We start from the raw sequence: 112,880 nt of genomic DNA, 5'->3' as shown, positions 1-112,880 counted from the left end.
CCATGAGCCTGAAATCCAATTTAAGGCCAAGACCATAAGCAGCACGACAGAAAGTATAGAACAAAAGGATATGACATACGCAACAAAGCAGAGCAGGAATATGTCTGTGTAGGTTCTCAGTCATCCAGGTCATGGTAATCTAAGGAGCTTGGAAAGAAACTGGATGACTGGATTTAAGTTTCTTGAGGATGTTTCACCTCTCATCTGAGACGCTTCTTCAGTTCTAAGACCAATGGTGGAGAGTCAGGTGTATTTAAGTGGGAGTTAAGAGGGTTGTTGACCCACCATTGATCATGTGCCTTATCACATGAGCCAAGGTGTGAAAAAGGGTGTGGGTCATTAGTCATCAGTAAACAAACAAAAGACAGTGAAGCACAAAGGGCACAAGTACATGAACGTGACATTAACCCTCTCCAGGCAGACGTTGCAGATTTGCAACAGTTAAGAACTAACAACATGATTACCCCACATACATATTTTATGAGTTGTTTTTTTTTACTCAGAAGTACCACTGCAGGACTTGGTTGTGCATTAGCAACAAAAAACTTAATTTGGGCCTGAGTGTGTTAAGAGCGCAGACAGCGAGGCCCCAACGAGGCTGGAATAACAAAATGAATAGAAACCAGAAATCAATTTCACAAGAACAAAGACTCAGAATCACAAAAAATAAAACTAGCACTACAGTGGCAAGTAAATCAAAATACGAATGAGAACTGAACCAAAGAACTGAAGCGTAACATGACTGGAATAATAATGAAATCAAAGCAGGAATCCAAGACGTCAATCCAAATAATACCCTGGGAATTTTTTTAACAAGCAGATTGAATCTTTTATCTTTATCTTTATATATTTACTATTTAATTAACAGGGAACACACATAGTTGGTTTTTTTAAGTGGTGTTATACAGCACAAGTCTACAATCCAAGGATCCGAGGCTTAAAAGAAAAATAAGGAGAAAATTGTAGCTACTTGGCTGTCTGTGCGTTTGACTTTCTGGATAACACAGAGAGATCATTGTGACGGGTATCTGAAGCTTTCAGTAAAAACAACGAACAACAAAACACAAAAATCAGTGTAGGACAAAAGAACGTGTATGCAAATGTATAATGGCTTTCATGTGCCTTAGATTTGGTGCAGTCTCTAAAAAGATCTGTGTGGATTTGTCGGATTTTGAACAAATCTCCTTCATATTCTGGTTGTCTGGAAAAACCTAATATTTGATGTGTTAAATTCCAGTTCATTGCACCTGCAGCTACGTGTGCAAATAACACATTTGTTTTCAATGCATTCAACCACAACAACAGCTTAAGTCTTCCCCTGTGACTTTGCCAGAATTTAGTCCATATTAATGCTTGTGTGACTGTGTTTGTGACTGTGTGTGTGTGTGTGTGTGTGTGTGTGTGTGTGTGTGTGTGTGTGTGTGTGTGTGTGTGTGTGTGTGTGTGTGTGTATTATCAGAACTTTGGTGGTCCTCAGTCAGTCACGAGCAGAGCAGCTGTACATCAGTTTTCGTTTTATTCCCTGAAGGAAATGACCTTAATTAATTAAGATTTTCTGCATTGCCCATCTACTGCACTCACAGCCTTCACAATGGACCACCTAGAAAATGACTGTGCACTAAATTATCATCTGACTTATAAGAAGTAAATGTGAATAAATATTTTTAGCAATTTGCATTTTTTATGCACTCAGTATCGACAATCAGGCTGAAGATGATGTGAAATGTCCATTATTTTGCAAATGAGGATCAGATTTGATCCACAGACATGAATTTATTTACATAGAAAGAGAGAAAACGTCAAAGAAAACTTTCAACAAGACAGTTTGAACAGCGATTGAACAGTGAGTGAGTCAGTATCTGTTTTTAAAATCCCATGTGTCATCTCAGTTTTCTTTGCACAGAGAACCCCCACCCCCCACCTGCCTGCCACTTCCTGTCACTGATTTGTGTTATGCAAATTTCTTCCTAATCTCTCAGCGATTGAACACGGTGAGCATTTTGTTTGTTTGCTTGTGTAAATTGGGAGCTAAATTACGCTGCAAGCATTTGCATCTCGCCTGCTCCTCCGGCATTTGCTTTAATTTACACAACATGTTTGTGTATGCGAACACATTTGCGTAATGTGTTTTTCCCTCATGAAGCAAGCAAATGTTTCAAGTAAAAGAGCACAAAGTTGGTCAGACTAAGTATATGTGCTCAGGATTTTCACCGAGGAATGGTAATATCCATCCATCCATCCATCTTCATCCGCTTTGTCCGGGGCCGGGTCGCGGGGGCAGCAGCCTAAGCAAAGAGGCCCAGACCTCCCTCTCCCCAGCCACTTCCTCCAGCTTATCCGGGGGAATACCAAGGCGTTCCCAGGCCAGCCGAGAGATATAATCTCTCCAGCGTGTCCTGGGTCTGCCCCGGGGCCTCCTCCCGGTGGGACATGCCTGGAACACCTCACCCAGGAGGCGCCCAGGGGGCATCCTTGTCAGATGCCCGAACCACCTCAGCTGGCTCCTTTCGATGGTAATAAATTACTTTAATCCCACTAGATGAGAATGAAGTAATGGATCAATACTGAGCAGGAAAGCAATGAATAATGATCATGTTATGGAGCAAATTTCAGATCACATAATACCCTCTATTTTTGCTTAATGAATTTCTGTGAAATTCATTAATGGGCCCATTTGCTCAGCTTTCATGTCACTGAAAATATTTAAATCTGTATTTCTTTAAAGGTAATTAAGGTGTCCCTTTGAAGTAAAGCAAAAATGAGGGATGAATATCTGTTTAGCTTTATAAATAATAAATAAAAACCTAAACAAATAGCTTCAGATTTCAGCTGTGAACCTTAACTTTGAAAGTCAAAAAAATTCAGCTGACCCCAGCTTCTGCTGGTAATCAGAATCAGAATCAGAATACTTTATTCATCCCGAGGGAAATTATAATACTATACATAATAATAAGTAGTTCTCAGATCCACTGATATCTGGGCTGGTGCTCAAACAGAAACACAGAACTGGCTTTGCACTGGCACACTGCTGGAAAGAGGTATTTAGTGTCATTTCTTTGTCCCAGCAGGTGGCCATGTGTGAAAATCTTGTAAAAAAAATGCAGCTGCACATCAGCACCAAGCAACATATAACATATTTCCTGCATAATTTTGCCCTGCCATTTTTGAAGTACAATTTTGTTAGAAGCAGAAGAAGGTGGGTAATGTGGCCTTCGGGAAACTAAGCCAAATTAAAAGTTAAACAGAAATAGATTATATATGTAAAAAATATATTAACAACACTCTCTCTATTGTATACACCCACCATTAGGCGGCTCAGGTGTTTGACCCTCACTCTGCAGCCCATTAGTGACCTGTGGCTGATGTGAGTTTCTGCAGTCACTTCTGTTTCATCTTTGTACAACAATGATGCTGTAAGCACTTGGTGAGGGTCAGTACATTTTTGCTTGGCTATTTTGAAAGGCCATGAAAAAAAATAATGGAAAGGATTTCCATGTTATTAAATTGCTTTATTTTAGCATTAGGCAATTCTGTTATTTCAACTTCACTTATTTGAGTTGGACCAACGTAATTAATGACTAATCAACTTGATTTAATTGAGTTAATCCAACCCACGCAAATTACGTTAGTATAACAAAGTATTTAATGCTAATATAAAGTCATTTATTATATTTTGTTTGGTAAAACATTATAACACGACTAGCAAATAAGGCGCAAGTACCCTGTACTTATGTGCATTTTGCAGGCCACAGATCAGGTTTTCTGGAATGCGAGCCATATTATAGAGTCACATGCAAGACCCTCAAAACAATGAAACAATTACACTGTAAGTACCCTGTACTTCTGTGCATTTTCCGAGCAACTAGTCAGGTTTTTTCAGGAAACAATGAAACAAGTACACTGCAAAAACTTGTTGCCTCAGTTAATCGGATTGTGGGAGGAAGGCTGAGGACCCAGAGAGAACAACACAGAAAAGGCCCCAGGCAGTTAGTAGATTTGAAATCAGGACCTTCTTGCTGTGAGGTAACAGGGCTAACCACCGTGCCACTGAACTGTCATGCCACAGCAGGAATCAAGGAGAACATTATGCATATTTGTTTACTCATCCACTTCTTTCATTCAGCATGTTGTTGACTGCAGTGGCATGTTGGTAGTTTAAGCTCATGTACATGTAAGTCAAGTCCTCTTTAAACCAGTGCTGTCTTTTACTTCCTGCATGTGTACTGAATGAGGCTTGAATCACAAACAAAGCAAATCTAAAACTGAATGTAAAGAAAAAAAGAAAAAAAAAGTTGTGGTTTGTGATGCCAATTCACCTTAAGAAACACACATATACATTCATTTTCCCAGTCTTGCATAAGTTACTGTGAACTTGAAACACTTTTCTATATTTCCACCTTTTACGGTAACATGACAGCCACATTGGTCCTGAAGCCAAAGCACCATACCTTTTTACTTGTTGGCAAATCCATATTGTTGATAATGATCTTCTGTCTCAGCTTACCGCCCACTTATGTCAGCAGAGGGCTGAGTGCACAGTATGCATTACATACGGTTTGCTGGAGGTTTTCTTGCTTTGCTGCTATTTCTCTTGTGCTGTCTGGTACATCTGCAGTGCTGTGTTCATTCACCTTACACAGGACTATTTAAGGATAATTCTTAATGTGTTGAAGTAAATATAAAGAAATGACCTCCGTGTGTGACCTTGCTATCGGTGCATTCCTCGAGATATAAAATGTCGTCGCTTGTGTTTGCTGTATCGACTTATTGTCACCTTGTCTAGTTGTTTTTTGCTGTAGTAACATATGTCCTGTCGAGTCATTCTTTCTAAGAGGTCTTTTATAATGTTTACCTTGATTAGCTCATATATTACAGTACACAGTGAAATACCAAATCCTCTTTCTGTCTTGTGAATAGAATTTACCAAAGGTGCTTGTAAAAAGGATTAAACTGAACGCAATAAAACAAAATGATTTCTTTGAAAGCTTTTGCATCACAATATATATAACAATGCGATAAGGCAGAAAATGACATTACAAATTTAAAATGTTTTAAAGAATTTACACACCTGTAATAAGACCGAGATCAATAAAGGGGCACAAACTCGATAACTGCACGATACCTATGCAGGGCTAAACAACACAGCAGCCTTTTGGGGCCTCTAAAACTTCAAGACAGCCTTGAAAACGCCTTGTTTATTCCTTCTTAAATGGTTTCAAGCTATAAAAACAGGCCAGATAAAATAGCAAGGAGCCCACTTATACGGTTGAACATGCCACCAGATTGTCCAGGGAGCAAACAAACATTACAGAAAATATGGATGTCAGGATGTCATGGATCTGGAGACCAGTGCATTCTCGTTTTGTACACTGATCACTCACTAGGACCGCCATAAAGCATACTCTGCTTTTTCATCCATTTTGCATTAGAAGTGACCAAAATGTAAGAAAATGAACGTCTTGCTTCACTGAAGAAGAACTGAAACTAGTGACTGAGACCATGAGGTCATAAATGAAGTAAGCAATGGGGCATTTTTCAGGCATTTTTCTTTTTGCAGCTGAGAATGGAAGTTTAAAGAGGCCTCTTCATTGGCTTGACTTTTATGGGCCCACAGCTCCTATTTGGAGTTGTTTTGGTTCCACCTAGTGTTCACCTTGACCACTGCACACTACAGCATTACCTGGGCCTATTGTTCAGACACTGAGCTGTAAGTTTATACTTTATGTGACATTCCCGATAACCTGATTAGAGCATGTACTGCCTCCCAAATCAAGATAGCATCTTGTTAAGTAATTGAATCAAATGATAAAGGGCTGACTTAGCAAATGAGGAACTGCTACCAATTAAACAAATGGACTTCATTGACTAGATGGTAATGAAAATGCTGCACTGTAAAAACAGCTAGATGCCAACAACATCCATCTTTGTGTTGCTTTTATGTGGAAAGCATATAAATTTCACCCTCTATAATGCAATTAATAAATCCTTAACACAGCATCAACAACAAGGAAAAGAAAAAACAGAAATCTCTGCACAGGTCACTGATCTTTGGTTTAATTGTTTTTAGAAAGCGTCAAATAAGGCACAGTGAAATGTAAAAAGCACAGATGAACAAACTGTAATAAAAAAAAGCCAATATTGTAGATTCCAGAGTAAACGCATGGCTGAATGTTGGAGTGAGATTTTCTTTACTCGCCTCCACAGAGCTCGAGCAGGATTTTGCGGTAGTCACCAGATGTGTCTCCCTACGGGGGGGGGGGGGTAAAAAGGAAAAAATTAGAACATATTTTTACAACTTCAAGGCTTCTGAACCCCCCCAAAATTATCTTAAATATTGTCTTGCAACATTTCAAAACAACATAAGGACATTACATAAAGTCAGAAGTGCATATATTACACCCCAGCTGATGTATTGCAAAGCTTTTGCTGACGAAAGGGCGTTACCGTCTCCTTTCTTCGGTGCCTCACCTTGATGAAGGAGTGTAGAGTTTTTCCATACATCTTCAGGAACTGTGCTTTAATGTCCAACATGTCAATCTCAGCCCTGGCTACCATTATCCGGATAAGGACACTGTCTGTAGTGCCCAGGCCCTGGAAAGAGAGAAACAAAAACTGTATTTGTACTGCACTGGACTCTGCCGCAGACTATAACAGCCTCGGACTGATTTCTTTTTGGCCTAATTCATAATATATTATGGCATACAGTGCTGTGCAACAATCTTGAGCCACTTTTATTTTTATATCTACCTACAAGAAGCCTGACTTCCTTGTACAAAGTAGTTTTGAGCAATCATTATTCAGGCTCTCTGAAGGTCTTTCAGATTTTTTCCTTTGGACAATGGTTGATTTTTCCACTCGTTTCCACTTTCACAGGGATGTTTTTTGTTTGCTTGTTTGTTCAAACCATTTAACACTAAATTATGAATTATAGAAGCATAAAAAAAATCTAAGGGAAGCTTAGCAAAGAACCAAGTTTAAATTGTTGTCTTTAGGCATTTTGTGACAGGCTACAGTAACAGCCTGTCACAAAAAATGTTTTGTTCCAAAAACACAATTTGCTCCTTTTCTTTTATTTGAACCTACAAAAAAAAAATAATAATAATAGTAATGTCAAAAATAACAACGTTTGACAGGCGTGAAATTGTATTTTTGTACCAACAAGGTGCTATTAGCTGAAACCTGGGCAAATCTCAGCATGCCGTGCAGCGTGTCCTTAAAAATTTGGAAGAAACTGTGAGAACAAAAGAAAAAGTGGCAGGCTTAAGAAACCATCTACATCAGATCAACAGTATCTGAAAGTCATGTCCTTAAGAAATTTAAAAAAAAAATCCAACAAAGACCTGATGCAAGGCTGGCTGCATCTCAGGAAGTAGAGGGTGTCGCCTACAACTGAGTGGTCGGTGGTTTGATGCATGTCTGTATGGCTAAATATTTTTGGGAAAGATATTGAACTCCAAGTTTCCCCTGATGCATTCTTTAGAGTGTGTGAATGTTAGACAAGTGCTGTTTGAAGAAGGAAAAACATAGGTACATAGGTAAACAAAAGTGTTTTATATACCATAGTGGGCCATGTGCCACAGGACCTGAAAGATACATCCCGCCCTTCAGCTGATCAATCTATTGTCTGCCATACCCTCATCAGAAATGAGCTCAATAGCTGTCAAGAAGCCATTAATGGTGAGGTCCAACTTCAACATTAATGAAGCAGAGAACAGGAAAAAAGACAGCCAACATCCAGAGTTGAACTATACTTGCAGACTTTTTAAAGAAATTACAAGAAAAACTGTCTGAGAGAGTTCAGGCTGTGTTGAAGCATAAAGGTTGTCATACCAAATATTGAATTTGCAGGCTCATTATAATTGCACAAGCTCTGTTTTTGCCTTATATGCTGTATTTCCATGTATGTTTGAACACATTTGAATAAATCTCTGAATCCATTTCCCATTTTCCTAGCAAAATATACAGAAATGAGGGGTGACAGGAGGCTTTTGCATACAGTAGCACTTAATGGAAGTAATTCTTTATATTTGTGGTTGTTTTATGATAGAACTGGAAGTGGAAGAAAGAAAAGTAGCTATGTATTACTGCATGAAATATTTACCTTCATTGATTTGTATAATCGCTCAGCAAAAAAAGCCGGCTTGTTCCTGATGCATTTCACTGCAAAGTAGAAAACAAATCACTGCACATGAGATGCAAATCGTAGTGTATGATGCAGAAAAACAATTTATTCTACTTGGTTAATATATTAAAAAAAATATTGTGAACAGCAGCATTTATTTGATCTCTTGTGACTGAAGAGTAGGCCTTAAGTCGACCTGCAATTCCTCATTTTGTGCATTTTTAAATATTTAGTGTCAACTGATCAGTGTATTTTTGTGTTTCTGCAATAAACTTTATACAGACCACCTGGTAAATCAGCAGCAAATATTGTAAGCTTGCTTATTTATTTATTTTCTGTGCTAATTTGAACCCACGTGTATCTTAGACTTCATCTGAAGGATCACGTAACTGAAAAGACACACCTATAGCCAGAAAGACGTCTTCCAGGCAGCCAGACATCTCCCTCTTGATGCTCTCCTCAATGTCTCTCCCAGAAATCTTCTGATACTCCTGAAACACTGGAGTGGGACATAACGTGATTCATAAGGAAGTTGCCAATAGTGACCTGATGACTCACTAATTAAAAGATTATGTGATTTAACAAGTGATTTTGGTCATAAATTTGATATAATCATTAACTGAAATTCCTTTGGTGGCCAATTTAAGGAAGTAAGGCAATGCAAAGTATTTTCACATGACACCAAGCACTTATAGTACCTCGCAGCAGATGGTTTCGGTTCCTCACACAAAGCACTGTGAGGAATTTAACCTCATCTGTGCCCCATCGAGCCTCACCAGCCTCATAGATTTCCTATAATCACAGACATAAAATTGTTTATCAACCAGTCTCTACGCCTGTGTAACAGGCGAGTTAAATACACCATTTTTCCCTTATGACCTGAACCTTTACCTTGGCATCTTGAATAGCCTGGGCCTCGCCCACATTGGTGCTTTCATCCCGTCCAGCCTGCAAAACAGGAGATGCGTCAGCTCAAGAGAACGTGCGTACAAGATTAAGCAACAGAAAAAAGTAATATTAACTGGTTATTTTATTATGCAGAAGTGGCTCATTCTTCCTCTTCCCTGAAGAATAGATATTCGATAAAGGTCCAACTGACATTTTACAAGTACGGCTGAACCTGCTAGTAAATACCAGGAGGTTAATACTTCATACTTATAATCTACACAGCTTGACTTTGTTCCATTTGACAATGGTAGTATTTGCGATGCTGCATGCAAATATCACACTAAAGTCCAAAATGTTTGGGTTTCCTTACTTTTTTGATTGCTAAGATGCTAAAGGTTCTAAATTTTAAAACAAGCCGAATTTATTTTTCTGTTGTTTATTTTCTATGAATTTTAACTTAAAGCTGTCAAACAGTGTCCGTTCTTTGGATTAACACAGTTTAATAAAAATGCAAAATAGATAAATATTCACTTATGTCAGCTTTGTAAATGATCAGACGTCTGATTAAAGCTTTGTAAACAAACTGGAATAGAACAGCGGTTTGCTGGATGAGGATTTAGGGCACTTACATCAGAAAATGTTCAACAAATGACTTTTTTTTTGTTTTGTTTTTTTGTAACACGGTTTGGAGATACAGTGAAGTTCAGATAAGCATTAGAAATATTAGAAACTTCAGTTGGTCTGGACGGTATAATTGCTTGTCTACTTTTGCGTCTCTGGCCAGTGTTTCGCACACTGAATAACACTATAAAAAAGGTTGTGGGTCAAAGTTTGCTCACCGTGAGTAAAGAGACCAAAACCCTTTGAAACATTCCAGATGTATCCCCAGTTACAGCATCTTCCAGTTTCTTCTCATATTCTGCCATTAATAAAAAAAAAGACATAAAATCATGTGACATTGTACTCTTTTAGTTTTTATTTTAAAATTACACTTACCACTAAACATGCAGTTCACTAAATGTACATTAGGCTCTGTTGGTTGTTAGTACTCGTAGGAAAGATGCTGTTAAGTTGCTACTTGCTCAACTAGTTCAGTCAGTCATTAAATGTGTCAAACTACCGTCAGCACTAATAACAGCTTCTCATGTAAATATTAGCCATACAGTAGATCAAGACTGAGCACTCTGGAGGATTCTTGTCGATGGCTTATACCGCAGGAGGCGTGTTAGACATAAGTAATATAGTAGATTCTCAGATTTCTACATTATGAACAACAGCTCGTGGGAAGAATAATATTTACTGCAGGCTTAAAAGGGAGCCATAATCCAGATTTCTATGAGATTCAAACAAAACAAAAATAAAAAACAGATTCGGAAGCCAAATATTGACATTCACGTTCAGTTAATATTCATTCTTTTTAATCTAAAATTTCCAACTGTTATGCTCTATAGAAAAACACAACAAAGCAGACAAATCACTCAAGGCAAGGTTACTGAAAACCACTTTATAAATACTTTCCAGCTACTCTCATTTCACCCACAGAGGAACAATTCAGCAACAATAAACCGCCACACAGAGAGCAGCAGTGGCTTTTATGAATAATTTACAGCATCCAGTGTTTTCTAATAAAGGAGGTCATTGCAACTCCTAACAAAACACAGAGTTTTGTTGGTGCTACATAATATCATATATCATTGGTACCAGCTGGTAGGGAGACCTGACGAGGTGACACTGTTACCTTTCTTGTAGACGTCGTTGATGACTTTTACTTCCTCGTTTGACCTTGAGGCGAGGATATCGATGAGACAAGCCTCTTCGGTTCCAGCCCCCTGTAATAAATCAGTATTCCGTAAGCTGCACATTGGGAATTAAAGGAAAAGGCTGGCGGTATTCAATATATTTGTTATTGTCACATAATACCACTTCCTGAGGTTGCCAGTCCCAAGCAAATTTCTTCAATATTTTCCCCAAATCACTTCACACTGTTATAAACAGTGCAACTGTTTAAGTATACATGTATATAAGTTGAGCTACGGATTAATACATATTTGTAAAACAGCAGAGGGCTGATACTGTGTGCAGGATTAGCTCAAAATAAACTACAGTATGTAAATAACAGCAACCGAGGTGTGTCATTCAAAGACTGTGAACATAAATGATAATTTGTGTGACATAAAAATAACAGACTTGGCATACACAGATAATACATGTTGACCTTGGGGACAATAGGAAAATATACAGGCGCATTACTAAAAGACTAGCAGCTCTATCAAAAACCTCTTCAATCACCTTCATTGCATTTCTCAGCTCGTAGGCATCGTATACAGGCGCCAGCATCAGCAGACCCAGAACAACACTCCTGAAGTTCCCACTCAGCTCTGAGGACAGATCATCAGCCAGGTCCTGAAGGGGGATGGAAACAGATGAATGTTCTTATTGTTTTAAAGTTAGTCCTGCATTTATTACTTCTAGCCTGGACTACTGTAATTCAGTATTGTCATGATGTCCTAAAAACCCTCTGAAAAGCCTTCAAATGATTGAAAATGCTGCAGCAAGAATACTGACAGTCTACAAAGAGAGCACATTTCTCCCATATTGGCTCCTTGTCATTGGCTCCCTGTTAAATCCAGAATCAACTTTAAAATCCTTCTCCTCACATACAATGTGTTGAATAATTAGAGTCTAGCTTATGTACTGTATCATCCCGATAGAGCACTTCACTCTCAGGATATTTAAAGTAAACCGGGAGGCAGAGCTTTAAGCTTTCAGGTCTTGCTTCTGTGGAACCAGCTTCCAGTTTGGATGCAGGTCTCTACAGCGTCTCTACTTTTAAGATTAGGTTAAAAACCTCCTTTTTGATAAAGCATGTAGTTATGTTGGAACAGGTGAATCTAATCCTTCCTTAGTTATCCTGCAATAGGACTAGGCTGCTGGACAGCTTTACACACCTCTTTTCACTCTCTGTTTAATCATTAGGTATTATTAATCTCTTGCCCTCCACAGTGTGTTTTTGTCTTTTTGTCCCTCCCCTCACCCCAAACCGGTCATGGCAGATGGCTGCCCCTCCCTAAACCTGGTTCTGCCCGAGGTTTCTTCCTGTTAAAAGGGAGTTTTCCCTTCCCACTGTTGCCAAGTGGTTGCTCATAGGGGGTCGCCTAATTGCTCAGGTTTTCTCCATATTATTATAGGGGCTTTGACTATGGAAGTAGAATATAAATCACCTTGAGATGACTGTTGTTGTGATTTGTCGTGATATAAAAAAACTCAAGTTGAATATTTGGGGTGGCTGTAGCTCGGGTGGCAGAGCAGGTCAGCCACTAATCAGAAGGTCGGTGGTTCGATCCCAGGCTGCATCCTGGCTGCATGCCAAATATCCTTGGGCAAGATACTAAGCCTATGTTTGCCTACTGGTGGTGGTCAGAGGGCCCGGTGGCGCCTGTATCTGGCAGCCTCACCTCTGTCAGCGCAGAGGGCAGGGCAGCTGTGGCTACAATGTAGCTTGCTATCGCCAATGGGTGAATGTGTAAATGTAGTGTATGGACTAGAAAAGCGCTATACAAATGCAGGCCATTTAAGTGAATTTATTAGGCTGTGTCAGTGTAACAAACACAGACTCTCTACAACATTCACTTGAGTGAAATGGATTTATGTTGACCATGACTTCACTCATTCCAACAGCATTTGGGTCTCCGCTAGAGGGTGTGGTTCTTGGAAAGAGTTTTGGTGAAAAGAGGAGCTTGTTCCACTCAGCCCCACCCCCTCCCCGTGTGGGTGTCCGCGTGTGCAACATGACTCACTTTTCCTGACTGCAACAACTCTGCTCACTCTGCTGTTCCCATAGCTCCCCTCAGTGAACTTTCAGTTGCTTTTAATGACTTTGTACCAGATGTGCAGTGTGTACAGTGTGCAGGGAGATAAATATTATCTTAATATGTCAATACAATAAAGATCTCAAGCTTCCCGTTTTGTTAATATATTGAGCCCCATAATCAGGAAACAACCGAAGTGACAGTGGGTAACACACCTATGTGGGTTCAGTCTGTGTTTTTTATTGACTCAGACCTTCCTCTTCTAGAAAACTCACAAGCCCCTCTCCGTATTAGCCTTTATTTGCAAGTGTTATTCATTTCTGCTTTGCAGTTAAAGGTTAACTTGCACCTTATCACTTTACCCCACCTAAAATAAGGACAGTGAGAGTACACAGCGGAGTAAGAGGCAACACATCTGCTGTTATTGCCAACAGCATTCATCAAACTCATTTATATATTATTACTGTATTTAAGATGCAAAGGCACATCTTCAGTTATGAATGGACTACTTTTGCTGCATCTCACCTTCCCCACTGTTTGTTTGTAGGCAATTTTGATGCGCTGCCTCTGGGCAATAGTACGGTGGGCCAGGATCTCAGTGATAGCTGCCTCATTAGTGCCTGAAAGAAATTTCATAGACTCAGGTTATGTAATCTTAAATGCTGTCAATCTTGAAATAAAAGGACCATATTTATTTCTTTTGCTGGAAATGCATTTAAAAGCATAGGTTTGGTCATTTTATGTAGGCCGTAGAGTCGGGCGACACTGCTGCAGGCCTGGAGATTATCCTAACACAAGGTTGTTTGTTCCCATGGCCATAGAAACCATCTGTTTCCAATGGAGCTCAAACAAGAGTCAGGAGAAGATTATTAGAGTATCAAACCCGAACAGCTTGAACATTCCTCTCCATGAATTTGCTGAATTTGTTAACACTACCAAATGCTGAATGTTAGAGGGGATCTACATAGCACCTACACAGTATCTCCCTGCTTGGCTTTAAAACAGCATAATCCATGACAAAGCTAGTCTACTACTACAACCTGCATGATAAGCAAGACTCATTTCCTTCCTTATCAGGAGTGAAAATGTTGCAAAACACAAAGGTTAAAGATTAGTCACTGTCAGAGTAAAAGATTACCAATCAAATGGACTATAAAGGAAACACTATGATACCCCATGACTGCGTGAGCACTGCGCAATGTTGAAATTCGTTTTCAAACTTTCCTTCAGAAGAAGGGCGAGACCAAGGAGAATTTATTTTCTCCATAGAGGGCTAAGGATATCTTTAGCTGATGGTCAGTGGGTGACAATGGTGTTGGATCACTCACCAGCTCCTTTCATGGATTCTCTAAGCTTCTGGGCATCTGCGTCGGGATTAAAATTAGCAGCTTCAGTCACGGTTCCACGGTTTCCGATCTGATTACAAATGACAAAAATACAATTATTAATCTATTAAACAGAAATTAAATAAGTAAACACAAAGCTTAAAGTACAACTCAATCATTTTTCCCATTCATGCCATTTTTAAATAATCTCACTATGTACACGTGAAGGGTTTGACATCAATTTGTTTGAACTAGTTTAACACATCTGTGTAAGAGCCAATTTTAAAGCCAGTATCCATTTCTCAGAAGCTTATCTGCCTATCGCAAATTTTATCTTTTTCAATAAGTAGAAAAATAAAGATATGCAGATGAGCATTTGTAAACATTTTACAGAATTAATTAAAAATATATGTGTAATAAAGTATGTCTGATTATTGATCATTTATGCTAAAGTCAAAGGCATATGTGCTACAATGCATAATTATTCTTCTATTCATGAGTGTTAGATTATTTTACAGTTTTAAAAAGCAGGATTGAATTGTAAGGGCTCTATAATCTTGTTTAGGGGACTTGCATTGAACATAAAAACAAAAAAATTAAGCAAAACAAAACTATTTAATAAACTACCTTTATCACGGGTTGCTGAACCTTTAACTTGTCTTTAATTTGAATGCTGTGTCGAAAGTGCAGTGACTCCCTACCGGTGATGCAAATTCACACATGAACGTGCAGCTGAGAGAGACTTACTGCTGCCATTGTAGGAAGAGTGTAGATTTTCAAACTGGAAGTCCTGAAAGCTACAAAAGAACAGATTTAAAAAATGCACAATGAGTACTTTATTACGTTGCAGGGGCAGGAAGATGTTACAGGTTTGAATGTGGCCTTCGTTAACCTTTGATCAATATTGTATACAGGTCATCATCTCACAGAGGGTTTCCACCACACGACGTTTCGTCACAGGTTCTCATGTGTCCTACATCTGTGGTGGTTTCCCGGGAGCTTATCTCATTAAACGTGTTTGTTTGGATACACCTGTAATTACTTCACTGAGAGGAAACCTAGTACACTCCCACCTGGTTTTATCCCTGTGGAGATCAACTTACCCTGTTCACTTCCATCCACTTATGATCCGGCACATTAAATGTTTTTACCATAAATTATACATAACATGACTAATCTCCCAGTATTTGTCTGTGGAGATATTTGATATTCAAACACGGGAGCCTAAACTCTGCACTTAGGGTTAGGGCCACACCTTAGCGGTGTGTAATGTAAATATGAGGCATGCGATTCTTGCTGTTGCCAAAGCGCAATAGTGCAACCTAATGTAGAAATCCTCATTTGCGTGAACAAACCAATGCCTTGCTTTTCAGGGTAAACTCTTGCACTTGATCGTGCATGGAGGGGAAAAGTTCTAACAACTGCTGGATTATAGTTTTCCTGTTAGTAAACCTGTTTGGGCTGCTCACGCTCATTCTGATTCTCCGAAAGCGAGCAAGCGAATTGTCAGTGAATTCACATACAAGGATAAACTAAAAGCTGAAGCTCAAAAACGAAATCGACTCATAGTGCCAAAGACATTCTTGAAACTGAAACTTATTGATCGATGCCTTATAGATCTATGGTTCAGACGTGGTTAGATACGAAATATAAAGAGTACATCGCGTCGATTAAAAAGGTCAGGAAACAGAAGACTTTACAGTTAACTTGTCTTAAACTCAGTGGGCACACCCTACAGACAGATAGACAGAGGAGCTCCCGCCTAATCTCCACGCTGACAAAGTCACACCGCAAAACAGCGTAAATAAATGACTGACCGGTGCTAAAGTATAGCTTACCTGTCCCGGAGACAAAACTACTGAGCCTGAAGTCAGACACGAAGGTAGATCGTCACAGTACAGCGAACTCTACAGCTTATAACTACCAGCTGTTTTTCTTGCGCCTCCCACGGACGTCAGTTTTTTGCAGGGTCGTTCGCGTTTTGAGGTGCGTTCGCGGAATGTCGGCCAAGGCATTGCTTTGTTCCACTGCAGAAAAAAAAATTACCTTATAACTCAGAGTCAAAATTTTGAGATATGCAGGTACATTTTATGTCTTGTAAAATCTATTGTAAATTATAAATATATTCTAATGTTTTTTTTATTTTCAATCACTTTATTCCATGAAATTGAACATACACAACGTAAATTGCAACATAAAATGACATTATTTTTGTCTCCATTGTTTTTTAATTAAACCTATAAAATCGAAAGTAAAACATAAATGCAGAATATGTCTTTATATAATTGAATTTTATTTTATCATTTGGATGCACGCGTGCGAGCGACGTGACGTAATCGCGTCACATGATCACATAAGCTAGGGGGAGGCTGCAGCTGCGCTCTGAACTACAATACCCATAATTCCGTCCGCTCGTCAACAGCAACAGCTAGGATGTTGCGATAACGGTGGAAGCCAAAGATTGCTGTGGTTGCAGAGATTATACCGCTGGGCTGAAACCTCTGTCTACTGTTTTGGTAGATGTCAGAGTCTGTGATTACATATTCGCAGCTATAACTGCGACAGGCGGAGTCTTCAGTCTACTGTCGATTCGACGCTTGTTTGTGTTGATGAGAGGCTTCATCGCGCTAATGCGTTAGCCAACTAAAATCATAGTTTTTTTTATTTATTTATTGTAAATGGAAGCAATTAAATAGCGACACGGTCAGCTAGCTATGTGGCAACAAACGGTCGCTCCACTTGGCTGAGGATGGAAATATTTTTGCTGGCAACGCTGTCAGACAAGTTACACGTCGGTTACATCGCACCCGAAGACATTATCTTCAGAGGATAACCTGGATAACCTTAACGTACACGAAATGTCATAGCGCGTAAGTAGCTAGCATTGAGCTAGCCTAAAAATGGCTGGACGAGATGGAGATGGACCGAATGTTATCGCCGTCAGCAGCAGCCGACCGTGAACAGCTGGATTGATAGCTAAAGAAATACTTTCTCCGGAGATGCTTTAGCCTCCTGGGTGGTGTAATTCACTTACATAACAGTTAGTCGCAACGGCTCTAGCTATCACCAACTGTCTTGATCTGGCAAGCAAATGGGAAATTTGCCACCAGAAACCTGAGTTCTCACAATATTATATATCATAAAGGCATCACTACAGGCTCCACATAGACTCGTTAGGGTTACAGTCTGAGCTGCTTTATTATCTATATCACTGCAATAATTGTGCATACAAGGACCTACAGCTCATCTGAAGCCGCAAATACCCCTGTCATTTTGACACTATGAGGAAGTTCTTTGATTCCCGTCGGGAGTTAGTCAGCTCCGGGCCTGGTTCTGGAGGAGGAGGGAGCAGCTCGGGGTCCAGCCACGCAGGCGGCAATTTCATTGGACGAGCCTTTACTGTCGGGCGACACCAAGTCACTGTTGAAGAGATAATTGCTGAAGGTAAGAAAGAGTTGCAAAGACCAGATGATGCCATTTGTTTGTTTGTTTTTGCCCGTTCTCTTGTCTCCTGATATATGATATGTGTCCTGCATGCCCAGTGCATGGGTCGCATAACAGAGATGCAACCTTGTATCATTCCCACAGGGATAATGGAGCTGTGAATCTATGTATTTCAGGTACATAAATGCTAAACATAGGCAAGCTACTTCATCCAAACTGTACTCTGACTAACACACATGCATACAATTTTCTTTTAGCTCTTGTGAATCAGATGAGTGATTCAAGCAGGTGGAGATGTACCTGATGTCAGGCATATGTGTGATTTCTTTGAAATGAAAGGTTTACTGTCAAAGAGATTCTGTATTCAAGGTTTTTGTAAGAACAGCCATTGGCAGGAAAACGTGGAACATCAGGATAATATAATGGGTGCTGTATAAGAAGCCTGAAACCTGACCACTAAAAAGTAGTTTTAACAGTTATGTTAAACCAATACATTTAGTCTGAGTGTGCATTTCTAATGTCCAGTAGCAAGTGAATAGGCTTGTGTGAACATTAGCTGTGTATATTCTGTTGTAATGCTTGCATTAATCTATTCTTAAAGTCTCTTGTCTAACTTAGACACCCCTTTATTCTACCAGGAGCTCTCTGAACCAAAGACTGCACAGTATCTATGCTTTTAATCAGTTCTGTTAGGCTGCCAGCTACACGGCGAGTGCCCAGTCTGCATATAATACAAGAAAACAGTGCAGGACAGCTCATCGCGATGTCAGCTTTTACTGTAGTCACATAGACGCTCCAGACGTGGCTCTAAACCCTCAAACTAGACTGATGCTCTTGCAGATGTATAGTACCATACTGCCATTACACATGATGAGCGAAGGATGCAATGTAAGCTGTGATGTCTGCCTGAAATTGATGACTCCACAGCTAAACTCTGCACAGCAAATTTGTGGTCTGAGCTATACCAGATGGTTAGGCCTCAATGTAGGCCTCTACGTAAACCCCGCAGCAATGACATGACTAATAGATATTATGCTATAAGGCGGTGCCATTTGGTGCTGATTGTGCTTTTTGATGTGAGAATATACATGGATAGAAAGCTCGACAGTTGCTGAAGAATTGAGGCTTAAAAATGAGCACGTCTGCTAAATGTTCAAAATCATGGTATCCTGATAAGGTTCATAAGATTGATGTTTTGATTTTATTTTGAATGCACATTTTAAATGTGTCGTTTCTCTGCATCATGCAGGTGGCTTTGCAATTGTGTTCCTCGTGAAGACAAACCAAGGGGTTCGTTGTGCTCTGAAGAGGATGTACGTCAACAACGAACACGATCTCCAGGTCTGCAAGCGTGAGATTCAAATAATGGTGAGTGACTGAGACTAAACATTTCTCCACAGACTTTCCCTTTAAGCTGTCGTGGTTTGGCATGCTGGGTAAAATCACGTAAGGCAAGCACAAAAAAGTCCTTCAGAAGAAATCCACAGATGCCTCATTCTGTCCAGAATAAGTAAGAGCAATGCACACCCTGCAGCAGGCTTGTTTGGATTGTTCTACCACATTTGCCATCCTAGTACTTAGTGTGCTGTTTTTCATTTGCCTTTCATGGTTTGATATAAATAACCAGATTAATGGGCTGTTTATTCCTTAATGAATTGTTATTTTCTAAGCATTTATTATTGGTAAGGTATATTAAAAAAAGGATGGGTGTTTGACACATCTCTGATCACATGAAATAACATTGATCTGCATATATCTGCTATAAATATGTTATACATAAAGATGTTTACATTACTCTAAAGTAAAGATTTCTAGGGAATATATATATTTAGTATATAAACAGATATTAATGCCATGGTAGCCTACCACAAAATATGAATAGTCTATTATGGGTCTTGGAAAGTTTGACAGCATTTTTGATGGCTATCCTGTATTTGTCTTTGATGTTAGAGTCTGTATAGTTTTCCGTTCAAGGCAGCACTCCAGAAAGAACCAAGGAAGAAATATATGGCAACAGGTGTTCAAATTATTAAAACATGGCAGATTGTATAATTAAACAAACACTTCATAGAATTATTTTCATCGTTGGCTTTATTTTGCTTCTGAAGCCAACTGACCTGTCTTCCCCATGTGATGTTTGTGTAATGCATGTATGGTCGGAAGGGTAAGACGGCGCTGGCACGGCTGGCAGCCTTAATCCAATTTCCTTCGGGATGATTAAAGTATGATCGATCAATCAATTAATCAATTAACTGACTCCAGTATTCGCTGTGAAGATGGGGCTTCCCCAGCATTCAGGGATTTCGTCACATCTCAGTCTTTCTCGCTTTGTGTCTCGCACACTCTCATTGAGACACACAAACACACTCATACACAAGCAGATGGTGCTTCACCTGGGCTGTACTACTTGACATTTTTTTTTATTACATAATAGAGTTTAGATTTCAGCTCTCCATTGACACTGCCCCTGCAGATGAACGTCTCATACTACATCTCAAAACGCTGACCTTATCGAATGAATGGGTTACTTTCTTTTATAGAAAGAAATGGAAACATTTTGTGTTTGTGTTCTTGCAGAAAGATCTAGTTGGTCACAAGAATATTGTTGGTTATCTGGACTCCAGTATCACAGCTATGGGATCGAGGGACGTATGGGAGGTGCTTATACTAATGGATTACTGCAAGGGTGAGTGCTGAAAGCGAAGTGAAATCTCATGCCTTGATTATTGAAAGAATTTAAATTTCTGTTGGCCTTTCAATTTCAGGATGGATTTGTTAAAGTGCAGTTGTGCTATTAAATGAATCAAAACACGATTACACGATAAGTCTGAAAAAAATTGTGATAGAACATGCAGAAGTTAAGGTAAAATCAAATACTTCTTTAGTTAATTTCCTCTGTTTTTCAATGTGCTGCCTAATTGGATGGTATTTTGCAGGAGGTCAGGTGGTCAATTTGATGAATCAGAGGCTGCAGACTGGTTTCACTGAAGCTGAGGTGCTGCAGATCTTCTGTGACACCTGTGACGCTGTTTCTCGTTTGCACCAACGCAAGACACCTATCATCCACAGAGACCTTAAGGTGACACATTTTGCCACTGACACTCACTCTAAAACTGCAGCAGTTATCTTTTTCTCTGGTTTGTTTGATATTTTTTTTCCACAAATTAACAACTTCCAGTCTCAACTGGAGTCAGGATAACTGCTATTGGCTTTTGCATAAAGTTTTATGCAGTTTTTTTAACCTTTAAGTTTTTGAACCTTTAAAGCTCAGGGTTGGGTGCACAGAAGCAAAGTCAGTTTAGGCTCTGTCCCAGCTTTTTGAAGTCATATGTGAACAGCCAGTAATTCACTGCTATGTACCCTCTGCTTTAAGAAAGAACAGTTGGCCAACACCTACTGTCAAGATACTCCCATCCTGGCACCGTCCTTATATAAACCACACTAGTGCAGGCAGATTATTTTGTGGAGTGTGCGACATGTCAGAGGAAAATGTGGAAAATGTTCCCTGACTCAAAAGAATTTGGCATTAATGTGAGAAAATGGCCTAGAACAAAGTATAAAAGATTTCAAAGTGGCTGTTTGTTTTAATACAAATATTGATTGATTCAATCATTGGTACACAAGAGAACATGCACAAATATATAGAGCTATTAATATTTTACTCCGTTTTTAAGCACTATGCTGTGAGTTGATTGATAAAGAGAAGAAAAAGGGTAGTTTTAAAAATACTTCAAATAACTTCCACTCAGTCAGCAGCTGTCTCATTAGTCTCTGGTTACTGTCACTCAGTAATTATATAGAATTATATGGACTTCAGTGTATTACAGATTTGCTTTTGATTTATTTTTTGTTGTTGTTGTTGTTGTTGTTGTTTTTTAGTGATAAAACCTCAAAAATAATGTGTGACAGAGTCTTTAGAGCATATCGAGAGGAACGTGCAAGTTTTGAATGTGGCTACAATCTGAAAGTCATAATGTGAAGGTGTAGATTATAGATGCAGTGCACCTTTATTATTATTTCAATCTCAGATCTTGCAAGAAACAAAGGCCGTTATTTGACTTGGCAGTGTGGCTCATCGCTTACTGCCAAAATTATTCCTTTCACGATAAAAACCCTGTATTGTCCTCAAGGCAAGCAGCCCTGCACGTCACTGTGTGAGTTACGTCTTGTATGTCTGCAGGTGGAGAACATCCTCCTGCACGATAAGGGTCATTATGTGCTGTGCGACTTTGGTAGCGCCACTGACAAGTTCCAGAGCCCTCAGACTGAAGGAGTGGCTGCTGTGGAGGAAGAGATCAAAAAGTTTGTGCCTCTTTTCATCCTCAACTTTCATTCATTTGCACATTTTCTAGGTAATGTGGCACAGAAACTGACTGCATTTTTAAATTCCTAAGCAGCTTCATTGTTTTGTTTTTTTCTTTATTTTATTATGTTTTTGAACTTTCTCAATATTTCACCGTTGTGTGGAATTGAAAGGTTCTGTTTTTAGGTTTAATTTGTGATATCTGAAAGCAAAACTCATTTGTTTGCATTTATAAACACATTGTGCTAAGCAAGTTATCTTTTTTCAATACCTCACTAAAAATCTGTAGCTGTCCCTTATTGCAGGTATACCACCTTATCATATCGTGCTCCAGAAATGGTGAACCTCTACAACAATAAGATCATCACCACGAAGGCAGACATCTGGGTGAGTGAAGATTGCAGACTGCTGTGATATTCATGATGCATGGTAGTCGTGATGAGTTAATACATGCAGCATATACTGGTACCTGGTATAAATCTCAACTTAAATGTAATGTTTGGCTTAAACTACAATATTGTGCAAAAGTCTTGAGCCAACCTCTCATTTATTTCTATTTTGCTTCCAAGGAGCCAGACTTTTTTCTTTGTGTGTGAATCATTTAATCGTTTTTTTACTAGCAGCCTGTCACAGAAAACACGTTTGTTTGCAAAACTACCGAAAATAACGCAGTTTCACAGGCATAAAAGAGTAGTTTATGATTCCTGCAGGTCTAAAAAAACTAACTAGAGAAGAGGAACAGTATCTGAAAGACGTGTTCTTAAGAAATAGGGAAAAAAGTTTTAGTTGAAATTATTTACAAAAAGTATGGAAGAGGTCAAGAGAGAGGTACAACAGTGAATGTCTACAGCCATCCGTAAAGCACAGTGGAGAATGTGTTTGGGGTTGAATTTCTGCCAGTGGTGATGGAGATCTTGTCAAAATTGATGGAATTGTAAAATGCAGAAAAATACCATCATATTTTCAATACCATCTGAGTTTAGTCCAATTTCAACTGCTTAAGTTTCTCAGCATGACAGTGATTCCAACCTCACTGCCAACGTAGTAAAAGCATATCTGGTTAAAAACACAATGCAACACTATCAGTCATGGATTGGCCTCCCCAGATCACAGACCTCAACATAATTGAAGCAATGTGAGATCTATCTGACAGAGAACAAAAAAAAGGCAGCCAGCATCCAAAGAAGAGCTTTGAATGTCCTTCAAGAAGCCTGGAGAACTGTTCCTGAAGATTACTTAAAGAACTTGACTTCAGACTGTGTTCAAGTGTAAAGCTGGTCATACCAAATATGACCACCTTTGGTTTGAGGCTTGTGTTTTTTCCTTATATACTATATTTCTGTGTATGTTTGCAGTTTCAATAAAGCATCGCACATATTTCTCATTTTCCTAGCAAAATTTTAAAGAAATAAAGGGGTGCTCAAGACCTTTGCACAGTACTGCAAGTTTGACATTATAGCCAAAGATTAAACACGTCTTAAAAACAAAAATATAAAATCTCTAGGTTTGTGAAATAGCTATGATGTTAATACACAAATTTATAGTGCTATCTCAACTGGTGTTTGGATGGGAAATACTTTCTTATCACCATATTTGATGAATTATCCTCCTCTCTTCTCGGGCATGCATGTGGTTGTCTTCTCCAGGCACTGGGCTGTTTGCTGTACAAGCTGTGCTTCTTCACTTTGCCCTTTGGTGAAAGCCAGGTGGCCATCTGTGATGGCAGTTTCACTATTCCAGATAATTCCCGTTACTCTTATGATCTTCACTGCCTCATTCGTTAGTACCGCTTACATTTCAGAAGCATAAATTTCATATCTACTAACAGACTGGTGTCTACCTTGTTGAGACTTTCATTTTTATGTACACGGTATGTTTCAGGGTACACGCTGGAGCCAGATCCAGACAAGAGACCAGATATCTACCAGGTGTCCTATTTTGCTTTCAAACTAGCTCAGCGGACGTGCCCTGTTCAAAATGTGAAGGTCAGTGCCTCTTGGCACCAGAAGTAGTCAAAATATTTGGATTTGCTTGACTTTGTCTCATCGAGACTCTGCTATGGGTTCTCTGCCTGACCTACATATGGATACAGGCCAGTTGTCACGCTGTGGGAGGAAGATAAGCTTGGATTCTTTATTTTCATAGAGTGTAAAATACTTGTTAGTCCTGATGATATTTTAGTTAAAAAAAACTTTTTTGTGTGTGAAACATTGATTTTCTCATTGCAGATCTCTTTGTAAAATCTGTGCAGACTTCATTGTAAAGCCTTTCCTTTTTTTTCATAAACAAGAATTCTCCGATTCCTTCCAAACTTCCTGAGCCAGTCAAAGCTAGCGAGGCTGCGGCAGCAAAGAAGAGCCAGGCTAAGCCCAGGCAAGCATGACCTGCTTTCACTGTGTTACCATTAAAGCTGTAGTAACGTAGAAGTAATTAGGTATCATCTGTATTCTGATACTCATTAAATAATTATGTTAACACTGTTTGCCATGATTAACAAGAAGGCCAACATCCTCCCTTTGTTGCCAGACTGACAGATCCAATTCCCACCACTGAAACCTCCATCACCCCTCGCCAGAGGCCCAAAGCAGTCCACACCCAGCCTGCTGCTGGCATCTTACCCATCCAGCCTGCTGCTCTGACCCCTCGCAAGCGGGCTAATCTCCCTGTTGGTGCAGCACAGCCTGTGGGTACGTACAGCACTCTGTCCTTATTTTCCTGTCTGTCACAGGAAAAGAAAACCAGTCTTTTGAATAAGGATGAGAATAAATACAGGGATGTCTCTAATCCTTTGTGTGCACGTTGAATACCTCAATTCTCAACAAGAACAGCTCAAATAAACAGGTGAAGACTCATGCAAATTAAAGTTATCTAACCAAAACCCCAAAGTGATTATGAAATGAATTTCTCTGCTTTCACTTATAACAATGCTTCAGGTACTGTAGGTTCTTTTTTGTGTGATGAATCACTTTGATGTGTTTGCGTTTAATAGACTGTTTAATTCACTTTAATGCATTTTGATGAGCGTTATATCGTTTTTTTGTTGTTGTTGTTTTTAAATTCAAATAAACTTGTTTGTGTTGCTTCACATTAGGTCTTTTGAGCATCTGTGCAAGTATTCAGATCAAATTGTCTCCACTGACTGTAGAGTAATGCGCTCTTTTGTGTTTTTGTCTGCAGGAGTCAGTTTAGATCTCTCTCAGCCAGCTGCAGCTCTTCAGTCACAGAAGGCTCAGGCTTCAGCTCTGCCTCTCATTCAGTCACAAAATAATTCAAATCAGACTGCAGCTCTACAGAAGCAGGTTCACTGACCATTGTGTCTTCTTTAACAAAACAGATTATAAGTTGCTTTTATTTGCAGATCTACTGTTTTTGAGTGACAGTTCCTTTCAAATGTTAAAATCTTTGCATGTTAGGCTGTGCAGCCAGCTCCAGCTGCAGAGACAGCAGCACCAGCAGCAGTGGCATCACCGGTGACCAAAGCTGACATCCAACCACAAGCACAGCCAACAGTACAGCAACAGACTACACCCGCCTCTGTTGTGAGCTCAGCCTCCCAACAAGGAGCACAGACCCCATCCAGCCCAGCCCCGCCTCAGCGCCCAGCTCGTCGTAAGCAGGCCAGCCTGGCTCAACAGCCAGAGGCGCAGCCTTCCCCCAGCAAGCCTGCAGTATCTCAGCAGCAGATAACTCAACCGTCAGCTACCCAGGCTCAGCCTGGCGCTACTGAGAGCAGCCAAAAACCAGCTGAGACAGTAAGTGGCTTGCTGGCAAACATCTAGCTTCAAACAATGCCTAAATACCAGCACTGCAGAGCTGTCAACGTCATCCTTTTCCCCTTAATCTACGTGTGGCATGTCCTGATCTAAAGTGTTTCTCTGTCTCATCAACCAGAGTCAGTTCAAAATGTGAACAAATGTGTTGTTTTTTTATATTCTTCCTCTTGTGAACACAATTAGCTGTCTTTCTAAATTAAATAGTTGTTGATTTTTGATATTTTGGCTTCCTTTGCCTCTTTTGATCAGACCCCACCTGCTACTCCAAAGACAACTGAAGAACTAAACCACCAACGCACACCGAGTGACGCCACAGCTCCTGCTGTTTCTGCAGTTCCAGAGAGCGACTCCTCACAGCAGCCACAGGGAGCTAATGAAGAAGCAGCTCTCAATCAGTAAGTGTCACATTTTCTTCAATAATATTCAACTACAGCTTCTCCTATTTGGTTTATTTATGAGGTTTTGCTGCTGTTGTTGATGTTTACTTTCAGATCACTTCCGTCTCAGCCAAATCTTAGTGATGCAGTACAGGACCAAAGTAAAAATGTTCCTGCTTCTGGTGCCACCACAAACACCCCTACACAGCCAGCGTGGAACCCCTTTGATGATGACAACTTCTCCAATCTCACTGCTGAGGAGTTTACAAGTGATGCCAAAAAGGCTAATGGTAACATCTGCATGCTAATGTTCATGTGCAGTATTTTTAAAATAGGATAAACAGTGAATGACAGAGACTCTCCTTTTATCAGACCTAACCCCAGATACTGAAACAACTGCTTCAGAAGAGTTGATACCAGGCCTTCAGGCCTCAGCTGTTGATACCACCCCACAGGAAACTGGTATGTGAGTTTTTACACATAGGATAGGATAATTCACATAGTTTTTCTTCTGTGTGGTCTAAGTCAACGGTCCCCAACCTTTTTTGCGCCACTGACTGGTTTATGTCCGACAGTATTTTCATGGACTGGTCTTTAAGGTGTCGCGGATAGATACAACAAAATAAAACCAATGCCGGTACCAAAAAAAAAGATTTATTCATAACACACGGGAAAAGACCCAGGGAAACCAAGTTAACGATAAAAACAATAAAAAAAAATTAACGCCTGAAAACCATGAATTTCATACCCGAGCCTCAACTCTCGCAGCCGGTACTGGTCCGTGACCCCGGGGGTTGGGGACCGCTGGTCTAAGTGATCCTTGATTGATTACATTTACTATTATAATCGAAACTGTGATTATAAAAATGCAAAAAATATAAGCATGTAATAAACTAATGAAACAAGTAGATACAAAATATGAAGGTGATCTTGTCAAACTAAAATGATCTCATTGTACTTTAATGCTATCCTTAATAAATATAACAGTATCAGGAAGTTTAGGAACAAGAGACTCTACAATAATACAGAGAAAACCCCATATAAGCCTTAACTTAGAGACAGTGGGAAGGAAAAACTTCCTTTTAACAGGAAGAAACCTCCAGCAGAGCCAGCCTCAGGGAGAGGCAGCCATCTACTGCCACTCAGTAAGGGGTGAGGGGAGGGAGACAGGACAAAAGAGACACTGAGGAGAAGAGCTAGTGTGAATAAATGAATCTTGATAATTAATCTTATGATTGTCATCATATCATCTAACACTAGCATGAGTTTATTAAGACCGCTGTAGATGATATTTACTGTTATCTATACTATGTTTTTTTCCCTCCTTTTGTTCCACATGAAGCTCTGCACTATAAAATCTGGAGGAGAAACTTTAAAAGTAAACCTCTTAATGCGCCTAATCCTATAATCTGATAGCTTTAATGAGCTTTGGAAAACAACAGGGCTGCACTGTAGTGTGTGTTAAACTGTTAACTAAGCTATGCTGGCTCTCTTTTAACTTGGCTCAATCACTGTAGTTAACTATCCTGCAAACCTGACCAGCTCCAGTGCAGAGTTTTGGTTTTAAAATCAGCTGTGCTCATTTTATTTCAACGTCTTCACTAAATCGTCCCTGGTGATATTCTTTTTTTTCTTTTATATAGATTTCCAGCTGATAGAATATGTTGTATATAAATACCTTGGCCGTTACAGTTACACGAACTGTGTAACTGTCACTTCGCTACGGGAAAGCGTTCAGCTGATGATGTGGAAAATGTATAAGTGTTGTTGTATTTTGTCTGAAAGTCTGTTGCAAACTATGTTTGAAAATAAACATCACAGATTAGATAACTGATTAGTCAGGTGGTATTTATGAAAGAGAAATAGCTGTGAATTAATATCACCAACAACTGTCATGATTTCCACATGTCCTTCATTATGGGATAAACAACAAAATAACAGAATCAAAACGATGTAAAGACGACTCATTCATCGATGAGATGTTCAGACCTGACCTGAAACAAATATTTATTTTATTATGAAATAGTTTTCTAAAGCACCGCTGATCATCTAAAGGACACTTTTACTTCATGAGACAAGTCAATTGTTTTTTAATTGTGAAACGAATAAACAGGTATTGCACTTAGTGAGGTTAGGTAAGTTCATTAGCCTCAGTTTTAAAGCATGGTTGTTGGATCTGCTTTTGAATCAAATTTGCACTGGAGCATAATCAGGCTGTTTTCCTTTTGTATTTTTAGTGTAATTTTCCAACCTTATGTCATGGATTATAAATCTTTCCTTTATGACACCTCTCTACACCTCCTCTGCTTTCTAGTTGAAAGACCAACATCCATTCTTGATGTGGAATCAGGAGCCTCGCTGCTGGCTGTCCCTGATCCTTTCCATACCCTTGAGCTGTCAGATGCACCAGGTAAATGCCTGTCTTTGTGGATTAGTATACTGCTTGCATATGTGTGAACTGTTATTTCTAAATTTCCTGATTTGTTTTAAGTAGCGAGCCCATTCTTCGCCACACATGCCGATGCCTTTTGCAATATTAAAGAAAATCAGATCAGCATCAGGCTTACCTGGTAGCGTACGTTCCAGCAATAGTTCTTGCTAGGCATGATGTTCTCAGGTTGTGTGTCCATCTATGCCCTTCTCCTGAACCCAGTAACAGGAAATGGTTTTTAATTTTTGCACAACAAAACACTTTAGCATTATATTATCCAAATATATTGTTTAACAAAATTATTAGACCACCACCACAGGAAAGGTTTATGCCCCAGCTGCCCTAAATTAGCAGTATTGGTAATTACCAAATCATCTTTTATGTTTCTGTAATAGTTACACCAGTATATATACAAGCTCACTAATATATGCCTAAATGTATTTATTGATGTTAGTATGAATTTACAAATTTATTGTTTTACGCAAAAAGAGAAAAAAATAGTCCATTATTATTTTTTGATTAAGATGCCAAATTACAGTTATTTACTTAGGGCAGCGATTTCTAGCCTGCCTGCTTAGCCCTGTACTGGACTCCGACTGTTGTTAGCCCAACCTACTGCTTTTGAATGTAAGGACAGGGTAAGAAGGTTGCAGAACAGAGCTATACCCCCAGACAGAAATTACAAACTGGAACTGAATGGAATCCTTGAAAGTTTTAAGTTCGAGCAGGCTACTTGGTGAAGGTGTGCAAGCTTCTTTTATCAGTAAATTCTTCAGTTTAGACAACATTGAACTCCGGGCAATGTTTTGAGCTTTGTGTGAATGCCTGTGACTTAACATCTTTACATTTTTGACACAGTTGTGCTTAAATATGTCTCATTTGTCTCCCTCTTATCTTTCCACTGGGTTTTAGAGAAACTGATTGAAGGACTCAAATCTCCAGACACATCTTCACTCATGCTTCCTGACCTCCTGTCATTATCCGATCCTTTTGGTGGGAATGTGGAAGAGTCTGCAAAAGGTGTGTGTGTGTGTGTGTGTGTGTGTGTGTGTGTGTGTGTGTGTGTGTGTGTGTGTGTGTGTGTGTGTGTGTGTGTGTGTGTGTGTTCAAGTTTCTGTGTTTAAAAATGCATCAAATACATGGAAAGGTTTAAAAAAAAAAAAAGCAATTAAGGCGTTTCAGATATTATAGTGTAACGCTATTTATAGTTTTCCTTTCCATTATTTAAAAAACCCTATAAATAAGAAGAGAGAAGTTTATTTATATTTACCTTTGTGTATAACTTCACACTTGGCTCTTTTAATGTTTGAAAGTAGTAGAAGAAACCTCACTGACAGGCTGTGCATTCATCTGTTTACTTGTTGTCAGTGAAAATTCAACCATAAGAAGACCTCTTCCTTTGTCCACCTGTCCTGACTTGTCTCAGATCCTCTCACGGCAGACGACTCTCTCCTGGGCTGCTCTCTGATCTCTGGTCCATCTGCCCCCCTGGCAGCAAGCAGTGCAACTTCCTCTGTGTCTTCTGCTCCCACTTCTGCTGCCTCTGCTTTGGATGATTTCAGCCTGTTGTCTGGAGACTCCACACAGCCTAAAGCAGGTAAGGAACTCTGCCAGGGCTGAACTGCAAGCAGCATTACCTATGACCTGCCTACCGTGATCTTTGACAGAAACTTTCCTGTATTGTGGGTAGCGGTGTTTTCCTTAGAGACATAGCACCAACGATGTTCTTTACCATCTCAGTCATGCAGCAGACTGAGCTCTGCTGTCGAACACTAGCTGGGGAGCAGAAACCGACATCTGTTGTCAGCTACAGTTTTGAAGACTGAAGACAATATCAGCACCTAACCAGTGAAAGTGAGATGTGCAGTTGTAGTTCAGTGCTGCAGCCTCTTCAGTTAATTATCCTGCAAGCTTTGGAATTACCACAAAGGTGCATGTTTGGTCTTATTTTTGTTGGCTAATTAAGAATGACACTTTAGCAGAAAAGCTAATGTGGATGTTGCAGCAGGCTGTTGTCTGGCTCCATGTAGCCTTCTGCTGTGCCTCTGTGTGGAAAAAGGGGAGGCATTGAAACCAAATGATCAAAGAAATCCTCACCAAGTGGAGTTGGTTTTCTGATTCACCATTCAGAAAAAAGACATTTTCACCACTGAGTGGCATCAGAAGCACGGCTTAACAAAACCATTTTCATTCAAAATGTTCTCGACTGGCCTCATGTGTTTTTTGTTTTGTTTAGTTTTTTTTCCTGTTTGTGTGTCTTGTGTTTCACTTAATCTTTAAAAGTTAAAAATGAAGGCAAAGTAATTAATCTGTGGAAGTGTTCTCTATGTCACAAAGTGAGAGCTGTACAGCTGTGGTTTAGTTTTTCGCTTCTCGGCTGGTGAACAAAAGCCTTTGACTGTCGTTGACAGTGCCAGCTTCAAATCACAGCCTGACTGTGCACCAGCTGCATGAAAACAATAACTACAGGCCTCTCCTCATAGCATCTTATCAAACAGGCTTTGTGCAGCAGATACGTTTTTGGAGTAATGGCTGGGTTTTTTTGTCTTTTTTAGAACATTTTTATTGTAATGAGGAACAATAATGGCTCGTATTATCACTAATGTCTTAAATTATATGTGGAAGAAGCAGCTACATTATAAAGCCCTTATAAAATTGTTTTCCTTAGAGCTACCTCTAGTTTCACTTCAAAGGTTTTCTTTTTTGGGATTATTTGGCTTTTATTTTGTGCAGACTCGTCTCTCCTGATCTCAGACTTTGAGTCCCAGCAACCCAGCGCAGAGGCTGGTACAGAGGATGAGTTTGACCCTATTCCCGTCACAGGCCGAAAGAATTCCCAAGGTATGTCTTTACACTCTCCTCTAGGAAGCACTGGATGGGAAAGATGGTTCCAGAAAAAAATGAATCGCAGTGATATTTACTGAGACGCAGACCAGCTAGCTGTATTATTCTACATGCTCAGTCAAAGTAATGTTTGAAAACCTGTAGAAGGAAATGGGTAAATTCAGCCCTCTCTTTCTCTTTTCTCTTTCTTGACCTCTCTCCCCCTTGCTTTGATTGCTTTATGTGACTCCCGCTCCTGCGCCCCTCCTCACCTCTGTTTGCTTGTATCCGTCTCGACCCCTTTGCCTCCCTCCCCTCCTTTTTTGTCTCTCGGCCAGTTTCAGGAGGCCACTCGCGCAGTAACAGTGGCGGCTCTGAATCCAGCCTTCCCAGCTTGGCCCGCTCCCTGCTGCTGGTGGACCAGCTCATCGACTTGTAGGCACTCTCCCCCCCCATAGAAGCTGTAACACTGGATTATAGACTGGCATAGCATAACAGCGATCAACACTGTTGTCATAGCTAGCTTCCTGCACCCCTTGGCTGTCATCAGCATTGTAGTTGCTGCAGTAGAAATCACCTTTCAGTGCTTTTTTCCATTCCTGTCCTTTCCACCATATCGATCCAATCATCTGGCCTATCTTGACTTCTCATCTCTCACCTTCACCGTCATGTTTTATCTCCTTGCATCATGTATTGTGCATTCTGGAAGAGTGGCCAATACGCAAACGTATCATCATCATACTTTCTAAAGATGAACCATTACACCATTTCTGTCAATCAGGATATAATACAGCTGTCCAGTTTGTCTGAAAAACACTGCATTATTCCTTATAGCAAACTATAGAAGATCATTGTTGTAATGTATAATAAGCATAGTTCTAAGTGGTTGTAGTTATAATCGTGCGCAAGTGAATTTGTCGTCGTTTGCCTTTTTAAATTCTCCTCCCCAGATTTATTTGCACATTTTAATGAAAAAAAACATGCAGAAAAAAAATTGAGTGACCATTTATTCAAATGAGGTTTATTCCTGTAAAAGCCAAACTTCTTTGAAACTTAGTCATGTAGCCTGATTTGCACAGTTGCAGAAACGTTACCTCTGTCAGAGCTGTAGGAAGGAATAGCTTAAAAATTTAAAGCTGCTATAGATTAGGCTGAGAAACATTAAACGGTGTTACAATCTGGAAACCAGACAGCCATAACCTCAGTGAAGTGCCATAAAATAATAATAATAATAATAATAATAATAAAAGAAGCAAACTGCTGGATTTCTGAAAGCAAAATGACAACGTCACCACAAAACTGAACTACTAGCAAAATACAGTATGTCCAACCACGCAGTGAGAGCCAGCACGCTTTCTTTTATGCTCTTATTTTGAGCTTCTTCGTATTTCTTTTTTTTTTTTACTTTCGTCCTCAAGGCAGGCAATAGATAGGGTTGGAATTAAAAATGATGAAACGGGGTCATTTATCTGTGTTAATAGCAGCGTGCCATATCGATAGTAATGCATGACAATAATTTGAAAAATCAGCAGTAATAGGATATAAAGTAGCAGTTATATATAGGCAGAGCATACATGACTATTCATATCATTTCTTGGCACTAACGCATCATTTCACAAATTATTTTCACATTAGCATATTCATTCCACATTGTGCAATTCCTTCTGCATTCCTTATGTTTGTTTACTCCTAATTTGTGTAAATAGATATCTGCAACTCCCTGCAGGCTCCTATCCAGACCGTATATTATATGAAGTCATTGTCATAAAGCTTTACTTGTGGAAAACATATTGCTTTACTTGTGAAATCTCTCTCTCCCTGTTAATACATGTTAATATTATAGCGTGTTAGAGAATGAATGTAAGAAATAAATATTAGTCTATAATACAAAATATATCTATGATTCTTAACACCATAATCATTCAATAATATTGAAGAATATATATAAATATCTCATTCCTCTTTGTGGAATTATGTGTTAAGGAAGTTTTTTTCTTTCTTTCTTGGTTCTATCTACTCAATAATTGTCAGTACATTGAAAATGTATAGATGATAACCCTAGTCTGTTCAGTCTGAAAGGCCAGACTGAATCCTATGTCTTATTCTATCTTCGTGAAATGAAAGTGAGCCTGTGTTCTGTTTGTTTACATGAACTGATGAAGGATTATATTTTTATTCAGAACAGTCTTCTTCAGAGCGGGAGTTGATGCGCTTCATTTGAAATTGTGCTTTTAAAGTCGTTTCTTTTTCTTTTCTTTTTTTCTTTTTGTTTTTGTTGCTTAGCCGGTTTTAGTGGTCACAGGATTCATATCAAAAAGCATGGCAGTGTTGTTGAATGTTACGTTCATGTGTGTTGGTATACAGTGTTATGACGTGTGTGTGTGCGTGGAGTCCAAATTGTTGGCTGTGTTTTTTCCAGTAGCCTGTTTGTGTTGATGTTTGCTGCAAATATGACGACGGTCACGTCTCCTCTGAAAGCACAGGCCCCGACCCTCCTCCCATTCTAAATTCTCTCAGGTAGTCAGAGCTACATTGCTCTCTCCGAGAGCTGGAAATGTACAGTATTGGCTTACTGCTCCCTGTCTCGTTGTCCTCTCGAGGTCTGCTCTCCGTATTGCAGTTATTGAATTACAGATGTGAAACATGTGAGGGGCTCTGTGAAGTGTGGAGAGGTCTAGTCTGCCAGTCTTTCAGTGAACATACTGCACTCCTGCTGTAGCTGTGGTTCAATTATCAGACAGCATCGCTGTCATGAGTTAGAAAGGATCAGCTCTGTAGTCAGCAATATTGATGTGTCCGTAGGATCCGATGAAGATACTTGCTTCCGTGTACCTTTTACTCGTTAAAAAGTTATTTTGTAAAGGACACTCTAAATGTCCTGATATGTTTGTGCAAGATCTAATAAGAAGACCAGAAGTTTCATGCTAGCAGGTTTAATTACGTACACTATATCGGCTCCTGTGTTATTTCAGTTTATCTGTCTCTGCCCCCAAAATTGGAAGTGTTTTGAGTACATCAAATTTTTGGTCCTCATAAATCTGCAGGAAAAAAGAGGTGGAGGAAGCTGTTTTTAAAGCAGGCGTAATGACTGCAGGTCAGCTTGTGTTTTTGAGCATCCTCTTTACGATCCTTCCACTGAACAGCTCAGTCTTTTGCAGTCACTGTTTGAACCTATGCAACTCCCGAGCTTTCTCCCTGTAGCTGCCAGTGTGCCGTTGAAATCAGTGGGAAGACACAAAAAAAAAGCCAATCGAGACGATTCCTTGATGTGAAACAGAAGCCCCTCTTTTATTTTGTTCTTCTTTTTTTGGTCATTTGTTTGTTTTCTCCTCTCTTGTTTTTGCCAAAAGTGGCCACTGCCCATTACCTGATATTACTGAGTGTTTTGAGACGCCTCCTGTCATTAGGGCCCAATCCCGCGTCAGAGCTGTGATATTGTGTGCTCCTTCTATTTTTGTGAGATAACTAAAGAATTATAAAGGGATGGCAAATAAAGTACAAATGTGAATGTCAGCTTGTCGAGTATTGATTCTATGCTAATTGTGTAAGTGGTTTATAAAGACTACATTGTTTATTTATCCTGATATTTCTATTTTTGCTCAACTTTTTTTTGTTTGCTATAATGATATCTACCTGAAGTAAAGGCTTCGAATAGGATTTTGTATGTAAATAATCTATTAAATGTGATGTTATTATGTAGGAGGATAGGTTTAAAGCATTAATAAGAATCTCCCTGGGAAACACCTTACCTCTACTCAGGTAAGACGAAACAGCAGCTTCATGCTCGATTTAATTCTAATTTAATTTAATTTGTCTATTTTTTTGAATTTTTTTTTTCTTACGCCACGTTTTCTGTGTTGGTATTGAGGCAGTTTAATAGCTCCATTATTTGTTTTTTCAGTTAATATTTTTATATGCATGCTTTTAAAGGAAACTTTTTTTTTTTTTTTTTTTTAGTCTAACATCATCATGGAGGTTTTCAATTACATAATTATTAATGTAATCATCCATCTTTAATCAATAATGAATTTTAAAGGAGCAATTAAACAGCAACAGTTACTCCTTCATACACTGTATTACATAATTCCAGTTATTCGTGATACAGGTCTGACAGATCACGCTGGCATAGCTGAACATTTTTGTGCCCCAGCACATTTTCCTAACAAGTTTTTGACTTTTAACATGCATCAGATAACTCAGTGTACATTCATTTAATAAAAAAAAACTTTGAATTAGAATTCATTTTATGAATGCCTGGCCACTGTGATTTGCACCAAAGCAGGTGAAAAGATATCCTTGAAGTTTAACTAAAGTTTGTGTTAAACTAATGATCAACCGTTTCCTTGATTTTTTTTTTTTTTTTTTTTCTCAGTGTATGTTGCACCATTTTGACAATACTATGATTTTTGTCACAAGGAGCAGTTTACTTGATTCTTTTTAAATTAAGCATAAATTTCTTTTCAATATAAAAATAATAAGAAAAGAAATGTCACTGTGTTGAAAAGCTCTCGTGCATCATTCTCCCTAGGTGACCTTTCTCGTGTCTCTTCCTCATACAGACCTGCAGAGGGAGCCGAACAGCAATGAGCTGCGAGCCGCCTGGACAGCAGCTTCTGTGCAGCTCGCAGAGGAAAAACAAAAGCTGAGAGTCCAGCAGAGGACTGCATCATGTGTCTATGATAAACACATGTTGCTGACAGATGAATGGTACAGTCAACACCATACCAGACAAACTCCTCGCACCAGTCTTCATTTCACACTATTAGACCAAGAATCCCAATTCCAGCCTCCAGACAGCCAGTTTACCTCTGATGTCTTCCAGCTGGCCCCTTTTAAGACTCCAGCAAAAGAAACTAAGGTGGCGTCTCATAAACCTGTTGAGGTGTCTGATGTTTTCCTCCAGGCCCCGTTTGGAAAGAGGCAGGAAACCACCAAAGAAGTTCCTATCAACACTTGTGTATTTAAGTCTGGTGCACAGCAAATCCAAGCCAGCAAACCGCATCATTCAGCTAGAACGCCATTTTCTCACGTTTTTCAGAGTAGACGAGCGGCTCCAGAGACGCCTTTGCTTCAGCAGCCGGTGGCCGTGCACCGGGTCGTCTCCAGGATCGGTCAGCAAGCCGCCGTAGGCTCAGTAGCTGTGGGGCCGTTACATTCCTGGACCATAGGGGGTAGAGCTCTCGATGACCCGTTTACCGCTGCACCATTTCAACCAAGATGTTCTCAGGAGAAACCCTGATTATATAATCATCTTTAAAAAAAACAAAAAAAACAATTAGGAGCTTTTTTTTTTTTTTTTTTTGCAAGTAATGAAGAAGCCAACATATAGTTCAGTGGCAGTATTACTTAAATCTCTGGTGTAATTTTACTTTTGAGATTATTGTTGGCTATTTAAAATAACTGAAGTAATCCTTAAACCAGTTCATGTTAAAACTTGATGTTCTACCTCAGCCATGAGATCCGTCTTCAGTCTGAGAACCGCAGTGCATCACATCAGCACTTTACAAATAGTTTGAGCTTTGGCTAAAATGGTCATCGTTCATGGATCTGTCACTGACAAAAGTTAATTTAAGTTTTTTAAGGAAATCCCTCCATGTGTCACATTTTGAAAGGAAAGAAAATCATGAGCATTCTAGCATTATAGAAAACACAAACAACTTCGATCTAATACAGTAGGTGCTGTAATTGTGAGTAGTTGTGTTTATAATGTTGTTGCGGTTTCCTCCTTAGTTCACATTTAGAATACAGATTGTGCCTTTGTTTTCCAAAATGACTCAAAGCTGGTCGACAAACTGACTTAGTGTTCCCACTGACACCAAATCTTTTGCTATAAACCAAAGAAATTCTACAAAACTAAATGTTTCTTCATATTTGCTGCTTTCAAATGAACCGAGTTAAAGCATTGTAGATTTACTAAACCTGCAGCTGTACGTTATTCAGAATAAAGTTCCCAAAGAATGAATTGATTACTCACAAGCTACCCCTGTTGTTCCCAGTTAGTTCCCACTAACTGCTGTCATTATAGCACAGCCAATTTTACAAGCTCCTTATAATGATCTTTAAAGAAGTTATATATCATATCTGTTAGTTTAAATCATTGGCGTTTTATGTGTTTGTAGAAACTCTTAGAAAAACCAAGTTCATTTCCAATAAACTGCTACTTCAGTGAGTTTTTTTTTTATGGTTTACAAGAATTTGTTTCCAGTTTTGCTTCACACTTTGGCAAAGATGTGGACTTTTTTATAAACCATACTGCCTTTACTGGAAAAGTATTTTGTTCATGCGTAGTATTTTTTTGAATCTATACTATCTGATTATTAATACTGGACTTTAGGAAATATCACCAGTGAAAATAAATGAATTATGAACACAATGGAGATCTTTTTATTCACTGCTTTGACAAACAATGGTCACATTTCTGTTCTGAATGTGTTGTAAGAGACATAAGCTGAAACTATTAAGTTTTTTGTCTGACTCTGTTTGGATCGTCCAGATTTTGAAGATTAACCTCTAAAGATTTATATAGCTGAAGGGAAATAGATAAGCACGAGAGATTTATTATAAATTAGCTCAAGGCTGTGTGTAAGCTGCACCGTGGCTCATAAATCTGCATGACTGGGGGTGATTAAGCTGCCTGAAGACACTCACTGCCATTGTTTGTGCAGCCAAGGTAAACAGTAGCACTAGCAAACCTCAGCAAAAGCATAGTACTCCATTTATTTTGACTGTTTTTAAAGGTATGGGGGAGAAAGAGCTGCACAAACACTGCTGCTCCTTCTCGCATTGATGGCGTAGGTTAATAAAAGAAGACAAACACTCTCTCCTGTATAGCTGCAAACTGAATGAATCTTTTTCTTGCTTTCATGTGAATTCTTTGCCAGCATTAGGATACATAAACACCTTCCACATCTCCAGGTCATAATGGTTATATTTTGCTTTCACTTCGGCAGTTTGCTGCCTTTAATCCCACTGCTGCCTCTGCTTCTGGAAGTTTTCTTTGACACGCCTCCATGAGCTCACCGCTCACAGGACTGCAAGTCCGCCTGCGCGTGTCTGCGAAAGCATTTCCTACTGGTGAAAAAAACTGAACAAAAACACATGGAAAAGTTACAAAGTTAGGATTTATTTTAGGAGATCTGAGTTTAATGAAAATCAGCTGACCGGCTGCTCTGGATTGTTACATAATGCATTTTCCCCTGTCTTTTGTTATAGAGAGCCACATCTCACCCGAAAAGCATATCGCTGAAAATGTGTTGTAATATGGTTTAACCTATCGCAACGATATACATGAACTTGCCATTTTATTAGGCACACTGAATAAACGGCTTGTTAGCACAAAAGTCAGCCAATCACGTGGCAGCAGCCCAACGCATTTAGGCACGTAGACATGATTAAGATGATCTGCTGATGTTCAAAGTGAGCAGAGCAGAGTGATGTAAGTGACTTTGAACGTGGCATGGTTGTTGGTTCCAGACAGGCTGGTCTGAGTATTTCAGAAAGTGCTGATCTGCTGGGATTTTCCCACACAACCATCTCTAGGGTTTACAGAGAACAGTCCAAAAAAGACTAAATATCTAGCAGTTCCCCGCCACTATAACTCAAATAATCACTTTAGAATCAAGGTATGCAGAAGAGCACCTCTGAACACACTGCGTGCCACTCCTGTCAACTAAGAACAGGAAACTGAGGCTATACAGTTCACACTAACCACAAAAATTCACCAAAATTGGACAGCAAAATGTTGCCACCCTGACGAGTCTTCATTTCTTCTGCAACATTCATATGGTAGGGTTAGAGGTTTATGTAAATAACATGAACGCGTGCATCAATGCATCCGTGCATCCTGCCTGTATCATTACTTCAAGCTGGTGGTGGTGATGTGATGGTGTTGGTAATATTTTCTTGGACCACGTTGGGCACCGTAGTAAAAATCAGGCATATTTAAAAAACACCACAGCCTTTTTGAGTAATGCTGCTGACTCCATCCCTTTATGATCACAGTATATCCATCTTCTGATGGCTTCTTCCAATAAGGTGGATGTGCAGTCAACAAGCCGTGTGATGCTATCGTGTCAGTATGGACCAAAATCATGAGGAGTGTTTCCAGCAGCTTGTGAATCTATGCCAGAAAGAATTAATGGGGGTCCAACCCAGTACTAGCAAGCTGTACCCTAATAAAGTGGTTGTGATTATATGTTCTGGTTTTGTAGTTTATTATAAATCCTTTCAGTAACTTATATATGCATGTATGTATATGTCCACATTTCAGCTGTAGGTGTTTTCCCACTGAAGCACAGCAGTAAAGTCCATCTGCCTCTTTTACTTCCCCAGTCCCACTGACTTCCATACATGGAAAAATTGGGCATTTTCTTTTTTTTTCTTTCTTTATTTCTTTTTTCTTTTTTTTACAAGGATTAAGAATCACTTCAGGCAGCTCACTTCCTCCGCTTCAAAGCTCATGGAGCCACTCAGAAAAGAAACCTTATTTTGATCTTTTCCACTTTTTCAGTCTTGCAGTCCTGAGCAAATGAGTATAGTTTTGTCCTCTGAAGTGACAGTAGATAAAAGATAATTGATATTTTTAATTCATTTTTGTTTTTTATTCGAGTGTCCCTAATAAAATTGCATGTAATATACAGGTAGTTTTGAAGGCACATATTTCAGGTGTGGATTTGGGGATCTCGCTGAGTCATAACAAGCGATTCATAAGATGACTTTCTTTTAATATATATATGCTATGATACTAGTAGCTGTCTTCTCTCCACTGTGACAAGCCAAAATCTGTTTAGGCTTAACAAGTGCACACATTTATCGGGTTACGTGGTGATACTGAACATTACACACATCTACTACACACTTGAGAGGAGTTTATTCATTCAAAATGAACGGAAACATTTGCAGAGGTGCCTGTAGTGTACAAATTTCTGATAAAAATCTCTGACACGGGGCAAAAGAAGGAAAGGAAAGTTATCTTTAAAATGATTTATTGCACATCATAGTGGTGTGAACAAATCAGACGTAACATAAATCTGAGTCTGCCGTTCTGCCAGCTGAATCAGTCGCACAGTGACTTTCCAGAGGTCACATTTGTGACAGAACTTAAACAGCGTCACACGCTGCCAAACTCAGTGTCTGAATACTCGAACATCTCCGGTCTGCGAAAGAATTTATTTCCACACTGATGAGGCGAGTGGACCAGTTTCTCTGCAGCAAACAATGTTTGTGTCAGCAATGTGTAAATCTTAACTGTGGTAAATATGCTTATTTGTTTTCTTGCCAAAAGCTAGGTGAGGATATCAAAGCCACTCTCGTGCCTGTACGATGAATGTGAAGCTAGGGTGCAGTTAGCTTAGCTTAGCATAAACACTTGTAGCAAAACAGCTTGCCCAGCTCTGCTTACTTTAAAAAAAATTAACCCAAAAAACCTCAAAAATACTCATAGTATTAAAAACAATCAACTTCCATTAAATACAATGTGTGTACATGTATGTTTTTGTGATTCAAAGAACATTCATTCACAAAATATTGCTTCCTGGACCAACTCTCATGTATAAAACACATGATACCTTTGATGAAGCACTGGGTTTTCTGCTGTTCAAACTCGTGACAGTTTAAAGACAAAGGTTACAATTTTCATTGGTAATTTGAAATGTTTGACCAAATTATCTGATTTGAAGAGCAAAACTTCTTTAAAAAAAAGAAATGAATGCTAACTCCATTAGCCAAAGCTGTGCTCATTTACACCAAAAAATTTCACTTTTTAAACTTAAAAAAACAAAGTCACAGTTCATGTCATGGCAGGTGTGGGCCACGAGTGGGTGATCACCAGATGAAAAGACACAGTGAAAAGCCCTTTTTTAGGTTCCCGTTCGGAGCTGGGATCCTCCAGTATTTCAGTTTTTAGTTATCAGTGGTTGTCATGATTGGGGCGTGGAGGGGGCCGCGATGGAGGTGGTGCTCTACACGGAGGTGGACCCTGAGGTGGAGGCGGCAGAGAGCCGGTAGGAGACGGAGGAGCAGAGAGAGAGCTGTTGCTGGTTGAGGGCAGGGCTCTGTTTGGAGGTGGCGTGTACATGGGCGAGCTGGAGGAGGATGGCGGAGGAGTGGATGGCAGAGGAGGAAGGGTTGAAGTTGGAGAGGGGGGCAAGTGGGAGAGCTCGTTGCCCTCCGACAGACGGCGCTGGTAGCTGTGGGGCAAAGTGTAGACAGGTGTGGCGGGGTGTTTGTAGATGGGGTAGCGAGGAGCAGGATAGGATTTACTCCGGGTGAAGTTTATGCACCTGCCCTGTAATTAGAGCACAGGAAGTGTTCACGGCTCAATACAGAAGTTTGCTTTTGTTAAGTACTTCAACTGTACAGTGAGAGACATGAAGAAAAAGGGCAATTAAGACAAGAAAAGTCCAACATCTCCTGTGGCACAGCAGTTAGCAGGTTTGGAGAGATACAGCTCTCAGATGGAAAGAGAAAATTCCACCATTACTTTGTGCTGTGGAAGAAAACAGCATTCCTGACAGGCCAGCCGTGCTGATGCTGGGAGTTTAGGAAGGCAGGCAACATCTACTCTTAATGATTTCTGCAGATGATGAAAGCAATGCTCCAGACAATGCTGCAGTTGTTTTCACTTTTGTCTACTCGCTGTGCCACTTGAGGGTTTCCTTGAAGTAAATACTCCTGGGATTTGAAGCGGCTTTGACTTAAAAATGTTTAGTTTATTGGATAAGTGAAGTTAATGTCATGCAGATAAGATTCAAGGTTATTTTCCATCCACTCCACTTTTCTTTTTTTCCTTGTTTGATCCTGAACTTCAAACATTCCTATTTTCCAAAGATAATAAATTCAGACTCTTAAATGTCTTCCTGCCACAAGCTGAAATAGCTGGTTCGCAATCCTTTTATTATTTCAATGTGTGCTCATCTTACAAGCGTGAAATATCCAGTTGTGTTACCTTGCAGAGGAGGTTAAAATGTTACCTTTTATTTTCTCATGCCTCACCTTGTCTCCGGGATAAGGTCGCATTACAGACACTCTGTCGTAGCCTTTTCTCAGAAATACACACAGAGCATCCAGTTTGCCCTAAAGGAGGACGAATAAAAAAAACAAAACAGCATAAATAAATAAAAATACCAACAATCCCTTATCCACAGTTAATTGCCAGCCTGGCTCTGGAGCACTTTTGCTCCAGATGTATCTCAGGAGGCTTTAATATGACAAAGAGACAGATAAACAAAGAATGTATTTTGTTTGAAATAACACCCGCGCAACAAATTCCATATTCAGGGGTTAGCTCAGTGCATGTCTGGTTCCTATTACCATCCATCCAGCTGACTAATATGTGAGGAAACCAATTGTATTAACTGTTTCCTGGTCATACATAAAGTCTTTTTTTTCTGTGTTGGAAGACATATGTAAGGAAGGGTCCTACATGTCAAAGAAGAGCATCTGGAAACACTATTATCTATATATTACATATGTGAGCCATGCCTTAGAATACATTTTATGGCAGTAATACATTTCTGTGTCATGGCCATGAGATTTAAAACTCTAGGAAAAGCCAGCAAGTAGAGCTGAGATGAAATTTTTTTTCAAAACAGGAAAGCTACAGTAATACTTTGGATTTATTTAACCCTTATTTAACCAGAAAGTGTAACTCTTGATATTAAGAATCTCTGTCGGGAGAGTGTATTAGACCAAAATAGCACGTTTTATTTATGGCAAGCAAGTCTACTGTAGAACACAGTGCACAGAAGGGCCATGAACAAACTGCCAAACAGATGGACATGAAAAGTGAAATACTGGAGCACCTTGATGGGCGAGTACCACTTGTGGGGTTGGGAAGATTTGTGTGAGTTGTAGTAATGCCGCAGTGGAGCAGGATCGTACTCCTGCGCGGGCATCACAACGCGAGCGTTTTTAGCCTTTTCCAGTTTGGCTCCTTCTTCAGTCGATCCTTTATCTCCCCATCGAACCTGAAAAGAAAGAAAAGCTTTGTGTTTCAGACAGCCACGTTAGTATGGAGCCTCCAGTGGTCTCCAACGGTGGTAAAAAAGCTCCACAACTCAGACAGAGAATGGATGAAGGGGTGATAGAAGATAAATAAGGATTTTGTCATCAGTCATGCAAAGCTTCTCTAGTAGAGTCCAAGAGGAAAAATATGAAGCCAGAAAAAAGTGAAAAGTTGGACCAAAGTTGTGATTCTGGAGAACTGACAAGATCTGAGCCAATAAAATCACATCCAGTGGGTTCTAGTTTTACCACTGCCTCTGCACGTGTGTCAGGGTGCCTGAATGTGACTGCTGTAAATGAGGTTTGTGTTTGACACAATGTGCCGCATTTCCTTTTACTCAAAGAAACAAAAAAATCTCTTTCCTTGTACGTTAACATGTTTTGAAGCATTCCTGTGTGGGTTTTAATTAAAGCCAGTCCACTGAAGTCCACAAGATCTCAAAACACACACACACAAAAGTAGCTCCTTTGGCTCTGACTTGAATTGTTTCAATTTGCGTTTTACATTTAGGTTTTATTTCTAAACCTTCAAGAGGATATAGAGCATTAAGTCTCAAACCATATTCACTAAGAAATCTTAAGATTCAACAAGAGCCCGACTGGGTTTTTCTCTAACGCAAATATCTCGATTCTCAGAGTCACCAATAAAGCTAAAAAAGGAACCCGGCACAGTAAGAGTGAAAGCATTTCTGTCAAAGCAGCCTTGAAAGTTCATTACTCAAATTCACTCCCTTTCAGCTGCACCAGACAAGCCACCAAGGCTTTAACTTGGCAGAAAAGGCACATAAATGAAGCTGTGCATACTTTCCGTAGCTGGTTTTGGAAGTGTTCACAGCAAAGACTCTTCAGACTTCACAACCAGTCTGTTAAAAAAAAAAACCAAAACTTCACACTGACTGGGTGACAACTGTCTCCTTGACCTTATCCTCCCAAACCACGCACACATCTGGTCCTCTCTGGTCTGAAGATTCTGTTGTCTTCCTCCTCCTCCTCTCGCATTTCAGCGTACACTGGGAACAGCTTGCTTGCTCTTATCTCAACACCATGAACCAAACTGCTCCACTCTTTGGAGCACTTATGCCGACTTCACAGTTTATTGTGCACAGGGCCTCATCTTAACTCTTTCTGTTTCTCAGAGCTAATTACGACAACAAAGTGACTCAGTGCCGTCCAGCACAGAGTCGCATACTCATCTCTTTCAAAGGCTGACTTGCTTCCTGTTTTCTTGTGTATGCTTGCTGTACTACTGTTTGATCTCATTCCCGTCTTTGAGCATTTACTTTCAGCTGAATGCCAGAGTGAAGCTTGCCACGTGTATATCAGTGAGGCTGAAACCAGTCAGCAGTAGAGCAGGGCGATATGACCAAAAATATTTATCACGATATACATTTGAAAATTTGCAATAACGATATAACTGACGATATAATTGAAAGTAGACAAAATACTTTACAACTCCCCAACGTGCAAAAAACAAACAAACATCAATGTATTTTCACTTAAACAAGCAGCTGTTTTTTGTGTGCATTAAAGTTATATAAAAATTTTACAGTGCAAATGCAAATTCCTTGCTGACAGTTAAACCAAAAGGCATTTCCAGTGGAAATTGGCCGACATATCCTCAGCATAACCATGTATAATATCCACAAAACTTAAAAAGAGGTTATACACACACAACATTATGTTGAAGCACAGTATGTATCACTCCGTGAGGCTCCTGCCTACGATGCTCCGACAATCCATCAAGCGGTGCGGCTTCGTAGCTTAGCAAAGTCGTACTAAAACATTTGACAAATTTTCGAGCGCCGTGTACAACATAAAATCGTTTCGAGGTCAGTAAACACAACCAGAATTCAAACATAAGGCACACAGGATTATAAGGGGCACTGTCGATTTTCAGAAAAATCAAAGGATTGATTTTAAGTGTGCCGTATTTTCCAAAAAACACGGTAATAACGACGGCCCACTAGCATGCGCTACCAAAAATAGTGCTTTGTTGTGTATCTGACGGACGAAAGCTAAACCAGTGCCACACCACTGAAGTTGCTGCATTTTTACAAACCAATTCTGGTTCATCGGTTTCATTCAACGATCCACTTTCGCTCTTCTCATTCTGCGTCGCCGCCATGTGCGTATGTAAACAAAGGCACTGCGCATGCGCGTTTTACCCATATTCTATAGCGATATTTCATTTTCTTATCGTTGCCCAACATTACACCGGTATTACCGTGAACGGTATGATATGGCCCAGCCCTAGTCAGCAGCACCAAATAAAATGCACAATCACATTAGAACATTTTAATTTCATTTTCACTTGTGTAAGATTCAACAAGAGCCCGATGTTTTTAGGTTGCCAAGCAACTTAAAAACTCAAATAGCATGCAATCTAGCACACAAGCAGACTGGTAACTATATAAGTATATAGTCACAGGGTTTTTGACCGACATAGTAGTATTAGTTGTAATAGTCGCCCGAGTGCTTTCATATTTTCATGTTCTCATGCCCCTCTGTGTTGCCTTGTTAAGTCTTAGTATTCTTGTCTGGGTTTTTTTTGGTCCTGTTTTACTTTCAACGTGAGTTTTTTTTGTTTTCTGTGTTAATTTTGCTTCCTGTATGACTTCCTGTTTCCCTCTTTGTTTCCACCTCATTCTCCTCCTGCGTCTAAACCCCAGTCAGCCCTTCGTTTATGTGTGCATCTACATATTGCCCTCATACTGTGAAGAAACAATATCTTTCCATCATCTTCTGTTTGCTTACCCTAATGTCGGCACTCAGGATGAGCGGTCACAGGAAGCTGATTATCAGCTTGTTAATTTAACCAAATGGTACACATTAAAGGAGCATCTGACTAATCACAAACAGTGTAGTGTACAGCGTGACAAGCAGCTGATTTTACCAGTGAAAATGAAACTATAATATTAGAAAAATATGACGATGTTAAACATACAATACAGACAGTTCAAGTTTCAATTCTTTCAGCTGCAGCCCCGTTTATGCTAAATGATGACAGTTTGACTTAAAATCCACAAATGCAAACAGATGTCCTGTATTATATAATAATGCTTATAAACAGAAACAATTCTTTGCAACCAACAAGGAAAGTCAATGAGTCAGATTTGAAACTTTAAATGCTACTGAAAAACAGAGGGTGTGAGGGCTCTTCCAGGAATACTGATGCTATTTTCCAGAGAACTGATTGGTCAGTAGGTCGTGACTTCATGGTGCTTCTACAGTAGAAGTTACCATGGTGATACAACCCAATAAAGAAGTGATCTGTATTTGTAGTCCAGAAAACCCAGGGTTAACAATTACAGAGATAAGCCCAGATCCTGCTCCGCAGTACAGACCTCTGGCTGCACTCCTTAGATTCTTTAGTATTCCTCATATTCCTCTTTGTATCCTCCTTTTGGACTGTTTATTTTGGATTCTGGAATAAGCTACAATGAAACGGATCACCCCTCGTTAAACATTCGTTCTTCTGCTTCCCACACTTCCATGATAGAGTTTAATCGCATTAAATAAATAGAGTTTAATCCTGGAGATAATTCAGTTAAATAAAAGAAAACAAAGAAAATCACATTTTTTGGCTGGTTGATTAATTTAAACTGTACAGCCAAGAATTTGATTTCTATTAGCCAGCATGAGCAACTGGTCGATACTTGTTGTTAATGGGAAATATGCACGATAGTTATTATACATATGCAGTACTGATCTATTTACAGTTTGCTTTCTGGATTACCTCCATTCTCTTGATACCCCCGACTCCACGGCCTCCGTAGTATGACGCATCTACCGTGGGCCACCTCTTCTTTGGAAAACCATCTTCATCATCCTAAAGAAAAAAATAAGCATACGTTATTTCTAAGAAAGGGAAATTTAGGAAGGAACTTTAAAAAAAAAGAATAGAAAAAAGAAACACTCCACTTACAGAAATGTCCTCTATTACTGGTGGAGGTGCCTCATGGATGACCTGCAAACCAAAAAGACAGTGCCTGATTTTTGTTATCGCACCAAAGAGCAACAACCGGAATCATGTAATTGTGAAAATAAGCATCGCTAATTTAGTTGGGATGTAAGTTTTTCATGATCATACCACGGTGCAGCAGAGAGGCCAAAACCACCACAGCAGAGCGATGGTCAACAGGAGCAGCAGGATCAGAAGCGCGATGGCCACAAAGGTCCCGTTAGACTACAAACAAAAGGACATATTGAGGATATGTTGCTCATAGATACACTATTTATATTCATCCACTAATGAACTGCAGAACACTGTGGCAGTGGGTCGAGCGGTTTAACCTGCATAATGTGCGTGCGAGATGACAAATTTCTGTGACGTTATGTCATTATGTGCAAATTCTCCTTCTAAGTCAATAAAGTTCCTCACATACTTTTAGCCATGAGGTAATGTGTGGGGATTGTTTTTGTCCCCTCCTGGTTTCCATTATACTTACACAAGCTACTGCAGTGATTGTGACAGAGCTTGATATGAAGCTCAGGCCATTATTCATGCTGACGTGGAGAGTGGCAGACCTGTAGAAAAGGTAAGAGCGTAACTAGGACTCGGTTTGCATACTTAGTGCTCATAGATGTTTACTGCAATTATAAATAGCGATACAGATGAAAACACTTTCATGCTGTCAAGCTGTGTATACTGCTTACACTTTGATAAGAAGTAATGAAGCTCATTAAAGTTTCCTGCAGCAGCGATTACTTACGTTCCCTGTTTTTCCAGAACAGGAGCTGGGCACAAAAGGTAGGTATCTCTCACCACCAAAGGTCTTTTCACTGTGCAAAATGAAATAATGTGAAAATTTATATTTAGCACTGCACACAGCAAAGTAAACTACACATTACGTGAGTATCCATGATGAAAGAGAAAGCTGTGAGTGATGCAAAGGAAAAATTTACTTCACTTTCCTCTTGCAGTCCTGTAACTTTAGGAGATTCAAACCTCAAAATATCTTCTTTTTTTTTGAATTCCTGGACTTCCTGCTCTTATGGAAAATGAAGCAAATGAGAGAGGGCTGTGGTTTATTTACCCTGGCTGAGCGAGTGTCTGGAGTGTGCAAAGACAGTGCTCGTCTCTGATGAGATCCACATTCCCCTTTAGACATCTGAGATGCGTAAAGCGCTATACCAGCTGATTAAAAGGAGAGGAAGAGTGCGCTGATGGCTTTTCATGAGGGCGAGGATTTACATCGCCAACAAAGAGCTGCTGTCCCCCACCCATCGTACTCCCACGCTGGCCAAAGTAAATTTAGCACAATGAAGAAAATGCTGAGGGCAATCCCTAAATAATACATTCTGCTGATCATTTAAAGGATAATTGTTGGCTGAACCGATTCACACATTTTTCTTTCTGCAAACACCAACCACAAACTGTATATAAAAGATGGCTGTTACTCCCAGCTCTGGAAAGTGAAGTATTTGCAGAAGGTCCTTGACTCTGTATTAATCCTAATAACCAGACCCCTCTGGGTATCAGAGACCACTCTGACAACTCTCGACAGGTAAATGATTGTATTGCTCATTTGCCCCAGTAAACATTTTCCTAATAATTTTATCTCCTCAATCATCAATCACTAGTTTCAAAACATGCTAAATAAAAAATTAAGATAAAAAATGGTTCCAGTTTCCAATTTCTTCCCCCTGACTATTCAGCTGTAAGTGGTGGTGTAAAATTACAGAGCAGGGTCCCTGAGTGCTGAGGGGCAAAAAGCAGAAACATGCTATCCTGCAATAAAAGTATTTTACCTGCAAACTTTAAACAAACTCATTTTCTTCCTCTGTTTCCAATCTATATAAAGAGCAAAGCTAACTCCACTCTACGTTAAGAAGCTTATGTTTTAGTTCAATAAGGAGAATCTCTAATCCCTCATCTAGCTGCTTTCCTGGGTGCTTGACTGCTCGGCTATTCTTTACGTCAATTCCACTTTCTCACACTGTCAAACTCCATGCTGACATCATTGCTGTAGTCCAATCATTTTCTTTATATCTCGGTGCTCTTCTGTCCTTCTACCTTTTGGATCTCATTTGTGCATCTGCCTTCTCTCCATAACCACTTCAGCCTGGTCACTCAGACCTCCACCCAAGCCTCTGTCTTCATCACACCAGCATCTCAACTTCAGGAAATCCTGTTCTAATTGCAATGGATTCTGTTTATTGACTTCAATAAGCATGCTTAATACTGCCAAATGATCTCTCCTGATTGAAATAGTTAAATACATCAGAGTGTCTGACTTTCTGCAACAAAGTGTGTCTTTGAAAGAATATTTCAAAGTGAGAAACTATTCATTTAGGTATAGTTATAACCCAAAAAAGTGGATTTCTGAAAACATAGCATTGCTACATCCAGATGCAAGCATCAAGATATAGTTATAACCCTCATCACTTGTGTTTTCACAGCATTAATAAAGAAGTTATAGAAGGCATCTGTTTGAGTTTGTGCACACTGACTGGGTGGAGGTGGATTTCATTGTCCAAAGCAATGACTGAATATAAACAGAAGAGTTTTAGTCTTGTTGGGGCAGAGCTCCATAATTAGCTCACACGTGTAAGATATTATACACTTCAAAATATGATTTCGCAAAAGTTTTAGCAAATAGTTACAGGCACAAAGTAAGATCAGTAAGCCTATATTCACTCTAGTTTTGCTTTGTGTTTTGGTCTTTAGCAACTACTCATAGAAGTATTTGGCTCTGTAGCCTCATCACATTCACCAACTGGTTGCCAGTCTTGCCAGTCTGCTGTTTAGCCCTCAGCATGTATCACTGCCTCAGTAACATTAGTAATTAGTCAAAACAAATCAATGAGAGAGAAAGCTGCAATGAAGCTCTATGAAAAATGAGAGGGCTGGAGAGCTGGGTAACATAATGGTGTGATGGTTTAAATAAATAAAGTCTGCATGGGAGAGGTGAAATTACAGCTAAGAATGAATTAAAATGAAAAACTTTGCAAGTGCTACTTACTCAAAGTAACAGTGTCGTTGATCCAGAAGCTGCAGAGAACTTTCTGTACATCTCGGGCATGAAGGAAACCATTTCCACTCACCACCACCTGGAAGGATTCTGAAGTGGGATTAAATTGATCATTTAATCAACTTTTGTCTTTGTGGTAAATTTGGAATACTATAGAGTGAGTTTTAGGGAGGGAAGTGCTCTCAGTAGGACTACTGGTCCATACCGATGCTACAGTACTGTTATGTCATAGTATAATGTCATAATATCTGATATAGATGATGAAAACTTTTATGGGCCTAAGATGTACCTGTGTGCCAAGTTTGGTTGCTAAACTGTGATTTTAGTAATTGTCTGTGTATAATTTGGAGTATATATCAAAAGTAACGATCAAGTGTAAGTAGAAAGGTGTATGTATACATCAAGCTTTTGCATTTTGAGACAGTATTTTGAGTTCAAGTTTCTTCACCTCCTTCACAGATGCTGGAGGGCTCGACAGCTAGGATTTCAATACATGATCTCTTTAGGATCTGAAAGAGAAAATAATATCAGAAGCTTAACTTAGTGCAGGACCTTCCACTGATATAATGCGATCTTATTGTGTTTTAGTACCGAGTCTATGACGCCTTGCAGTGCTTGAAATCCATCATTCACAGGGAAGACGTGATCCTTGCTGTCAGCTATCGTTGAAAGCTGTGGAGAAAAATGTCTACATGGTTAAATTGTTCTTTAGCTGACTGATTAATTGATCTTCTAACTGTTAACCCTTTAAGACCTACCATAGAACCAAGTCCGCCAGTGCTTATATCATATCATAGTTGATATACATCAATACAACCATTATAGCCCAAATTTTAATAATATGTATGCAGTACATTTATAGTAATTACATAAATTGCAAAAAAGTGCAATAAACTACAAAACAATTGAAGATCGTTTTTGTTTTTTTTAACATATATTTCTAGTTTGAGAAATTTAAGAGGCTTATCCCTCAAAACTGTAAATACAAAAAAGTTGCACAAAATAGTTTCTCACCACAGGAAATTTATTTTGAGTGTCTTCATAGTTTTATTTTTGAAATACACCAATTTTTATATAATGCAGGAAAAACTAAAATAAATATTATACTGCAAATTTGCAAAAAAACAGCACATGCATCAAAGTAAACTATTTCCAGCAGTGCAATATGAGTCCTAAGCATCCCAGAAATGACACAGAAAGTCATAAAGTCAAACATAACTTTTAAAAACACCAGTACAGGCTCGCTAGGCCCTGATGGTAAAAAACTACATTTCCGCAAAATGGCGTCACTTCCAGCTTCGGGCAGGTCATGGTGGACATGCGATAGTTCGTGCTGATGGACGTAGGAAGTGTTACAAACAGCTGATTGGATCAGCAAAGCGTGTTTCTGGAATATTGTGTTTTTGTTCCTGCAAGTGCTTTTTATGAAGTTTTTGCAAAGCTATATGTGGAAGGAAACTGTGACCGAGGACAAGCTGATGGCATAAGATGTAAGTACAACTCCTCCGGTTTCATATGCAAAAAAAATTATTGCGCTAGCTCACGTGGTTGCAGTGCTACTGGGATTTAAAAATAGTTAAGCAAAACAGAGCGCGCCCGCTCCGACCGGCTTTAAAGGGTTAACTGTTAGATTTACCTGGGTTTCATTAAAGTCTTTTACTCCCACACAGTACACAGTGGCACCCAGTTGCCGTGCTCTGCCAGCCTGAGAGAAAGTGAGACATTAAACAGAATAAACAAGCTACAGTGAAATGGTGAACGCTCACTGAATCACATTAGAATTTGGTTGGGCTGAAACTTAAAAGCTCCATCAGCTATATTGTAGTTATTCTCATGTCACTGACAACTGCTGGGAACATCTGGAAGTAATGCACAAGAGGTTTCTGTTATCGACAGTATATGAAAGATGTACATAGCCACTGTGACATCACCCGTGGCTATTGCTGCAGGGAGTGCAGAATTATTAGGCGAATGAGTATTTTGTCCACATCATCCTCTTCATGCATGTTGTCTTACTCCAAGCTGTATAGGCTCGAAAGCCTACTAACAATTAAGCATATTAGGTGATGTGCATCTCTGTAATGAGAAGGGGTGTGGTCTAATGACATCAACACCCTATATCAGGTGTGCATAATTATTAGGCAACGTCCTTTCCTTTGGCAAAATGGGTCAAAAGAAGGACTTGACAGGCTCAGAAAAGTCAAAAATAGTGAGATATCTTGCAGAGGGATGCAGCAGTCTCAAAATTGCAAAGCTTCTGAAGCGTGATCATCGAACAATCAAGCGTTTCATTCAAAACAGTCAACAGGGTCGCAAGAAGCGTGTGGAAAAACCAAGGCGCAAAATAACTGCCCATGAACTGAGAAAAGTCAAGCGTGCAGCTGCCAAGATGCCACTTGCCACCAGTTTGGCCATATTTCAGAGCTGCAACATCACTGGAGTGCCCAAAAGCACAAGGTGTGCAATACTCAGAGACATGGCCAAGGTAAGAAAGGCTGAAAGACGACCACCACTGAACAAGACACACAAGCTGAAACGTCAAGACTGGGCCAAGAAATATCTCAAGACTGGTTTTTCTAAGGTTTTATGGACTGATGAAATGAGAGTGAGTCTTGATGGGCCAGATGGATGGGCCTGTGGCTGGATTGGTAAAGGGCAGAGAGCTCCAGTCCGACTCAGACGCGAGCAAGGTGGAGGTGGAGTACTGGTTTGGGCTGGTATCATCAAAGATGAGCTTGTGGGGCCTTTTCGGGTTGAGGATGGAGTCAAGCTCAACTCCCAGTCCTACTGCCAGTTTCTGGAAGACACCTTCTTCAAGCAGTGGTACAGGAAGACGTCTGCATCCTTCAAGAAAAACATGATTTTCATGCAGGACAATGCTCCATCACACGCGTCCAAGTACTCCACAGCGTGGCTGGCAAGAAAGGGTATAAAAGAAGAAAAACTAATGACATGGCCTCCTTGTCACCTGATCTGAACCCCATTGAGAACCTGTGGTCCATCATCAAATGTGAGATTTACAAGGAGGGAAAACAGTACACCTCTCTGAACAGTGTCTGGGAGGCTGTGGTTGCTGCTGCACGCAATGTTGATGGTGAACAGATCAAGACACTGACAGAATCCATGGATGGCAGGCTTTTGAGTGTCCTTGCAAAGAAAGGTGGCTATATTGGTCGCTGATTTGTTTTTGTTTTGTTTTTGAATGTCAGAGATGTATATTTGTGAATGTGGAGATGTTATATTGGTTTCACTGGTAAAAATAAATAATTGAAATGGGTATATATTTGTTTTTTGTTGAGTTGCCTAATAATTATGCACAGTAATAGTCCCCTGCACACACAGATATCCCCCTAAAATAGCTAAAACTACAAACTACTTCCAAAAACATTCAGCTTTGATATTAATGAGTTTTTTGGGTTCATTGAGAACATGGTTGTTGTTCAATAATAAAATTATTCCTCAAAAATACAACTTGCCTAATAATTCTGCACTCCCTGTACAGTAGTTCAGCATGCATTCACACTTTAGGTTCTCTAATGTTCTAATAGTGTTTTGAGCAATATAGTGAGAAGAAAATACGCAGTACGCTGTATTTACATTATCTTATGCTTTGTACTAAAACAGGCTTTAAATTTCTATTTAAGTTAATAGTTGTTCATAAACTTCTTAATTAAGTGTTAGTAAGTTTCTTTTCACACGGATTCTTCTACCTCTCTTTGAGCCAGGTCAAACTGATTTTCTCTCAGTTCACCGTCCGTCAGGGCAATGATGACACTGGCTGTCCGGTAACCTACAGCACAGAAGGAAGCGCTGTTAAAACGCTAAAAGGAAAAAAAAATCTTTGAGAGCACAATCTCTAAGTATTTTGAACATATTTGTGATGTGAAGAGCAGCTGTGTTTCTATTGTTTCCTTATAGAGTGATTCTAACGTGTCTGAATTAGGAGTGAAATTCATTTTAATGTTTGGGTCAAAGACTTTACTATGATTAAGTGTTAAAAAAAAGAAAAGAAAGAAAAAATCTACTTACCATCTCCAGTCCCGTAGTATATTTGCTCGCTGGCCTGAGAGGGAAGTTTTGAGGCGTCAGTGGCTATAAACTTTAAAAAGGCCTCATTTAAAGGCTCAGATGCCATACTGTTGGGTAGGGTCAGTTTTTCATTGACTTTACAGATGACTTACCCTTTGAAATCCTCTGTGCATGAAGGTGTCTCCGCCTGGCTGCACCATACGTAACTCCTCCAGTCCCGCCCGAATCTGATCTCTTATTATTGACACGTGAAAAAGGACAAAAACTACTGATCAGAAGGGGATGATACAACAAAAATAAAAAGAATTATTAAATTTAGGTGTGTTAGTATATGTGCCACCTGTCTTCTGTTAGAGGCATGAGAATCCTTCCTTCTGTTGAAAATACAATAAAAGACATCCGCAGCTGAGGACTGGGAAAACAAAAACACCGGAGATGATTGTTACATGTTTTTATGTTCTCTTCCCCCCCTTTACTCTTATAGTGCCACGGCTTGTGCGTAACTGTACCTGATAAACTTGTGAGCCAGATGATCGACAAAGTAATAGATCTCATTCCAGTAATGCTGCACACTGCCAGACCTGAAACAAAGATTCAGCGGTTTCAGTGACACACAGGAGCTTTGGCACAAAAAAGTCAATTCACAATTGACTGAAAAAGACATGCAACACAATTGACTAAGAAAGAACTTAGAAATACTCTAATAGTGAACAACTTAATGCTGTTATACTGTTGTTTAGCTTCTTCGCTTCCAGAATTAGGAAGAATAAAAAGGGAGTCATCAAAACAGACAAGAAAAGCGTGACATTAAAAGCTGAAAGACAGAAACACTGAATATCTGTGAAATTGTGGAAACTGCCTTTAAAGTCTAGATCTCCTTATAACCCTGTAATGTGATGTAATTAAAGATTGTTTTTGCACTGCATACAATATAATGGCAGAAAGAAGGACTGGAGTCTATTCTCACTGACAGTGAGCAGCAGTGATGGAGAACACTGTGGACACTTATTAAAGGAGTTTTAGTTAAAGAGTATTCTTATTGTGATTATCGGCTATCACCTGAATCTTTTTGTGTAAAAATATTTTAGAAAAAAGAGGAAATTACTGGTGTTGAGTGCTTTAAAAGAAGGTGACTGGACTTCTTTTTGGCTCGTGAAGATGTTTTTAACTTTTCATCCACAAGGCTTCTTCAGTTCTAAAACAGCTGTCTAAGAGTCCAGGTATTTAACCTGTAGTGGGGACAGTCCGTTGTCCGCTTGTCCCCTGTCCACTCAACTGAGCTTTAGCTGTTGTGGACACCAAATTATGGAATCAGTGTGAACAACTGATATTTTTAAACAGCTTCTAGAATCATAAATATTCTCCAAGACATTTTAAGTTTAGTACCAGAGGTCTTGCCAGTTTCAATCATTTTTTAACCTCCTTATTTTTTTATTCATTTTTTTCCATTTTATTTCTTATACATTTTATTGTCTATTTATTTCCATTTTGTATGTCTTGCTGTTATTTATTTTCCTTTTAGTATATGTTTGTTTTAGTTTTTTATTGCTTTTTTTTTTTTTTTTTTTTAACTAGAAAGCACTTTGTTCAGCTATGTTGTTATGCTAAATAAGGTTGGATGGGACTGGTATGCTATTCTTGGTATATTATTCATAAAAAAAATCTCACTTTTTTATGTGACTTTATTGCCCACTTTTACTCCAAGCCAAAGTTATAGTTCCACTTGATCCTTACATGGCTTCCTCCTGGGTCCAGGTTTTGCAACAGGTGCAGACCAACACAAACAACCAGCTGATTTCTCTAAGTGGAAGGCTGTAATTAAAGAGACTCGTGGAGCAAATATGCACAACTTCTTGTGGCCCCTTTCTCTCTCTGCACTCTCCCTTCACCTCCTCCCTTATGTTTTCATTTATCCTGTGATGTGAGTCGCAGTGCAGAGACAGCCAAACACTCGGGATCTTTGGAACATCTGGCTCTAATGGAGAAAGGGTTCTGCAGACCGAAGCGCAGAGAGATGAAATTGGGTCTGGATGTGGGCAGCGCCTGTCAGCGAAGAGCGGCCGCTTTTGGAAAACAGGAATCCCTGCAGGGCAGTTTATCATCCGCTGATGAATGCATGAAGATGTCACCGTGTAAACATACTTCATGTCAGTTCTTACAACTTTGAGGTGATTTGCAAAAAGAAAACGATATGCGTGTTTTTGATTTATGTATGCACGGCTCTTTTAAGAGAGAATTTATGAAACAGCACACTGATGTGACTTGACCTGTTCAACAGTGTCATGTTAGCCTCATGACATTTAATTGAACCCTTATGTGAGCTTATGGCATTTGAGTCTCTTATAACCCGCGACTGTTTCCTTGAATAAAATGGGACGATACCGCAATAGCAGCTGAGAACAATAAGTATTCTAAGATAAGTACTATAATATCACTTAAGCCATTTAAGACAAAAAACAACATTTTTTATATGAATAGAAATATTTTGGGGTTTCACATTGTACAAAATAACACATTTAAAGGCTTTATTTTAGACTCCAAAACTCCAATTGGTGTTTTTCACCATGTTGGCCTTTATATACAGCATTTCTAATCTTATTAACCACTGAATGCTCTTTACCCTGCAACCCACACTCATTCATTCACAGATATTCATATAGTGCTTTTTCTTCAATGCATACGTCAAACATACTGACACAGATTGTGGCAACAGGGGCCACTTTACCTTCTAAGCTGTTTGCACAGTGATTCAAAGCTACTGATCACCTAGAAAATCAGTTGATAACTCATTCAGTTTTAAGTTGATGGTGTAGGTCACAGCAGCAATGAGTTTGTATCTCACAATGCAAATGCAATATCATGACTTGGAGTTTTGAACTGTTGTGGCAGGTACATCGTTAGGAAATTAGCAAATCTGATGACTGAGTCTGTTCTTTTTAAATCAGGCTTCTACTGGTGTGATCAGAAATTCTCAAGCTGGTGACATTTCAAAATTAAAAATGCATTATATGCATGTCACTTACGGTCACATTCGATTCAGTTTCTATTTGGAATCCAGACCCTACCTTCAGCTTTATAAAGGCCTTAATATTTCAGTAGGCTAAAACATGCTAGTTACATCATATTAGCATATTTTTGTCAGGCAATTAGCAGCCCATCATTGCCACTGGATGACAGCTTGAATGATGCGTGCACCTGTGCCTTCAAAAAGCACCGATGAGTCACACAGATCTCTTCTGTGATCAAGTAAAAATAAAAGCACTCACTTGTCCAAAACAAAGTAGAGGTCAAATCCTCCATAGCACGATGACCCGGCTTGTCTCCTCTCAAATAGCTGAGCTGTGCTGCCAGCCGCCAGGACTGCCACCAGTACACCCAGTTCCACACAAAGCACGACCCGCCTGCACCAGCACTGGGGCATCACTCCAAATTTAGGAGAGCAATCAGCCTGGGAGATGGTAAACATAAATATTGTCTCAGGATGAAGGATTTTTCTTTTCCTGGTGGCTCCTCTCCTTACAGTGCTCTGGAGGTTTCAGCCATACAGACTGAGGGATGAAGAGAGCTCTCCTCCTGATCAGGGTCCCATCTCCTCAGGAGCAGATGTGTGGTGGCAGAGGAGGAGTGAGGCTTGTGGGACTGAGTCTTTGACTCCCACTCACATCACACTTGTAGAAAACTTTGCTAAGAGTTTGCACAACAAAACAAAACTCTCACGCATAGGTGCTTCCTCTCTTCTCAGAGTGTTTCTCTGAATGACTCCACAGCTTTGTCCAGGTATTTGTTTTCACTCATACTTTTCCTTGTTTTGTTTTTTCTTCTTTTTTTCCTTGACTTCTTTTGGTAGTTCACTTGAATCTACAACTTAGCCATCAGTGCCACTCAGTGGTAAACATATGCACTGTGCAAAGCTGTTACTGCAAATAAACATTAAACACTTTTTTTCCACACTGCTTTTAATATTTTAGTGGAACTGAATGCCAGATGATTCACAAGATAAATACTATACAGGGTTAATATAAAGTGTCCACATGAAGGATTTTCTCTTTGAGGCTGAACCATTTCTTGGTTATGCTGCTATAGGCTGAGACTGCTGCAGGGAACCCTGCAATACACTGTGATGCACTGAGCACTCCTCCACTCACCTCTTTTCATTACTCATTTCCTTGCTCGAGGCTTCTTCCTGGTAAAAGGGAGTTTTTCCTTCCCACTGTCACAAACTGCTTGCTCACTAAGTGCCGCTTGTATAGTGTTGCTTTGATTTGGTCTATATAAATAAACCTCAGTGGAACTGAACTGAAATGAACTCTTTTAGCTGATTAACAATCAGTAAACCAAATGGTTAAAGAATAACACAGGATGAGTCACATGCTGTCTGATACTGTATGTTCCACTTCAGAAGCCAAATCAATTTAATGCTCCACACTCAACAATTAGCAGTCATTAACAATAAAAAACGAATTTTATATTTCTGTTATGTAGGAATTTCAAAAACATGATTGCTGGATTTTATTATATTTAGTAAGCTCTGGTTTATATCATTTCACATGCTTTCTTGAGTGTATTTCATCTCCCACCTTTCCACCAGGTGCCCTTGGTCTGATTTCCAGTCTCATCCCTCAGTCTTCTGGAGCAGGTGGATGCCTTTTCCAGCTGCTCCTAAGTGTCTTACAGGATTAATGTGCCAGATTATTATTATTATTACTATTATTATTATTATTATTATTATTATTATTATTATTATTATTATTATTTTATGTTAAATCACTCACGATAGAAGTCCCCTTCTATCAGTATCACTACAGTAAACCTTTCAGAAAGTTTCAAAACCTCATCACACATTACTTTCATAATTTCTTTTGATGGGAAATCTTACTGTACGTTATGTAAATAAATATAGATAAATAAACAGTTCTTTCGTTTGTTTTTGGAAATTAGATAAGACGGATAGTAAGTCTTTTGGCAAAAAATAATTAAATAAACGTTTTTTTCTTTTTCTTTTTTCTTTCTTTCTTTCTTTTTTAAATTTTTTTATTTCCCTTAGCTTCAGTTATGAGTCAGCTCCTCTCTTAACTGCTGAGTCAGTATTCCCGCATTTCAGAGCTAACGTGTGAGTGGACCTTGTAGCCTGCAGGTGGTGTAGCGGGTCAGGAATCAGCACCCTGTGATAGTCTCTGAGGCATAAACAGTATCGGGATTCTGTTACACAAACAAGACCCAGTCTCTCTTATTTAACAGATGTAGGTTGTCGAGAAACAGTTGTAGTGCACAAATACAGGATGGGCTACATGTCAGCTTTGTGTTCCTGCTATAGGTGTTTTTGCCCTTTAATTTTAAATCTTTCTAACATGTTTATTAACACAGAAAGAAATGACACGGATTTTACCCGCGCTTACGTCCGATGTAAAGCCCCCTAAGTCACCTGACAGCAGGTGAAGCACCTCTCTGGCTTCAGAGGCATGGGTGTGTGCGTTGCTGTGCGCTCGGGGCTGGATGCCAGCGAAATCACTGCAGCAGCATGGAGACGTGAGGAAACAGCGCCGCTGGGCAGGAGAGTCTTTTCAGCGCCTTTTTCTCTTACTGCAGCACAATTACAAACTTTACCTCCTCTGCATATTTGATCAAAAGCAATGGAAGTCGTCCCTAGATTTTTGTTTGTTTGTCTTTGCGTTCCTCTGGCGGCTGATTGGGAGACTGTGGACGCAACTTTTACTGACCTCGGGGACGAAATCGACTACAAGGATCCATGTAAAGCAGGTACTGTCCATATTACTGTACATGATACCTCCTTCTCTTGTTGTGTGTTATTGGTGTATTTTTGGCTAACAGCTCGAAGTCTTGAAGGCTCCAATCCCTGTGAGAAGAGCTAGATGTTTATTAAAGGATAACCCTTTAAAAGAAGAAAAAAATGATGCTCTCAGCTTAATAGGTGTGAAGACTGGATGTAAATAAACTTTAAACCAGGGAAAATATTTTCAGTCCAAAAATAATATTTACATATTTTTATTTTTTACATTTTATTGTTGTTTGAAAATATGTAGAATAGCAGCTAATCGATTGTGAGGATGTTACACAATATGTTTAAATACAAAAAGTGTAAATGTTTCACATCCTCTGGAACTAAAAGTGATTTTTTTTAACCTAAAGCTATTAAATCAAGTTTAATAAGAAGAAAAAAAACTGTTAAACGACATGAAAATGGTGTAAATGCAGTTTTAAAAGACAAACAAAACGATTGTGCCATTGCAAACTGCAGTGGTATTTACAAAAAGGACTACTTTTAAAGTCAAATGTAGACTTTCTGTACTGAAAAAGTTCAACCAATTATTTTTTTGTTTACACTTATTAATATGTGGGGGTTTTTTCAAAGTAAAGCAAGCATGTTTTTATCTTTACTCAGTTGTAAGAAAGAGATGTAGAGGTGACAGTGATGCTATAGACACAGCACAGTATGTACCCCAAATTAATTTATTTAGTGAAATAATTGTTCTTTTAATCATGTTATACTTTAAAAAAAACTATTACTGTATTTTCAATTTTTTCAATTTTAGTGTTTAACAGTGTAAATTTTGTTACACTTCAAAGGTCTGTCATGTAAAATAACAGTAATATTAACATTAGCACTCTGGTAGAGTTAAAATAAATACATGCTCCAAAATAAAGTAATGTCATATTTCCTTAATATAATGACAGAGTATTGTGAGCAAGATGCAAGAAACTGCATCTGTTGAAATTAATGTGTTAAAGTACAGTAGTTGTTTTTTAAATGCAATGAAGAGTAACTTTAAATACCTGCAGTCAAGACAATACCATAACTTTCAATTAACATAAGTGCAGTGGTACATGGTACATGTCTGTGTTTTTAATATAAATAGGTTGTACTGTCATAACTAAAAGTTTAGGCAATGGCACAGATTTTGCGTTTCAGTTTTTTTTGTTACATTTTTACTTCTTTTGATGATGAAGAACAATCATAAGCATTTTATGAATTTCAAAGACTTTTATTGTTAAACAAAATACATTTTTACAAAGAGTCTGTATTTACAATGCTGACCCTTCTTCATAACTTCTGCAATTCTCCACGACGTGTTGGATATCAGCCTCAAAATCCTGTTTGATGGTGATCCAAACTCCACGATGTCCCCAGTATATGAGCTTCTGCTTGTCCATCCACTTTTTTAAGGTCTCGCTAAGGCATAAACTCTTGGTCTGGAGAGTTTCCTGGTATTGGATCGAAAATGTTAATTTGATGATTATCGAGGCACTTTCGACTCGCTTTTGGCTTGTGACATGGCGCTCCATCATGCATGAATGTGATTATGATCATCGTTGTGATCAACTTGGTGCACTGACAAGCCAGGAATGGTTGGTCATCAATCAGGATTTACCACAGAAGCCGACATCCAGTCTGCCACGGAGGACTGCAGAAGTCATCAAGAAGAGCATGTTCCTCACGTTTAACATTTATTGAGAGGGGGGAAATCCCATTAAAACAAGAAATGTTTAATGTCCTTTACCAATATAGCATAATATGTCATATTATACTATATTGGTAAAGGACATCCAGGCAGTGTATATATATATATGTATATATATATATATATATATATATATATATATATATATATATATATATATATATATATATATATATATATATATATATATAAAACAAACAGTTCACTGCGGTTATCCTGGGCCTCCAGCAGGTTGGGGTTCCTTTTTCACTTGTGACTTCTGAAGCTTTCAAAACAGACCACTCTTCCACTCTGAGGGAGTTGCCTGGAGACTTGAGGTCACTGAGGCCGTGCCAGCACAACCCTCAGCTGGACTGTGGTGAAATCCCTCAAGCTCCAGAGCATGGGGTGCGCACTGCAGGGGTGACAGTCATTTACAGTCACCCTTTGCTTGAGTGAGTTTACTTCAAAGGCTGACACAGGGCCCACTACCTCTTTTCGTTTGTACTTTCAACGGTTGTTACACACACTGTTAAATGAGGTATTTAGAGGGAAAGACTCAAGTGAGCAGCTCTGCTTGGCCAATATGACGGATATTATTTTTCAAAGAGCGTTTCATGTCATCCTTGAGTTTTGAAAGTTATCTACAACCCTTAATTGTGTTCCTCACTCTCACCTTTGTTGGCCACTGGAAGATGTTGTGTAGCTAATCTTGTAGTTCAGCATAGAAGTTTATGGTTTCTTTGTTCACTTCCCCACGGCCTATTAGAGCCCAGTTTTCTGTCAGACTCTTCTTTAACAGTTCTCTGCAGCTGACACTGAGCTATGCCATATCTTGAAGCTGTTTCACCACTTTTGTCTTCTACTGTGTTTGCTGCACTGCTGACTTTGTAAGAAATCCTGTAGTGACGCAACTTGTTTTTTTCTTTTTTGTTTTTTTTTAAGGTATTGCAGAAAAGTTGATGAGACCTTTACAAATCTACCTCTGGGGCATTTACCTCTGTGAATTTGTGGAGTTTACTCGTTTTCTGTGTCAAAGTGCAAATTCAGTCCATTTTATCTGCTGTTAGCATTTTATATACAGACCTGGATGAAAGAGCCAATGCTCATTTCTTTATGTTGTGGTATAGAAAATATGTGTAGTGGTTTATTGAAGCAAGAATACATGGAGAGCCAGTATATAAGGTAAAAAAAAAAAATGAGTGCAATTTTAATAAGTTTGAATTTCAATATTTGCTCTGACCATCTTTATTCTTTAACACAGTCTGAGTCTGAGTCAGGTTTTTTGTAATGTCTTTATGTAGTCTTCAGGAATAGTTCTAGAGGCTTCTTGAAGGACATTCAAAGCTCTTCTTTGGCTGCTCTTTGTTCTGTTCTATCAAATATGATCCCACACTGCATCAGTAATGTTGAGGTCCAGGCTTTGGGGAGACCAATCCATGAGACTCGTGGATTGGTCTCCTTAATAAAAATTTATCAAACACTTTACAGGTGATACTGCATAGCGGATCAGAATCTAGTGGTATTTTTCTATGTTCATAATTCCACAAATTTTGACAAGATCTCCATCACCACTGACTAAAATGCAACTCCAAACCATGACAGAGCGTCCACTGTGTTTTACAGACAGCTGTGGACACACCGTTCCCTCGCCTTCTGACCTCCTCCATATATCTTGATAATGATTTAAATCAACAATTTGGATTCATCACTCCATCAGTCTAGTTCTTGTGTAATTTGGTATACCTCAGTTTTTCCTTTCTGTTTCTCTTTCCTAATAATGGCTTATTGACAGCCGTCCTTCCACTGAGACCATTTCTGATGAAGCTTGAGTGAACAGTAGATGAGCCAGATGCGTCTCTCAGATCCTCTGCCAGGGCCTTTCTAGACGTTTTTTCCTATTTCTTAAGGACATGACTTTCAGTTGCTGTTCATCTGTTGTAGATAGGTTTTTGGCCTTCCACTCTTTGTTTTTCTTCCACTTGTGCAGTTTACTTAGTTTAGTTAGACATGGTGCATCAGCACGGTCACAGTCCTGTAATGTATTCAGTTCACATCTTCCTTCCTTCCTTTAAAAGGACACAAACAGTCCTCAGATATGTTTTAGTTTGTGAGCCAAGGGCAGGTTGCAAAAAGAGATGACTTTAATAAGCTTGTTAAAGTAGATGAGACAATCCAATAAAAGTCCCACTGAAGGACAAACTAATAAGAAGAGTCAAAACATAAAAGACAAAATAAGGCAGCAGGAAGAGGTGAACATGAGCAAACCACAAGAAGAAATAGCAGCTCTAAAAAAACATGTAATCGAATGAGGACAAAAACACAGAGACTTTTGATATCAGCGACTTTATGCTCATGTTGTTGTGCGACTGCTCTTTAAGAGGTGCTTTCTAAAATTCTCCTCCCTGTCACTTTAACACAAAGTTATATATCTTCAATTTATCGGAGAACTTTTATCCTCATAGCTGCCTTTTTGGGAGACATCGCACTGGATGAAGACGACCTCCGCTTATTCAAAGGAGCTGATGATGCACAGCACGCTGTCCAGAGCAACCACACAAACTCAGGTGTCAAAACAGAGAAAACCCAACTAATATGTTAGGAATTCAAACTGAATGTGCAAATAAGGGGATCATAATCAAAACAAACTCCCCTGAACGTCCTATCTACCTTTTACAGCTAACAGTTCCACTTCCAGTGAAAACAGAAGGAGTGAGAGGGCTGCTGACAGACACAGCCTCCGTCGACAGAGGAGAGCAGCCACCGCCAGACCTGAGCGAGTATGGCCTGATGGTATCATCCCCTACGTGATCAGCGGAAATTTCAGTGGTGAGCTTTGGTGGACAACAATAAGTCTTACATCTGATTTCACCATGATAGGATGGTTGCAGGATATCAAAAAGCAAATGAATTTTAGGTGTAATGCTTAACAGTGCATCCACCTGACAATTCAACCAAAAAGAACTGACAACATACCAGACGGCATAGAGGTTATTTTCTGCAGACTTGCTGGGCCTCAAACTCTTCGGCTTGCCCTGTAGTGTGCATTGGGCACAAAAACATTTAAAAACCACTGCTTTAAGGAGTCTTTGTTGCCATGTGCAGCTTGGACATCCTGAAACTGTCAACGTCTAATTCAGAGTTTCCTTTCAGGCAGTCAGCGAGCCATTTTCCGTCAGGCGATGCGTCACTGGGAGAAACACATTTGTGTAACGTTCACAGAGAGGGCGACTGAAGAAAGCTACATTGTTTTCACTTACAGACCTTGTGGGTAAGTTGGGAGCATGTCAACATTTTTATGATGTCATCGGTTTTTTAACAGAAGTGTTTGTCTCAGCTTATTGGCTTAGAAAAAAAAACGCACAATGATCTAAACTAAAATTATTGGAGCTCTTATTCATTCATTTATTTATTTATTTGACCAGATTTATTGTTTCCACAGTTTTCTATTCAGAAACCATAGACTGTATATAAAAGATGGAAAGCTCAGACTGAATATTTTCTTTAAAAGTGGGCATATACCTCTCTTTATAGTTAACCTGTTAAAAACATGGGGGGGGGGGAATAAAAGCAGGATGTGGACCTGAATAGTGTCGCTGACCGGCAGGTGTTGCTCCTATGTGGGGAGGAGAGGTGGCGGCCCTCAGGCCATCTCTATAGGAAAAAACTGTGATAAGTTTGGCATCGTTGTGCATGAACTCGGCCACGTGATTGGCTTCTGGCATGAACACACACGTCCGGACCGTGATGAGCATGTAAGCATCATCAGAGACAACATTCAACAAGGTACTCTTACTGCATGCGTGCGTTGAGGATGAAATAAATATGTGGGAATGGATACTGATGCTGCAGATGTTTGTCTCTGCATTTAGTTCTTTGTCTGTTTGTCCATCAAAAGGGCAGGAGTATAACTTCCTGAAGATGGAACCAGGGGAGGTCGACTCACTGGGAGAGGTATACGACTTTGGCAGCATCATGCATTATGCAAGGAATACATTTTCCAGGTTGGCATCTTTTTTTGCTTCATGTTAGTATATTCTCAACAGAAATGTAAGGTTTTTTTCTTTTGTTTTTGTGTTTTTTTCTGAACATTTACACTTTTAGCTTTACCATATTTACATTAACAGGCAATTAAAAACCTTTCTTACGGCAGTTAAATATCTCTTAAATTCATGATTTTCTCTGCCTACCTCCAAACTGCGAACACACTAGCCTGACTAGCCCCACGTGTCATCGTTACCAAGCTTGTTTCTGATTATCTAACAGGGCTATACCCTGACCTGGTGTTTGTCCCTTGAGTCAGCTCTGCTTAGCATGCCTCACAGGAAACCTCTGGGGGATTTGTCCTGTATTGTTACAGAAGCGATTCCACACTAGTCTCCTTTTTTGTTTCTCTCCCATGCATGTCGTTGCCCCTTTCAGTTTCTCGGTGTTTTGGTTTTTTACCCCCATAACCACATTGCAGGTCTGGGTCATGGAGGCATGCCAAGCTAAAAAAAGGCCCGGCAGTTCAGTCTTTGTCAAACAATTTGGGGTGGAGTGGCCTTTTACTCTGGCATTCAGGAGCGGGCTCCACTGAGCCGGCTGGCACCGGCGAAAGGCCCCATTCAGAGCGCTCTGTTTGCACATGCTTGTCATTCATGGGTGCATCACCATGGGAACTGCAGGGTGGGAGCTCCGAACTCAGTGAAAGATTATCACAATCAATAAATCAAGGTCCTGAACAGGAGGTACATCAGAAAAATCATGTAGATTTCATCGATCCTTCAGTTTAAAACCTCTGAAACTCAGATCTTCTTGCACATCAGTAAAAGTTAGAAGTTAGAAGATGTTTTTTTTCTCTTCAGGCTTTAAGTGTTGTCACTGGATTCTTTGCTGTGGTTTTTTTGAAACAGAGGCATCTTCTTAGACACAATCTTGCCCCGTTATGATGTCAATGGAGTCAGGCCGTCTATTGGGCAGAGGACCAAGCTCAGTAAAGGAGACATTGCACAGGCCTGCAAACTCTACAAATGCGCAAGTAAGCTACATTTGATGTAGAGAGGCTACTCACCAAACTATATAATGAAATCCCATGTGGCCTTTATACTTTTATTATTCATTAATTTAAAAGTAACTGGTCTAACTGAAGATAAAACTCCTCTACCCTTGTCAAACAAAACAAAGGGTTAACAAAAAAGGTTCAGGAATTCTTGCTTGATATTAAATAGAGCAGAAAACCATGGAACAAAAACCTCCATATTCAGGAGAAATAATAAAATTTTACTCTTTGATAAAATTCTTCTACGATCAAACACAACAACACAAACGGTTTAAGATGCCAAAATTAAATCCCCCGTTCGCTTCATGCTATTTGGACAGCTGTGCCGACTTCAATATCTAATATGAAATCTTGTCAAAATACAGCAACACCAAATGCTGTCAGTTTAAAGAAAGAATAAATAAATATTTCACTGCAGTACATTTCTAAGAAAACAGTCTTGATGCCGTATTTTATCTGCTTTCTTGCAGAGTGTCTTCTGGAGTGCGTCACACTCATTTACCCACATTTCCAGGCAGACGTCTGCTGTTGATCCATTTACTGAGATCAACAGCAGACCTTTGGAGTTCCTGCGTCAATGAATATGTGAAAATTACTCGGCTCACTAATATGTTTCACAGACTCGTGGGCCTCATGTTCTAGCCGAGAATGACGCAGTGAACGATGGTCAGGTTAAGGTTGATCTTTAGACACACAGGAGTGTCGCTCCTCGTCTCTATCGAACCAATTATAGCAGCTGCTACTTGCAAAGCCAACAGACTATCCACGTAGCTGGATAGTCTGGAGAGTAGCTTTTATGTTTTGTTTAGAGACGCTCTTCACACTGATGGTTTCTAACTGCAGGACAGTGCAGACAGCAACTGTGTTGCGTACTGTAACTGCAATCGAGAAATGAAAAGCTGCTCACTCTTTAGGCAATTCTGATATAGGTAAGGCATGTGGTTTAAGACTCCTAAAAACTCTAACACTCCTGGATCCTTTTCATTTCTGTTTTATTTAGTTAGTGGTAGTTTTCAAGTTGAAACAGCAGTTTCAACCTGATGGCAGCATAATGAAAAGTCTCATCTCTACTGTCACAGGTTAAAAGTAAAAGTGCTTTTATTATTATATGCACCATGGACTGTTTCATACAGAAGATGATTAGAGTCACTGGAACAAAAAGTGGGCACATCTTTTTTTTTTCTTTTCCAGAATTCAGACTTTAATCTCAGGAAAAAAAGTCAGAATTCCGACTTTTTCCCCCTGAAGAGTGAGCAGCTTTCCATTTCTCGATTGCAGTTACAGTCAGAATTCTGACTTTTTTTCTCAGAATTCTGGAAAAGAAAAAAAAAGGTGTGTCCACTTTTTTCATCAGTGGCCCTAATCGTCTTGCATAGATTCAAGATGTGTTAAAAATCAGAGGAGACTATATGTTTTTATCCCCATTGTACACCCTATTTGAAGCAAGACATGGAACTCACTTATCATTTCTACTAATTCTGTGCTTGTGAGGCACTCATGACTGAGAGTTAATCATCACTGGTTTAAATAAATTGATTAAAAAATGATATTATTTCTCCCTAAAATGAAGTCCTTTGTGAACTGTTTTTTTTTTACCTGAACACCAATCAGATGATCAGTCAAGGCTTTGCAATGTTTCTTTCCTCACATCTTTCTGTTTTCAGTTCTTAGTTAAATATATTTTAAATAATCTCCTATTGTGACAGAATGTGGGGAAAGTCTGCAGGACAGTTGTGGAAACTTCTCTTCCCCTGGTTTCCCTAACGGATACTCGGCATACACCCACTGTGTCTGGAGGATTTCTGTCACTCCTGGAGAAAAGGTACTCAATATGTGGATGCATTAGCTCCATAAGGGCATGATCAGCATGGTTACTCACCTAATGAATTTATAAAGTCTTTATCCATAGTGATCATGAGCTAAATCAAAAGATAAAGTGGTAGTGCAACAAGATAATGATCTTAAACACATCATAGAATCATAATTTATTTTTCAAACTGCAAATTCAAAGCCCTGATGTTAGCAGTTAATGTGAGGAAATCCACTAACATCTTTCCAGGGAATACAGACACAGATAGCTGCAGATACCACAAACGAGCAGTCATTCTTATTTATGCTTATTTATGCATAAGAGCCCATGAGTAGTTAGTGGATTGTTATGTAGTTTCTTCAAGTGACTCCTCAAGTCATAAGGAAAAACTTAGCGTGGGAAAACTTGGCAGGCATGCAGACATCTGCGCGGAGCCTCGCCATCTGAAGAAGAAATTCATGCCACTTGAACTTCAGCAGATGCAGAAACTATAACGCACGCATTACAGTCGAAGCTGTTCTGCAAGGAGGACTTGAGTAAAGTTCAAATGAGGTCCATTAAGTGTTGTATTAATGCTCCATATTAGTTAGCAAGCATTCACAGCACATGGACTGCAACCATCATCTTTACTTCTTCTGCTAAGTTAACAAGTTTCCCAATCGCAGATGTATAATATTGAAAGAATTTTCTCAAATAAATTAGTGACCAAGACATATGTTTTTGTTTTTTTCTCATTTGTTTGGGCTGATTGGTGTTTCTAATTTAGCCACATGGATGCGGAGGTGAATATGGCTAAGTCAGTCTAGTTATTTCATTCATATAATAGCTACTTTTGGTTGCTCTTATTCACAAGGCGTCACCACAATGAGTCGTACTACGGTGGCCCTGAGAGGCCAAACGTACTGCAACTTAAGAAAACACCAGCAATAAGAAAAATGCTGCAAAAGCACACGAAACACAACGGAAATAGGAAAAACAACAACGGAAATAGGAAAAAACGAAACAGAAATAGGAAAAACAAAAACAGAAACAGGAAGAAACAGATTTCCAAAAGCACAAGGGAAGTGTTTCTGGGGGGACAATAACCCGACGGACCAGTTGCAACCAAAATATGCTAAGAATTTTGCTGGGAGACACTTAAAAGAAGTGGAGGATCTATCGGTTTTGTGAGAAAGGAAAAGATGAGAGTTAAGTGTGTTAGCCTAACTATTAGCCTGAAAATCCGTCATCAGTATTAAATGAATCATGATAAAATATGCCTACCATGTTTTGGGCTCCTGCAACTGGTCCGTCGGGTTATTGTCTCCCCAGAAACACTTCCCTTGTGCTTTTGGAAATCTGTTTTTCTCCATTTCTGTTTTGTTTTTTCCTATTTCTGTTGTCATTTTTCATATATACGTTGTGTTTTGTGTACTTTTGCAGCGTTTTTCTTATTGCTGGTGTTTTCTTAAGCTGCAGTCCGTTTGGCCTCTCAGGGCCAACACCAGTGTTAGTCAAGTTACTTGAAAAAAGTAATCAGTAATTAGTTACTGATTACTTCCCCCCAAAAGTAATCTTGCTAGTTTACTTTACTGGTTACTTATTTTCAAAAGTAATTAGTAACTTAGTTACTTTTTTAAAAGATGATTTACAACCTGAATAGGTGATAAAGCGAGAGATCTTTCAGCCCAGTTCTATTGTTTCTGCATAATCCATCATATAAAATGTAATCAAATGAAAAAGTCTCATTTTGAAAGTAGTTTTTTTAGTTTTAATATTTTAACTTTACGCATGAAGCAAAAATTAAATTATATGCAACATTCTCTGACTGGAAGAAAATTGTTTAACATTTAAACCTATTTTCTGCACATTCCAGCACATAAATTAAAAGTTTGTTGTGTTTACACTCAGTCTTTCAAATAGATGCACGTATAAGACAGCAGAAAATAAATAAAATCAAAGACTCAGCGGTCCTGTTGCTCTATTTTCACCGTAAAGCAGGAGTGGGGCAGGCGGAGGTTTGCCCTGGTGCAGGTGTGTCGTAGCGGTCAGTGGAAGGATCTGGGAGTTTCACATTCCCGTCGTAGCGCACTCGGTGCTTACTCTGAAGTTTAGGGGTTTTTTTGCTCTAAAAATAAGTTTTCTTCCCATGTAGTGTGCAGCAGACGCTAATGTTTTTGTCACTTTTTACGGAATCAAACTCAAAGTAAGGTCAGTACTTCCACGCTTTAAACCCTACACGCTCATACTCTCTCCCGCACTCGATATATTATCCATTGTTGATCTGCACTCACTTACATCATTGTCATGAGACACTCTCGCAAAAAAATCACGGTTTTAGTAACACAGTAATGCAGCGTGCTTTAGTAACAGTAATCTAATGACCTTTTTGCAATAGTAATCCTTTACTTTACTTGTTACCTGAAAAAAGTAATTGGATTACACATTTTGATTTGGCAGATTTTTTCTAGCACAACCCAAATGAATTTGTATCACCTTCCACCTTTTTTACCTCTTTTGGGACGACACAGATGTCGAATCTTGATGCCAGATCATTTGCTAACACCCTGGTGTCCTTCTGTCTCCTCTGCATCTTAGATTGTTCTCAATTTTACGTCCATGGACCTCTTCAGGAGTCACTTGTGCTGGTACGACCATGTCGAAGTCCGGGACGGCTTCTGGAGGAAGGCTCCTCTAAAAGGTCTGTTTTACTTGCGTCTCTAATGTGAAGTTCTTACCGAGAAGAAATGACAGTTTGGGGTTTTTTTGCACTTTTGCAGGGCGCTTTTGTGGAGACACACTTCCAGCTCAGATTATCTCGACCGACAGCCGACTGTGGATTGAATTCAGGAGCAGCAGCAGCTGGGTGGGCAAAGGATTTTCAGCTGTTTATGAAGGTACAATGCTCAGTTTTCCCATGCATCTCCTTTTGGTACAGATGTGAATTTGGCCATATGAAAGCAAGTCTGTGACTGTAATCAACTGGTGCTTATGTCACTTCTCACCTCCTGTGCAGCCATCTGTGGAGGAGAGGTGAAGCGGGAGAGCGGCCAGATCCAGTCGCCTAATTATCCTGATGAATACCAGTCCAACAAAGAGTGTGTGTGGAAAATCACAGTGGCAGAGGGGTTTAATGTTGGCCTCTCCTTTCAGTCATTTGAGGTAAAATTACCTCTTTTGTTGTTATTCCTGCATTCTGGCAACGTGCTAGCAAATAAAATTAAAAGGTGGTCCCTGCAGTGAATGGTGCAGTTGGCATATAGAGAGGAATGGCCAACCTGGAAAGATTTAAAACAGTCTTAGCTAATTTGCAAAGATTTTAATGTGCTGCTATGTTGGAACTTGTTTTATTAAACTTGTTAAATAATTACCTACTATACTATAGTACTATAGCAACTTTTTTAAACTTTGAAAAGTCTACAGAGTGTCAGCAGAAAAAAAACATCTCACTTTTATTGTTTGTGGATGGCGAGGATGACGCTTTGGACAGACTTCACAATCCTCTGCTGTAATGTCTATTAGCAGACTTTTGTGTCCGCGCTGTGCAGATTGAGAAACACGACAGTTGTACCTACGACTACGTGGAAGTGAGAGACGGCGCTTCAGAGAGCAGCCCGCTGCTCGGACGTTTCTGCGGGTACGACAAACCAGACGACATCAAAAGCACCTCCAACCAGCTCTGGCTCAAGTTTGCATCTGACGGATCGGTCAACAAAGCTGGGTTTGCGGCCAACTTTTTTAAAGGTCAGAAGGTCATTTTAGCAGCAAACAATCTGGCGGCAGTGAGACCTGTTTGATGCATTTGTCTGGCACAGAAAACTAGTAATTGCCATTTCCTTTTGTTAGAGATGGATGAGTGCTCCAGACCTGACAATGGTAATTGCAAGCAGCGCTGTCTGAACACACTGGGTAGCTACAGATGTGCTTGTGACCCGGGGTATGAGCTGGCAGCTGACAAACACACCTGTGAGAGTGAGTTTACAGCCTGACTGCTCATATTAAATTACTGTCAACTTCAGAATGCCACTGCTTCACGATATGAAGTACACTCTGACGAGTATATTCCCTCTACATGATATATACTCACTATGTACACCTTTAACTGCTCATTAACCAAATATCAAATCATCGAAACATGTCAGCAAGACAGTATATTTAGGCATGAAGAAATGGTCAAATGATCTGCTGAAGTTCAAACTTGAGCATCAGAATTGGGAAGAAATGTGACACTGAACTTATCAGACGGACTGTTCCTAGTGATTTTCTGTGATTTTCCCACACATCCATCTTTAGTATTTACAGAGAATGGTCCAAATAAGTAAAAATAACCAGCAAGCAGCAAGCATTTAACATTTAAGCATGACCACTCTCGGTTTATCAGAATTTACCAGATATTTAATGTTAGCTTTGGCTTGGATGAATAGTGGGTCTTATCTGAGTCTTGTAGCCTTGAAGATGGTAGCAGATGTGCATGGCCGTGTAGTTGCCCGACACTTGTCGAAGAAATAAGAATTTACTCTTGACTAACTTGACTCTCAGTTTCTAAGCTTTTAAAATACACCAACTTCTTTAAATCCTTAAACTATAGAAAAAACAAAAACTTTGCAGATTCCTCTGCCTCCATCAGTGACTCTGCTGAAGTGTTGTTGCTGTATGTCTCTGCAGGTCACCATGGAAACACTTCATGCAAGTTTCATGTTGTAAACTAAACACTATTTATTTATTTTACACTACACTATTCTATACTTTATTTATTATTATAGTGTAGTATATTAATATGTATATAAATATACTAGGCTATAGCTTCCCTAGTTCACTGCTGTGAAAAATTAATACAAATGGTGACTGATGATTCAGAAAAGAAAGATGGAAATTCCAACCTGCACTGATGAGGTTGATGAGGTGTCTTAGGGGTTAAAACACTGGGTCGTTAGCTTTGGAGGGGAATGATGCATAAATTTGAAGCCTGACAGCATCTCTTGTATATGTAGCTCTGGTCTTTTGGATAAAGTGGCCCTTTAAAGAGCTCAGCGGCTGAGACCTTTTTGTATTTTGTAAAACCTAAAGCCCCACAGCATAATAATAATAATTCTAATAGTTTATATGAGAAATTCATTATTTATGAAGCTACCTCATGTCATATTTTCTTGGATACTGATGTTTAGAGAGGCCCCACTCACTATGGGAAACACACATGTGCACAATAATAATTCCATAATCCCTGCAGGTACTGACTTTAGAGGGAGAATCAAGACACATAATAAAGTTGAGTTTAGGTAAGGTTTCAGATTTTCAAAATAAAAGATATTTTAACCACCTCGTAAAACAGTCTCTGGTTAACAAATGAGTCCAGTGTGTGATGACTGCTTCCAACAGTATAATGTCACAAAGCTCAGACGATCTCAGAACGGCTTCTTGGCCAGGACAGTGACTTCACTGTACTCAAATGGCCTTCACAGTGACCGGTCCAATACACCACCTTTCAGATGTGGTGAAACGGCAGATTCACATTGTTATTGTGCAGCTGACAAATCTGTTTGTAAATTCTGTAGTTTAGAATTTCTGCCATGTCATGCTTAATTTTACAGTAGTGCGCCTAAGCTGTCAGCTCTATTATGCCTACAGTTAAATCCCACAGCTTTTTCCCTGTGCTATAAATAGATAGATGTAAACCTAAAGTTATATAGGCCATATATATATGATTTCTGATAATAATCCTGAGTATTTGGGACTCGCAGGTGTTACTAGAATGAGATTTTTACCTTGTTGAGTCTTGATTCCAAGGAAGCTTCCTGTTTCTACCACATGAGGGCAGCGCTCCCCTGTTGTATCTTCACAAAGAACTTAGATCTTGATTCATCGTTTTAAAAGTGTTTGCAGACACAAATAGCAGTAGGAGCTGACGTTTACTCTCATTTTAAAAAAATAACAAATAATCTAACTAATGGTGTTAAATTTAAGGATGTCTTTTTCTATTTCCAGTACCACAATTTCAAATCCATCAGTTTAATTATTTAGATTATTTTTAAAATAACATTCAGTTTCAAATTTTGTTTTTGTTTTCTTTTGTTGTTTCTGGGAATTTGGGGTTTTGTTTTGTGTTTTTTTTACTTTTACCACTTAAATCTGTGTTTTTGCCCCACCAGCAGCTGCCTGTGGTGGATTCATCACCATGCTGAATGGCTCCATCATCACCCCCGGCTGGCCCAAAGAATACCCACCCAACAAGAACTGTGTCTGGCAGCTAGTGGCACCCATTCAGTATCGCATCACCCTGGTGTTTGATGTGTTTGAAACCGAAGGAAATGATGTTAGTGGGGGTTTTTGTGATTTGCTAGGAAAGTGCTTGTACACATGGTTAAAGAGCATTCAGCAGGAATAAATACCTGATAAAAATCTCTCGTGCTAAAATATATCTGTAAAAAATACATCAAGTGAATGATGTACATCAATACATTTATTAACAGGGATCATTTCTGTGTGTTTCCCATCAGGTGTGTAAATATGACTTTGTGGAAGTGCGCAGTGGGTTGAGCTCAGACTCAAAGCTTCACGGCAAATTCTGTGGAGCAGAGAAACCAGAGGTCATCACCTCCCAGCAGAACAACATGAGAATTGAGTTTAAGTCTGATAACACCGTCTCCAAGAGAGGCTTCAAGGCTCATTTCTTCTCTGGTGAGTTGACTGATGATTTAGGAACCATAGAAGGAACTGCAGAGTAAATGTATCTGTTATGGTAACTGGAGGGACTCAAACACAGGACTCCTTGGCTCAAAGGAAGAACAGAGGGTTTATTCACAAACACCAGGTGAAATGTGCAACAGTGACAAAGTGCTATATACAAGGGTGCGGGGATCAGGGCTCCAGGGAATCCACAGGGAAAAGCAGGGGAACACTCTCACTCCTCTTCAGTCTCTCTTGGTGTCTCACCAGTCTCTCACTCCTCTCTCGCACCAGAATCTCTGTAGGCAACAAGGGCAGGTCCACGGTGTCTGTACACAGGAAACAATGCGTTAATGCAAGAAGCAAAACCACAGGAACTAGACTGCAGTGTCCTAGCCAGGATTTCACTAACACAGGTCAAGCATCGAGCCAGCGAAGAGCAGTCTTGCTTCTTCCCTTTAGTAGAGGCCAGTTAATGAGACGCAGGTGTTCATCTCACAGGTATGTAGGCCAAAGGCGGGAGCCCACAATGAACTCTGCCCAGGCGACAGAGGGAGAGAGAAAAAAGAGAAAACAACACAGAATTTCTCAGGCGGATCTGCTGGACCGTGACAATAACAGTATGGTGCAGGGAAAACGGCAAAACCAGAAAGATGCAGTCCGCTGACTTCACAATGAGATATAATGTATCACAGAGATATAATCTTACACAACCTTACCCAGAATGCTTAGTCTTCGTGTGTAAACACATTCTTCCTCTTGTGTATTTTTATTATTCACATCAAAATCTGAGGATTTTCTCTTCTTTTACAGTTCTTTATTTTTGCCCCTTTAATCAAGCTAGTCAAATAATATAACAATAAAATCAAAGCACAAAATTTCAATAGAACAGAATAGAATAGCTACTTTATTGTGATTCAGAACACAGACAAGTTTGTGCACATTAGAAAAAAACATTTGGTGCATTTACTCACCATTGGACTGTACGGCTTAAATCATAATACAATCAAAATCGAAAGATTTTCCAGAATATGGAACTGAAAATGATCATAATAGTTCCCCTTTTAAAGTCTGGCTAATGATCAGATTACATGTTTTTATGCAATATCATCAGATAAACAGCTACCTGAAGTTATTTACTTTTCCTCAGCAACACTAAAAAGCACGTTAAAACTCTGTACAGTACGACAATGTATGATTTCTAGCAGCCATGTAATCCTAAAATCCTGTGCCTAATGTAGCAGACATTTCCTTCTTGAGGAAAGGCTTAATCTCAGTCTGACCCAATAAGTTCTGATGCCTGCTTTCACACATTAGAGTGTGGGAAAAATTCTATTCTGATTATTTCAGATTATTCTGAAATGTATTATGTAAACTGCCTAGAGTACCAGGATCAGCAAGCTCTATATAACTTTTGGGAATTATTTTTACATCAGTCAAATCCTTATAAATGATATATACTATGTGTAGTAGTGTCAAAATAAAAAGCAAAATTACAAATTACTTCTACAATATCTCAATGTTACTGTTTGTCACTGGAATTTGTTGCTAGTGACAATAAAGTTTCTATTGTATTCTATTCTACTCTATTCTATGTCCGCAGATATAGATGAGTGCTCCAAAGGTAATGGAGGCTGCCAGCATGAATGTGTAAACACCTTCGGGAGCTACAGCTGTCAGTGCCGCAGGGGCTTCATGCTGCACGACAACAGGCATGACTGCAAGGAAGGTGCAGTATGTCCACTCTTCACTCATCAGTGTGATGTATGGCCTTATATATCCTTACTTTTCTCTAGTGGACACATGAAGCTATCGTTTGTGATTCACTTACTATCTAAAGATGAAGTAGTCTCCTAGAGGGAACACACCCTTTACCAGCTGCTGCATATTTACAGACAAAAGTTTGACCTTAGGACTATTTATTAATAGCCTGAGTGGGAAAGTAGGATTGCTTAAGGGCAGCTTTAGTTTTGCTTTCATTTTGACAGTTAATATGTTCGGCCTGTTTTCCACAGCATGACCTCAGAGGATGCTTGTGCTGGAGAAAAGGAAATGATGTGCAGCTGTCATTGTTTTGCATCCTGCTTTGTTTTTGTTTATTTTTTTTACAGCGGGATGTGATCATGTGATAAACAGTGTGTCCGGCACCATCGCCAGCCCCAACTGGCCTGACAAATATCCCAGCAAGAAGGCTTGCACCTGGTCTCTTTCTACAACCCCGGGCCATCGAATCAAACTCGTATGTCACGATGCCAAAATTAAAACTGTTCAAAACCATTTATATCGTTTTAAGTTTAACTCGAAACAATTTCCAGATTTTTAATGAGGTCGACATGGAGGCTCATCTGGAGTGCGCTTATGATCATCTGGAGATTTATGACGGAAGAGACAATCGCGCCGCGACTCTGGGACGCTTTTGTGGCACCAAAAAGCCTTCTCCGGTCATCTCCAGCGCCAACAAAATGTTCCTGCGTTTCTTCTCCGACAACTCTGTGCAGAAGAGAGGGTTTGAGGCTTCGTACAGAGCAGGTGAGCAAACTACAGTGGCACAAAACGCAAATAGAAAAATGCTACAAAAGCACTGAAAACACAACAAAGGTTAAATAAAGGACAACAGAAAAAACACGATAACAAACACAAACGCGTTTTTGGAAAAACACCAATGTGAGTGAACAGCTGCAGAAGTGACAAGCTAACAGTTGCTTTGCTAACAGCAAACATGTGTGTACGGTGTTATATGAATCATAACACTCCATGAATCCTTTGAACACGTCTCAGTGAAAGCCTTCCCATGTTTTGGTCTCCATCAGCTCCACAGCTGTTAATGTCTCCTCAAAAACACTTGAATCTTTGAATCCTTTGTGTTGGATTCAGTTTCCATTTCCAACTTCCATTGTGTTTTGAGAGATTTTGTTTTTTTCAGTTGTCTTTGTGTTCTAGTCAACTTCTATTGTGTTTTATTCAGATTCTATTTTGCTTTGTTCAGTTTCCTTTGTATTTTATTCAATTCACCTTATGTTTTGTAAGATTTTCTTCAACTTATTTTGTGTTTTGATTGCTTTTACAGTGTTTTCTGTTTGTCTGTGTTTTCTTAAGTTGTTTTGCATCTCAGGGCCACTGTAGTAAACAGACTATAAAATACTGCTCTGCTGAAAAAGAAGAAAAAACCCCAAGCAAAAATAGAGTAAAATGGTGTTTTGAAGACAGAATAAAAGCTCAAAAATGTCACAATTCAGCTGCATTCCTTCCTAACTTTTATGAGTTCCTCTTTTTGACCCTCTAATTTTGTGGTTGTGGATTCTCAGAATGTGGAGGAAGCTTTAAAGCAGAGGTCAAGACAAAAGATCTGTACTCCCATGCCCAGTTTGGAGATAACAACTACCCTGGAGGCTCTGACTGTTTGTGGGTGGTAACTGCTGAGAAGGGTTACGGTGTCGAGATCATCTTCCAAGTGTTTGAAATTGAAGAGGAGGCTGACTGCGGGTACGATTATGTGGAGCTATATGACGGCGCTGACACCAAGTCTCCCAGGCTGGGACGATACTGCGGATCTGGGGTAGGGCTGAATAAAATCAGTCTCGCTCACTAATTTCTATTTTTTATTTATTTGTTTATTTACTTGTCTGTATCGGTTGCTTTTCCTCAGGCCCCAGAGGACGTGTACTCAGCTGGAGACTCCATTGTTCTAAAATTTCACTCGGATGACAGCATCAATAAAAAAGGCTTTCATGTACGCTACATAAGCACAAAGTTCCAGGACACATTACACGTAAGCAAGTGACTTTCCAAACCTTCCCCAAACCTAAATGGAGACTTCACCCCTAGCATTTGGTTGGTCACACCCATTTCCTGGCGAGGAGTGAATGCACGGGTTGATACCACAAACAACAGCCCAAACGCTTTACATTGACTTCTGTTAGACAGACTGAAGCCATGCAGAGACATTACATCTTCACTCTTCATCATCATATAGCCCTGTACCGTAACAGTTTGAATGATTTCATATATAAATATACAATCGCACCACTTGTAATGAGCTGATTGGAGCGCTGTTTTAAAATGTAAAATGTATATATTGTGATAATAGTTTGCCTTTTTATTTTAATCATAATTTCCACTGTGTCACTTTTTTCTCTCTGAGGTTGAAACCTTCATCACTTCTGTTGGATGTAGTGCAGTTTCGTGTATTATATTACTTGATAAATTAACTTAATATGTATGGAAATCAGCAAAACTGTATTCTTGAATCATACCTAATCTCTTATTTAAGATTATATTCTTATCTGGCTTTGCTTTAAATTAGTTTAGTTTTTGAGTTTGTATGTCAGCCATCCTCTACAGCTTCTTGTTGTTGCTTCACAGCAGTTAAGGTTTTTTTCACCCGATCAAAAACGATTCCTTAAACTCCTGGACTACTTGTTAATCGGGAAGTTTTTCCTTTGCTGAACTTGGCATAAATGCATGCAAATTATCACCTGCTGCGTGTGGTTACAGCTGCATCATCACTGATGCTGAGCGTGCGGAGAGGACGCTAATGTCTTGGACAAATGTTTGATTTTTGTTGTGAACAAAGTTCCGTTTATGAAAGCTGATGGTGAATCAACCAACTAACTTTCTTTCCCAATTTCAAATTACTGAGAGATGTGTGTACGTCTGCACCTTGATGAGCCTTTTCATGGTTTCCCATCTATGACTGCAAAGATGTTTTCACAAGTAGCATCCAGCTTTGTTTGTAGTTTAGTACGAAAAACCCTCTGCACACCTGTGCCATGCCTGACATCTTTTAAATCAAAATCGATTTCACATATTTTTCTCTTGGCTACAATCTTTCTCTGCTTTGCTCTGATTATTTGGGACTTAATGCCCCCCTTTTGTTTTCTGAGCCAGATCTAATCTCGCTAATTGGGTGAACTGAGTGTATTGCAGAGACACACAGTCACATAAAATTAAACCTACTTGAAAGAGCAAGACACTGCAGTTCTTCGACCAGCCACTTGAAGCTGCATCCAAAAGCAAGAATCATGTTTACAGCACAGAGGCCAAATTGGTTTTGGCCTCTGTGCACGGTTTCCCCCTTCAGCATCACTGCAGGTGGGTGAATCTTTTTTTATAGCTAACTCATCTATCTGGATACTGGAGTTAGGGAACCTCTAGCTGCTGTGTTATTACTGTTGGAACCTGTTACAAATAGAACTAGCATGCCTCGATGTGTGGTTCAGGCCACCCAAGAAGTGCTGAAGTTACTTAGAACTAATTAGCAAATATATGTGTGGATTGCACATGTACAATCTATGAATCCAGTTTGTTAACCAAGCATCCACCTACTAATCCAAATATGACATTCTTGCTCCAAAACAGCAACATGGCCATTAACATAATGCTAACATCAAAATGAAGCCTAAAGCAAATGGGTAACCTGGCAGTGACAATGGCCATGTTTTAGTTATTTGTTTATTTATTTATTTATTTATTTTCATTTTGTCCCCCCTGCACAATCAATCATCATTAAAGGGACAGTTTTTTGTTCCAGGCTGCAAACGTGTTCATTTCAGTTCTTTGCTTGTGACCCCCTAGTGTAAAACATTTATTCATAGCGCTGCAAGTGGTTGAATAAATTAATTAATGAACTCTTAAGGGTACCATAAGGTAGTCATAGAAAGCAGAATTAAGGAGTTTGATCATGGAGGTGTTCTGTTCATTTTAATACTGGAAATAACACACTTGTGCATATAATTACGGACATCTTTTTACGTCTTTGGTACCACACATTTAGTGTAGCAGGCTTTTGATCAATATGTGCAAAGATTTCTCAGTTACAAAAATGTGCACACATACAAAAAGGCGATTTAAATTGATTTTTATTTAAGTATGTGCAAACCTAATGTTTGCTATGATGAAATAAAAAGTTTCTCCATGGTCCTTGAATGCATCACATCATCAAGTCTTGTGACTCCAGTATAATTCAGGATGTCAGTTATTTACAGAGTAAAAAACAAAGTACTGAATGAATTAATGAATCATGCATAAAGAAGATTACATAACAGCACATTACAATAATGTCACTACAGTCAGATAACCAGACAGTTTCACATTCTTCACCGAAGCACAGCTTCTCTGAAATGAAATGGTTGACAGTAGATTCATAGTCTGCAAACTCAGCAAAGCTTAGATGCACGTGTTTCTGATTTCTGATGAGATAAACTGCACAGTGCATTTGCACAGTTTCAAATCTGTACAGTAGGAACCTTTTTTATTCACATGTGTTTTTTTGCATATCTAGTCATTTTCGGTAACTGTTTGACCCTTTGTCTTCTTTTTTTTTCACAGCAGTTAAATCTTTGGCAAGAAAACTTTGAGAGGCTCATTTTCATGCACTTTGTCCAGGAAGCCCAAGTTGAAATAAGGATACAGTGTTTCAGTGAAGGTCTCCCTGAAGGTGTACAGGTGTGTCATGCTCTCTGCATTGTAGAAGGACACCAGGCCCCTCTTGTAGTCCACGTACACACCGATCCTGGCCAGTGGCTCCTCCAGTGACAGGACAGTTGGAGGGGACGTACCTGCCATGTACTGAATCCCATAAGAGAGAGAGATAGTCCAGAAGCCGTTAGCTGGAAGGGCTTTGATGACTCCCTTTCTGGGTACCGACTCCCGGGCTACCCCCACAGTCCAGACTGTGCTGCTGTAGACCTCAATCTCCCAGTAGTGACGCCCATGGGTGAAGCCCTGGCTACCCAGCAGTGACAGGGCGGCATTAAACCTGTTGGGATTGTCCTCCACAGTGTGGTTAAAGTTCTGGTATCGAACGCAGGTGAGGGAGGAAGTCAGACTGAGCCAGGGGTTGGCCGTGCTGGAGTTAAATGTAATGGAAGCTGGAACTAAAAAGAGGAGAAAGCAAAGGCAAGAGAGGAAGTTTAAGGCTAAAGATGTTTCTTTGCTGGATATTTTGATGATGGTTTCTGAGCAGTGCAGTGATTCAGGAGTCTGAGTGTCACTTTTAAGTACCTGGATAGATGCTTCCTTTCATAGATTTCCACACTCTGTACTGTAGGGGCCCTGCAAACCGGCCCTCACACAGACTGGGCGGTGTAAACACGGGTTTCTCAAACTTAAGTGGAGGCCTGTCAACGAAAGCAAAGTCAAACAATGAAACCAAAGAACAAAAACAGAGCCTTTCAAGGACAAAATATTCGGCCTCTTTCCCACGCTCACCTCTGGAGAAGTGCTTTGATGCTCTGAAATGAGACATGGGAATAAACACAGGAAAAGAGACAAAAAGACTGTAATTAGTTTTGCTGTATTTGAAAGAAGAGAGAGCTTTTTCCACATTACATCAGTGTCTGACCTCACATTATCCCACCCTGCGGGATCTCCCTGTGGCCGGGGGAAATTCCCACTGCCTTGGCCTGAGTATGGCCCGGTGCCTGAACTGAACTCATTTTTCTAGAGCTCAGCGACTGAGGTCGTTGGCATGAATCCTGTCTAAGCTCATAAATATTTGTTTGGGCAAAAAACTACAACAGTGTTGTTGTTATTTATCACGCTTTACCCTTGAAGTTTTTTCATAATGATGTAATCAAATCGACCGTCTTGCTAAGACCACTCTGCAGACTTAACAGGAAAGCCGAGGCGGTCACACCCAGCTCAGTTATATCTTGAATGTTGACGTTGGACCCTGTTTAACCTGTTGGCACAAAAATGTATGTCTGCTACATAATAGATTGAAAAACACCTCATTTTCTTCCCAAATATTGTGCTTCTGATTCCATTTCTTTTAAAACAGTGATACAAATGTTTTGAAAACATATTTAAAATCAAGAGTTCAGCATTTTTTGGCTTAATCATCCCCAGAGCTGACTCATCATCCTGGTAATAACTTCCAGATGAACTGTGCTGTATGTACAAACAGGCTAAGCGTACCCGGAGCAGAGTGAATGGGTCCTGCTCTTTTAGTTTGTCCTCTATCTCATGGACGGCCCTCTGCAGACGCGAGATCTCCACGCACAGCAGGGCCTTGTGCTCGTCCAGGCGAATCAGCTCTCTTCGCTCCTCCGTCTTCAGCTTCACCTGCAGCAGTTTCTCCTCCTGGTAGAGGAACTGGTGCAGGTCGCTGAACTGGGCTTCGATGCGCTGCTTCAGATCAGCGGTGTGCTCCTGAGTGGGAGATGCACATTGTTACTGGGAGCGACGGTCTATTTCAAAAAGCACAACAGTCTGTGCGCACATACACAAAAGCATTAGAAATCCATGAGGGGAATGAGACAGGAAACTGTGGGTCGAGTGGGTCAGTCTGGATATTTATAGTGATTGTAGCATGCGCAGTGGCGAGGTTTTGATTCCGATGTGTTTCCTCTCACCTTCAGCTTCTTGACCTCGTCTTCAGCTTCTCTGTCACACTGCAGCGCTATGTTGAGCTCAGCTTTTAAAGAGTCCATTGAGCTGTGCAGAGATGCCTGTCAGGGCAGAAACACAAAATCAAAGCATTTTGTTTAACCATCCATTCTCTTCTGCTTAGCCAATTCAGGGTCACAGGGGGCTTTAGCCTATCCCAGCTGCGAGAGGCGGGGTACACCCTGGACAGATGGCCAATCTGCTGCAGAGCTAACACAGAGACAACCATTCACACTCACATTCACACCTGTCTATGTCTTTGGACTGTGGCAGGAGGGCAGTACTTTGAGAGAATTCACGCATTCAAAGGGAGAACATGCAAACGATGGTGGATTCAAACCCCAGACCTTCTCACTCTGAGGCACCAGTGCTAACCGCCTCACCACTGTGCAGCCCGTCAAAACATACTGACTCCCTCAAAGTCAATGTCTTGTCCAGGGTGATTTGTTGAAAACACAATGGGAAGCGTGATAAATTTGAGCTTACTTTTGCTTTAAGCCTAACCTGGGAGACTCCACACTGATGAACAACACAAGAGGATCCATGTTTGCAATACCAGAAGAAGTTGTTTTTGGAAAATATGCAGCCAAGTCTAAAACTATAAAAGCAAAAACAGTTTAAACCCCATTAACAGTGATATTGACTTCCCTGCTGAACGTTTAACTGCTGACAGGCACTTCATTAAAGCTTAACTCACCCTATACTTCTGTTCTGCCTCCTGGACACACACCATGGTGTGACTTCTGTGCTCCTGGGAGATGCCACACACCAGACACACCAGCTCCTGGTCCTCCTCACAGTACAGTTTCAGCTCCTCCCTGTGTCGGCTACAGCGTGCAACCGGTGCAGGAGCCCTCTCTGGCACCCCGGCATCTGGCAGGCAGGGTCCAGTCCCGCTCTCCTCCAGACCCTGACAGTAACTCTCCACTATGTTGGCCACTATACGGTTGGGTCTGTAGCTCGGTCCGGGATACACCTTCCTGCACTGAGGGCAGGAGCCGGCTCCACCTTGCCCGGTGCCCCGTGGCCCTGCCCAGTAACCCTCAATGCAACCCTGGCAAAAGGTGTGATCACAGGGCAAGGATACCGGCTGCTTGAAAAGATCCAAACAGATGGAGCAAGTCAGGTCTCTGCTGATTCTGTGAGCCGAGCTTTTAGCCACTTTTCCAGCTATGGGAGGCTGCCGCGGCTTTTCCATTGCTGTTTGCACAGCAAAGTCTCCTTCTTTAGGTTTCCAACTTTTTTTGTCCGGCTTTATCCCCTGGTTCACTTTCTCCAGGTTCTGCAGATAGACTGACTGGATTTTCTTCACTTCTTTCTGATTCTTGCTCATTCCTTTGCCTTTAGTGTCCTTCTTTGTTCTTACTGTACTGCTGGACTTCTGAGTCCTTCCTCTCCTACAGAGTGTGGCCGCTCTCTTTGGCCTCCAGCTTTCCTGTTGCTGTGGGGAAAACAAGGGGGTGGTGCAGAGGCAGCATGAGCCTCTCACATGCAGATCAGATAGTGAGGGGATCTCAGAGGCCCCCCTTTCCCCCTTAGACTGACGTCAGTCAGGAAATTGAGGCGGACCATGGATATTCTTTCCTTTGCATGTTTGTTTAGTAAAGTCTGCGCAAGTAAAGTCCGACTTCACTAAACTCTTAATCTGCTCTAAGAATAATTAAAGAAAAATGTAAATCCAGTGGATGTGACTGTGTGAGCTCTTGCCGTGAGTGTGTGTTAGAGGGAGAAAGCAGGAAAACATCTGTGAGTAGTAGATAGCGATTTCATCATTCTAATTATGGCCACGATCTCTGCCAAGTAAGTAAAAGGTAGAAGGGTATCATTCAAAACTGTATGCATAGAAAGCTCCACAACAGACAGAGTACTCTTTATCCAGACATAACGTCCAGTAAAGCTTATTTAAAAATCCAAGCTGAGTGAGAAATTTGTGTTTCGCTTGCCAAGACTATCAGCAGCACCACATGGGCCGACTAAATATTACAGGATGTTACATCAGGCTGATGACACTGTAAATGTAGGCATGCTGTGATTATTTAGTGCATAATCACAGGTCGGGTGAGTAAAAGCACAGCAGTACTGCATAAATGTTTATACTGAGTGAGAGGTTTTATTTGTTTGCCTGTTTGTTTGTTTTAATCAGCCTGTCTTGTGTGTGCCAATATTCTGATTGCTGCACTCTCTGTAAATAACACTTAGAACCGTGTTTTCCTATGATGAATGACATGAATATACCTGAAGACGTTCTTGTTTTCTTTTAGAAAACCTTTCAGTCAGTTTCTCTGCCTTTTCTCTGCCTGTACTCTGTGTTATGAGCAATAGGGACATCTGGTGTCCAAAGTGAAACTTTAACTAGAACTAAACTTATTACAGATCAATATGATGAACATCAAATTGATAATATAACTGGGTAAACAACAGCTATGATTAAGTAAACCCATTTTTTTAATGTAGTACCAGTTGAGGGTGGAAAGCAGGAACCAACACCTAAAGGATTTCAGAAAATTGTTTTGCATTGAATCAGAGTTTTACAGGTGAACAAAGTGCTTGCAAAGTAGGAATATTACAGTGTAAAATCAGTGTGCTGCAAATTAAAGGCATCGCAATACACTCATGGAAACTTATTAAGTACATCTATTTCACTGCTCGTATCAGCATCACATGCACTTAATCATGTAGACATCAAGAAAACCCGCTGGACTTCAAACTGACCATCAGAATGGAAAAGGGTGACTTAAGTGATATTCTGGGATTTTCCCACAAAGCCATCTGTAGGGTTTCCAGAGAATCATCCAAAAAAGAGAAAATACCCAGTGAGCTTCAGTTCTCTGGTGAAAACGCCTTGTTGAGAATGGCCAGGCTGCTTCGAGTTGATAGGAACAGTGACACAAATAACCACTAATTACAACCAAGGTGTGCAGAAGAGCATCTGTGAACACACTAGATTTTCAAGCAAATGTGCTAAAGCAGCAGAAGATGGGGGTGAAGTGATGGTGTGCAGGATATTTTCTTGGCACACTGGGCCCATTAGTAGCATCTGAACAGAAGTTAAAAGCTACAATCTACCTGAGTATTGTTGGTGTTGTTGCTGACCATGTCCATCCCTTTATGACTACTGGTGGAACCAGAGAGACTTCGTCTTTACCATAAAGAATTAAGGCAGCTCTGAAGCCAAAAAGAGTCCAGCCTAGTACGAGCAAGGTCATACTAGGCTACGAATATTTATTTATGAATTTGTTATATTTCATTTCCTTATGAATGTTGTCAGGTAATTGTCAGGAATCCCAATTAAAGTAAAATGATATCACATCTTTCTTCTCCTCTGTATTTTTACACCAGCTGTCCTTGCGCCTCTTATCTTCCTACAGGTTTGCCTCACTGCTGCAGACACTTAAGTTATTTTTAGCAGCACAAGTTCCAGAGAGCCTCCAGTTTCCCTGGTGCCTTACACATGAGCTCCGAGTTTAATTGAGGGTGTGTGCTCAGTGCGGACGTGCTTCATGTGTGCGTGTGGGAGTTTCTTTTATTTTCTATCTCGCCTCATGAATGTTGCATTTTTTGTCCCCTCTAAATTTGCCACAAACACTCACATGCATGGCTGCACGCATTTATGCACATATCCGCCCTTTTGTTCTCAAGCTCTGCCACAAATATCTGCTGATACTTGTCTGTAAATATCATAAGAGGCAAGCCTACCTGTTTCTGCAATATTATTAAAATATATAATAATAATGGATTGCATTTATATAGCGCTTTTCGAGACCCTTATAGCGCTTTACAATTCCACTATTCATTCACTCTCACATTCACACACTGGTGGAGGCAAACTGCAGTTGTAGCCACAGCTGCCCTGGGGCAGACTGACAGAAGTGAGGCTGCCATCGGCCCCTCTGGCCAACACCATATATCCAAAGCTTTAGATGGACTATCAAAGGATAAACACGTGCACATGATGCGCGTAAGGTTTACAGCCTCATAGGAATGAGCACATTCAAACACTCTCCCCAAAGGTTCAACAGGATGAAAATACAGAGGAACCAATATTAAAATCATCACAGCCTTTGAAAGAAAAATTATACTTGTCCTTTGAAGACTTGCTTTATACTGTCTTTTGCGCTAATACATATAATAAACAACTTATAAATCACAAGTATTCTGTTCAAAACAACCTGTAAAAGCTATTATTATCATTATTATTAAAAAGCTGCAGGCATGTTTTTCTTCAGTGTCTGTTTAGACACAGGATCTTGGCCATGTTGGACGCTGCACTGTGTTTTTTTGGGTTTTTTTAAGCAGCAGGAGGAACATTTCCAGGAATACAAAGATTTCTTCCACCACGATGTCTTTGTCCTCTTCCCCTCTGCCTTTTACTTCCACAGCCTCTCTGTTGATTTGTCTTTTATTAAGTGAAATACCAAAATTGCCGCTGGAGTTTTGCAGCATGGCTGTATGGCTTTTAACAAGTGCGACGTGTCAGACTAGAACCTACGGTGGCCCCTAGAGACAAAGCACGTACAATCTCCAAAACACTTGCAAACTCCAAAACACATGCAAATTCCAAAACACATGCAAACTCCAAAACACTTGCAAACTAAAGAACACATGCAAACTCCAAAACACGTGCAAAATCCAAAACACTTGCAAACTAAAAAACACTTGCAAATTCCAAAACACGTACAAACTCCAAAACACGTACAAACTCCAAAACACCTACAAACTCCAAAACACGTACAAACTCCAAAACACGTACAAACTCCAAAACACATACAAACTCCAAAACACTTGCAAAATCCAAAACACGTACAAACTAAAAAACACGTACAAACTCCAAAACACTTGCAAAATCCAAAACACGTACAAACTAAAAAACACGTACAAACTCCAAAACACGTACAAACTCCAAAACACTTGCAAAATCCAAAACACTTGCAAACTCAAAAACACATGCAAATTCCAAAACACAACGGAAGTGCTCCAGGACGCTAGGGGCAGTGTTGAGCTTTTGTTACCTAGTAACTACACAAGCCAGGAAGTACCAATGACCGGATTTGGGGTCTGCAGCCTTAAAGGCCGCATTTTAAGGCCGATTACGTCACAGCGACAAGAGAAGGCTTTCCCAATTCAAAGGCTGCTCGAAATGCGGCCCTCAAATGCGTCCATAATTTCCCTGAATTTTAAGGATGGGTCGGTGTAGCCTTCATGGCCCAACATATCCCAGACTTCATAGTGCGGTGGTGGTGTGGATAATTTTGCCGAAAAAAAACGGTGGAAGCGGAGCGGAGGAAGAGTAAACTTTCAGAAGTAAGTACTGAATATTATGTCACTTATTTATGCGCAAATATTTTTTTAATGAAGAACATTAAAACATGTTGGCCACATGTCGGGAAAGTTATGTGACATTAGTGATGTCTGTACTTTCAGAATTAACTTGGTTTTAAAGCCTTTACTTTAAAATATATATATATAGTCGACCTTAATCTTACAGAGAATGTGATGATTTTATGGATAATTAAAGTCAGTCATATATCCACAAACACAACAAGCTGAAAGTCAGTGATGCTGCTCGGTTTGCAGTCCTGAATATCACAGCACAAGGAAGATTCACTGCACTGTTAATGTTAGCTATGTTATATTGCTGCCTCTGTTCGGTGGTGTCGAGCCAAACGGACTTTAACGTGTGTTTGAACAGCTGACGGTTCACTCGTGAAGCTGAAAGAAAGATGCTTTAATCGCAGGAGTCACACATGTGTCCACTGTACCATCTGGGAACTCTTCTTGTTTCGTAATAACACAAACACTAAAACCTCCTTCTTTTGTGCTGTTTTGTAGCAGTGTATACACCTGAGACTTTCACCTGTCTGTCTGTCCTGCACTCGCTCTCTGTTTCTTTCTCTCTGATTGTGGAATAAAAGTATGAACATGTGTTTATAAGTCACACTTGTGTTTGAATCCTGCAGCTTATCACACATTTGATTTCCATGTGTGACAACTGCAAGTGTCCAGAGTGAGGACAGACTGAGAGACCCACTGCTGCACATCATCTGTGAGGCTTTGCACCCCTGATGATCCACCGAACTCAACAGTGTGTGAGGAAGAGGAGGAGGAAGAGCCAGCAGCAGCTGACAGATGGAGAGAATAGACAGACCGTTCCCTGTTTGTGAAGGACTGCTAGAAAAGTTTAAAATAACTAATTGTCTGTCCTGAATCAGTCTTATTAGGTAATGTTCAAATAATTTTATCATTCCAGTGTTTTCAGTGTGGGAGAAAGTACTCAGGGCCTTCAAGTTACACACTATGAAAGGCAGCAACAAGTTTAATGTTCAGAAACCTAAAGTATGTATCAGCAGCAGAATGGACCTAAAAATAAATGTTTGTTCCAGTTCTATGAAGCTTTGAGTATTTTGGATCAGTAGCACTGCTGTGTTTGTTGCATCATATTGCTGTAATTGTTTATATGCTTTATATATTCTGAGGTAAGTTGATCTATAGTGTTACATCATATTCTATAAGGATGTTATGTGTTTGTAGACTTTCTGCCCAGTTTGACCCATTTAGCAGAAGCCAGCCTGTTTAAGGCTCTGATATCTATTCTGTATGACTGAAAGCAGTTATGACATGGTCTGATTTTCTCACCCAATAAAGGAATATTTCATATATCAGTCTACTCTTCATTTTATCAGAAACAGTTATCACAGCTTGTACATTTTCTTTTTATAAATATATGTAAGCAATGAGCCAAATTTAGTAATGCCAACATACTGAAGGAACAACATTTGTCTCTTATATATGATACACCTATATATGCACTGTCAAAGATACTTGTCTTTGAGTGAAGATTTAAGGTGATAAGACATATAAATAACTGAATCTGTACTGAAGCTCAGTATTTGACACAGAGTTCATGTTCACTGCTGTAATAGCTAATAATGATTAATATAATAACTATAATATTGGCCATATTATATTTACATTACCAAAGTGATATGACTTTAGTCTCATGAACAACATCAGCTAATTCTTATTTACTAACTAATCTTAAATGACTGTTCAGTACAGAAATGAAGCCCAAAAATCATGTTTTACTGTCCTGTGGTCTCAGCCTCAGATACTTATCAAATCACACAAAGCTCTTGTAGAAACAAACAAACAAATGAACAAAATATGTTCTCCCTCATTTCTGTCAAACCAAGCTGTATGACACGTTTCCAGCGGTTAGTATCATGGTTGCTAGGCAACCTGGGAAGCGCGACAGAGACTAGACCGTCCCATACAGACAAACTTGCCGTTTATTTTGCAAATCGAGCTCAACACTGCCCCTAGCGTCCGTTGTGTTTTGGAATTTGCATGTGTTTTCGAGTTTGCAAGTGTTTTGGAGTTTGCATGTGTTTTGGAATTTGCATGTGTTTTTTAGTTTGCATGTGTTTTGGAGTTTGCATGTGTTTTGGAATTTGCATGTGTTTTTTAGTTTGCATGTGTTTTGGAGTTTGCATGTGTTTTGGAATTTGCATGTGTTCTTTAGTTTGCAAGTGTTTTGGAGTTTGCATGTGTTTTGGAATTTGCATGTGTTTTGGAGTTTGCAAGTGTTTTGGAGTTTGTACGTGCTTTGTCTCTAGGGGCCACCGTATAGAACTTCTTCATTCACCCCACTCAAATTTTTTGACCCACGAGTCTTCCAGGAACCGTAACGTTGAGGCATTTCAACATCTTAATTAACTCAACAACCCTTAACCCCTCCCCTGTGTTAATTATGTGCCGGCATCCCCGAGCAGCTTGAAAGATGTTGTCATGGACATTTTTTTTATTAGTGACTCCTAAAGGTTAATTACACTCAGTGCCATCATTTTATTATTTTTTCCACCAAAGCCTCATCATGAATGTGGAATAGAGCAGATAAAAGTTTCATATCATACTGGCTTTCTTCTCTTTCCAGCCATTGACCATCATAACTAATGCAGCACATGCAGCATATGCGACCTGGGTTTTTCTTTGCAGGGTTTACTTCACTGGACGTATCACTACGTGTGCATGTAAAACGTGAAACAGCAGCCACAGAATCACTGCGTTCAAAACGATTTATGAGATAGTTTTCCCACTGTGCGTTGATAAACTGTGTTTCTTTGACGCATGGTGTATACTTACTTTTTTATTGTTTTTGGATACCATGAGAACAATCTCCGACTTCTAAAAACATTAATTCTCTGTATAAAAATGTTATGGTGCTGCCAGACGCCTTGTCTTTTAGCCTTGTCTTTCTGTCTCTCTCCACTCTCACTGTCTCTCCCCCTTTCCTTACCTGCAGAGTGATGAACTGTGTGGATGCAGGTTGGGATGTTTTCCTGTAAGACAAAAGGCCCTTCCCTCACCCGCCTGCCCACTCGCCACTAAATGCTAGTGGTTTCCAGTTTGTAATATTACTGACCAGCTCTATCTTCAATTGCAACAACAAAGACATGTGTCATTAAAATCAACATACCTTCCAGTTCTGAATGAACAGTTATTTGTAAAGCTAACCGGCTAATCTGTCATTGTCTTCTCTTTTTTGCTCTTGCTCTCTCCGCCTTTCCCTTCCTTTATCTCCAGGGTGTAGGGAATACCAGAATTCTACCCAGAACTCATGGACATCACCAACTGCCGTGTTTCTGGCCTTGTCACCTTCTGCCAGGCCACTTTCAGTCGCTGCTTCTTTGCGGGTCTTGCTGCCCTCAGTTTTGTCTTCAGTAACTAAAAGGTAGGTTAAACCATGTTGAGATCAGGTGGTTGCCACCTGATCATTGCCTTGAGAAACTCTTGGGTTGCTTTGGGTCGCTGTTGCAACATAATAATAATAACATAACATAATAATTGTTCAGTTTAAAATTTAAGGTGGTGCGCATAAGGCAATCCCCAAAAACAACAGCAGATGTGTGCGTGCGTGTGTGTGTGCGTGTGTGTGTGTGTGTGTGTGTGTGTGTGTGTGTGTGTGTGTGTGTGTGTGTGTGTGCGTGCGTGCATGTGTGTGTGTATGTGTGTGCGTGTGTGTGTTCATCAGTCTGACTTTCAGAGAATTTCAGATGAAGTACTTTAACAGATGCGGTATCAGAGTATATTTTAGGAAGCTTCCTGTACTTGTATTCATTTACCTTTCAAGTTCATACCATGCCATAGATAGAAACTCGTGCAGGGAACGGAGCTATCATTTTACATTTCAATGTCAAAATTTAGGAATGTTTTACCATAATGTGTTTTCAGCTAGAAACCTGCACACTGAGCATTAATGTCTGCAGCCTTTTTTTTCTATGACCTGACATCATTTGACAAGAAGAAATGTAATCAATGAGCACTCAAATATCATAATATTTCTATTTACAGGTCTAGAATGATCAAAATGATCCCTCCAAGTAACTAAAATTATAATTATTCAATGTCAGATGTAGATGCTCTTTTCTACATAGTGCATTATGATTCCTTTCATCCTCTGAAACTGAATGTGAAATATTTTTCCTCATACAGCAGACATTTCCCCCAAAACCAAACTCTAATTACAAGTGAGAAATCCTTAGAAGCCCTTATAGATGAATGTCTGTATATAATAATCTTTTCATTATGATATCTGAGCAGGAGCTTACAGACAACACAGCAATATTTTTTTAATTTCCTCAGAGAGGCACGCAGACTGGGCCGGGACTCGCACGCCAGTGCTGCAGGTTATAATGTGTCTGGTACTTCTAATAACATTTGTCACAATGTAAACAGCTCATCCACACCTCCCTGCCTCTGCAGCTCTATAAATTGTTCACTTGTTGAGACGAGCACTGGCACTTTTCAGTATCTGCTGAAGATCACGACTCTTCCCTTAGATCAATGACTCTGTCATTTTTCTTCAGAGGTGTTGTCCTGCGACGCTGGATGTGATGATCACAACTGTATAGTGTTTATGTTCGGCTCAGCTTGTGAGCGCAGGACTCTGAGCAGCTCTGCTCCTCCTCCTCTAAATAGCTGATGTCTCTCTGTGTCTGCAAGCGGCTGCAGCTCGCCCGGGGTCTCATCTGAGGAGCGCAGACGAAGGTTGCAGCGATTTTTTTTCCTCAAAACAGCAAGTGAAATCCAGACGCAATGCAGGTAGGATGAGCATTTATCACTTTGACTGTTACTTTCTGTCATTGCTGAATACGATTTACCCAGAATACAGACGATTAATCACAATAACGCTCCTGCAGTGTCTTACCTGCCCTAGCGCACATGCTCTGACCTTCTGGTTATTTATCAGCGCTAAAAAGTCTCACAACTGAACATTTGAAAGAAAGAGGACTGGACCATATGATTTTGTGATATTTTAACGATACAGAGATCCATCAATGCTCCTTTTACAGTACTCCAAAATCAATATTCCAACTTATGGAGTAACTAATACCTTGGTATTATCTGAAAACCACACATGAAGTATTAAAGGTGAAATAAGCCCTTTGAAACTGTAACCGACCATAACTTATAACACATCTGCATTATAAGACTATGCAGATGTAAATTTTTTCTTCAGTTATAGATGTTTTATGTTTCCTCAAACATGTTGCAGCTGATTATATGTTATTTTTTTGCTCCTTATTGTTTATTTATTAATCATTTTTATATCTAGAGATTTGGAGTACTCTGGTGGAGCAAAACCCGAAGTAGTTCACCTAGAATTGTAAATTTACTAGAAAAGAGTACCTTTCATTATTTAAGTACATTCTAAATGAGATTTGTTTCCTTCCACCAACTGGCTATTTAAAACTTAGAAGCTTACTATCCTGCCCTCAAGGAGAATGCTAACAGGAATACTCCTTTGTTGTTCATGACTGAGCTCAAACACAGGGCAAAAACATATGCATGCAGCAGAACTGCAAGGCAGTCTTGAAGATACCAAAAACACGACACAACACTATGTGTGAGCTCATGCCTGCATGCAGGTGTGTGTGCATGCAAAAAGGTAACATATGTGACGCTCAGTGGGGGTCGGGTGCCCAGAGAGTTCACGACGAGGTAGATCGCACGGAGCATCTCTCTTTTAATAATGCAGCTCCCCGCATGTGAAGACCCAAAATAACCTCCTTTTGGATCTGCTAGAGCAGCATGTGAGTTCTTTACACATCATTTTGTCTAATTTTGTTTTATTTACCCTTTAAAGGTAAATAAATGTATAAATTCCAATGACATCTATTTGATTGTTGAATTTATTTTGATTCGGGTGAAGTAAAATCAGATTTCAGGTCAGAGGAGACCGTTTTAGACGCGCCTGAAGGCTATACGCTGCATTTATGTATGAGACTGCTAAATGTGTAGTCATGCATTTTTAAATGTGAGCGTGTGACTGGCACAGATGCATACAACATGCCTGTGTGTATGTAGGCTATGTGTGTATTCTACTATCACTCCTTATATTCTTAGTCATCCTTCACCTCACCACGGCTGTCCACTCTGATCTTTTATTGATGAAGTTTTAAGCAGTGTGAATTATTGAGCAACAGCATTGATGCTAAGATGATTTAGCATCCTTCCATATTCAAATAGGGGACAGAGGAACTCCCCAGACAGTTGTTTCCTACAACACTCTTAATACTTTCATCTAAATATCCTCTAAACAATAAGATCTAATGGCTGCATTATTCATGCAGTGTGCAGAGAGTTAAAAGGAAAGGAGAAGAAACTTCTAAACATCACGTGGTACAGTAGCACTGATAGGTTGGGAGATTGTGCCCAAAGACCTCATTCAGAATAAAAAGCAACAAAAGAGACAAAGCCAAAAAAAAGCACTACTCTTATATTGTTTCACAGTACATCATTTGTGCTGCTTAAAATCAGAGATGTGAATTACATTGCTGATACAGAAACACTGAATATGTGAGTCGTGATGATATAATGTGGTGGTAACATGAGAGCTTTTGTGCTATTGTTCCCAGAAGCGCTCCTGTCACCGGAGACCTTTTTCATTTCTTTCAGAAAGCACATTTCTAAATCCATCATGTGAAAAAAAGTTAAGGTCACTTCTAAAAACATAGAAATTGTCTGCAGTTTGCTGGCCTGAAGCATTCAGGTGTGTTAATGTCAGTGCATCAGCTATGACCTTGGAGAAGCAACTGTCACTGCTCATCAATCTGGGAAGACTTATGGGGCCATTAACACAGAATTCCAACTTTATACAGTGAAAAAGATTATTCACAAGTGAAAAACATTCAAGATGACAGGTCAGACTGTGCAATGCTCAAAGAAACTGCAAAAAAGAATCAAATCTGGACATGACGCCCAGATTCTACAGGACTTAGCATGTGAAAAGTTCATGAGAGTGCAGATAACAGAGTTATTATAATGTTATAATTTCTATATAATTGTTCTTTTTTTATTTCTTTTTGACTTTTTGTTTTCAGTTCAGTTCAGTTTTTATTGGTTTCTGTGTTACATTTTAATTATTATTGTATGGCGGGCACATGTCAGAGGTCAGATTTAGGAAAAATCAGTGCAGGTATTAGAATAAAAACACTTTTAAAGACATCTCAATAACCAAAATCTCAATAACCACGTCCATTAAAGCCTCATCAGGCAAGTTATAATAACATTTTGGTCAAATTAGCAGGTACTAAAAGTGAGGGCATTTCCACTCTATTTTTATTTTAGTTGGTTTTCCAAGTTCACAAAATAGTTTTTTTTTCAAAGTCTAGTTTTTATTTTAGTTAACCAAAAGTTTTTTTTTCACATTTAGTTTTAGTTTTGCTTACTATATTAACCTTGACAGTTTGGAAAAGACTGAACAAGTCTTGCTTGTTTGAGAGGGTTCCCAGGAGAAGTTGAAAACAAATCCCCAGACTTCTGAAACAAGTGGCGATGTTTGGCCATAATGCACATCAGCACAAACACCTCCTACCAGCTATAAGCACGATGGTGGAGGGATGATGATTCAGGCTTGCTTTGCACCCACAAGAATTTCGGCGCCTTGCAGACATTGAGTGGACCATTAACTCCTTTGTATACCAAAGCATTGTAGAGTCAAATGAGGTAATCTGTCTGATAGCTAAAGCTTGGCCGAAAATGGGTCACACAACAGGACAGATAAATAAAGAAATACTTTTTAATAGTCTTTTTAATTGATGACTAAAATGACTAAATGATCATCAATTACAAATTAAATCAATGTCTAAATGTTGCTTTGACTCATTTCACAATATAAATATGGATGCAGCTTGTGATTTCTACACCATTATTCTATTAAACATCCACATCAGTTCTACTCCTCGTTAACACTGTTCACTCTCTGCAGCGCAGTTCTTTGCTTATGTGTGCCAAAGTCTGTTCAGCCACGTGCCAGTCCCAGCTTGTTATTTCTCTAGGTTACAGCTTCTATATTAACCATTGTAGACAACATCCTAGACATCGAGACAATACACTCCAAAAGAGAAGAGCTCTGAGTATATTGGTGAGGTTTTTTAGGCTCTGGTGAAGTGGATAAAATCATTAAACCTGCTTTAAGCAACACATTAACATTCATTTGTGTCCACTTGATAAATGTGGGTCAGATATTGATTTTTGTTTAAAATCTTTGGTGTTCATCTCCACGGGGAAAATCTGGTTTGTTAGCTGGTAAATGTTCAGCTATTTCTCACTGGCTAATTGCTGACTGTGTTTGTATGGATTTAGTCATTTTCAGCTGTTAATGGCATTGAAGAGAACTAAATCAGCCTTACTGAGCTAAACCATGCAACATCAAAAAAAAAAAAAGATCTGCAGAACTGTAATTTTATTAACAATGAGAAATACCTTCTCTAAAATCTAATTTGTGACTAAAATACCAAAATATTAAAGAATTAATTCAGTGTAAAGAGACACGCCACAGTTAGCAGTGACTCTGTTTTACAGCCTGAAATAATTACACCTGGTATATTTACATCCACTTACAGAGAGGGGCTTTTGTTTTATTCCCCTGATTTAAAGCGTGGCTAGTTCTTTAAAATCAGGTGTGTCTGCTTCTCTTTTCTCTCTCAGAGGACAGTTTCTTTCTGTCTTCAGGCAGATGAGAAGGCGGTCGATGGCGGTCTGCTGCCGGATGCCAATGGGAAAGAGCCAAACCCGGGCGGTCAGACGGAGGGCTCAAAGTGGCAGAGACCACGGCTCTCGCGTAAATCTCTGATGAAGTGCTGCCTTGTGAAGTGGATAATTGCCAGCACCACACAGCAGGGCCCAGGTAGAAGCACAAAGAAGGCTGCAGCACCACGCTAATACCCTCAGTGGAAATTGTTGATTGTCTGTGACAGCAGGGTGGAGGAAGAGAAACGCAGGATTAATATAGGAAGAGTGCATGTCCGCTGTCATGTATTACACAATACATTGATTTTAAACATATTCATATGTGCAGTATAGATTTACCTTATAAGTATTACATTCTTTATTATGTAAACCATTTTTCAGCTTTTAACCAGTCAATGAGTGCATTGTGGAGGCTTTCACTCTTGAGTTTTTATATTTTTACCCTCCTTTGTCATTCGTTCTCTCTCAAACACACACAGACAGACTGTTGCCATTCTTTGTCTGACTCCCTGAGAAGTGAAAAGTGGCACGTTTTTAAAAATGAATGCCACAGAGTCTTCCAGCATCTGCCCTCTTTTCTTGGTTTATGTAAATTATTGACATATACCTTCAGTGCAGACATTTTTTTTCCCAATCCATCCGAACAATTTCACATTCTGTCTTGATTTTCTTTCCATTTCTCACATTTCACTTGTTTTAGCGGAAGAAATATAGAATGAGGTTAATGGAAATTGTCCTCTGCGGTTTCTAGAAACGACCCGCTCCTGTCATCCAGACTCATTTTCTGCTGACTTGTCTCTCTGCCAGCAGACAGATGGCAATATGTCTTGGACAGGAAGACAAGAGGGCAAATACTTTTTGGCAAACACAATATTTTGCACTTATAAGAGTACCATTATTGTGTAAATATTGTTTTTATCTATAATAATGCATTCCATCTCATGTTTAACACCAGAAAGGGAATGTGTGTGCTAATCTTAACTCATCCAGTATATTTCTGGTAGCACTATTTTGCACCTAAAGCAGAGAACAGCAAAAATTAGAATTAGATTATTTTTAGCTTTTTGAACGGTTATACAGAGAAATTTAAAGGTTTGTTAAAGCTCCTCCACAACCTCTGCACTTTATTACAACACTATCACCATCTACTGGCGTGTGGAGATTACAGCACCTGAATTTCACACACACCACTCTCTGTCTACAGTAGCTGATGGGCTGCACTGACATTCATACTGTGCGGTTGTACAGTGAATGGAAGAGTCTATGAAAGAGGAGATTCATCTGCATCAAATGAAATGCATTAAAATGAACTAAAAAACAGATGCGATGTAGGTCTGTACTACACAGCCAATTCACCACCCAGGGAATCTTTCTGTAATCTGGACTCACTTACCTTAAGACTGACGATCAGGATAAGCAGTAACAGGACACTGGTTATCAGCCTATTCCAGGGTTTTCCCTGCATGCTTACATGAAAGGAGTGTCCCTGGCAGCATCCAATGAATCACAGTTAAGGATAAGTGAACTGGCAGCAGTGTGGTTGATTTCACAAAAGATAATAGAACTGAGCACCGGGAAAATATGAAGCGGTTGAAAACATTATACAGACTGAAAGCAATACAGCTACTGCTGACAAAGCAGCATGTGTGAGAGGAAAAGCAGTGTGCACACTTCAACAACACTTTTAGTATAAAGTGTGTCCACTTTAAACATTTTCCTGTAAGACTGGAACAGAGCTGCTATATTAATGAAACTGAGCCTATTTGAAGACCGGAAAGAAAGCTGGAAAAAATGCAAACTGTGAGTTAACAGACTTATCGATATCATTCTGTCATTAAGTATTTCATTAAATTAATGTTTAATTAATGTTTGCATTATCTATAATTTGTCTGTTTGTCATATTGTGTAAAGTTAGGACCCAAACACGGGAGGCAAGCTGACTTACAAAAGGGGAGACACTTTCTTTAGGTTGATGATAAAACAAATAGTGAAACATCAACAGAAGGAAAAAAACAAAAACAAAATCTAAATGGATACAAGGAAAGAGGACAAGTACAGAGGATAGCAGACCTCTTAACAAAGGACACAGGGAAGACTGGACTGTTTTTGCACATATTAAAGGGCTGATTAGACAAAAGTTGGAATGAGACATCAGTGCAGACATTCAGGAAGTAAAACCCACCTCACGAAGCTAACAATAGGAATAAAACAGGGAATGTACTGAAAACAATGAAACACAAATTAGCTTACTCAAGGGAAAACACAGAAGGCGAGACAGACAAAGGAACAACTAGGAAAGCCTTTGGGAACTAAACACATTAGAAAGAAACTCACAATAGAAACTGAAGGTATATAAAAACCAGTAATTACTATATATGATAATCAACTCTAAACAGGACTCAAAATCTCAACAGTAATTAAAGACTTAACTCTTTAAAGCCTAAACGATGAAATAACAGCCAGAAAAAATGTCAAAATAAATCAAAAATGATACACTTAAGGGTTCAATGTGTTAGGATAACATTGGAAATGAAAAGAAAACTCAAAATAAGAATTCAAAAAAACTCCAAAGCAACTAAAAACCTGGAGATTGTGACTTTGTTTGTCTTGTTGTTGTTGTTGTGCTATAGTGGGAGCACTTCAAATGCAACACTGACTTGGAAGGTCTTCCACTTTGATGATGCTCAGGGTAAAATCTATATGAAATCATAACTTGTCACATTTAGACAAGGCTCAGTTTAGTGGCTCCATGGTGTAAAGCTTTACACACCTGCCCCAACATGTGAAAGATCCTCAGTTCAATTCTGGGAGGAAATACAAACGACAGCCAAGCTAGTGTACGCCTAGTAGTGGTGTAAATCCCTGATAAATGGGAGGATTGTGTCAGGAAGCGGATCTGTGCCAAATCAAACACGTAGATCCACTTGCAGAATAAGGGAGTAGCTGAAAGTTCCTTTAGAAAAGACTCTACAGCAAGCTCACTGTTGGCCAGCTTGTACATCACACCCATCCAGAGGGGACAAATCTGTTAGTCTAAAATAAAAAATGCCCTCAATTATATCTTGGAAATCATTACTTTATAATACAGATATTCTGTATCTGTATAGAGTTTTCTTTCCTTGTTGCTGTATTTGATGTTAATAAAGAAAATGAAAACACAAGATCTGAAGAAACTCTTAAAATACAGTTAAAATAGTTCACGTTGTTGCTGTTGCTGGCCCTGTTTCTGCTTAATAACTAAATTGGGCAACTAGCAAATTTCATTATAACTCGATAAATAGTGAACGCATTTATTCTTTTTCCAAATCATAGCATCTCTAAAAGGATGAGGTAAGGACATCTTAAAATACCCTACTATGGAAATACAGAACTAACAATGATAGCTTTATAGTTCATGTTTTCTTTGGTGATTCATAGCAGCGGTCTCCAACCTTTTTTGCACCACAGACCGGTTTATGTCCCACAATATTTTCACAGACTGGCCTTTAAGGTGTCATGGATAAATACAACAAAATAAAACCAGTACCGGTACCAGAAAAAGAAGATTCATTCATAACACGCTAGAAAAGACCCAGGGAAACCGAGTTAACGCTAAAAACGATTTTAAAAAATTAACGTTAACAACCGATTAAAACCCTGAAAACCATCAGTTTCACACCCAAGCCCCAACTCTCACGGCCCAGTACCAAACGACTCACGGACCGGTACCGGCCCATGGCCCGGGGGTTGGGAACCGCTGATTCATAGAAGTGACCTCTCAAGTTTCAAAAGCAACACAACTGTAACCTGAATGGAAAGCCCAAATGTACCATTTGAATGCGTAGATATTAAGACCTGTGCCTTAAACCAGACCTCCATGCCTGCATCAAGGAAAAATGTCCTAGCTAGCTAATTTAATTGTTTGACAAGAAGTTTTGATTGACGGCTTAGACTCCAGGCTGTAATGTAGCTTTCAGTGTAGTCATTAAAGCCTGATGATGGGACTGATGGCTGCACTGTCGGCATCTCTGCGAGCTTAAGCCACCTCACTCTTGTCTGTATTTAATAGAAGAACAGGAATACATCAGCACTTAAGGTGCATTAAACAATGTAATGATGCATTATTTTTATGGAAGGTTCCCTCATGAGCTCATGCATCTTGCATGTTTTATATAATGGCTGAGTCCATCTCACAAAAAAGACAGGTTGCAAAAAATCCACATAAAAGAAATAACAAGTTCCTGCATTTTGTTAGCTGGGCAGTACATCTGCTCTACGTTACAGTTTACAGTGCTGACTAAAAGCCCAAGTTGAGCTCACAATGTAGTAAATTTCATTGTTAAATGACAGGAAACTACAATCACTGAGATTTTACAGGATTAAACGGTCATTTTACATCTGTACTCTACAATAACAGTTTCTTACTGTGAAAAACAGTAACAGTAACTATAACAGTGCTATAATGTATAAAATATACACTTTTTAGTATACTGCAGAGTATTTTAAAGTACTATTTTTTTGTCGATGTCCAGAAATTTGTATCTTCTCAAATGTCAGGGTGTCACAACCATGAGACTTTTATTATGAAATAAAAAATAATAACAGCAAGGATCACACAGACCCCAATTGGCAATCAGAATTAAAGTTTTAATGAGCTGTTGTGCTAAACATAGATATTATTTTTGATGATAATAATGTAAACAAAAAAAGATGCAAAACCTAGCTAATAGTTTAAGCAGGCAACCATATGCTTCAAAGCTAAATGCAACAGCGCAGGTTTGACTCTGACCTGAGGCCCTTTGATGGGCATGTTTACCCACTTTCCTAGTTACTCTTCACTGCAAAAAGCCAAAAAATTATGGAAAAAATACAGGTCATGCTGGTGACCAATATAGGAATCATCATGTGTGAACTCAATTTGGAATCAGAGTTTGAACTCATAAAAGTTTGCCTTCATAGACTATCTTCTTGAGCTGCTACAATAATAGAAATGACTGCTGTTAATATTTTCTACATCAGCATTTGCAGTATATGGCTGTATTTACAAAAAGTGGTGTATTGCTGTACAAAATATATTGTATTTTTACAGCAATTTGTTTCAGTGTAGACACATATTATGAAGTAGGTCTAAATTTACTAAAATAAATGAATACAATGTATTTGATTATGCCATATATAATGTCCTAATCAAATAAACAGAAGACTTTTTTTCAGAAAATGAGCTGATAGACACCTTTTTACAAAAAACCCATACATTTTCATAATGCACAACGACATCAGGTCTCAGTCTAAATTACATCCTCCAAATGTACATTTGAGGAGCTCGGCAGCTCTACTATTGATATTTCTTGTATTTTTGGCAGGGAACTATCCCCGTTCATTAGGTCCATTTAAACTCTCTAACTTACATAAACCCTCCCTGACCATCGAAATGCATATCTGGCATACATCCTCTGCCTGCTCACAGACCAATATTGTTCCTCTGCACAATTGATTTGCTTTCCACCCCTCTTTCCTACTTACATTGAGTCCATTATGTTGTGCAGACTCATCAGTTGTGAACTATCCCAATGATCTTTACAATAGAGCATAATCATAAAAAACTCAAAAAGTATATATAAATACTGTTACATACATTATTTATAAAATATATATATCTGTGTTGTCAGTTTAGCTTTGCAGGATAGCAATAGTTCATTTCAGCTTTTGTTTTGTTTTTTGCAATGTCATAAAAGACGGTTTTTACAATCACAGTGGTCTAACTGCTTTTGAGATCAGAGTGAATTCATCTGTATTATTGAGTGCGTGCATCGCTGAGCAGTCCTGTAGACACAGGCAGCACCACACAGGACACAATAGTTTTCTTTATGAGTGCTGTTAATATCCCAAACATCAGAAGATGTGAATCAATGCTTGGTATATCATTTTGCATCTTTATCATGACCGGGCATATTTAGACATTGCAGATTGCCAATCAGAAACTATTAGCAGAGGAATCCCTTCAGTAACAGTGATCCACCCATCCGCCCACAACCTCAAACACACAGCTCAAGACAGTGTAAGTGGAGGTGGAGCCCTGAGTTGATGGGACAGTTGGAAAGATCCAGCAGGATGCGAAACGCTGCTGAGCCGCAGCAGAACTGAATCATCTGCAACTGGGGATAACTTTGGATAATTTGGGGGGACTCAGATTCAGTGAATTTTTTATCTACCTGCAGGAGCAAAAATGGACTTTGAACCCGTTTCTTTAATGAAGAAGGCTCTGCAGTCACTTTTATTTCTTTCCCCCATTCACTGGCCATTTGCATATGAAAACTAACAACTAGCGGAGCTTGCACCATAGCAAGTGTTATTTGTCAGTTGTTATTTTAAAGGGTTTTTTTTTAAAGGGCTTTTGCAGAAGCTATATCTAATGAATTGCAACGATGGCTTTGGAGGGCATGGAAATAATTGCTATCATTGTTGTTATTGGACTATGTATTGTTGTCCTCAAACAGTTTGGGATTTGCGACCCTTTGTCACTGGAAGGTAAGACAGAGAAAGAGAGAAATTAAACATTGATCTTTGTAGGATAGCCTTTAATATCTCACAGGGTTTTCTTTATATACGTAATAGAAATGGAAAAGTTAACAATAGTCATGCACATGCAGTAAGTTGAATTTTCCTGTACTGACAGTTAATTAATCCCCTTGTAACTCTTTTCATGACAAAACTTATTGTGTTTATTGGGACAAATTCATGGACTTTTGAACAAAACTCGAAGTCCATCCATGAAAAAAGAGTAACTTTGAAAGACACCATGAGGCCTCTTCATGAACAAATTCTTACAGTGTTGTTTTTACAGCGACCCTGAACCTACCTTTTAATTTTCTGTATCGGTAAAAATTTTGGTCTATCTAAATATTTTTTAACAGTCATATCAATTTCTCCTTCCCTGTTTCTCAACCTCTTCAACTTGCTATATCTGTGGCATTCTCATGAAGATGGTGAGTACCTACAATGGTATTCCTCTGCACATTATTACATGTGACTGTAATTGCATTCCAGCTGTTCTTGGAAATTCTTGGTTTTTGGTAATCGCAGTATGTACATTTTTTGGTCCTTAAGGCTGACGAAGCAAGCTTTTTTTCTCACAGTTGGCATTTAAGCTTGTCAAACACAGGTGTAACTGCATTAAATGCCAGTGGCTGTCTAAAAATGTGCAACTCCTTTTGCTTTTGCAACCCTAAAAATGTGCTTTAAATCACCCTTGTCTAATATCTTTTCATTTAAGCGTCAGGATGCCAACAGCGACCTTGAAAATGCCCCAAAAAAAAGCATGGCAGCATGTACTTTCTGCCTGGTTATTCTTCATAAACAAAATTATGAAGAAGAAAAAGCTTTTTCTATCAAGATTATTTCTGTTACGCCTTTAGCAAAAAATATTCCTTCATGCAATGTTCATAAAAATGTAGCACTGCACCAAATAGCTCAACTAGAACTGGAAGAGCTCGCTGTGTTACTTTAGCATAATACTTCAATGCTACAAGTTTCTCTCTTTCTCTCAAAACAACTCCCACGTCTTTCTTTCTGTTTCATCTTCTTATTTTTTTACTTGTACGATGTTGAACATTCTTCTTACGCCGTTGCTTCCACCCATTTATTTGTCGTCCCTCTCCCTCTTAAACCTCTCCATGTTTGTGCTGTTTCTGTGAAGATGGTGAGCATTTTGAGTTATAGGATGTAAATGTAAATGTTTTGCCTCTATGATTTCCTTTTTCTGTCTTTCTAGTCTTACTGCTGTTTCTTCCCCCTTTCCTTCCACCCTCTCGTTTCCCCTTTTTGTCTCTTTTCGTGTGACAGACAGCAGTGACAGTGACCTTGAACTCTCCATGGTGCGTCACCAACCTGAGGGTCTCGAACAGCTCCAAGCCCAGACGCAGTTCACCAGGAAGGAGCTGCAGTCGCTTTACAGAGGCTTTAAGAATGTAAGAAAACACTCAGCATACTTAGAAGCAATTCATCAGTTTTACTCTTTATTATTTGGCAGTATTTTAGCACAAAGGAGCATCTTTCCCTAACCACGTGTTTTGCTATTATCCTTTATGTATTTGTGACATTGCGAGTTGCAGTTTGATTGATTAATTATAGAGTAATTACTTAATTATAAAATATAAGCACACTTCATTACACATAAACTCAATGTACTTTGTATAAAAAGAAGCATCAGTGACACCATTTAACTTAATTTCCTGTGGAGCACTCTCTAACCATTCCTTCTATTAAAATGAATATAAATGCTACAAAAAAATATTCAATACAATGAAAAGTACAAGAAAAGTTCATGTAAACATATATAGACAACCAGGTTTTTATGTCTAAACTGTGTGTAATTATTAATCATCAAATGTCAACAACATGGACTTCCAGAAAGTTTTGAATCCTGGCTTCAAGGATTGGACCACAAGAGCACTCGAAACTGGCACAAAAATGACCGTTGCAATATAAACCGGCATCTTTTAAACAGAGATATGACAATCACTAATAAACCAAATAAAACCATAAAACTTCACAGACTGACTGAATACTGAATCTATTTTTAACACGTTATGGGACTACTGCGTCATTTTAAGAAGTTGTGATTTAAGAAGTTCTCCTGTGTTGCTCAGGCCACTTTTCAGGTAGCCTACTGTAAACATATGATTGGAATTATAGTGTTTTATGTGCGCATTTGGTACTTTAAAAATCCCAGGCTTACAGGAAATTACTTTTATATTCTATCTAGGGCCGCCACAAACGATTATTTTGATAGTCGACTAGTCACCGATTATTTTTGCGATTAGTCGACTAATCAGATCATCATCCATTGGACGTAAAACTACAGCTTATTGCACCAGCAGCATCTGCTCTTATATAACTATCATTAGCTTACAGCTTTAAGTGTTTAAGGTCTGTGCTAACTAAAAATAAAGACAAGATGATAGTTTATTAAATTGTAATGAAATTTGCAGATTGTTTCGGTGAAGTTTAATAAACTCCTTGCTATCTAAAATATAACAGGACACTGGGGTATATTCTGGAGCATCTCACACTTCTGATAATCAGTTGTCTGCTTGACGTTTATTCAGCTGTGTAAAAACTATAACTTTAATCTCAGACAAACTGATTTACTCAGGAACAAATAAAATACTAAAAAAAAAAAGCCAAACAATAACATTTTAAGTTATCTAAGTGACTCATATATATTTAACCTGAGTAGCGAAAGACGGCGGTGGGTTTGAAAACGATTTGCCGGGAGTCCGGTGTTCTCACAGCGCTAGTGACCTAGCCCCCGGCTCGCTAACGAGCTAGTGGGTAACAGACGTCTCCGAAAACGTCGGAGCGCTTTTGAAAATATGTGGTGTCCTGATAAACTGAGCAGATATTTGAGGTTTACACAGCTACATTCTCGCCTGAAAATATGTTAAACGTTTATTTTGTGACCCAGAAAGAATAATAAGAGTAACATTAAAACTAACTAGCTGCCGCCATTGTTGGAAACTGCGCTGGCCGCGCTATGAATTCTGGGACACAGCTGCTTCTTCTTCTTCTTCGGGGTTTAGCGGTAGCTGACATCCTTGTACATGCAATGCTGCCATCTTCTGTTTCAGTCCGTTATTACACTCTTAAATCCTGCCACTTATTCCTGCGTCTTTTGTGATCTTACAAAGCTTCAAACGACGCGTCGACTATTAAATCAGTCGTCGACGATTTTGATAGTCGACGTAATCGTGACTAGTCGACAAATCGTGGCAGCCCTAATTCTATCTATTTGTTGCATCTTATTGGGTTGTCTAAGCAGAGAAGCTCAGACCTCCCTCGCCCAGGCTCTTCACGGGGGAAACCCAGCCCAGTAACATAATCTCTCCAGTGATTCCTGGGTGTGCGTAGGGTTTCCTCTCTGCAGGACAGCTAGAAAGCAACTCACCTATGAGGAATGCAGGAAGCATCCTAGTCAGATACTACCATTTTTCCCCTTTTTTCAAACAAAAAAATGTGTAATCATGTAAAATAGTTTCTCTCCAAATGTACAATTGAACAAGAAGATTATTGAAAATGAGTGTGTGTGTGTGTGTGTGTGTGTGTGTGTGTGTGTGTGTGTGTGTGTGTGTGTGTGTGTGTAAACAATAAGTGTGCATGCAAGTGCCTAAGGGCAGAAATCTTTATTTTGATGGCAAATTTCTTTCTTTTTATGAGCCGCTGCATGTATTGCTCAAATCGTATTGGTCAACCACGGCATGCACGCATAAACTTGGGAGTGACTTAACACATATTTTTACCCACTGCAGGACGGGGTAATAGATATTGACAGTAAGTGGTTGTAATAGGAAGCAAAGCTCCATTAAAGAGGGGAAGGAGAAGACCACAAGCTGATGTAAACAAAGAAGCTTTAAACTTAGAAAAAAAGAAGCCTGAAAATGTTTTAAGAGTCTTCAGAGGCATTAATGATACATAAAGAGTTGCGCAGAGAAATGTCCAGCATAAACAAATCTTTAATGATGATATCAAGAAGATGATTTTAACTAACCAAGCAGATTTGTTTTCACAGCAGACGTTCTGACTTGTCATAGCAGGATAAGTACAGTAGTATTAAGTACAAGAGTATTAGTTGATACCCGGTGCTGTATTCCACTTTGCTTTGGAATTCCAGGTAACACTAAACGAGCAGAGCAATCACCAAAGTTAATCGTTCGATCTGAGTTTTTTAGTTGTTTTTGCAGCTTTATTACATTTCGCACTAAAACCGGTTTCCACACTTTTTTTGCCAAATGAAATCAAAGTTTTTGCTTCATTCCTGTGTAGTTTATTGCACTTTCTTTTCCCAGCACAAGCAAGGTATTCTCCACACATGTATCAGTGTTACTACAATTGTTGCGTTGTTTTATGACAAATCAATTCTTTGAGTAAACGATGATCTTATAAGGTCTCAAATAAGATTTCCTTAAGTTTTTTCCTTAAGACAATGCAACGGGACACAAAGCCGATGAGGAATGACATCATCATCTTAGAGAAGCAAGGGCCATGTTGTCTGTGAAGGTTTTTCTGTTATCCAGGTCATCATAGTCTAAGGAGCTTGGAAAAAAAGCGTCTGGACTTCTTTAAGTTGCTTAAAGACGTTTCACCAAGAAACTTCTTCAGTTCTAGAAGTGAAGAAGTTTCTTCAGTTCTTTCCAAGCTCCTTAGACCAAGGACCGTGTTGCTGCCCATCAATCTGTGAAGGCTTGTATCACTAATTACAGTCAATTTGAAGTCGATTATTCAGCTGTAAGAACTATTTTCTATAAGTGGGAAGTATTCAAGACAAGTCCCAATCTTTCCAGGATTGGATGTCCCAGCAATTTCCTGATTCACTTTTAGTGTCTCACCTTTAATGTTGTTAATATTCTGTACTTCTTAACTGGTATACACTAAGTCCATATGTGTTAATGACTCCTAACTGTTCATTAGCAGAGTTAAACACTCTTTTCTTTCACTGACTTGTTTTTCTATTGTTTACCTTTCAATAGGAGTGTCCCAGTGGGCTAGTGGATGAAGAAACATTCAAGAGCATTTACTCACAGTTCTTCCCTCAAGGAGGTACATTATGCAACTTGATAATAAAAATTATAATAAGCATGATACTTGATACTGGATATTTTAAAGGTGCAGTTTATATTTGCTAGATGCTGTTTCTTTGTAAAGTTGCCATAGCAACATTAAGTAATTAAGTAAATTTTTCTCACTCCCTCTAGATTCATTTTTTTAAAAAGACCACAGTTGATTACAGTTAATATTCCGTGCTAAACATGCATTGCAATTAACAATGGTCATTTCTTGCTTTTCATTATTTTCTCTCAGATGCAACTACATATGCACATTTCTTGTTTAATGCTTTTGACATGGACAGAAATGGCTCCATCCGGTTTGAGGTGAGTACAGCAGGGGCTGCAATTTTAAAGGTTTTCATTTATAAAAAGCTTAAAAGAAATTAAACAATGGATTGCATTTACAGGACTTTGTTCTAGGTCTGTCCGTGTTACTTCGAGGCTCAGTTACGGAGAAACTTCGCTGGGCATTTAATCTATATGACATCAACAAGGATGGCTACATTACAAAAGAGGTACAATGATAAAAAATAAATAAATAAAATCCAAATCTGTTGCACTTTTATGATGTCTGTCTTCTTTCCTGCAGGAAATGATGGCTATCATGACCTCCATTTATGACATGATGGGCAGGTATACTTTACCCAGCGTACGAGACGATTCCCCAGGTGAACATGTGGAGAAGTTCTTCCAGGTACTTAATCCAGAAACCCCCACACTCCCACCGCCACTGCTCACAGGAGGATGGGGGATCCATGCTCTCATGTTGTTTACTTCAGTCAATTTTCACCCTAGAGAAGAAATCAGGCCTCATCAGCCCATTCAGAGATGCTGTTCTGCATACCTTGGTTGTAATAAGTAGTTATTTCAGTTGCTGTTTCCTTGTATCTAACCACTCTCTTCTGACCTCTGAAAGCAACAAGTCCTTTTTTCCCAGAGAACTGCTGCTCACTGGATAGTTTCACTTTTTTCAACCATTATCTGTAAACCCTAAAAATCAGTGTGTGGGCAAAATCCCAGTTTGATCAGCCATTTTTAAAATTTGGCACCGACAAAGTTGCCATGCTCAAAGTCACTTAATTATATTGAGTTTGTGACATTTAACTGGCTGATCAGATCCTTGTGTTAGTGTGCAGTTTAACAGAGGACCTAATAAAGTATGCGGTGAATGTACATTAGTACATCCAGATATTGTATTGAAGCACTGAGTGCTCAAGTAGAGTAGAAAAGTACTATAAGAACCAGTCCATTTACCAATTACTACCCAGTGCCACATTTTATTTGTTACTGTGACAGGCTACAGGGGTGTACACTTTTTTTCAGTTACTCATTCATGAAAGAAATGAATGATAAATAAACTGAAAGAAAGAAAGAAAGAACCTGTTATTTTACCTCATGTTATCCACTTTGTTTCTTTAATATGGATCAGAAAATGGACCGTAACAGAGATGGAGTGGTGACAATAGATGAATTCATAGAAACCTGCCAAAAGGTAAATCCTTATGTAAATCTAAAGATTTTGCCACATGATGATTGGCCAAATTTATACACTATATTACTTGTATAACTATTGTTTCCATAACAGGATGAAAATATAATGGCTTCTATGCAGCTGTTTGAGAACGTCATCTAGTTTCTGCAGAGAAAGGTGGACCAATAATGCTGTATAGAGCTTCCCACTACAAACGTCTGTCCCTGAACAATTTCATTTATCCTAAAAAGGAAAAACTGGGTGTTTTGACACTTTCTACTGCTAACTGATGGACACTATTGAGTTTCCAGTCAAGCTGTTTCATGCAGAGAAATGTACAGGATTCACCAAAATCACCTGAGAAAACAATGTTTCTTTGCATGATATTTCAACTTTCATTTCTGCACATGAAACAACGTGCTGTGATTACCAGATGAGCATGAGTGTTCGCCTGACATTAGAGAGCATGTACTGCAAACCATCTCAAACACAAATGATTCATTTTATTGTATTTTTTTGCCACAAACGTGCAAATGAGAATTCTCTGTTACTATATTCAACTGTGCAGAAATGAAACCCAGACATTGTTGTGCTTACCAGAATCCAGTTGAAATAAATATTTGCTCTCACATACTGATACTCCTGCTGAATCCCTTCTTTTTATAAAAAAAAAATGCAACAGGCAAAAGAAATTCCACATGTGCATTTTATCAGTTTCCATATGTTTAACAGTCCTTATAGAAAATAGAGTATAGAGTAAGTGATTGTATCAAATTTGTTGCACTGAATCTGGCATTTTGTAATAGTAAAGCTCTTAAAATGCTATAAAACAAGTCATTCACAGTCTTAAGTCACTGTATAAGGTCAGACAAACAATACTGCAGTTGTGCAAGATGAAGCCTCGGGGGGCTTCTTTAAATTCCTGATCCAAACCAGTGCTTCATGGTCATGGTCCCAAGAGGGATTATTCCTGATCTTTTAGCCTTTGGCAGACAGTCATCTCTCATGCTCTACATCCTCAGAGTTCTCTTTATCCTCTCCATTACTGGTTTGTTCTTTGTTCCATGCAAAAATAGTTTTATTCTCTAAGTCTGACAATGAAATTTCATTTTCGAGTTCTGACATTAAATTATAATCTTAAAAAAATAATACTAAAAAAGAAAAATGCATACACAATCAGTCACTGGCTCGACTGCCCCCTTATTCTGCAGGCCATGCTTCCATCCAAAGGGCCGGTGTTCTGAGAAACCATCCTACTCTGACAAAACGTCCTACCCGTATTATAATTTGACGGTGACTTGCGACTAAACCTAACCATAACCATAACCTTAAGAAATATTCCGGATGGGTGAGAGAAAAAGAAGTTAATTTAGCATTGGTGTTGTGCGCATGCGCCATGTCTGTGCACAAACATTGGCTGAACATTAGAATCGCCATGAAAGACGATTGGAGTTACTGAAAAAAGTATTTTGCACAGTTCTTATATTACTTAATGAATTCTGACTTTTTAAATTTTACTTTTTTGGGGCAGAAGTCTGAATTTAATTTAGATTTCTTATTCCACATACAAACATTCAGATTTTATTCTCAAAATTCTCATTTCCAAATTCTGACTTTTCAACTCAGAAGGTATGACTTCTTAAATTGAAATCTGACTCTTTTCTTACTTTTTGTTTTTGTTGGTGTTTTGTTTGTTTGTTTGTTTGTTTTTTCTGATTTTAATTACAATATTCATTACAAACTTTTTCCTAGAATTTGACTACAATTTTATTTCTGAACATTTTTTTTCTCAGGATTCTGAAAAATGTTATAAGCCCAGAACATTTTTTAGTGGTTAGACACTTTATGTAGACATAAACATAAATAAATACTAAATGAAATGTTAGTTGAGACAGTAATGTTTTGATTTGTTTGCACTCATGTCCATTTGCTGAGTAATGAGAGAAACTCACACTGCATGTGTGAAAATCCACTGTCAGCAAAAACATTGAACCTGTTCTGTATTATTGATGTAGAACCAATAGCAAAGCAGGATTTTTTTTTTTTTTTTTTTGTGGGTGGGTGGGCATGTGTGTTGGGGTGGGGGGGGAGGGGTCTTGGTGCTGACTGTGTTGGTTGGGTTGATAGTCTGTAAATGAAGATGAAAACCACCTCGCA

General features: G+C 39.3%; 6 protein-coding genes across 11 annotated transcripts; 3 read left to right on the top strand and 3 right to left on the bottom strand.

Moving 5' to 3' along the window:
• Positions 1-6,026: 6,026 nt before the first annotated feature.
• On the bottom strand, positions 6,027-16,139 carry anxa4 (annexin A4). The gene is made up of 13 exons (XM_024803395.2): positions 15,983-16,139; positions 14,892-14,941; positions 14,148-14,235; positions 13,345-13,439; positions 11,300-11,413; positions 10,749-10,839; positions 9,850-9,929; positions 9,014-9,070; positions 8,821-8,914; positions 8,526-8,621; positions 8,102-8,160; positions 6,469-6,591; positions 6,027-6,245 (listed from the first exon to the last, which is right to left on the bottom strand). The coding sequence occupies exons 2-13, from the start codon at positions 14,898-14,900 to the stop codon at positions 6,189-6,191; spliced, it is 963 nt and encodes a 320-aa protein (XP_024659163.1). The 5' UTR covers positions 14,901-14,941; positions 15,983-16,139; the 3' UTR covers positions 6,027-6,188.
• A 413-nt stretch (positions 16,140-16,552) lies between these two features.
• On the top strand, positions 16,553-37,668 carry LOC101477308 (AP2-associated protein kinase 1). Of its 2 annotated transcripts, none has more exons than XM_004538157.3 (20): positions 16,553-17,588; positions 18,838-18,956; positions 20,166-20,274; positions 20,525-20,667; positions 21,769-21,890; positions 22,197-22,278; positions 23,538-23,670; positions 23,773-23,876; positions 24,182-24,264; positions 24,418-24,578; positions 25,069-25,190; positions 25,305-25,643; positions 25,914-26,059; positions 26,156-26,331; positions 26,414-26,503; positions 28,356-28,451; positions 29,385-29,492; positions 29,899-30,069; positions 31,206-31,313; positions 35,855-37,668. In XM_004538157.3, the coding sequence occupies exons 1-20, from the start codon at positions 17,426-17,428 to the stop codon at positions 36,532-36,534; spliced, it is 3,255 nt and encodes a 1,084-aa protein (XP_004538214.3). In that variant the 5' UTR covers positions 16,553-17,425; the 3' UTR covers positions 36,535-37,668. The 2 variants fall into 2 exon arrangements, with proteins under 2 accessions (XP_004538214.3, XP_012772135.2); XM_012916681.3 differs by lacking the exon at positions 35,855-37,668 and adding an exon at positions 31,634-34,808.
• Positions 37,669-40,142: 2,474 nt separating this feature from the next.
• antxr1b (ANTXR cell adhesion molecule 1b) lies at positions 40,143-58,047 on the bottom strand. Its single transcript, XM_004538159.3, has 18 exons — positions 57,568-58,047; positions 54,811-54,882; positions 54,642-54,713; positions 54,454-54,535; positions 54,302-54,335; positions 53,983-54,062; positions 51,909-51,977; positions 50,864-50,944; positions 50,721-50,781; positions 50,264-50,362; positions 48,011-48,080; positions 47,747-47,825; positions 47,389-47,484; positions 47,224-47,265; positions 47,035-47,127; positions 43,097-43,261; positions 42,288-42,368; positions 40,143-41,580 (listed from the first exon to the last, which is right to left on the bottom strand). The coding sequence occupies exons 1-18, from the start codon at positions 57,765-57,767 to the stop codon at positions 41,203-41,205; spliced, it is 1,854 nt and encodes a 617-aa protein (XP_004538216.1). The 5' UTR covers positions 57,768-58,047; the 3' UTR covers positions 40,143-41,202.
• A 1,527-nt stretch (positions 58,048-59,574) lies between these two features.
• LOC101478248 (bone morphogenetic protein 1) lies at positions 59,575-79,862 on the top strand. 2 transcript variants are annotated; one of them, XM_004538162.4, is made up of 20 exons: positions 59,575-60,058; positions 64,224-64,325; positions 64,438-64,587; positions 64,912-65,029; positions 65,366-65,544; positions 65,657-65,762; positions 66,654-66,778; positions 68,506-68,621; positions 71,187-71,289; positions 71,369-71,485; positions 71,605-71,750; positions 72,137-72,332; positions 72,435-72,560; positions 74,738-74,898; positions 75,083-75,263; positions 76,855-76,980; positions 77,363-77,490; positions 77,567-77,780; positions 78,557-78,807; positions 78,898-79,862. In XM_004538162.4, the coding sequence occupies exons 1-20, from the start codon at positions 59,932-59,934 to the stop codon at positions 79,030-79,032; spliced, it is 2,907 nt and encodes a 968-aa protein (XP_004538219.1). In that variant the 5' UTR covers positions 59,575-59,931; the 3' UTR covers positions 79,033-79,862. The 2 variants fall into 2 exon arrangements, with proteins under 2 accessions (XP_004538219.1, XP_004538218.1); XM_004538161.4 differs by having other exon boundaries at positions 74,735-74,898.
• A 1,230-nt stretch (positions 79,863-81,092) lies between these two features.
• On the bottom strand, positions 81,093-85,300 carry trim69 (tripartite motif containing 69). Its single transcript, XM_004538163.5, has 6 exons — positions 84,337-85,300; positions 83,606-83,701; positions 83,169-83,402; positions 82,461-82,483; positions 82,254-82,369; positions 81,093-82,126 (listed from the first exon to the last, which is right to left on the bottom strand). Exons 1-6 carry the CDS (start codon positions 84,970-84,972, stop codon positions 81,582-81,584), a joined length of 1,650 nt encoding a protein of 549 aa, XP_004538220.1. The 5' UTR covers positions 84,973-85,300; the 3' UTR covers positions 81,093-81,581.
• Positions 85,301-92,346: 7,046 nt separating this feature from the next.
• On the top strand, positions 92,347-111,352 carry LOC101479271 (calsenilin). 4 transcript variants are annotated; one of them, XM_076886453.1, is made up of 10 exons: positions 92,347-92,367; positions 93,639-93,737; positions 97,629-97,827; positions 105,492-105,616; positions 109,175-109,244; positions 109,506-109,576; positions 109,660-109,767; positions 109,842-109,946; positions 110,682-110,744; positions 110,838-111,352. In XM_076886453.1, exons 2-10 carry the CDS (start codon positions 93,732-93,734, stop codon positions 110,883-110,885), a joined length of 795 nt encoding a protein of 264 aa, XP_076742568.1. In that variant the 5' UTR covers positions 92,347-92,367; positions 93,639-93,731; the 3' UTR covers positions 110,886-111,352. The 4 variants fall into 4 exon arrangements, with proteins under 4 accessions (XP_076742568.1, XP_076742569.1, XP_004538222.1 ...); XM_076886454.1 differs by lacking the exon at positions 92,347-92,367 and having other exon boundaries at positions 93,436-93,737; positions 97,653-97,827; XM_004538165.5 differs by lacking the exon at positions 92,347-92,367 and having other exon boundaries at positions 93,436-93,737.
• The last annotated feature ends 1,528 nt before the right edge of the window (positions 111,353-112,880 follow it).

The sequence above is a fragment of the Maylandia zebra genome, linkage group LG7, assembly GCF_041146795.1.
Source record: "Maylandia zebra isolate NMK-2024a linkage group LG7, Mzebra_GT3a, whole genome shotgun sequence".
NCBI lineage: Eukaryota > Metazoa > Chordata > Actinopteri > Cichliformes > Cichlidae > Maylandia > Maylandia zebra.
The sequence above is the reverse complement of the archived record's forward strand: the minus strand, read 5'-3'. Positions and strand labels throughout refer to the sequence as shown.

Excerpts from the sequence above, each read along its gene's own strand:
- LOC101477308 (XM_004538157.3), top strand. The coding sequence starts at position 17,426 with ATGAGGAAGTTCTTTGATTCCCGTCGGGAGTTAGTCAGCTCCGGGCCT. Across the intron at positions 20,668-21,768 it reads TCATCCACAGAGACCTTAAG|GTGGAGAACATCCTCCTGCA; the intron begins GTGACACATTTT and ends GTATGTCTGCAG. Across the intron at positions 24,579-25,068 it reads TGGTGCAGCACAGCCTGTGG|GAGTCAGTTTAGATCTCTCT; the intron begins GTACGTACAGCA and ends TTTTGTCTGCAG.
- LOC101479271 (XM_076886453.1), top strand. Across the intron at positions 97,828-105,491 it reads CACCACACAGCAGGGCCCAG|ACAGCAGTGACAGTGACCTT; the intron begins GTAGAAGCACAA and ends TTCGTGTGACAG. Across the intron at positions 110,745-110,837 it reads TCATAGAAACCTGCCAAAAG|GATGAAAATATAATGGCTTC; the intron begins GTAAATCCTTAT and ends TTTCCATAACAG.
- antxr1b (XM_004538159.3), bottom strand. The coding sequence starts at position 57,767 with ATGTTTACCATCTCCCAGGCTGATTGCTCTCCTAAATTTGGAGTGATG. Across the intron at positions 54,063-54,301 it reads ATACTACGGGACTGGAGATG|GTTACCGGACAGCCAGTGTC; the intron begins GTAAGTAGATTT and ends TCTGTGCTGTAG. Across the intron at positions 42,369-43,096 it reads AGTGGTACTCGCCCATCAAG|GGCAAACTGGATGCTCTGTG; the intron begins GTGCTCCAGTAT and ends GTCCTCCTTTAG.
- anxa4 (XM_024803395.2), bottom strand. Across the intron at positions 13,440-14,147 it reads AGAATCCATGAAAGGAGCTG|GCACTAATGAGGCAGCTATC; the intron begins GTGAGTGATCCA and ends AATTTCTTTCAG. Across the intron at positions 8,161-8,525 it reads AGACGTCTTTCTGGCTATAG|TGAAATGCATCAGGAACAAG; the intron begins GTGTGTCTTTTC and ends TCTACTTTGCAG.
- trim69 (XM_004538163.5), bottom strand. The coding sequence starts at position 84,972 with ATGAGCAAGAATCAGAAAGAAGTGAAGAAAATCCAGTCAGTCTATCTG. Across the intron at positions 83,702-84,336 it reads AGGCAGAACAGAAGTATAGG|GCATCTCTGCACAGCTCAAT; the intron begins GTGAGTTAAGCT and ends CTGCCCTGACAG. Across the intron at positions 83,403-83,605 it reads ACGAGGTCAAGAAGCTGAAG|GAGCACACCGCTGATCTGAA; the intron begins GTGAGAGGAAAC and ends TCTCCCACTCAG.
- LOC101478248 (XM_004538161.4), top strand. The coding sequence starts at position 59,932 with ATGGAAGTCGTCCCTAGATTTTTGTTTGTTTGTCTTTGCGTTCCTCTG. Across the intron at positions 64,326-64,437 it reads GAGCAACCACACAAACTCAG|CTAACAGTTCCACTTCCAGT; the intron begins GTGTCAAAACAG and ends TACCTTTTACAG. Across the intron at positions 64,588-64,911 it reads GATCAGCGGAAATTTCAGTG|GCAGTCAGCGAGCCATTTTC; the intron begins GTGAGCTTTGGT and ends GTTTCCTTTCAG.